General features: G+C 46.0%; 1 protein-coding gene and 1 long non-coding RNA gene across 2 annotated transcripts; both read right to left on the reverse strand.

The window, feature by feature from the left end:
- Nucleotides 1-245: 245 nt before the first annotated feature.
- On the reverse strand, nt 246-100,205 carry LOC128310520 (GATA-binding factor C). Its single transcript, XM_053047177.1, has 8 exons — nt 100,019-100,205; nt 60,948-61,430; nt 47,991-48,136; nt 27,854-27,862; nt 8,221-8,355; nt 891-1,074; nt 585-778; nt 246-475 (listed from the first exon to the last, which is right to left on the reverse strand). Exons 1-8 carry the CDS (start codon nt 100,203-100,205, stop codon nt 452-454), a joined length of 1,362 nt encoding a protein of 453 aa, XP_052903137.1. The 3' UTR covers nt 246-451.
- A 13,819-nt stretch (nt 100,206-114,024) lies between these two features.
- Nucleotides 114,025-114,408, reverse strand: LOC128298981 (uncharacterized). Its single transcript, XR_008287286.1, has 3 exons — nt 114,337-114,408; nt 114,175-114,269; nt 114,025-114,098 (listed from the first exon to the last, which is right to left on the reverse strand). It is a non-coding gene; the product is annotated as an uncharacterized LOC128298981 (long non-coding RNA).
- Between the last annotated feature and the right edge of the window lie 29,771 nt (nt 114,409-144,179).

Below are 144,179 nucleotides of genomic sequence, written 5' to 3' on the forward strand. Positions count from 1 at the left end.
CGAACTTGGAAAACGGCTCGAACGAGTGCTCGGTAGGGGAGGAAACGGCTAAATGGGTGGGGGTAGTAGTCGTAAGTTAGATTTGTACTTGACTTGCGGTCGCTAAATGCAGTTGATGGGGATGAAGATGCAGCTGGCTGGCGGCCGATTCGTGATGATGGTCGTGCAGCTGATGCAGCGATCCGAGATGGTGCTGCTCGAGCAGCGAGGCCGCATTCGCTATCGACGACAGGGACGAGCTGGACGATGGCGATTGCTGCAGCTGATGGGTGGACTGCTGGTTTTGGTGCTGCTGCAGCAGTAGTTGCTGCTGCTGCTGCTGTTGTTGTTGCTGCTGTTGTTGCTGCTGCTGGTGCTGGAGGGATGGTTGGTGCTGTTGCTGGTGCTGCTGCTGAAGTTTCGGCGAGGTGCTAAACTCAAACAGATTGGTATTGAAGTTGCTGGTGCTCCATCACGTGTACTCCGAACGCCAGCTCTGTTGCGGTTAAACAAAAAGATTGGACACATTGTTATTGATTGAAAATGGTTCGGCGAATAGGTCGGCGATAAGGTACACTATAGCTTTGAGATAATAGACATGTGACACCTACCATTGAATTAAGTCCTAGATGGTACGATTGCGAATGTGGGACGACTCCTCCGCCTAACGAGCCCGCACCACCGAAACCGTTCTGTAGTCCACCGGACGTTCCGAGAGCTCCCATGCCGGTCGTATACCAGCCTCCGTGCATATGCGTGTGCGCTGGATGTAATCCTCCAGATAAATGGCCGTGTTGTCCTATCGGAGACAAATGTGAAACACAAAATTTGTGTTAGAATTCCGTACGACATTCTTCGTTTTAAAATGTTGTAAGGCATTGGAGAACATATTCTTCATGCGTGTGACTTACCCATCGATCCGGGGAAGGCTCCTGGGAAGGAGGGTTTATGATCGAGCGGCTTCATCAGGTCACCGAGATGGCCACCGAGGGGAAGACACGAGCCGGGAATTCCTTTCTTCTTCTTCGATTTGGACGACAGCTTTCGATTTCGCGTCTGGATGCCTTCCTTTTTCATCGTCAATGGTCGGTTAACCTGCGCGGGTGAAAGTAAGCAAATAGAAATAATCAACATCAAACACGCTATGTATTGTCTGTCAACTGAGTTGTCTTATTGTGGCAGAATGTTTCGTTCGGACTTCCCAACAGGCATGTTAATGTGCAAAACCAAACATCATGGTTGAATTTGACCAGCTCACATAAAGCAATGCCTTCTGCTATCTTTTGCATATCATCGTCGTAAGTATCTCTCGAGACCACCAAAGTAGACCTCAACGCAATAGCGCACACAAACGCGCGCGCGCGCGCTTGTGCACACACTGTTTGCATCATTTGTTCGCCAGCACGCGAGGCAGCGAGGCGGCGCGTTCCGGTCGATTTACGCGGATGTGCTTCCCGGATTCTACGACGGGGGCACGCGTGCTACAGCCGGCTAGGTCGCACGCGCCACACAGATGCATCTGCCAAAGCACCGCGGCCGGAGGGTTGCGTTCCGAGATGGTGCGCTAAATGCCGCGTAAACGATGATGCCTATGACTATGATATCGGGTCCCCCCCCCCCACCCGGTGGCAGTTTCTGGGAAATCTGCGCTGCTCAATCGGGTCGATTCTTTCGCTCGCAGGTTCCGGGCGGCAACATCCATCGGCGGGAATGCCTCCGAGCATCCGGAGGGGCCCATAATTAGTGCACGCTGCCCAAGGTGCGAGGGAAGATGCGACTCGGGAAGGGGGGAGGGAACAGGAGACGGAGGGATGGCGGGGATCAGATCGAAACGGGCCCTTCACCAACCATATGAAATAAATCTTGATGCAAATCAGCATTCTTGCGAATGCGTATACCCTTGCGCTGCGATCGGGCCCTGCGATCGGCCGTCGTTGGGTGAAATCGAGCGAAGTTATTAAAGCGTTAATTGGCGTTCTGCATGCTACATCTAACTTCATTACGAAAATGAGCAGTGCTGCCTATCCCTGTTTTAGTGGCGCGCAGCGCTTGGGAGTTCTTGCCGGCTTTCTCCCACAGCACTGCCGGCACTGGGACCTTTTCCCCCACTCGCTCCCACTCCCCGCACCCAGACGCGAAGGGGATAAATGGTACTGATGATTTTTCGAAGATAAATTGAATCATTAAAAATTTCTTTAATTACGAAAATCTTTACCCCGGCCGAGATTCGGTGCATTCGCCCGGTAGCCCGGGACATTGCATCGGGCAATGTCGCAGGCTTATTATCGAGTTTACACTCGGCTCGAGAATTGGTTCTCGTCTTTGCTTCTACCGGTGAATGTGCAACAAACGCTGCCCGCTCTGCAGGCCCTCGTAACGCTAGCCAGATTCACCAGATTGGTCGAACGGATAACGATCTGCAGTACCAGATCTCCGATCTCTCATCTTTCAACTGGCTACTGGCAACAGAAATGCATTTCATGTGGACCGAAATGTGCTTTAGCTCAAATTTCAGCGTTTACATGAGTACATACACGCGCGCGCACGCATCAAATTGGCAAACATTTTAGTGGTGGTTGACTTGCCGCAAGTGCAAATTTCGTGAAGGTTCTGTCGTCTCCAAAAAACAGCAAAAAACCAAAGAGAGTTTGAGTTCCGGTTAAGTATTTGATCTGAAAGACTGCACAACCCGTGGTCCCTTCGAAATCGGTTGCAGGTTTGATCTTGCACTGTGATCGTAATCTTCCATGATTCTTCATTTCCTGTCTGCCATCAATTGTCGAAGCGGATCGTTGCCGTGCCCCGAGCGGGTGCCCTCCATGGAAACCGTATATATCTGTCAATTGTCAAATTGGCTTGTGCAGAAATGTGCAATTGCGGTGGTAGCGTGGAGTGTCCCGGGCAGCAAAATTGGGTGCGGTCATGTTTGTTATGCGTGAGTTGAAGGAAGGAAATAAAAGGAAGAACGCATTCATGTACAATAAAAGATGCAGGATAAGCTCCCGTGTTGATCAGGTAGTAACTTGAACCTTAACCGTTGTCACAATGCGAAGGATCTGAAGTTTGCGAAGGGTAGGCAAACAAAGCGATCTGCAATTGAAACTATTGCAGTATTGCGTGAAACTATTCGCTTTTGCTATTTCGTTTGGCTTAGAAGCTTTTTTTTTCGCTCTTTCTCTCAGATTTCACAACGAAACTTTTGTGGTTGTAAATCGAATGAACAAGCGTATCAATTACCGCAAATTCCTAATGCTTTTGAAGTTACGGAAAAACAGGGATCTTATTTTTGCCTCGGAAATAGGTTTTAACATTTCTACCTTCCCTTTATTGACCATCTTGTATTGCATTCGTGTTTAACTTCATAATAAAAAGAAATAGAGTGATTCAACTTTTGTGTTGTGGACTTTAAATGTCAATCAGTACTATTGGAACTCTGTTTTGGAAGCCCAATCTTCACACCAGTAGCTGTTTTACTCGAGATATTCAATTGCCAACGCGCACAACTCCTAAAGGTGTCACATTCCGTGAACTTCAAGGTACCCACCGGGTAACGTCCGAGATCGCAATCGTATTTGTCATTCAAATTAAGTTACGTACGTCGTCTGAAGGATGATAATTATCGCTCTCCCTTGGGTGTGCATTATTCCTACACCGTTTTCGGTAAGCAATCCGCACCAACCACACTGCACACACGTGGGCGGCTTTACAGTTCTCCAGACCACCCAATCGGTTCATCGCACATTGACAGCTGTCAGATGGGAGTTTGATAAACGCTACCGAGCGAGCAGTAGATTTGTCTTCCTCCGCATCGCAAAACGGGGGGTGATAATTGTATCTAAATACCATCGAAATTGAAACTGACTCTCTTTTCCCGCACGTTTTCGTCCGCCGGATTACTGTACCGCGCGCCCCACGTGCCACCAAAAACCCAAGGTTCTGGTGTCGAACGTTATCAATCATGGTACCAAAGCACCATTTACGTGTAATACGTCTATAAATTGTGAACAATTGGCGAAAACCAAATGGTCTGTTTTATGGTCAGTAAAATTGCACGTAACAATATCAATTACATCACGATCGGCAGCTATCTACACCACAACGGCTGATAAGGTCTGCAAAGTAGCGGTTGCATTTCGGACACTATTGCTTTCGGAACTCGATAGCGCGCGTATTTCTCACCGACCACCGGCTTCCTTTCCAGCTTTGTGACGCGAAGGGTAATGAACGATCGGTAAAATTCCGCTTAAGCCCTTCATTTTACAACCACTAATCAGCGTTAAGTAGATTGGGGCCAGGTTTCGTGATAAGATCGGTCGAAAAGATCGCAACGTGTCACGATAATGCGAGGACGACCGCGGCTCAGTTTGTGATGGGGTTCATCCGCAAAATCCGTGGGGGTTAATTGCGGTGGCTGTGATAGAGCCGTTCACAGTATGGCGAAGTACAATGCCGATGCCAATCGGTTGCGCGGGCCAAACAGTGCACGCACTGAACGTGCCCGATGTTATCAGCGGTATGCGAGACGATAGGGAGGCGTTCCGGTCACACCGATTACGATTTCGTTTGACAACTGTCGTTTGTTTTATGATCGCTCGAGTACCAAAACTGTCACAAAACGTTGGGCAAAAGCATATTTGTCCAGGTGCTTCACGGAAACATACAAACATCTACTGAGTAATATGCCCAATTCGTTTAAATCAGTGTGAGGTTAATTTCTCCGCAAACATTCGTTTAATCAACACGAGGCCCAAAACCAGACATTCCGAACTGGATGATCTGCCGGGGGTTGTTTTTTTTAAACTCACATTAATCCAGCTACCGGAGTTGGGATGGAAGCAAGGGTGGGGAAAATGCTACTTCCTCAAATCTCACTAACATTTCATTATCCACCACCCTGTTTCACGTTCCCATTGCACCCATTCCGGGGTGTATCCATTCCGACCCCCCGCCAAATAACAACCCTGCACACACACACACACCGCTTCACAAACACATTATAATGATAATTACTATTATTATGGCCATAACAATTCATTTATGCTGCGCTAGGCACATCATGGTAATATTTCAATATCACCATGTGGCTTTTCCGCTTCTGTCTTCTCACTGAAGCACTTTTCTACCCCAAGCAAACAGGAACACACACACACAATCTTTTTATGATGAAAATGAAAAAAAAATCCCCAAGCTTTTGGACATATTTTGTCTCACCGGCCGTTTCGTTTCTTTGTCTTATCAATGGACGATTGAAACGACACCACTACAGCACATTCCATCCAACGGCTAGGGTAGTTTGTTCATGTGGTGCATTTCTTTTCTTTCGTTTCCACCTACCGTGAAACTGTGGTCCGTGGAAAGGGGTTGATTTGAGCTTGATGTAGTTTTAATTTTTTAATGCATTTGTTTTTTTTCGTTGCGTTGCCATTTTTGTTACACCGGTTTACACCGTTAACTGCGAGAGAAACTGCGCTGTTTAGTTTCTTCCTCTATCCACGCTTCAAAGATGGGTATGTCCGGAACTGTCTTTAGCGCTTGGAAAACCTTTTCTTTGCGGGGGGAGGGTTGTCTTTGGCTGTGGGCTTGAAAACCGTTCCCGTGGTAGAGTGTGTTTGTGCCGAGGCCACCCTTGACCCCTCTCGCACATGCCCATAATCCACCCTCGAAAATATATTTATACGAAAAGTCGTGTCACACGCACACATTATCATGTGGTTCCATTATCCATTCGGTGCCCTTGGGTGCGTTGGGTCGAATTTTTGCTTCGTTGCATGAAGCAACTCCCCATAAGGCCTAACCTGGTCCGGTCTGCACTCGGCCAGTTTTGCATAAATTTGAATAATCACTTTTTCATTCAATTTCATTAGTTGTGGAAGGTTTTGCAAGCGCCGTCCGTCGGTTTTTCTATCACTCATTGTTTCATCGTAAAATGTGTTATCTACTAATGTGTTTTTCACTATTACTAAATTAAAATTGTGTTGTTTAGTGCTTAGTGAATTATGAATTATTATGATCTCGTAACACTTCTGGCGTTTTACCAAATGTTTGTTATTTTGTGACAATTGTTTCACTAAAAATAGTTCAGTTATCTTTTTAAAAGTTACTTAAACCACTAAAACGCTCATTTGAAACTGCTCCTTTCAGTATCCACCCAACATGTTTCTTTCCATTTGTCGCCCCATTCTATTTGTCACACGGCGCAGCCTTGGGCACGATATAACGCACACCCAGCGCGAACCAATTTTCTCGCGGTCCATCAAGGCAACTGCATCGTTAGCGCTGGCATCTTATGTGGCGCATGGTGGCGTTTTTCCTGGTACTTCACCAGCCCACCCTGGGTCACATTGATTCGGCCGTCTTTTCAACTGTCAGTCAAAGGTTTCGCGAACTGTCGCTGACAAAAGCTGACAACCATCCGTAACCATCCTGATCGGTAATGGACGCGGTATCATTATGCTTTCGCTTTTATGCTCCAACCGGCAGCGACTGGTGAGAAGGATGGCAATTGAAGGTTGTGAATGACTTGGCTTGACAATTCTTCACTGCCCTCCGGTCCCATGTCGGACGCTCACGGACATTGGCTTTTTGACGAATTTCCGAAAGGTGCTGTACCTTTGGTGCAGGTTGTTGTCAAACCGGGTGCAACCATCGTCTTTTGCTTAGTTCGATTCATTGATCGGGGCATTGCAATGCGATTGAGGAAGAGATGGCGGAAGAAAGTCCCCGTTTTTTGTTCTTATCTTCGAACTAATTTTCTTTGCAGCATTCAACGATTTCTGTTGAAGCGTTTTAATCTTTCCCATTTTCCCCCAGAACATTTTCTTTTCTCGCCATACACACTCATGATACACCCGATCCCGCAAGTATATGGGCGATCAAAAAGGGAAGGAAGCTGATTCTACTCGAACGAGCATCGACCAGCCCTTCGTAATTCGTGCTGGTTCCGATTGGGGTTCCCGAAAAAAGAGGGTGGAACCGCAAGGCATTATAGTCTGTCCGTTCTTTAATATTCATTGTACCGAATCTGGTCCGACCAGCACAAAAATCACCCTCTCGAACGAATCAGAAGTAAATCAATCTTATCGCACTTCCCAAAACATTTACACCCTATTATCATGCGACTGGTTCGCTGAGAGGGGCTAGATGATGGCAATGACTGCAGATTGATTATCCTCTGCGCATCGCCGACCAGATTTTCGTGGTGGAAAATCACCCTGTTCCCCCGTGTGTACCTGATGTTTGGCAAGTGTCCACCACGCACCAAATCCACAATTCCCACACCCCGTCGTGGCCTATCGGTGGCATTGAAGTCGACGACACACTCCTGGCAGGACCCGGCGTACCCCGGCGAGGGTTGGTGCAGAAAAACGTGCAGTGCCAATGACACGTGCCAGAATATGAAGCGCCACAATCTTTACCCTCCTGTCGGCGGTGAGCATCTAGCTATATCGTGGCCTGCCAGGCCAGGATGAAGGGCAGATTAGAGGATGAAGTTAATTTCCTGTTCAAAGATTTGATTCCATTTTTTATCTTGCACACTGCACACATTCGTCGGTTTGATTTCAACTCCCTCGTCGATTCTCTCATTTCCTCCCCAAATAAACTATTTGCTTTCAATTAAAATAAATCTAGCCAGAAAAAAACACAGAATATATTTCGCTTTGAAAATCCGTTCAGGTTAATTCGATGTATAAAGCGATTTTTTCGAGATCCAACCAGCGCCATTTGCATATGTAGTGGCGTGCTACGTGCGAGGTCGTTAAGGTACGTGTTACGCTACCGAAGCAACACAAATCGTCCTGCCGGATATCCTTCGTAACACGCACGACGAATATTAATCGCTTCCGTGTACGATGCCATTAGCAAAAAGGGAACCGGAATTGACCGATGGATGGTAAATGTTCTTGGTAAAATCGCCGCCAGGATCTCTGCACCTCTGCAGCATCCGGGACGATAATGGGTCATTATTTCCTTTCTCTCCGTCAGCTTCTGGCGGGTAGATTTTATTGCACCGACCCACTCCCGAAGCCCCCGAAGCGCTACTTTCGGAACGGCACACCGGATAATCCACGGCGGGATGTCGTCCTCCGATCGCGGACCATCGCTGACGATCAATCTATCGATTGATTAAGTTCTTCGGTGCATTGCAATTTATTGCATCCCGCCTGTGCGTGCATTCTACCCCAGCCACGTAACAGCACACGGGTGGAAAGTCGTAACACACTGGCCGGTAGCAGTACTTACGTTGTGCAGCTTGTAGTACAGCCCGCAAGCATTGCAAACTGGTTCGCCACCCTGATTCCTTCGCCATAGGGTGGTGGTGGTCGTTTTGCAGTTGGCGCACGATGTTCCGGCACGTCGGGCGGCACTTTGAAGCGACTGAAAGCAGAAGCAATAAAAAAAATGCGAGAAAAGAAAATTAACAATCATACATCAACATTATCGATGCGGGAAAAACACTCTACAGTGTGTGCGAGTGACAGAGAGAGAGCTGTAAACGATCGCAATTATTGCGTCAGTAGTGTTTGCGATCGGTAAAGGAAGAATTGCCTACGCGAAGAGTTTTGCCTAAAATCTCGCAACGTTTGCCAATGAAACGGCATCGCTGCTGCCGACTGATGCATAATCTGACATGACATTTATGAAATTCTGGAATTTTACCACCCCGAAGCCAAAGACGCGCGCGAAACTCTTAAGCTCAGTCCCAAACCTGATCCTCGGATCCGGATCAGGTCCGGACCTAGCGCTTTCAAGGGAAGCGCATCCGAATACCCTCGGGAAAACAATTACGCTTGAAATTGATTTATTACACCCATACAGCGTTGGGCCCGTTCGCCGATCGGTAGATTGTTCAATTTTCAAAATCATATCTGGAAAACTTTGATGGTGACCGACAGCCAGGGTGTGTACACCTCCCTGAGGGGAAGCAACCCGGGACGGTACCGGGTGTCTAATTTTGTTCAATGTTTTTCCTGTTTGTTGTGCCTCGGGCGAAGTTGCGTAGTGTACAGGGCGTAGCTATGAAGCTATTCGTAATGGAGACATGGACCGTTGGGTTTTCGAGTGTAACTTGGGCGCTTTGACTGCTTCATCTTTGGGGACATTCCGACTGTTCCGCAGAAATCTACCGGTACACTGGTAGTGACAATAAATTTCACCACTCCCGAAACGCTCATCACGTTGATGTGGTGTATGAGATTAATTTTATGTGTTACTTTTACGTCTTACCGACAGACACATATTAATGTGTGTGTTTGGTTTTCTTCATTTTCCGAAATCGAAATTGTCCAAATAACGTAAATCGGTTCGTTAGTCAATCATCACATTTTTTGACAGCTAGCAAAAAATATTACAAAAAAAAAAAAAAGATGATTTATGTGTTGTTCCACCCATCACCAGCAACCGTAACATTTCAGCTTCGTTATCTACTCGAACGGAAGACATCGTTCCGCACCGTACATAACGCTTTACATAATGCAAGTTGAAGGTTTATGCATTTTTTAAGCATTAGTTTTGTGGAATCCAATCCATGCATGAATTTTATAATTGCTTTATTGATTTAAAATTACTGTTTTTTTGTTTGTTGTAAAACATTTGCCGTTTGCTTTACATCACTGACCGATGAGACCCGATCGACCGACAGTCGAAAGCTATTTATATTGCGAATGCGGGCGTTGATTTCTTCGCCACCGTTATTAATAAAACCCACGTCAACCACCGAAAAACAAACACGATGATGAGCTTTTTAAAAGCAATAGAAATGAAACTAATGTCCAAACTATCATCATGACCGTATCGCGTGTGGACAGGGTTGAGTGAGGTTAGCGATGTTGCTGTTGCTGTTATATTTAGTCGTGGTTCACGATTTGCTGAATTCATTAATATTTAGCTGTTTGTTGTTGTGTGTTTGTGTTCGTTTTTGTCGTTGTTGTTGTTGTTGCTGTTGCTATTGTTTATCTTTATCTATTGCAACAACCAGTTGATGTTTGCCGCAACGAGGAAGAAATAGTGTTCTCTAGTTTGAAGCTTCAAACACCCGGAATGATGGATTAGGCTTAACACTTTAATTGTCCGCGATTGCTTTGGCTTTGTTTTGCTGCCCGGCACGGACGCAGATAATGAACGACGTGCAACACAAGACAAATGAGGTATCGTTGCATAAATGTGTCGCACTTAATGGGATGCGGAGGGAATACATTCGTTTGTCTTAAAGGTCGTGGCAATCATTTTTTCTAAGATATGCTTTTATTTATGCTATTTTCTAAAACATTGTTCGCTCAAGTACAACATTTTCAGATAGAATTCGATGCTTTGAAAATAAAAGCGAATTGTTTCGAAAAAACAAAACCGTCAAAAATGTGTTCCCCAACCGCACCCAGTCACGCAGGAAGCTCATGCACTTTGGCTTGATTACGAAATAAATCCTATTTCCGTGACGCCACACTATTTATTCAAATGTCCTTCTCGTGCAAGGAGGTGGGGGGGGGGGGGGGGGGGGTCGGCTTTTAACCATCACGCGCGTCCATCGTCGGACCATCCCCGCGAGACGCCAACACGCGCCCAGAATTTCGGTGAACATGTCGACGGATCGAAATCGACCGAACTCCCGGAACACCCATTCCAAGGCGTCCCTGGCTATTCCGGAGCGGATTGTCGCATCATTTCCGCTCGTAACGCATTCCGATGGTAATGGCATTGTGAGTTTTCCAACATTCTTGCCAGGCTAACGTTCCCTTTTGCCCGACTATCCATGTGGAGAACAATTTTTCTAGGGGTGAAAATGAACCGGATGTTATTGACTGGTGATGGTGTTATGGTTCCATGTAAAGGGCCCCGGGGTGATTGTTCCCTTCCTACCATCCGGGGTTCCCCATCGTGGTGACATTAATTATGACCAAATTAAATGTTCGAAAGCCACGCTGGAGGGAAGGTTTCCCAATGTCAATCCAAAGGGGTGCAGGTAAAGTTGGGGAGTTTGTGTGATGTGAGTTTTAGCACGCAGTTAACCATAAACTCTGACGCGTCAACCACAACCAAGCTCACCAACACAGACGCATCGAATGGAGTAGGAAAATCGGTGTTGGAAAATCGATAAAATCCATTTTGTTTTTCCCAAACCGCCCATCCACCCCCGCACACAGAGTCCGCGTTGTGTTTCGGTGGTGGGTGGCAAAAGGGCGTTCAAACCTTTCGCTCTCCCGCTCGATTTATGTTATGCACCCACTCGCAACTCCCAACCAACCCTTATTTGCCAATGGCCGGAACGCGCGACAGACAATTGTTGTTGCACCGAAACAGCGAACTGTTCGACAAGAACAAAAGAAAAACAACCAAGAGCAGGCCGTGAAGCTGTGGTGCGAGTTCGCGCAAAAAAATGAGCGCGCCCGCAGAGAGCACGGCGAAAACATCGCGCGGTTTTCCGTGGGAAAACGGTGCGCGAGATGCGAGAGCGCGCGCGTCTTTTGTATAGATGTGCGCGGAGAGCAGCGATGAAAACCGCGAGCAATCCATTTCCACGCCTACTTTTCAATCGCACAATCGATGTTGGGCGCGAGTCGTCGCGGTGCGAGAAAGATGGCGCGATTTGCGTCCGATGACGATTGCATCGACGACTGCAGGCGGATGCAGTTTCGTTGGGTTTCGCACAATACTGGGGTTGTGTGGTTTGCTTACTGTATGAAGCAACCCCCACACACAGAAGGCATGCATTGTAGAGGGCTTTGACAACGGGCGAGCGATGGTGGCGATGTTTTGACAGCTTGTGCGTACCATGGCGAATGGCGTAACCAAGGCAACGTCAAAAACCAAACACGGCGTCCAAAGCCGGGTGGCGTCCTTTTGGGGTCGTTGTGGGTGAATAATGGATGAAGCAGAGATGGTGGATGGATGAGTGGACACGGCACGGTAAAGCGGAAGCGTTGCAGGTGGTCAATCAAGGTCCGGCACGGAATAGCAGTAGTTCATCAATTTTGTAGCTTCACCATAAAACCGGCATCCATGAGGAAAGAAGATGGATGGTGAGAGTGGGCTGCTTCGTCTGCGTACACATTTCGATGACAGTAAGCAACTATAGCCGCACACGCATGGAGGGAGCGAGAATGGGGGCCAGCTGTGCGGTAGAACGTGTAGTGGGAGCCTAGGCATGGGCCACACCAGAACCACGGTGCCTGTCAAACTGACATTAACCCAATTAAAACCATAGCCCGCTCGTGTACGTCATCGGGCTCCCGGTTCCTGAATCCATTTCACGCATGTCACTCCGGGCCCGGCCGTGACTCCTGGCCACCGGCTTTAGGAGATCCAAATCCAATCCAATTCCAATCCATCAATCCAGTAATTGTTGTTTTCGTTTGCTAACCCACCACTTGTTCCTAGTCTCTCTCTCTCTCTCTCCCTCTTTTTCTGTCTCTCCCAATCACTCGCACCTCAAATATGTACAAGCCCGCAAAGCTTTTTGGGATATCGTTCAGCTGTCAAACGATTCGGTCCCGGAGACACATAAACAGACCGTGGTCAGTCATTGCTTTCCGATGTTCGCAGCTTATGTCCGTGGCTTGAGACGGGTTTGTGGAAGTAAGGGCCAACCATGTTAATAAAGAAAAATACTAGAACTCAAAGCTGGTGGCACTCGCGTGGTTTCCTATCATTTCCATATCCTTGCTCCATCCGGAACCGGTTCCGGTTGCGTTCCGGGTGTGTAAAAAAAACACACACAAACACAACACGCGGGTGTGTCCGGATTGGTGTGTATTTTGGTTGTTGTGGTTTTCCTACCCCCTAGTCCCTATCGCTTCGCTCGGTACAGCGGAATCGATCGTGTCGATCAGTAATATCCGAAGCGCGTGCACACCGGGAAACTGGCCAGATGGAAGCTGGTACGGACCACAGACCCAGAGTCAACTGTCAACAAAGGTGTTATTAATTGGTTTTTATCTGCGACCGAGTATCGATTTCCGAAATCAGCTTTAATTAAACGTCGGCCGGGGGGGGAGGGAAATGAGGGGCGCGCACCGGACCAGCAGAAGGAGTCCGAAACGAAACTGGGAACTCAGCATACGAAAACCAGTAAGTGAGCCCTCGTTCCCCGATGGATGGATGTGGTGGGAGGGGGTGCACAAGTTGTCGACCTGCTTGACGGGAACTGGTTCCTATCGATCGAATTTCGATGCCTAAACAGAGCTAACGGAGAGTTGGCCGAAGATGGATGGAAGGAAGGTGCTCCTTAGCTATTCGTTTGTCATATTTTCGTTACTATTGCTGACTGGCAGCAATGTTCGCTTTAGTTCACGCCTGCGTCCACCAATTCCCACCGATCGATACGGATGGTGGCGTGGTACCATTTAAATGATTCCAATGATATCGGGCTCAATTTACAGCTCTCGCCTTCCTCTCGCGGAGCGTTACGTGCGTGGGAATGACATGACGATTGAGTGGCATAAAGTATGGATGACAATTTAAGCTGTGGCGCAAATTTAGGACATGCAAGCGGGTGTGTCATTGATTAGGGAAACTTAAGTAGATTCAATTTAATTACATTTAAAAATGTATTTCATACATTGCAGTAGTTGCAAAAGTTGTGTATAAATATAAAATATCACGAGATGGAATTTCAACTTTTCTTAGACATCCAGTGAAACTGCTTGCTGTATCGATTATCGGAGAGCAAATACACTCTGCTCATCTCTGAATCTCTGGATGTGCGTAACCTTTACTCCAAGAATCACTGCCGTTAGTGCCGTGTGGCAGCGACGAAGGACGCCCATAGGAACGTGGGATTCGCAAGAAATGATTTGAAATGAGACATAAACGAAATAACGATGAAATGGGATAGCAACCGAACCGGGCCTTCGTATGTGTGCGAAGGGGTAGAAAGAAGGCCCGCCCCGGGTGGTGGAATCGCCAAGTATATGTGCGTGTATAAATTAGAATCGAAATAACCGCGCTATCGGTACGGTAAGATCAGCTACCAATTAAAGTTGACAGCTGGGTCACATGTACGTGTGCGAGTGTTGCTGCTTCTGTTCCACCCGTTACACACCGGGAATTGAGTGCCCGAGGGCGGTAAACACCGAACCGTACCACCACCGGAGGATGCTGGCCCAGAATGTGGAGCTCCAAAGGATACACAGGCGAAAAAGGATGTGCCCGAGCTTCTTTGTTCTTCATCCATTTCGGTGCGCGAAGACAATCATCCCTCCCCAATAAGGGGCTTTATCCGTTTGGGGCTGTGTGTGTTTGTTTGTGTGTGGCGAAACAGCAAAACACTTCAGACAAGAATCCTTAAATCCCTCCCCAGCACCGTGCTTGTATTCGCAGCCACCCTACCCAACATCCGTTTGGGATGAAATCGTAGTGAAGATTATTTTAAGCACCCACTTTGTATGTATGCATCCCTGCCTGCGTATGTGTGTGTGTGGGTGCGCTTAAACACCGAATGATAACGATACCAATCTTCACCCCGAAAGCTATCTCAAAACCCTACCCACCGCTTTAATCGCACACTTGGATGGTGAAATAGAAAAGATTCTCGTCGTCCCAAAACTTCATCCTGCAGCCCCGTCGAGTGCTGCGCCGTTCTAAATAATCCCCCCAAAAAAGGGGAAAACCGGGTAAGCATAACGTACCGCAGGCTTCTAGACTTTCACAGCGGGAAACGGGAGTTGCAATATCGTACCGAAACGTCCTCCCGACAGATTGGGAGGCTAACATAAAGAGCGAGCAAGCGAGACAGAAGGAGAGTTAAAGTTATCCCTTCCAGGCCACTGCCGGGTGGGGTTGGGGTTTTGGAAAGCAGGCGAGAAAAGGATTCCTTAACGATATAAATTATTCATGCTGCAGACATGTTTGGAGAACAAACAATTTCCACACCCAGCAGCATCAAGATAAGCCCGAAACGTCAGATAGCGAAACGCAAAATGGTGGAATAGTAAAATGCGCGCGCGGGATGCTCTCCCCGAAGGGGGAGGGTAGGAAACAAAGGTGCAAAAAGGTGTAAAGAGGGTGGTGGATGGGGAGGGATGCAAGGGGAAAGAAAACTTTGTCACTTTTCCCTTGATTCAGTGTGTGGCTCTGCGAGTGTGTGTGTGTGTGCAGAGTCAGTTTACCCACCAGGGGCAATCTCGGCGCTGGTGTGTCGTCCATGTGCGACGTCTTGACAGGGAAAGGCGAAAACTTTTCTATCCCAGATCCGTGGAACGGTGTACGTGCGCAAGAACGTTGCAACAGCAACAACAAAAAACGGCCATTCTCTCGTCAGAAAGTTTATCTTATTCATTCCCCTGCTCTCAAATGTCCCATCCCAACGTTCCTATTCCTAGCGTTCCCAGAGTCCCTAGTCTCATGTCAGCTCGGTTGAATTATTTCCACCTCACGAGGGTGTCCTTTTTGCAATGTGTAGTGCGCGCATGGTAGTGTCCGTGTGGTTACGCGTTCCCGAGACCGGGTTCGGAGCGAATTGGCGCGAATAAAACGTAGTCCCCATTACGTAAAGTCCCCTCTTTCTTTTTTCGTTTGTTTGTTGCTGCTCCGCACAATGTTAGCAGCATCCATACCCACACACGCACATCCATACATCCCTCGGTGGCCACCCTTTCCCCCGGGGGGTGTATCGGTATCGCAGCATCGGAGGATACCGATCCTGCTCCAGACGACATCATCTACGATACGGAAGGCAAGATACCGATGCGCGCATGCCCCACAAGCGCCAGCGTTGTGGTGGTTGTTCTGGCACGCACACGCAGTTGCGCAAAAAATCTATCCCCACTCCCCCTGGAGGATGGCACCACGGTTGTGAGGGTGATATATTTCACTTCGCTTGCTGGCGGGACCGTACTCGTACGGGGCAACCGGATGAAGATGGATGGGATTTTTCCCCGAAGCTTCCATTTTGTTTGCGAGATACGGCAACTGACAACGTTTCTTTACTTTACGAACAGTTTTAAAGAGGTGGTTCAGAATTTAAGAAGGGAATATAATTTAGACTTCAAGCTCTGGACTTATTTTAAAGATATAACCTAGCACTTGGGATGCAGAAGAGTGGTCTGGTAGTGCGTTTCGGGTAGCCACGAAAACAATTAATATCCTTCCCGCGAGAGAGACCCTTCTCAATATCCACACTAGCGAAGCAAGCTCTTTCTACTTTAACTATTATTTAGCTTTGATAGACGTAAATCAGCTTCCATTAGTGAGAAATTTCCGCTTTGATTGATACGCTTTCACGAGACCCATTCCGTAGCGTCCAGTGATATCGCAGCCCACTTACTGCCACCGACCCACGAACAAATCCCGACGGGCGGTAGTCAAAAGTTTTGGCTACCGAAAACGTTAACGCCATTTGCGACCGTGCTGCTGCCACACCCGTTGGTTGGGACGGTGGCGGAATTTCTCCTGCCAGGGCTAACGAAAAACCTTCTCCGGGAGCTACCGAAGCGTAGCATTCCGAAACCGAATCGGAGCCCCGTCTCGTCCAGATGGATGGTCGGGGCGAAAAACAAAGAGAAAATCAAAATCCATCTCCATCCGGCAGAAATAATAGACACCGTCCCCCCTAGACGCAGGTGGGTAGCGCCTCCATTATTCCATGCTTCTTCCCTCTGAACCGGGTCCCGGTGTCCGAAAATCTCGTCTCGGAGAGACTCGCGGCAAAACGTCTTCAAAACCGTCAAAATTCTTGACATACCATTTCGACCGTGTTCGGTTACGTCGGCGTCGTACAGAAAAAAACCTCACCGTACGGACCTGCTGCCCAGTGGCATTTCATTAATGAAATTCGCTGCCACGGGCGAATAGATTCGCCCACCCTCCTGGGTGCCCGCAACATGGTCCCGGTGGCCACGGGTCATGCTACTTCACCCCCCCCCCCCCCCCCACCCCCTGGTGCTGGTGCCACGCAACGTCAGTCATGATGTAGCCCCCGTGACTGGGCAGCTGATTTTCGGCGTTCCAAATGCGGCCAACTGTCTTTCATGCTCCGGTTTTTTGGGGGTAACATGTAAGGCGGACTTTTCAAAAACACGGAAGGTTTGGAAAAATCGTCATTTTGGGGGAACCGGCGGGAGAGAGAGAGAGAGAAAAGAAAGGATTGGTCCAAAAATTGGGCGATCGACTGAGCGTTTATTTCGTTCCCATTCGCCAGCACAATAGCGGCTTTGCGCTTCCTCTGACTGCCCAGGCGTAGGAAATTCATCACCTTCATAATTTATGTCCATCTTTTGCGTCCAGCGAGTTCCACCCTCGGAAGGGTTTCGCCGGGTGGGGTGGGGGGTGATGCCTAGAACTGGCACGTTATAAATTTTGTTTCGACTTTAATGGATTGTGTTGTGGATGTTTCACCGCCAGGTACGCCCGAACTGGGCGGGTGGCGTGTGGCGGAGTTTGTGGGAATTTCCGGAGGATAAGAAAATTTGTTTGCCATTGTGCGGTTGCTTGAAAAACATGTGCATGAAATATTAAATTCCTAGCAAGAAATAAACCTGAAAATACATTCTGCTTTTTTACAATATGTTTAGCATATTTGCATGACAATAATAAAAACCATATAAGAAAGAGAATTCTATCAAACTTCAGGAAATAAGCATCGATCAAAGCATAGGAAAAAGCATCCCCGCGGCTGCAGCCAACTGCAACGTGCTACGATATCGGTACACACCGAATATCGATTAATGTAATACTTTTAAATCAAAAAGAGGCGTGACAATTGCACCGTTCGTTCGTTCACCGATGTGTCCAGCATTCGCGGCCATCCCACGGCTCCGGTCGTCGCGATCGTGCCCCAAACGGTCGATCGATCGCCGTCTTGTGTGCGTGTTACTTTATACGTTTTACTTCTGTTTTCATCTCATGTTTTCTTGCACGTTTCGCCTTTAATTTGTTTCTCTGTTTGGTGCCAGCGGTGCGGGGCTTGTTACACATTGGCCCAAACTCGGAGTTTTAAAAACTCGGGGCAGAGCCTCGACACGACGCTGGAAACCGCTGCTCGGTGTGGTTTACACTTCCCATTGCATATGCGACATTTGCGTCCCGCAGGTATCCCGCAGCAAAAGTCCCACCAAGTCTCCGTTACCATTATGCCGTACCCGCTTTTCGCTTGTCCTTCGTTTCCGTATGGTTTTTGTCGCTTGTTCTTAACTTCTCCTCGCCGTCGTCTCTACCGGTGGCTTATTATTATTGCGCTGTTCAGCTTAGCTGCTTTCTTGTTGAGCTTTGAGAGCCGATCTTCCCATCCCTGACACACCAAAGCATTGAGATGCATTCAATAGCCGTGTGCATTCCATCAACAAGGTGCAGTAAGGTACGGCAAAACCAACCAACTTCACGCCACTGGAAGGAATGGACGGTGGCGCGGTTTGGGGTACGAAGATTGAAAGCGTTAAGCGGCAATTTCCGGACGACTTCTTGGTCTTTTGATTGAATTGAGCAAATCGGATTATCGTTAGCCAAAAACCACACCAGGGGTGGCATGGTGCGGATTAGATTGTCATTCAATTTCAGTCCGCCATGGCCCGGGATCCGCACATCCGTATGCATCGGTACCGTCCCCTGTCTGTCCTCCAAACATCTTGCCAATGTCATACAAAACTCGATCACACGATTTTGCGTTTCGTTTAATTTCCGCAATTTCGGTCATCAGCTTGCGCCCGGGGGTCGTCATGGGTCGTTTGAGTTCGGATTAGCTGTGCCGTTGCGTTGTCTACGGTACCGGTCTAGCATCCGTACCGGTAGCACACCGATACCGGACCGGATCGGAGGTTACTCCGGGAAGATCTCGTTTCGTGTTCCTTATTTGTCTACGGTCCGTAATTTCTTGGCAATTTATTGAGAGCTCACGTACCGTCCCAGCGATAGGTTGCGAATCGAATCAATACCACCCCAAAAGGGGGGAAAATCTCCCACCCAACCCAACGGGAAACAGAGAACAGGGAAAAAGTTTATCCTTTCGCCCTCGTGAACGTGCAGGGAACGTCGTGGGAGTTTCGTACCATACGCCGTGCGCGGATAGTAAAATTAATAAGGTGCGTGGCTTGAGGTTATGGCCTCGTTCCGCTTGTCGGTTGCCTCGCGCTGAAACAATAACAATCGTTGTTCATATAAAAATCACCTATAATCTAATAAATTGATAAAGAACAGACGACGCAGACGACGCGAACCCGATGAGCCGAAAGACCTCGACGACGTCTATATTGGTCCGCATGAAATCCGCAAACCGTGCACGCTGCACATAAAGGAAGCATTGAGGTGAAATGGGATTGGAGCTGGGTTGTGCCATGGCGCCTGCTTAGTGGGCCATTTTGGGGTGTTCCCCCCTCAAGTAAAGCGGAAGGGTTAGGGTGTATCGTGTGCCTTTGGTTTTGCAGTTGATACAAATTCCATTACCGTAGCTGGATATTCATGCTTTGGAGCAGGAGCTCGATAGTTTCGAAGCGTCTTCCATGCACACACACCACACCGGCATGCTAGTGTCGCCGTAGTTGCTGCTGTTGATGTTATTATGGTAGTAATTTAACCACCACCATTCATCGGTAACGACCCGGCCCGGCTGGGGCAGGCTCTTATGAAATGTGAGCCACGCTTGGTCGTTCGCTAGGGAAGCGGGAAGAACCTTACCGCAAAAAGCGCGCTCCGAAGTTGTTTCTTTTCGCTAACAACTTTTTTCTGTTGTCGCGAATCTGTTGCCGGCACACTAGCATCCGTTTTGTGAGCGTGTGTATGGCAAGCTATCGCGAATTTATGATACACAAAGTGTAATTTTATTATAACCATTTGTTTCTAGTCACGATCAGGTTGGGAGGGGTGGGACAATCAGCTTCAGAGCCGTAGACAATGAACCGATGTTCCGTCGGGGGTGGATTGTGCAGCTGGGTCGCCGTGTGCATACGAAAAACAAATCCGCACCAGCAGCAGGTCGTAGTTGTCACGTAGCATTACCGCTTTCCCATTCCCATTTCCCGATCGTTCGGTTCGGTTCCTTTCTCTTTTATGCTCTCTTAAAACGTTCGCCTAGGAGCCATTTATTAGCTTACGAAAAAAAGGTAATTTTATGCTTGTAATGAGACAAACTATTCTTGTGCCTTGGTTCGATAAATGACACTAAATGGAGGCATAAAAGTTCATTAATAAAATTATATTAATACGATATATAATATAAAATACCTTCATTAATAAATAAACTTTACACTTGTTTGGAATCATCAACCCCCTGATGAACGGTTTACAAAACGCGATTGTCTGCCAGCATGTCTCCGTTTGGTGATGAACAGGACAGCAAACACACATTGGCAATATTCAATTTCCCAGAACTCACATCGCCCGGTTACGATCGCGGACACCTCTTGCAGACCAGCGTACTGCCAACCGAGATGACCAGGCACTGAATGTTGTTCCTCGCAGCAACAACAGAAAAATCCCCCCGCAAACATATTCCAAAAGGGAGAGAATTTGCCTCCCAATCTCGCACACTTTCTGAGGGCCCCCGTTTTTTTTGCCTCCCCCCGGAATGACATTGATTTATGCTGTTTGTGCGTTTTTTAGGGGGGAGGTGATGTTGTAGTGTAGCGACTATTTTGTTTCGCTCTCGCTGCGTGCCTTTTTGTCCCACTTATAACATGGTGCTCAGCAGTCCACACACACACACAGTGGAAAGTCTTCGGTGTTTTTTTTTTCGTTCCCCGCACATCGATGCCAAACATCGATTTTTCCGTTCTCCACCCGCTAAATGTCGTGCTGGCTGTGCAATATGATGCTCCAGTCAGTCTCCCTTTTGCGAACGGTGCCGTGCTGGAATGGCGAGATGCCGAGAATGCTCCTGCGCATCCAGGGCTAACATCCTGTGGCAGTGGAAAGGAGGGAGAAGGACGTCACTGGAAGCGCGACGCGAGGCAAGTGAAAAACGATGAGGTGTGAACGAAACTTTGAAACGCCATGAATAAAAAAGGGAAACCAAAACACAACCGTACAGCGCATAGCAGTAATATAATAAAAGAAAAAGCCAACCAGACAAACACCAAGCAATGTTAAATATTATCACTCGAGCTGAGGGACGCGGATTGTGCGGTTTGTGCGTTTCGAACTGACCCACAGGGCACAGAGGCTGGCCATCGTTGACGCGGTAGTTAAATTATGGTGTTAAAATATATGTTACATAAAAGTTTATAAATGTCTAAAGTCTTGCCAAACTGTTCCATGCCCTGTGGGTGAATGTGCATCGGTTTTTTTTTTGTTTGTTTTGTGTGTTTTGTCCGTTTGGTTCGCGTTCACAAATCCAGCAAATAAAACAAAACAAATCTCCCCGCAGCAGTGTTACATGTTCTTGCTTCCCCCTCCCTATATGCAACAGGCTGCGCGACTGTGTTAGGTTAGGCTGGAAAGAATCCACTTGGGGAATTACAAAACTTTTAGCGCGAATCTTCGTTCCACCCCGCATATAAGCAATGTCTTGTCCAGCGCGGCGTAAATGAAACTGTTTGGCAGACTCCGTACAGCTACGGTCCCATTGGTAGGATCCATATTTCACCACAGTCACAGTCACTATGGCGCGTTTAAAATGCGAATAATGCTCGTACCATCCATCTTGGGACCCCGTGCACCCGGGACGACAAAATACCGCTCGAGAATGGGCGAACCAGCCACCAGCACCACCGCACGCTGAAAGCTGACAACTATATTAGCGGGCTCGGGCTCGGGCGACAATAACGATCCCAGGCGGAACTGCTCTGCTCGCGAAGGTTCGGAAATGCTTCCCGTCCCTGCCCATTCTTTCGTTCTCGACGTCGTCCACTCGGTTGCGGACTTAGAGAATCTAATTTATTGGTATCCCAACCGGGTGTATCGAAGGTGCCGAAGTTGATGGTTGCAACCATTGCACAACGCACCCATACCGTACCCGAACCACACCGGTCAGCAGAGGAACCGCAGACGGGGACAGTGCGCGCACCGCGAGTCACCAAAATGCTAATTGGAATGTATCGCGTTTCAATTTCGCTGGAAATTTTGGCCCGGCGCGCCAAAAAGTCACTCCCGCGCGCCCCTGTAAGAATGGTGACCCGTTAGGGGTGCAAAAAAAAAACAGCAAAAACTGCTGTGCGCGAAGGATTTGGATTTTCTTGGAACAAAAAGAACAGAACCAACGCTTCGATCGTCTGCCGGGATCGTCCCGATCGTCTCTCACGATTTTGCGCCTTGATGGTTCGATTTTATGTTCGAAAATTAATTAAATTACTCTGTGGATCCACTCCCTCCAAAGCAAAACCCCCCAAAAAAAAGGCCAAACATTTCGATCCTCGTCGATCCTACAGTGACCGATCGGATGATTCTTTGTGCGATGGTGCTTTCAGCCCAACCTAACCGTGAGATCGGAAAGGATGATCTTTGTGGAGCTTAGCAGATCTCGCTTGGGGGACGTGTATTTACCGGTCCAGCTCGGTCCGGCATTTGCGCACTGCTCACGAACGCAACTTATTTTGAGCTGCCCGTTTTAAACCGTGTTCGACACAATTAAAAGCACATAAAAACCGTGTCCCCAAATGCGCTGCACCTGGACAGGCATTATCGAACAAGCTTAATGAATTCTTCGAATTAGTAACATAAAGGGGGAAGAGAGCATACACACCGAACGAAACTGGCTGGATTTGCTGGTCCAAAGGGACGGCGAGCGAACGGAACCCACGCTATAGAGATGTCAAGCCCGCGCTCTGCGGTCGCTTGCAACCTTCGCGCCTGCAAGCGGCCAAAGCAGAATGCCTGACGAAGCACCGTTGCCGATGCGCGAATTGCCGGTTTGGGAAAATTATTTCTTCGACCTTGCCGGTGTCCGTCCGTGCCAGTGTTGGTGGTTACGCTTTACGTTTGGTTTTGGGGGCGATTGCCATGCTAATAACTTTGCTCAAACAGACTATAAACATGTCTGCCCCGCGTTAGTGCCATCGTTCGTCACCGTATCGGCGAGCCAGCGCGCCTGCCGGAAGCAGTACATCGCCGAGTAACAACTCACTCAACCCAGACGACGACCGTTCGTTCGTTCCGGGCTCGGTTTGTTTTAGAATTTTTCAACAAAACGATATCGTTTGCTACCATTTCCTGCCGTCCGTCCGTCCAGCGTCCCCGGGGTGGTATGATGAGCTGGAACTGATTTATCGATAAATTTTATAACCCAATAATTAACATCATTAACATAACGGACCGACCGCACGGGATCGGCAGCGGAACCCTTTTGGCCCGCGTCTATCGTTCGTGAGGCTGATGATGAGTTCAAGACCTCGCGGTGGCCGCACGGCCATCACGGGCAAAGCCACGTACACCAACTCGCGACCTTGCGACCTGCAAGACTCGCAAGACAGTGGAACTCCACGGAGTTCCCCGTACCAGAACTCCCTGTCCGTAGTGGCGCTTAATTTCACTTTCCTCGCAAATGCTTTGCTAATAAAGCAGTATTTATTCAAGCGACGTTACGTAGGGAAGCCCATTTTCTGTTGTAATATGCAAATGAATTCCCGGAAAGCGGGTGAATCTTTGCGCACGTTGTTTTTGCGTTCGAAGAATTGTTGCCTTTTGCCCCCGGGGGAACTGCAAAAGTTTTTCCTCACGAAACGGAACCGGAGCGTTTGTTTTTGGTAGAATTGCGCATTCAAAAGCAGGCCAACGCAAGTGGAATCAATTAAAGGTTTCTCGCGGGAAGGCAAGAAATTCCGTTTTTCAGGGGAAAGTTTTCTTTCCGTGAGGGTCGTGACAAAATTTTGGGAACCAGGACAAAAAAAATTGTTCTGCACTCGATTGTCGTTAGATAGTTCAAGTTCAAGTCTGCTTTTAGGTCGTAGTTTCGGTGAGCTCCATTCGTGATTACTTCTGTTTGTTTTGGCTAATGTTATGCTTCCTATTAATGTGATAATAAGACTCTAGGTGAGGTAGTTACACAAAAAAAAAATTGAGACTGTTCCGTACGAAACGGAAGAGCAACATTAAAGGAGCGCGACAAGGGAGCGTCTAGGAGAGAGCATTGGCGGTGAGCGTCTAGGAGAGAGCGTTGTCAGTAGAAGAGAGAGAGAGCGAGCGTTTGCGAGCGACGCAAGCGGCTTGTTAGGAGTTGGTAGCAAGCGACTGACGCGGATGGACGTGGTCCTAGCCAAATAAACGACAAAAGATAATCCTGGTGTACTCAATCCACTTTGCTTCCCCCTGGCGGAATATCCATTGGTCCTTCGAACCGGATTGAGTAAAAGGTTTATAAGTGTTTATAATGATGACTAGAACCCCGAAGAACGCGAAGAAAAAGTCCAATGCTGAAAATGCGGCTGATGCTGAACATGCGGCTGATGTTGAGGTCGAAGAAAAGGACCCCGGCGCGTATGGGCATATGCGACAAACCGCATACGATGAAGTGATCAGAATAGGGGACGCGTTGCAAAAGGCCGCTGATACGAGGAGTGAATTGTCCAACACAAGGTTGAAAGTTTACAAAAGGTCAGTGGAAAGTGCAAGTGTTCAGTTTCTGGATCAACACCAACATTTATTGGCACAGTTACCAGTGTGTGAGCGTCATAAGGAGAATGCGATTTACCAAGAATTCCGTACGTTGTATGAAGACACGTTGACGGAATTGGAATCGGCATTAGAAAGACAATCAATCGCTGTGTGCACAATGGAAACGGAATCGAAGCCTGTGGTAGAGAATGCGCATGTGGTAGTGCAAACGCCGTTGCCACGCGCCATTCCTAAGTTCAGTGGACGCTATGAGGAGTGGCATAAGTGTTACGAACGCGAATGTAAATCGAGCGAGCGTACCTGCATCGGAGAAGGTGAACGTAAAGAAACGTAGAGAACAGGAAAGGACTAACGCGTAGACGAAAATAGATAAAGAAAAACCAATAAGGTCCGACGCCCAAGCGTGGGCGTAAGGTGTGGAATAACACACGTAAGGATACGTTACAAGTAAAGCATACAAGGTACACGCCCAACGGACAGGTAATAAAGGATAGGAAAATCCTAAGCAAATTATAGATCGCCGCCTCGGCTAAAACCAAAAGAACTAAACTTCATAACAAACACGCCTTATGAGAAACATGTAAACATTAACCGCCATTAGGGTAATGTGCCCAAGGATTCGTAGGTCAAATAGCGTACCGGATAAGGGTAATCAGGCAACACCTGAACTAATAAGCGAAATAGGGCTTAGCGAGCGCGCCATGCGCGGGTAACCAAAATATCCTATGCAAATAATACGAATCAAGATGCACTCGGACTAGCGAGGTGCAATAAAATGGCATACCTGATTTCATGTAAACCTCGTTTAGGTAAAAAGGCAATAGTGATAAATAACGAGATGAAAGTTTCTATCGCATTCTAATTCTTCCATCTCATTTGCACTTAAAAACTTCCAAGACACAATGTTACTATAAAAGCAGGAAATTTTGTTAAATAAACTCACTTGTATTTGCAACTTTACCGTGATTGGTGCTTATTCGAGTCGCTGTGTTTGCCATCGAATTGGAAAAAGGTCCGCTTTGGGAACTGATTCTGCTTGCCAGGATAAAAGCCTACTCGCCCGACCCAAACGATTTGATCGCTTTCACTTCTACTTGAGATTTACGCGAGAGTCTCTCCTGGGTGATCATACCTTCGCGTGATCATCCAACAAACGGCGGAACCAGTGTTCCGATTTGTTCCCGTCAGTAACAAATGGTGGCTCCAGAGAGGAGATTATTATAACTCGCGTGTGTTCAAAAGTAATCTCTTCGAACGAACTTACGTTCTGGTGTGCTGTCGCCTAAAGAACAGCAAAGTGCAAAATCCGTGTAAGAAGTGATTGTGACGAGTGTAGTTCTAAAAGGCTACTGGCTAAAAGTGAAGTTTAAATATCTACGGACAAAAGAGTTGCGCGCCTCTTAAACTACAGTGTCTAAAGTTCAATAGCCAGTGGACCTAGTTAACCAGGAACTCGTGAAAGTGCCAGTGAAACCCGCGGACCGAGAAGGGGACGAGGAGTATCGCTGGGACAACGACAATCCAGTACCGGAAGCACCGCCAGTTGAAGAAAACAACGTCGAGGAGCAGTTAGTCGTCGACGAGGAGTACTTCGAGGAGTACTTCAAATGAAACAGAGGACAACGACGAACGCATCCCAGCCAGTGCATCAAAGGAATCACCAAAAATCCGAGAGTCGGTAAGTGAAATATCCTTTTATAAGCACGGCAAGGAAATCTTAGATTCGTCCGAAATGCCTTATAAATTCGTAAACAATACGGAAGGCAGTTGTCGCCTATGCACAGCGGAAGATACCGCTTTGGCATCAATGATCGCATGTTCCGAATGCGATCGATGGTTTCATTTAACGTGTATCAAGTTGACACGTAAGCCTAAGCCAGAGGAAGTCTGGCTATGTGGCAAATGCCAACAGATTAAGTATGAACTTAATAGGCAAAAGGATGAGCTCAGAAAATTAGCCGAAAGAGACGCTAAAAATACAGAAGAGCTCAAGGCCTTGAAGGAAGGCCAAATGGACCTCGGTGAGGTTAGTTCCATGAGGGAACAAACATTAGAAGAGTTGGTTTCGAAATTGCTGGTAAGTCAGCAACAGCAAATGCAAGAGTTTGCTAAATTGTTAGCAAAAAACGGTGGTGAATCCACCCAAATAGGGATCTTGGTCAAAAGACAAGCCCTAATGCAATTGCCAAAATTCGATGGAAAATCCAGGCAATGGGCAACTTTCAAGAAAACCTTTGAAGACACAACCCGAGAAGGGGAGTTTTCCAAATTAGAAAACCTAAATCGTCTTAAGTTGGTTTTACATGGAGCAGCTTATAAGACTGTTCAACAATTGATGATGGAAGCAGAGAATGTTCCGGAGATAATTAAACGTTTAGATGAAACGTATGGAAAACCCAACATTGTATACATGGAGTTGTTAAGTGATCTCCAAAAAATACGAAGGGATTCCAAAAATGTAGTCTCGGAAATAGTAAATGCTTTAGAAAACATCATTTCAAATGTAAAATTGATGGGTTTACCAGAGTATTTGAATGATCACAGATTAGTGGTGGATCTATCCGCTAAGTTACCGCACTACCTTCAAAGGGATAGAGCGAAGTTCATAGCATCCGCAACGAAAAGAATGGATGTTCAGAACCTTGACGAATTTTATCAATGGCTCAAACCCTATGCTAAAATGGCGGACGTGATGAATACAATGGTTGGTAACACATCAAAGGAAAATGTCCATGTGCATGAGCAGGGCTCAACGGATAAGCAAGCCACGAAAAAAGGAAAAAAACCAACGAGATCTTCTAACAAAGGATGTCTGATCTGTAATAAACCGCATGCGACGGTTAGGTGCCTTGCATTGCTAAAAAGGGTTCCGTCAGAAAGATGGAAACTTGTTATAGAAAAACAACTATGCTACGGATGTTTGAGTTCCAATGAACATAGCTTAAGAGAATGCAAGGTTGCCAAAACATGCGGAATAGATGGGTGTACGGATAAACATAATAAGATGTTGCATCAAAAACAAGTTGAAACTGTTCAAACAGTACAGATGAACAACCACAATAGTGTGGCAACAACTTGGATAACCCATTTTCAGACATTGCCCGTAAGATTGATAAACGGTAATAAGTCAGTAAATGCTTACGCATTTTTGGACACGGGATCTTCCGTAACATTAATTGAGGCGGATGTCGCTAAACAATTAGATCTGAAGGGGCCCGTAATACCACTTCAACTTGCGTGGGCACAAGGGATCAAATCTGTGCAGGATACCAGCCAAAAGGTCCAGATGACAATCAAGGGTGCAACTAACGAAAGTTTTCCTTTAGATGATGTAAGAACGATTAGGGAGATGAATTTACCACTCCAATCGATGCAGTATGATGAAATTACTGCCAAATATCCTCACTTGAAGGGACTGCCAATTCGAAATTTTAATGCAGTTCGTCCTTCATTACTAATAGGGATAAATAACAATCATCTATTAATTGGAACTGAGCACAGACTTGGCAAACCTGGAGAACCAGTTGGAATGAGAACCAAACTAGGCTGGTTAGTCTTCGGCAAATTGCATTGCGAAGAAACTGTAGTTGATCATACAATGGTCGTCCAAGAAGAGGACGCGATTAGAGGAATGATGAAAAAACATTTCTCTGTAGAAGACTTCGGTGTAAAACCAGTTGCACGGCTGCCAGAGTCAGAAGATGAAAAGCGTGCAAAGGCCATCTTGCAGAATACGTTAAAATTCAAAGATGGGAGGTACGAAGTCGGTCTTTTATGGAAAAAAGACAATCATATATTTCCATGGAGTTTGGATAACGCCATGACAAGATTGAAAAGTTTGGAGAACAAACTAAACAAAGACCCAGCCTTAAAGCAATGGGCGATGGAAACCTTCGAGAGCTACGTAACAAAAGGTTACGCAAGAAAATTAGAACCATGGGAGATCATGAAAGATGCGTCTCCATTGTTCTATTTGCCTCATTTTATAGTAATCAATAAGAATAAAAACCCACCTAAACCACGGTTGGTTTTTGACGCAGCAGCTAAGGTGAAGGGACAATCGCTAAACTGTGCGTTACTATCTGGTCCCGATGCCACAACATCCTTGTTTGGAATCCTAGTAAGATTCCGTGAAGGAAAGTATGCGATCTGTGGTGACATTAAGGAAATGTTTCACCAAGTTAGAATTCGAAAAGAGGACCAGGATGCGCAACGTTTTATTTGGCGGAATTGCCAAAATCGATATCCGGATATATACGTCATGCAAGTAATGACGTTTGGATCAACTTGTTCACCTTCATGCGCACAAGCCGCCAAGAACACAAACGCCGAACGTTTACAAAATAAATACCCTCTCGCTTTAACTCCTATTAAAAGTCAACATTACGTTGACGATTATGACGACAGTTTCAACTCATTGAACGATGCTATTAAAACTGTCGATCAGGTAATAAGAGCTCATGACGAGGGAGGATTTTGTATTACGAAATTTTGCTCCAATAGCGATGAGTTGATTGCATCTTTACCCAAAGATAGGGTAGATCCTGATGCAGTAAGAATGCTAAATGATAAGGATGATGATGCATCCAAAATATTAGGAATTTATTGGAATACGGCGAGGGATGAGATAGGATTCAAGTCAAGATTGGACGTCCTACCAAAGGATGTTTCAAGTAAAATGAGACCACCAACAAAACGTGAAGTATTGTCGTATATTATGAGCTTTTTTGATCCCTTGGGATTAATTTCTCATATAACAATACATGGAAAGATCCTGATGCAGGAACTCCATAAGGAAACTAGCGAATGGGATACCCCTATATCACAAAGGTTATTGGGACAGTGGGACTCTTACCTTGAACATGTAAAACTTGCCAACCAGATCCGTATTCCAAGATGGATTCTGAATAATGCTGGCTCTGAAATAGAGTTGCATGTATTTGTTGATGCATCTGACAAGGCCTTTTCAGCAGTAATTTACTCCAGAAGCAAAAATTCCGTTAACTGCCCGCATGTGCAACTTATTGTAGCAAAGGCTAGAGTTGCGCCAATTAAATTGTTATCGATTCCTCGATTGGAATTGCAAGCGGCATTATTGGGTGTACGCCTTGCAGATACAGTAAGAAATGAGACACGGCTAACAGTAACAAGATCAATTTTTTGGAGTGATTCGAAAACTGTGTTGAGTTGGATAAACTCAACACACCGCAAATATAAGCAATTTGTGGCTCATCGCATTGGAGAGATATTAGATACAACAACCGTGGACCAATGGAGATGGGTACCGTCTGGACAGAATCCAGCGGATGAGGCAACAAAGAAGGTTCCGGGATCGTCATTATGGCTGAAGGGTCCAGATTTCCTGAATAAGCTAGAAAAGGACTGGCCGCAATCCACAATTGGAGAAACAAACGAGGAGACTAACTTCGTGAACATGTTTCAGCAAAAGGATGACTATATTCAGGAAACAAAATTTTCACAGTGGTGGAAATTGATAAAACGAATTTGCATAATGATGAAGATCATTGAATTTGGCCTGAAACGCAAAACGTTTAAAAAGGCTTATACAAATGCAGATCGTGTACGGGCCGAAAATATCCTTTATAGGAGAGCCCAAATGGACAGATATCCAGATGAGATCGAGGATCTCAAAAAGAATAAAGAATTGACAACGATAGGACCGTTGTCAGAGCTTGCACCCATATTGGATGAATATGGGGTAATGCGATTCCGGAGTAGGTTGGAATATACCGAGCGACTGCCAAAACCGGCAAGAGTACCGGTCATACTACCGAAAGATCACCACATCACGCACTTAATTATTCAATGGTATCATGAATTATACCATCACCAATCCCATCGAATAGTTCTATCGACACTACAACAACGGTATTATATAGTTGGTCTTAACACAGCATTCAGATACGTCAAGGCGAGGTGCCAGCATTGTAAAAATGCCAAGGCTAAACCTACACCACCAATAATGGCACCACTACCTATTTGCCGAACGGATGCATATGTTTATCCGTTCACACATACGGGTGTCGATTATTTTGGTCCCTTTGACGTAGCAGTTAAACGATCAGTCGAAAAACGCTGGGGCGTCATATTTACGTGTATGACGACGCGTGCAAGCCATATAGAAATGGCGGAAAAATTGGATACCGACTCTTTCTTAGTCTGCTTTATGAACTTCCAAGCTAGAAGAGGTGTAGTGTCGCAAGTGTACAGCGACAATGGAACAAATTTCGTCGGGGCGAATAATGAGTTAAAGGAGTTGATAAAAAAAATAAACTCCGTGATGGAAGGAGGCGAAGCGATGAAACTTAACATCGCCTGGCATTTTAACCCACCGGTAGCGCCGCACTTCGGTGGATCTTGGGAAAGGCTGATTCGGATAATAAAGTCCAACCTAAAGGAAATGATACAATGCAGGCCAAATCACCCACCTAATTCCGAAACATTACGAGCAGCGTTAATACACGCGGAATTTATCCTGAACTCACGACCGTTAACGCATATACCGCTTAATCACGAGGATGATGAAGCACTAACGCCATTCCATATTTTGATAGGAAGAGCGGGAAATTATTCGGTACCCACAGAGTTTCAGACGCATCCAATGGAACGAAAACATTGGCGTCTAGCGGTGCATTACGCCAAGGAGTTTTGGCGTAAGTGGAGCAAGGAATACCTTCCGATAATTGCTAAAAGACCAAAGTGGAACCGATATACCGAACCACTAAAGGTGGATGATATCGTCGTCATAACAGATACCACCAATAAATTTGGCGCATGGTTAAAGGGTCGAGTGATAGAGGTACAATCAGGAAGGGATGGTGAAATACGATCCGCAACAATAAAGACTTCGCAAGGGACATATCGTCGCCCGGTTACTGGAATAGCGGTATTGGATGTTTATGATAAACAAAAGCCAATAGAAAGCGAAGCAAAAGGAATCCAAGGGTCTGATGATGATCAGACCAACAAGGATCAAGTTGAGGTAAAAGAAGATCAACAGAACTTCATAGGCCTCATAAAAGAATGCCAACAAACGGAAAATTTTAATGCTCAACACAAAAAGGGTGTAAAGCAGAAGAAGAGAAAAAATTGTTCGAAATATTCAAGGCATCTTCAGAAAGACACAACGGATGTTGGTGAAATAACAAGTGAAGATGAGCCCGTACCGAGGAAGCGTACGAGCAAAACAGGGTTTAAATTGAATATATGGAATACGCTATTAATCATTCTTCTTCTATTTTCAGTTCAAGCATTCGGTAAAACGATTAATGGGTTAATCGCATATGATTGTGCGAATGACAATATCAATATTACAAGCTATTCATTGATGAAGGTAGCTTCTTGCATACCCCCAACTGAAAACGTAACCACAGTAGAAACAAAAATTCAGGTATTACAACGTAGTCCGAAAATATTAACACATGTGCGCCAGTGTAAGGTAATAATTAAACGTTCGATAAAACACTGCGGAGCTTGGTCTCACATTTCTGAATATGAACAAGGATTCGCGTACATAGTAAAAGAATTTACTCCAGATGAATGTAGGCACGCTCAAGTGGTAGGCGAAATTTCACTCTCCGATACTTATAAGGTTAGGGAATTACGTCGCAATCATACTACAAGGGGTCAAGCATTAATCATCGGCAGCGTCAAAGGGTCATCGTGTGATGGAGGCGTTTACTCGACACCATCTTATACGTGGACGAAGGCGCTGGTGTACTATGAATACGAGATCAGCATGTACGATTACGTGGCGACGGCAGACATCGAGGACGACCAATTGACGCTTCGAAGTGGCATCGTGTGTCCGTACAGTGCTGGTTGGTGTCTGGATTCGGAATACGGCTATCTCACATGGGAGATAGATCAACAACGATTATGTGAGAGGACCGACTTCGAGATCATCTACGAAGGTACGGTCAATAAAACGTTTAACGGCAACCAGGGAGAGCGCATAAACGCAGTATACACGTTGATTACGCATGAGCAAATGTTTTCAATAAGGGCGCGTGATATAAACCAGATATGTGGTTTCGACAGCTTCAACACAGATCACCCGCGAATCTTCATTCTTGAATTAAACGGTTATCAATCGCCGTTTAAACGTAAGGCCATGAATGGGAAGAATTTGGATCTCTTCACATATTTCAACTCCAAAATAACACTGGTTGAAAACTACCTTGGGCAGAAATTGAATGATGTATATACCGCGGTGATGACGGAGATATGCAAGGTTGACAAGGCTTTGATGGAAACGAAGTTGACTTTAGCACGCATCAATCCAACCGAATTCGTTTCCAATTTGATACGGCGACCGGGGCACACAGCGATAGTCGCCGCAGAGGTGTTGTATATTCTTGAATGTAAACCAGTTTTCGTCACCTACCGAAGAGAGGACGAATGTTATCAAGAAATACCAGTGCAATACAACAACCGATCAGTTTTCATGGCACCGGTAACGAGAATGTTGCAGCTCCGAGGAACGCAAATAGATTGCACTCCGCTACTACCGGCTAAGTTCAACATCGGAGGAAGATGGTACACGACGGATCAGAAATTACGGGAAACCACACCGCCACAAGAACTAACGACGGACGTCGTGACGAGTTGGTCATACACACCCTTGCCGAGTCTAATGGAAAGTGGCGTGTACGACTACGAGAACCTGCAGCGGATGAAGGACATGGTGTATGAGCAAAGCGATAAACGTATCGCCTCATCAGTCATACACAAAATGATATCCGGCCAGCATCCCAATCTACAAGGCTTTACGTTCGAGGCACTTATCTCCGAAAACGTCATTCACAACGCCTTTTATAAGTACTGGTCGAAAATTCTATCATGGTCCACCTGGCTGGGTAACATCACGTCCACGGCAATCGGCATCTACGTGTTAACGCGATCCCTTAAATTCATCATCGACACCATCATTCACGGTAGGATTCTGTATGACATCTACGGTTTAGGATGGCAGCTATTGGCCTCGTTCTGGGATTCATTGACAAACTTCTTGTCACATCGTAATCATATGAGGAAAGATCAGCATCAAACCGATCCACCAGCTACAGCACCTACAATTCCGCATCAGAATGTCGAAGTACAATCGACTCAGCTTCCGAACACCAGAACCAAGCGGTATCCGGATTTACAAGGGGAAATAATCAACCTTCAGAACCAACGCAACGATCTCGAGCCATGAAGTCTACAACATCATCCTGTTCATCAACCCTTCAACAATAAAGGCGAGTACGTAATTTAGATTTCGATTAATTAAGAGTGAATTGATTTATCGCGTTAAGATGGTAAAACTTGTAGTTTTACCAGGGAGAGAATGTTACGAACGCGAATGTAAATCGAGCGAGCGTACCTGCATCGGAGAAGGTGAACGTAAAGAAACGTAGAGAACAGGAAAGGACTAACGCGTAGACGAAAATAGATAAAGAAAAACCAATAAGGTCCGACGCCCAAGCGTGGGCGTAAGGTGTGGAATAACACACGTAAGGATACGTTACAAGTAAAGCATACAAGGTACACGCCCAACGGACAGGTAATAAAGGATAGGAAAATCCTAAGCAAATTATAGATCGCCGCCTCGGCTAAAACCAAAAGAACTAAACTTCATAACAAACACGCCTTATGAGAAACATGTAAACATTAACCGCCATTAGGGTAATGTGCCCAAGGATTCGTAGGTCAAATAGCGTACCGGATAAGGGTAATCAGGCAACACCTGAACTAATAAGCGAAATAGGGCTTAGCGAGCGCGCCATGCGCGGGTAACCAAAATATCCTATGCAAATAATACGAATCAAGATGCACTCGGACTAGCGAGGTGCAATAAAATGGCATACCTGATTTCATGTAAACCTCGTTTAGGTAAAAAGGCAATAGTGATAAATAACGAGATGAAAGTTTCTATCGCATTCTAATTCTTCCATCTCATTTGCACTTAAAAACTTCCAAGACACAATGTTACTATAAAAGCAGGAAATTTTGTTAAATAAACTCACTTGTATTTGCAACTTTACCGTGATTGGTGCTTATTCGAGTCGCTGTGTTTGCCATCGAATTGGAAAAAGGTCCGCTTTGGGAACTGATTCTGCTTGCCAGGATAAAAGCCTACTCGCCCGACCCAAACGATTTGATCGCTTTCACTTCTACTTGAGATTTACGCGAGAGTCTCTCCTGGGTGATCATACCTTCGCGTGATCATCCAACAAACGGCGGAACCAGTGTTCCGATTTGTTCCCGTCAGTAACAATAAGTTTAAGGTGATGTTCAAGGATGTGGTTGATAAAACTAACGAATCACCTAGAATAAAACTATACCATTTAGAAAAGGCGCTGTCCGGTGAAGCAGCCACGGTTATCGATATTAAAACCATAAACGATGGTAATTATGAACATGCTTGGCAATTGCTGGAAGAAAGGTACGAGGACAAAAGAAAGATAGTGGAAATGCATATTAAGGGACTTCTGAGTATGGACAAAATTAAACAGGAGAATTTTGAGAGCCTTAGAAGGTTGGTGACGTGTGTAGAAACTCATGTTTCGAATTTGAAGTTTCTTGGTGAACACTTTGATGGTATGAGTGAGAAGTTCGTGATCTACAGCATATCTCAGTGTTTGGACAACGAGACGCGGAAACAATGGGAGTCTACGGTACCACGGAACGAGTTCCCGAAATATGAAGACACTATAACATTTCTAAAGGGTCGAGTATCAGTGTTAGAGCGTTGCAAGAACAATGACAGACAAGAGAAGCAACTTCGTTTCGCAGAAAAACCAGGTCGTTCTAGCTACAAGGCTAACACAGTTATAAGTGAGGGACAGGGATGTGAGATATGTAAAGCTTCACATAAGACGGATAAATGTCCTGAGCTGATTAGGCTGAAGGTGAAACAGCGAGCTGTTTTACTAAAGAAACGTGGCTTGTGTTTTGGTTGCTTAAAGAGTGGTCATTGGAAAGGAAATTGCAAGTTATCGATAAAGTGTGAAAAGTGTAATGGGTCGCATCACACAATTATGCACCACGACAATACGGACAGATTTGCAAAGGATACCGTTGCGGAAGTGGTACCAAAGTCGGATACTGAAATGTTTAGTGTGAGTCAACATTCGCAGATTTCGACGATGCCAAGAATGCGTGTGCTTTTACAAACAGCTATTGTGAATGTAGTAGCTTGTGGCGGCAAGTTAGTGCAGTGCAGAGCGATGCTGGACACTGGTTCCCAGATAAGTTGTATTACACGGCAGTTGGTTGAAAGACTGGGATGGAAGATGGCAAATACTAACATACCAGTTACAGGAATTGGTAACGTTAGATCATCGGTCAGCAAATGTTGTTCGGTAACAGTGAAATCTGGCTGTAGAGATTTTGTATTCGATTTGACGTGTCTAGTGTATGACGAAATAACGGGCACTGTACCATCTTCTTATTTCAGTATCGCAAATCTTAAATTTCCCAATCATGTTGACCTAGCTGATCCGGAGTTCAATAAGCCAGGAACGGTGGATCTACTTATTGGTATGGATCGTCTTCCGATTATCATGAAGTCGGGATTCATCCGATTATCGAACGATCTACCTATTATGATGGACACGGAGCTAGGATGGGTGATAGGTGGATGCATAGACATTAGTGCGACTGAAGAAAATGTTCATACTAATGTTGCGGTTTCTAACAACATCGATGAACTGTTGCAAAGATTTTGGGAGATTGAGGAGATCTCCAGTGAGAAATGTGTCCAATCGGAAGCAGAACGATGTGAGGAACATTTTAAAGCAACTCATAAGCAAGATGAGTATGGAAGGTATATCGTTCGGCTCCCATTAAGGGAATCTATAGATCAGCTTGGAGATTCTCGATCGATGGCCTTGCGAAGATTCTTTGCTTTGGAGAAGCAGTTAGAACGTCGTCCTGATTTGAGAGTGCAATATTCTTCGTTTATGGAAGAATATGAGTCTATGGGTCACTGTAAGCCGGTTAACGAATCTTTCGATACTGCAGATACGAAAAGATGGTATCTTCCTCACCATGCAGTTTTAACTCCTGATAAAACTACTACCAAATGTAGGGTAGTGTTTGATGCATCGGCTAAGGTGAACGGTACATCGTTGAATGATGTCATGATGGCAGGTCCGACTGTGCAACCTGATTTGTTTTCGATCCAGCTGAGGTTTCGTATGCATAGGTACGTGTTAAGTGCTGATGTCGCCAAGATGTTCCGACAAATTCAGGTGGACCCGAGTGATACGCCCCTGCAACGAATATTTTGGAGAGCGGTACCAACAGATCCGATACGGACCTTAGAGTTGACAACAGTTACATATGGAACTGCTGCTGCACCTTTCTTGGCAACACGGACGCTGTTGCAGTTGGCTGCAGATGAACAAGACAGATTTCCGTTAGCCAGTCGAGTGGTGAAGGAAAATTTCTATGTGGATGATGGCCTTTTCGGAGCAAACCAGGTAGATGAATTGTTGAAAATAAAGCAGCAATTAATCCAGCTGTTCAGGTCAGCAGGTATGCATTTGCACAAATGGGCATCCAATGTAGAAACATTGTTGGAGGAAATACCAAGAGAGCATCATGATCCTTACACGGCGTTACATGAGATCAGAGCCAATGAGTTTATAAAGACGTTGGGTATAAGGTGGAATCCGGCTACGGATGAGTTTATATATATCACTCCACAGATACTAGAAATCTCGTCCCCAACAAAACGAGAGGTTTTGTCAGCATTGGCTAAGATATTTGATCCTCTAGGGCTCATCTCACCAGTGACAGTTCTTGCAAAATTGCTTATGCAAAGATTATGGAAGGCACAGGTTGGTTGGGATGAACAAATTGATGATTCCCTGCTCAAGGATTGGAAAAACTTCATGGACGCATTGCCGAGAGAAGATCAAATAAGGATTCCCAGACAAATGGTAAATGATACTTCAGGCGTCTATGAGATACATGGGTTCGCAGACGCATCGGACAAAGCCTACGGTGCGTGTATCTACATCAGATCGATCAGTAGCGATGGTCATGCTGAGGCGCAATTGGTTACGAGCAAATCCAAGGTCGCTCCTATTTCACCTACAACTATCCCTCGTAAGGAGTTGTTGGCAGCGCTTCTTCTGAGCAGATTAACAACAAAGGTTGTGGATGTTTTGTTCAGAACATCGTTCCAGCACATTTACCTGTGGTCGGACAGTCAAGTGGTGCTAGCTTGGCTAAAGAAACCGTTGGATTGTTTGGAGGTATTTGTACGTAATAGAGTGGCAGAGATTATTTCTCACAGTGAGTTCACCTGGAGTTACGTGAACACAGCATCAAACCCAGCAGACATTGTTTCGCGAGGGCAAGCTGCTTCTGAGCTTGCGAAGAACGATCTTTGGTGGAAGGGGCCAGCATTCTTAACCGAATGTAGCATAGATGCGGAACGTCCAGAAGATCTTCCAGATGATGCCATACCGGAACTGCGCTCGAAACTGATGATTCATGTTTCTATGAACAGAGAAGAGTTTCCGTTCATAAACAGGTATGATTCATTTCGAAAGATCCAAAGAATAATGGCATATGTTTTACGTTTTGTAGCCAACGCTAGGCGTAAGGACAAGGATCGAATCAAGGGCTCGGTGTTATTGATATCGGAACTAAAGGAATCATCACGGCGAATTGTTGGCATAGTTCAGATGATGGAACTTTCTGACATTATAGCGGCTGTAAAGAACGGTGGCCGAAATCATCGTTATGCAAACCTAAATTTGTTCCTGCAAGACGGTTTGCTGAGAGTAGGTGGTCGTCTACAACATTCGCAACTTCCATATGAATCCAGACATCAGCTATTGCTGCCCAATACGAGCGTGGTTACAACTAGAATCATCAACATGATACATCGTGAGAATCTGCATGTGGGTTGCTCAGGCGTCATAACCATACTACGCCAACAGTATTGGTTGGCAAATGCAAGATCTACGGTACGCAAGGTACTTCGTGGATGTGTAGTATGTTTCAAGGCTAACCCTACAACCATCAATCAGCGAATGGGTGATCTTCCTGCATATCGTGTTAATTCGGCGCCAACGTTTGAACGAGTTGGGTTGGATTATGCCGGACCCATAATGCTGAGATCAGGTTTGCGGCGCATATCCTCGTCGAAGGGTTACATTTGCATATTTGTGTGCATGGTAACCAAGGGGATCCATCTGGAGGCTGTTGAAAATCTAACTACTGAGGCGTTTCTGGCGGCTTTCAAGAGGTTCGTGTCACGGAGAGGAATACCACAGGAGGTATTTAGTGATAATGGCACGAATTTTGTAGGTGCTAATGCTGAGCTCCGGGAATTGCGTAATGCGTATAAAGCAGCGGTTACTGCTCAGGGCTTTGTTGAGTTTTGTCAGGTTAAAGAGATTAACTGGAAGCATATACCCCCTAACGCTCCACATTTTGGTGGAATCTGGGAGGCTGGGGTCAAAAGTGTTAAGTCGGTACTGAAGAAGGTGTATAAGACAGCGTCTTTAACAATTTTGAGTTTTACACCTTATTGTGTCAGATTGAAGCGATTCTTAATTCCAGGCCATTATATGCTCATTCTAGTGACCCTCAGGATCTTGATTGTTTAACTCCAGCTCATTTTATGATCAATCGACCTTTAGTAGGGATTTCCGAACCATCGTATGTGGATATTTCGGAGAATAGACTAAACAGATGGCAACGAATACAGCAGCTTAGGGATCAATTTTGGGCCAGATGGGCAAGAGAATACTTGAGCGAGCTACAGGTTCGTGGTAAGTGGACTACTCAACGCGCGAACGTTAAACCAGATATGTTAGTGTTAATAAAAGAGGATAACACGCCACCACAGATGTGGAAAATGGGCCGCATAATCAAGACGTATGCAGGAGCTGATGGTTTAGTACGGGTAGTAGATATTTACACAAAGGGAGGTACATACAAGCGATCAATTCATAAATTAGCGCCACTCCCAGGGTTACAGGAATAGCTAAACATTTCCCGCTGGGGAGTATGTTCCGTACGAAACGGAAGAGCAACATTAAAGGAGCGCGACAAGGGAGCGTCTAGGAGAGAGCATTGGCGGTGAGCGTCTAGGAGAGAGCGTTGTCAGTAGAAGAGAGAGAGAGAGCGAGCGTTTGCGAGCGACGCAAGCGGCTTGTTAGGAGTTGGTAGCAAGCGACTGACGCGGATGGACGTGGTCCTAGATAAATAAACGACAAAAGATAATCCTGGTGTACTCAATCCACTTTGCTTCCCCCTGGCGGAATATCCAGAGACATTCAGAAAAAAAACATTTCCCTGAAGTTCTAATGAGATACCAAAGACAAGAATAATCCAGTAAGAACGGTGTAGTAACCAAATCCTTCTCCAAACCGTATTCCGTATTCATGACGAAGATACATCCGCCACGGGTTTCTGTATCATGGCAGCGTGCCAGAGATCTAGTCAGCCCGCCCGGTGACCTAAACCACCGGTAGAGGACGAACCCTGGAAGCTATCCATCTTACATTCCCGGTGTCTGCGCGGCGGCCGGGAGAAAATCGTGATTATCTCAATGTCATTCGTGGCTCATTCATGCCACACCACACGGTTAGCGGTTGACGGACTGACTAACTGACTGACTGGATGTTTAGTCTAAGTGACTGACTGGGCTGACGTTTGCGCTTGACTTCTACTGTTTGCCATTCTGGAGGGGGGATTCGGGGTGGCCTTGTCCAGGGGTGACGTGAAGTCACCGTATGCTTCAAACTCTGCGCGCCTCAAGTCGATCGAAGTCCCGGTGCCACGAGAGTTCACCCAAGCCTGGGCAAAAAAGGGAGAATTATTGTTTTACCTTATAATTTATGCACTTTTGTACAATTATTAACCATCACGAGCAGCACCGCGCGACATGCAGCGTACAAGCATGCGACCGTCAGCATCTAATGAACGCAATGTACAATGGTGGGGCGAACTCAAAAACACGACTAATTTACGATCGTGCGCGATTTAATCGAGCTTGTAATAGATTGAATTAAGCAGATCCATGCTCGTGCCACCATGGTCGTTGGGGGGCCCGAGTTGAGGATCCAGCGGGAACGTGCGGATAGTGCCGATCACGTACAGCGGCATCATCTTCCAGCTCGATCCATCTAGCGTCAGCATCTCATCTCATCGGGCGGAAAGAGATGACGTTTCGATCTTCGAAATCAACCGCTCGAGCTCAGAAGGCTCAGGAAGCGTGGAAGTTGGGCGCCACCAGTATCACCAGGTGGTACGGGTGTAGTAGGAACCGGTTTTTTTGTTGCTGATTTTGCTCCAACGGTGCAAGGATACAACGCGATGCGGAGTGGAGCGGACGGTGCGAGAGCGAAATACACCTGTGCATGATTTTCAAGTGCATCATAATAACGCGCACGATATGGCCTTGGTCACGTCTGGCACGCGGGTGGTAGCTGGAGTCCGAAAGGGAGGGGGGGGGAACATTATTGGATCACCATCGCGAGATATGTCACCGCCGGTTAATAAGTGACAGTCTCGTGTGCGTTAAACTGCTTCGACTGCCAACAAAGTTACTCCCCGGAACACATTCCACCGGTGGAATTCCGAGACAACAGATAATAATGTTCGAACATCGTCCCATTCCAGGCGAGGTACAAAAACCACATCTCCCCCCCAAATGGTTTCCGGCGGTCAGTAAAGTTTAGCATATATTTATGATCGATTTGACCGGTGGATGGTGGATGAAAACAGGCAAAAACCGTACGATCGCAAGTGCACCATGCTTTTGGTCCCCTCGAGCAAAAGGGCAGTTTTGGATACATTGTTCCGCGGTACAATCGGGTTTTGTGACGCGTCAGTCTTCAGGCACGACAAGGATACCCGGTACAGCGGGGCGGGCGCGCTGGCGGGTAGCCTTACCATGCTGTACAAGGTTTGAAAATTACCCTCCAATTTACCGTAATCAGTTCCGCTCGCGTCCGCTTCGGCGATTTGTTTCGTCGACAGCGTTTACGCCACGCTGAAGCCCTTGGAGGTTTTCGTTTGGAAGGTTCTTCCGAAAGTCACCCTCCCGAAACGGTGCCAGATATCAAATCTAGACACCAATACTCATCCGGGAAACACGGGCAGCCCATTTAGTGAGGCTGCTTCACGAGTCAGTAGAGTGGCCCCTTCTCCTGCCCCGCCCAGAACCACCCCTTTGCCCACCGAACGGACGCGTTCGATGTCAATTAAAAATAAACAAAACCATGCACCGGGGGCAATTAGTGGATAATTGAGCACTTCCAACTGTGCAGTTGTGACTGCTGTTCGGGCCAATGTTGAGGCGCATTAGTTTTGAAGGTTCTCGTCCCCCACGTGGGTACCATCGGTCGGCAGATGAGCTTCTGCGCTGATGAGGAGCAGAATCCCGACAGACCCACCGTGGACATTGTGGACCGTAATGACGTAATGACCGCCGATGAGCGGCCTAAGTGGACGCGTGAAGCTGCAGGCGTGCACATTTTGGCACAGTGTGCTAATTAAAATTTCATCCACCACAATATCTCAGCAGCCACCCGGTTTGGCTTTGTGAGGGTTTTTTTTTCGGGGAGGGGGGGGAGATTAGTACCCATCTTGGTTAGAGTTCCTGGCGTTCCTGGCTGTCCGCAAAATGTCCCGCTGCGAGTGTGCTGCTTCGGAACGGACCCGGAACCTGCTACTCGAACGGAAGCTTTTAACCACCCGTCGACGACCACTACGGGTCTGCTTGCAGCGTGCCCGCGCTCCGGACGGCCGGACGGGTGAGGCTGGAAATGGGTTCGATGTCGTCGAAGCTGGTCGCTCATTGGCTCGATGAGAAATTAATTTAAATTGGTCAATAAACTGAAGAAAAGTTACATCCTCTCCGGTGCCATCCGTAAGCACCCGGGGGTACTCCGGTCCCCGGGATTTTTGGGGGTCTACGGTTTTCGAGAACCAAACGAAGCTCGGACCACTGTACGATCCTGAGAACCAATCTTCGGGAACTCTACACCGTACACCATTTGGTTTGGCGCCCCGCAGAGCGTGGGTAACTGTTGGGAGACTGCGGCCGTACGTCGTTTGCCAGGCATTCGGACGTTCTTGGGATCCCGAAGGCTCGTTCCACACCAACGATGACGAAGTCGTTGTGAACGTTACTAATATTGCATGAATCATGGCTTATTGTACTGCGAACGGACAAGCCAAGAAGTTCTGCCTTGCCATTGTCCGGTCCCTCGTTTGGGTTACGTGTCTTATGCTTTCGACATTTCGTGCCTTGCGTACGTTTTTTTTTTGGGGCCCGTGATTCTGTGAAACGTTGTCACTCACCTTCGCGATGGACACAGCATTGCTGCGCTTCTCTCGACCCCCATTGATGCCGTTGGCCGTGGGATTCGGTGCATGAACGTATAAATATAATTCTTCTCGTTTTATTGAAGCGGTGGGACATCATTTACGCGGGAGCGGGAATTGGATAAGGATGATATAGGAACGGTTTCCAGGTGTTTCCTTCAGCAAACACCGATATGGAATATTTTTGTGGTTAATATTGCAAAACATTCACGCTAGAGCATTGTTTTAAATTAATAAACTAAATCAAGGTCTCTATACGGGGTTTAAACTACTGGCTAACGTCAGCGCCTGATGAACTGCTTCTATTTTGCTCGGTCATAACCCATTACCGAACCCGACCTATTACAGGAACACACAATTTCATAGGACATTTGATTCAATTCTGTTAGTTTATGCCAAAAACCCACCCAACCATACGGTCGACCATTTATTTCGTCTCTAATTGTGGCAATCGTGCGTACGAACCCCTCATATTTGGGGCGACAAAAAGTGACCTTCGTAGAGCACATTCAACCGGTTTTGTTGCAACTACACTTCCGGCTAAAGCTGAGTGAACTTATCGTGTTATTTTTTTTAACTTTTGTAACAGTTTAGTTAATCATGGTGGTGTTTAGCGCTTTATAGAACGTTCCGCACGCTCATGTTGGGCGCTGCACAACCGCCCCGTTCCAAGGCTAGTGATAGTCATTTCACTTCCGCAGTAGACAAACGGGCCAGCTTTTCTAGGTATAGGTGAAGATAATTACTCCCCTGTCTTTTGTATGTCACCTTTTACAACCCGCAAGAGTTCGCAGCCAACCCTCTAACGCTCTAGTGCGTCAAGGTGCCCACAACTTTCCTGTTCCTGTTCCTGTTCCTGCCCTTGCTTTCTCCCACAAGGGCAACAATGGCCCCTTCGGTTTTGGTTGTTGTGTGTCTTTTTTTTGTTCGTTGTTGTGTTGTTGCTCCTCTGTAGCAATTTCTTCGGTCTGGTACCACATGGCCTTTGGCGGGGTACGATGATGCTATTCACAATTATTAAGTGAAGATCTATGTAACTGATAAGCCAGTGGTCCCACAGACCCCCGACCCCCCAGTATCCCGACCCCCCCGGTCAAGAGCGGTGTTGAGAAAACGCGGTACGTCTACTGCACAGCGGCCTCAAACAGGGTGTAGCGCTACAAAAACTGCTCGCCTGCCCTAAATGTCCATGTCAGGCATGTGGTTGACCAGAACACAGATGTTACCGGCTGGACAAAGCGGAATGTGCCATGTGAAAAAGCAACGAATCTAGTTCACCAACGCCGTAGAAATATTGCTTAAATGTCGACCGAAAAGTGCCATTTTTGATTTTAAAACCAAGATTTTAAAACGTTTTTTAGGGAATTGTTAAGACATTATTGAAATATGTGTTTTTTACTGCCAAAGATACTGCTTTACTTTAAGCAACAGAAACACGTTTATCATTCCTTTTTGAACGATGCGATAAATCCACAAAATTCATTCAATGTGCTGCCTGAGTGTCAAAACAACACACAGAACACGCACCGGATAAGGGCGAGAGGGCAAACTGCTACACAATGTTTTCTTTGTTAGGGGTCAAAACAACCTGCTGCAAAACTACCCATTAGCACGGAGCAGGTGTAAATGCTGAGCAGCGCATTAGACCCTTAGGCCCAGATCGTGGCTGCAGCTGCTCGTTCCTCCGCCGGAATATCCGGATGAAAGAGAAAGGTAAGTGGAATGGTTCCGTTCACTCACAAAACCAACCTCGTTCGACCAACTTGCATTAAAAGGCTGCAAAAATTATTTAATTGCCAAAACTAATTCATCATTCGGTAATAAAACCAAAAAAAGAAAAAAAAAACCTTCTACCGAAAGGAACGCTTTCAGCGTTGTCCAGCTCACGGTTGGTCCGGCAGATCAAAAAACAGACTTCCCTTCTGCCCAATTGCTTTCGCCAAGCTGGATTAACAATTCGCGATCGAACAGCAGAATGCTTGTTTTAAATTGTTATTTGATTTGAATACACAAATTCCCCGTGCCCAAGAAGGGCAAAACCGGGGGCCAAAAAGTTTGGCTACCGACAGAGCGCGCGCGATGTAAGAGGGCGGGCTGGGAGGAAAAAAGACGGTTACACGATTGTCAATTGTGTAGCCGATGGGGTAGCCCACTACGATATGGCCTCGGGAGACCGGCCTCGGGGCGCTACTGGGTCGAAAAATTGCCGTACAACTGGCGGCTTCGCGTCGCTCACCAAGCAAACAGTGATCGGTAGTTTGCGATAAGCGGATCACCGTAAGATCTTCCAGCAGCGGCTTCTTCCTCTCCGCAGCTCGTTTTTCGCCGTGGGCATGTGTAAGGTTGTCGTGCATACCGTAAAGTAAATACGGCAACGAGCATAAAAAGCATCACCCTTTTGCATAGCGCCATGCGCTTGTTATCGTGCATGTGTTACGCATTCGTTCGCGGTCGCGGAAAAGCCAAGCGAGTTTCGGCCGAAACGCAGGACCCCGTGCAGCCGAATGCCTGCACCATACAAGCATTGAAATAAATTAAATCACTTCCTTATTTATATCGGATGTAAACTAATTAAATCGAACAACGTACAGAAAACAACCTGTCCGGGCGGTTGACTGCTGCCCTTGCTGGCCCTTGCCGGGTCCCACTCGGAACGGACCACTATAGACGTGTGAGAGGGAGCGAGAGTTCCCAGACGATGCTACAGGTTGTGCCGAACAGTTTGGGAGCTTGTGGGAAGAAACGCCGTTTCGTTTGGGCGTACAGATTGCATCATGGCCATGGTCACCCGGGATCATCGTTAGATTGTCTGATGGCGTTTTACTTTGTTGTTGTTATTTCTGTTCTCGAACGAACGATGCACTTTTGCACCGCCGATCTGGGGGGAAAAAAATATGCGCGCCCCGATGAAAGGATGCTCCACTATGAACCGACTGTGAACGGCGATGGATCCTTCCGAGAGCTTGGGAAACGAAAACCCTACAATTTGCTGCTTTCCACGTTCCATCGAGTTCGATCGAGCGGAATCGAGCGATGGGATCGTTTCGTCTTGGTGATCGGTGATTGATCTCGCTCGATCATCTCGCAAAGGGGCAATTAAAACTGGGGCGCCCCCATTTGGGATTTCAGCGTGAGTTAATTTCGTGAAGCGAGACCATTCAGCACAAAACTTCATTCAGTCGATGCAGAGCTCAAGCTCTTCGCACAAGCTGCAATCAATCGTCTGTAGTCGATACGTTTTGAGATCTAAATTTGGAATAGCTTAGAAACACTTAAGCTGTTTTAATGATACTGTGCGGAATATTGAGAAAATACACACAGGAGTTAAAGAGAGCATCTCCGAAGATGGCTCCGAAAAGGATAGACGAGATGTTTTATTCGATTTTGATAATATTTCTCACACATGCTGCGCTCGTGTTTGCCCATCCCATCAACCAGCCCATCTCAGTCCGTTCAGGGCTTCCACACCGACCGTTCGACGGTCGCGTATAGAATATCGATTACTTCGGCACAGCCGAAATGAGTCAACCGTAAGGCGTCGACTGCCGGATTGCGTTAACGCAAGGTCGAGATGCAATTTTTGTGCTCAAAACGGCACTGCAAATAACCGATGAAACAAGCGGGAACAATAATCGGTCAACACGCCTCCTCACGGGACGTATTCTTCCGCGCAGGCCTCTGCTTGCCGGAACCATAAAGTAAGAGTCAAATTGCCGGCACGGGCGTGTGGTGTCGCGCGGGATGAAAGGAAAAGTGCAATGCATAAGTTCATCACCGATGGGGCAGCGTTGTGGCAGCACCTCACTGGACAAAAAGTGGGTTTAACCTCGTTAAAATTGAAATCGGTATCGATGGGCATTTACTCTTCGCTTTGGGGTTGGAACACACTGTTGGGCATACTGTCGGGGAAGGTCATAATGAAACTTGTTGCACTGGGTTATTCAACGCACCAAGAGAAAAGCCTGCTTTATCAAAATAAATTTAGCAATATTACTTCATGTATTTCTTCGCTAATAACAACAGCACCACAGTCGAAAGTTTATCTAACGGGTTTTACTGCTCCACATGGTGATATTTATCTGGCGATGCTTGCGAACGATATCGATCAATCCAATTAGCAGCAGTACAAACAAAACACTTGTCACCATCTTCAGTTATTTGATACATTTTCGTCCTTTGGGCGATGGCAAAGAGTGAGTCGGGGCAAAAAAAAACATACATATATATTCTTGCCATAACAACGGCAAAGCAAAAAAAAACGAAATCATCATGATATGACCAACAATCAAGATCATCCGATCGAGCGCCTTCTTCTGCACAGCACACAACAGTGGCTTCCGTCTGTGTGCGACGCGGGACGATGCGCGAGACGATTGCGCGAGTCAAAATAAATGCCACCACAAAACGAACCGAACCGCGTACGAGGACGGGCCGGGACGGGAAAACGAGATGCAAAAATTATCTTGTCGTTCTGATGATACTCATCGATATTGCTACTTACAATTAAAAATTATCATAAATATAGTGTGTTTATGAAGCGGCACTGCACTGTGCGCACTGTGGTTATCCTCTTAACGGGCGCTCCATTCGTGCGCGTGAAAGAGTCGCGAGACCCGATGGTTGTCCAAGGGAAAGAAACGCAGTTGAATTTCTTACGCTTAAAGCCCGCACACAATTCGTTTGATTGTCACACCCCTGCGACGCTGATCAAACTTCTGGTGCATTTTGCGCATGTTTGGACATAGAGACGTATACACATGAGCTTGGATCATATCGGTAAGTGGACGATAAAATTTTTGATTGACATGCGATAATACGCACGGTGGGTAAGTGTGTGAACGTGTGAAACACTTTCCAAATATGCGTTTCGTACTCTGCCCTCTGCGGAACGGTGAAGTGCATATTAAATAGCCTCGGTATTGGGCTTGCGAATAGCCGCTGAGCAACTGGTCCGTGAGTCCACGAGGTGGCGTGTGTTATTTAATCTGTACGCTGTGTGTGCCGTATTCGTAGCATTGAAGAATTCATATTTACGACCGTTTGAAGGGTAATAAGATGTTCGTGTGAAAAATAGAGCCGGGCGGCAGTGCTCCGAAACATTGGAGGAATTGGACGAGATGCGAGAGATTTGCAGAAACAACGAAAAATATTCAAAAACTGTCAATACTTACGCTAACCAGTCTTCGTTTCGGTTTGATCAGTGGACGATTCTGGCCGTTCATCTTGTAGTAGAGTCCGCAGGCATTGCACAGATAGTGGCCAGTACCGTCCCTTCGCCACAGGGGTGTCGATGTCGCACCACAGTTGACACACTCTCGTCCCTCTGTTGAATGGAGTTGAAGACATTTACAGGAAAGAAAAATAGTTGTATGATTAGTTAAGTCATTATTTTGTTTATAATGCTTTATCATTAAGCCCATCACTACGGAGACCTCAAACTACCCACTACGTATGTCAACGAGAACGTCTAGCCGTTAGAAAGGAAGTGTTGTACCAGCAATGGTTCGATGCATGTCTATTGAAATTAATTAAATTAGTTTGGCATCAACATTAATTTCAATTTGACGTTGATAAATTAGGGAATGAAATCACGAAATTTGGAGACAGTTTCTCGCGGTCCCCGCGGTACGAAACACAACGGAGAGGTGGACGAAAACAAACATAACCCACAGTCGGGCTAGAAAATATGTTTCCCCTCTGACGTTCCTTCGTGAAGCGCGTCGTCCACGGCAAGGACGGAAATAGAAGGCGCTTTTGCTACATGGACATTGAATGAAACCTCCCAATGCCGGTGTGGAAGGTGGTGGAAACAACAACCAAAAAAAAACGCCAAGAATACGGGGCATCATTTTTTATGCTAACCACAGCGCAGACGACAAGGACGAACAGTGGCGGAGGCACTGGCTGCCCTGTCGCATCTGGGTTGACACACAACCGCACGAGGGGATCGATCGATCCGGGAAAGGTTTTCCCACAACCTGTGCCAACCGGGGGCCGCAGCAGGTCGAAGCTGACGGTTCGGTTAGTCACCGGGTGCGCCTGTGCTTCAGTGCGCTGCCCACTATCAAATATTAGTTAACCGTTTAACAAGTTATGGAATAAATTAGTCTCGATTTCGCTTTCGACATTTCGACACACTCTCGCGCGTACACATCGAATTGTGTAGAATGTTTGTGTAGAATGGGGTTTCATTCCGGGGCCATTCCCTTGGTGCGTCCCCCAGGGTGGTTGGTGAAGTTTGGCGAGCTCTGCTCTTCACGACAGCTTCACGACCAGACGAACCGTGCGCGCTTGCCGGAGAGACAGCGGGTGGAGATAATTTTATTCAGAGAGAACAACATTTTTATTTCGATATTTATGTGATTTTCTTCGGTGTCGCGAGCTTAGAGCACGGAACGGAATGTGAGATGGGGGGCAATGGGGGGGCGCGAAGAACGCAGGGTAGACAACAGATGGGGCAGAAATCGCACCCCCGGGTTGGCTTTTAAGTATCTTGTTCTTGTTAATTTTTATAAGACATTGTTTGTTTCTGCCCGGGGACACCATTCACCGGGCCCGGCATGGTAGCGCCCCGTTTAGACCCGGGTGGGACAGGAATCTATTAAGAAAAATGTTATTTCCTTGATCATTGGCTACCTTCAGACACGGCGTTCTGTGGCACAGTGCGTTGGTTTCGTCGGGCTTTCACTGTGAACGATTTATTTTATTTATATACTTCTGTTCCTGTTTCAGCACAGCACAGCACAAACAAAGATTTGGCAGATCTCAGCTGCCGACCAGAAGTCGATCATTTGTTTCCCTTCCCTCCTGTCCGATTGAAGCACGCAGGCACTACCTTGAAGAATGAGTGAGCTTTCGCGAGGACACTCGCCGTGGCGTGGCGATGAGCCGTATTGAGCCAAACGTCCAAACACGGCCGAGGCATCGTTAGGGCCGATCGCTCGGCAAGGATGGGAACGGAAACGAAATCGATTCCTTCTAATAATCATCATCCATAACATCATAATCACAGGCATTTGCCATATTTCATTCCGCTTGATGCTTGGGTTCTCATTCGGTACGGCTTCTTCATTTCCCACCGGTGGGAAGTTGATCCGCAGCGCAACGAAACCTTCTTGGGACAGTTTATCCATTTTCTGTGGCGATGGCGATGGGGGCCCATGGGAACTAATTGGATCCCGTGACTAGGGGGTTCGCTGGAACCCTCATAAATCGCATCGATCCGTGGCGTTTGCGCTGGATAACGAATGCTCGGGGTGTAATATCAGGTGCAGAATGGGCAATTCCTAGAATAACGTTCAACCCGTTCGCATGCGGTTCCGTTAGCACGAATTGGTTTGGATGAAGCTTAAGCTCATTTCCACTATTCGCCAAATAGTCACCGTGCATGGTTAGATAGCACCAATAATGTGAGAGATATATGCTTCGGTTCATACCTTTTAACAATTCTACCGGAGGTTCTGTTTTGTCCGTAAGAAAAAACGGATGACCCACGCAACAATATCGAGCGATAGGACCAATTTGTTGTCAAATTATTCGTCCGTTCCGTTGTCACCGAAACAGGAAGCTGGCCATAAAACGTGCGATGATATTCAATTTGACAAACGTGGTAGCATCATCCGTTGTTCTCTCTAATTGTGTCACATTTGCACTTTGCCTATGACCATTAAATCTGGTCAGTAATTTAAGGAAATTTATAATCCCATAATTTGCATTGCTTGGCGATACCTTCAATGAGCAGGTGTGGGGTTAAGCAAAACCACGCAAGTTAGTGTGTTACGGATTGCCAACGAAAAAGGGTATCTACAGCCAAAGCCTAACAACGCCAACCATCCACCCATAAATTCTCTTTGTCTATGTCCTGATTGTGGAACCGTTTTCGATACGATGCGATACCCAATTATAAGCCCTAGGAAATGGGACTACGGCAGCGCGGAGAATAGGAAAACCGAGAAACCACCAGCCGGTGGTGCGATGATCGTCATTTTTCACTCCATTCCGTTGCCGATCCATCCGGAGGCGTACATATTTTCGGTAGCGATGATATAAATTAAAATTTTTATTCATTTATATCTCGAGAAGCTTTCCCACCGACTCACGGACACGTCGTTCGGCTCGAGTGTGCGTCATCTTCCCGTTGTTTGGCTTTCGCTCTTACTCTCCTTCTCTCGAATTTTCGTGTCTCGTTTGCTTTTCCCGTTCCCGATATGCTGGTGCTGGTTCTCCTTTTGCTCGCTTCTGTTTCCGAGAAAACGACAGAAAATAAACCACCAGCGCCACCACTCGAGCGCAGGTCTTGGGACTGCCCGAGACGGTGGCAGTTTGCTGGAGAGTTTCCCTGTTAACCTATCCGACACGGGTCGCCATCCCGCAGAATGGATGCTGGCGTGGAAGTAATCACCAAACAAAAAAAAAAACAAAAAAACAATAATAAAGAAGGGAAAAATCCACCTCGAGACAAAACGCTCGACCCGAAAACGACTCGAGACCCGCCATGGAGACACCGAGTGGACCGAGACACCCCGATTCCCATTCGGCAGTCCGATCCGGCCTGGTGACCGATAATAAATCAGTTACTTAATGATCTTTCCTAAATAAATCGCTGCCATCGTAGCCACCGTGTCGGTTCGGAGGTTCGGTACGCAAGGATGGCACCCGAAAAAGGAAGCGACAGGAACGCACGAATCGAGTGCGAGAGGATCGCTGTCGTTGCCGTTAGTACTCGTGTCTCGGGAAGCGTTCAATGCAGCGTGGCGTTGGATTACCGCGCTGGATACACAGGCTATCCACATCCAAAATGTTTGTTTCCACTTCGCTCGCCTGGGCTTGTCGTCTTACGCGAGTCCTTCCGCGGCAGCACGGATCGTCCGGGATCGTGGTGCAATGGCGAATATGGGAGAGAGGGAGACTGTAGACACCGTTCCCTTGACTAATGTTTTGTTTAACTCGTATAAACAATGTGTTGAGGACAAGTTACAGGTATTTAAACATTCCTTGCTTTCCTCTGCCGTCTTTGCGTGGCCGATCATTATCCACGAACCAATCTGAGTGAGATGGGCCGGGATGGGCGCTGAGTGTACGGATCGACTTTGTAGGTCTGCCACGAGTGCAGGCAGACAAGCAATCTGCAAGCAAAAGCTCTGCAACCTCAACCAAGCCTTACGGCCGATAGACCGTGAATGCAAGATCTAAATTATGGGAAAAAAGTCCAAGCGAAGCAAATTTTCGTCGTATAACAACAGGGAATGGAACTGGGAGAAGTAAATTCGCTCCAGTAATGCTGCAGTTTGTCTTACACACAAAAAAAGCAATAAATTTAAGCATCACGAAACTTGTATTTGCATCGTTTTCAAATCACAATTGAATATCTTCAAATTGTTTGATGAAATATTAAACAAGCAGTTGAATAAAATGCCAACAATGTTGCGTGTATTTATTGCTTCTAGCAAAGTCTATTAAATGAGGTGGAAAATACCTCGTAACCCACTGGAAAACGGCATGCACATCGCCTTGCACCCACCCGAAGGTGATGTGCTAGCGAACGCGGCACGAAACATACGGCCTTGACAGTGACGCGCGATAATTGTATGCAAAATTCTTAATTACTTCTACCATCGCAGCCGGAACTGGTCGGCCGGTTAGACAGGGGGCTCGCATGCATTCAGCACATTCGACTATAGAACGAGTTAATTTTAATGCGCTACTAATCAGCGATCAATGCACCGCCGGGTCGACGGAACATCAACATCACAATTATGCAACCGTACACGCACGATACGGCTGGGCATCGGATGTTGCTGCATGATTTCGGAAGGTTGCTTCGATGCGAAAAAGTTAAGGTCAGAATCAATTTACCCACCAATTAGATGTTGTTATGCTCTAGTTTAGGTCGACATTAAAATGCGTTAGACTTTGTTATGAATTCTACCGGTGGTGAGGCCAATTTTATGCCAATTCAATTTGGATGTTTTTGTGCGCATGCTTTTCTGGAAGATTATGGACGTTATTTATGCGAGAAAATAGATGACTGTATGATACAATGTCCAATGGTTACGGCTAGACATCGCTTTCCTATTTCCCAAAAGCAACCTCCAGGCAGTAAGACATAGACACGCAGTGTAGTGGTGAAACACAATATGAAATACGTCAATATTATTACCGAACACAAAAGTTATGAAAACAAAATCACTGTAACAATACAACCAATAAGTAAGGAAACGTAACATAACAACAACTGGTCACCGGTAAACAAAGGCATTAGACAAATTCCCACCGGTTGCGATGGGTTTCCGAATAGAAAACAGGTTTGCACCGGACCTCAGCGTATCAGAGCGCCGGGGAAAAAGGTCTCAGGTACAAATCAGGTGTGTTACGCAGGAATTGCACGGGAGTGTTGAACAGTGCTTTTGTCCGAGTGGAACATATTTTTTACTACTTTACCCTAAAATTTATTGCGCAATAAATTTAACCTTTTTTTTTTGTTTTGTTTGTGCTCCAAAACCTACATGCTGCACTCGAGCAGAAAAGTTTTCTCACTCCTTGTTGCATCCCTTCTTCCGATTAACACTCTACCTGTCTGTTGCTACCTTTTCTGTCCGCTGTCAACATCCTTCCAAGAGACGCGCTGGGATGCTTGCGTGTGGGATGGTACAACTGGTACCATACGGTAAACCAGAGCAATTTTCACCCAGAGTCAATGTTCTTCCCGGCTCGGTCCCAGCTTTGTCGTGCACTCTTGTACGAAGGTGTGTTTGCCAGCACACGCAATCGTACGTTACTGCCTGACTCCTATTGCTCCTATTGCTTCCTTAAGGCTCAATGGTCGTGATAGGACTCAAATACCAACCATCAGCGCAACTACCCGATGGTGATCGTAAACACGTGATCATCCGTTGCTGACGGGAAAGGGGACGATCTGCACTAACAAGCACGATACAATTTCTGACCAAAGGACTTAACGCCTGTTTGGTGAAGTTAAAACCACTTCTGCTATGTTAACAGAAGACACAGGGAAGAAATCTCCCAGAAGTTCATTAAAAAAAATCTCTCCCAAGAAACTATCCTCACGACGGCAGGATTCGCGCTGGTTTTCTAATGCTCGGTAGTGCGGTCCAGCGATCGACATTTTAAAAACTCCCGAAAACGAGACAACAACAAAAAAACACGACAAAACGACAGCACAAAATTCCCAAAACTGTCACACCGAGGGGAAAATATATGGATTTTAGGAATCCGTTTTCCTGATGCTGCCGTCTGCCTTTGCCGAGTCCGTTTCGTGCATCTCGCCCGCATGTCGCACACCGTTCGTCCTGGATGGCGATCGTTGCGAGGCGGTGTCGGGGTGTTCGAATGCCCTCAATCCTGCCCACGGGCAATAGCTAGAAGGTAGCCGTAGTTCAAACACCACTTGGCACCGTTGGCATCGTTGCGATCGCAAGGGATTTGTGTTGTCTTGGAGTGGTGTTTCTTACTTTCGTTGAACGATTGTTTTGGGGTACCTTTAGCTTCCTTTTTTTTTGCATCGTCAGCTTCGCAACAGCCGGACGATGTCGGATGCCTAATTGGATTGCGTTGGGAATGAAATTCTCGCTACCACCAACAAGAAGTTCAACAAGGCGCCAGCAGATATAGTTTTTTTATTTCCCTCTGCTAAACACACGCTAGTCAAGGAGGTACGTTTTAATTATGTCCCGTTCAATAATGCTTGTCTCTTGAATATTTTTTGGTTTTCCGTTTTGTTTGAAACCAATTGCAACATTCCACGGCTATCAACTTTCATGGTTTGCTATGATAACCCTCAAAATGTCACGTCCAATTTGCACCCTTTCACCATTCTCCCACCCAGATCTCCTTCTGCGCCATTAATTTCCAGTACCGTCCCAGTCGAAAGTGGCCCTTTAATTAACTTTCCAGCTCAGGAAAGCAAAACAGTTTGGGCGAGAAAAACAAACGGCTCCTCAAAAAGGGGGCGAAAACAATAAGCCATTTTTTCCATTCCCTTTTCCACAAACGCTTTAATCAAATATGCACTCCAGATCGAGAGCGGTCTGTGTAGGTGCCGTCCGCAGCTCTATTGTTTATTACACGGGCTGTTCGATGATGCTCCATTGCTCCGGCCACTATGACATCATTTGCGAAACACAGACACACACACTGCCGAGCGCGCCAGTTCGCATGCTGGTATGCGACGAACAAAGCACGGTGATGCACTTTTGCGAGCTGTTTCTGACTTCCCCTGCACGGCAGCATATCAGCTAGCAAAACAAAAGCGCTACATGTGTTAAACGAATCGTGCATCACTTCCGCACCCAGGCACCCGGCCGTTCGATTCGGCCCTGCGCAAAAACCGCCCCAACCTGTACCGTGTGTGTTTTTTTTTTCTTTCAACAATTAACTTCGTGTTCAAGTTTGAATTTCCTATTATGAATGTGTGAACGTGCACGGGGCAGTGATGACGGCGATGGTCTTAACCGTGAAAATGCACCGGTCCGCCCTTCGGCGGCAATACCCGCAATCTGCCCGGCTGCCTTCGGCGTTGGATTGACCCTACAGCGCACGGGCCCGGGAGATTCGCCAATGGAGCATTGAGGTTTAATTTATGGTTGTGAGAGAGTTGCCACCTCTCCGGCAAACTGGCACCCCCTGGCGCCACCCCACCTTCTTGGTGGTCCACCAACGCTTGTTCAAGTGCGTTGTTTTGCTACACTGATTTAAGTTTCAGCCGCCGATGGAGTTCGCAGATGGATGGTAGAAATGACTATATATTTTCTATCCATCCCACCAGCTCCGTCACCAGCCACGGTTTGGGGTCTCTCGGCTTAATTTATGCGAAACTTCAATTGCTTCAAACGTGAGTGCACGTTGTTTCTAATGCTTCTCTTCTGCGCCGCGTAACGCTCACCGGTCCGGGAAGACACCGCATCGATTTCGTAGCTGACCTACGCTACGACCGGGCCGTGGAGTAGCAACTTGAGCCACGGCCCGGAGTGCAATTGGGCAGCAAAGTTGAGGGTCTACCGCCGCCATAGACCACAAGCACTTTGTAGGCCGCTACAAATGGTCCGCTTTTGGGGAGGGTGCAACCGGCCGGAACCGGTCCGCTTCGGACCGAAGGCGTTCCATCCGCACCATCCGGGTGGTTTGAGGTCTTGCGGAGCATTTTACCGGTCTTTGAAGCCAGTCTAGGTGCGTGCCAATGTTGAACGATCACGTAACACGAACGAAACACGATGGATGCGTTTTTTCCCGGAGCTATTTCCATGCCCCCGGTAGCATCTGCACCGGATGCATTCCGGTTTGGTTGCATTTGGCACCTGTATCTATTGCCCTTACCCTGACGCGAAAGCAGTCACTAGACAGCTCGCTATACATGAAGCTGTCCCACGTGTTGAAGGAATTGTTTTGGTGGTGACTAAATTTAAATTTTATGAAGAGCATAAAACTAAGAATGAGAACCAGGATTATGCAAACAATTCTGGGGAACTCATTTTCGACCATGACGAGGTAACGGCACCGACGGCACTTGTTTTACAATTTATTGTCCCAAATGATTTGCATTGCACGGTTTACCGACTTTCGCAACGACTGAGTGCAGCTGATGCATCAAGTGCATCCAGGCGGTGGTAAACTTATTTGGCCACAGCGCGGCCATTACTTTGCTTCACGAACGAAGGGAAGGAAATTATAAAATCACATAAATCTGCTTGACTTCTGGTGAAAACATTACATACGGTGCGATTTAACTGCTTCCCGTATGTAAACTCATTAACATTCGGCAGGTTCGCCAAATCAAAAATGGAGTACAAGAGTTTACGGTCGGGTGAAGTAGTGAAGCATAGTTGAATGCATTTTGTAACTTTCTTTCAGGGGTCATCTTAATTTCCCCACAAGAGGCACAATTCAATCGAATTTCTCACAGTTTCTCACGGAGCACTGATAAGGCAATGGATGTCGTGAAGCTGCGGTATCTATCCTTATTAACTAAAGATACTGTAAACAGGCATTCAGCTTCCACTCTTACACGCCAAGCTTGTTTGCCGGCCATTGTGAAGCTGCACGATAGTGATCTACAACACAGGTAGCAGCTACCAAGCTTACCCTGATTCCGCAAAACCGATGACATAATCCGTGCCGGGAGCCGCTGCTTAATGTTCAATTTTGGACGAGTGTTTCTAGGAATCTTGCACCACGTCCCCGCCACGATCTGCCGGAATTCGTTGACCTCATTAAAAATTGAATCTTGGAGGGTCGAAGCACTTCAAAAACTCCCGCTGCCCAGTGTGGTTACCTCTGGTCCGCAAAACCCCATGTGTGTGTTTTAAGATTTGATGAGCGGTTTGAGCAGTTCTTCAAGTTCCCGTCAAAGCCGTCATGCCGCCAGAAGCAGAAGCTCCCCGGGCCGGACGGTTAGCGGCAAAGCCGGCAAGTGCTGCCAGTGCTCCAACACGAGTGTCCTTGAGCGTACGTCCGAGTGGCAACCCTTGGCTACCAGTCTTCTTCGGGAGGGAAGTCCTCCAATCGGACGATGGTCCAACACTTGCCACTTGTTTGAAAGTTTATTTTCTTCCCGCAGCACTCGAGTTTTACGAGTTCCAAAAACAAAGCAGGAACGAGCCGGAGATCAAATCGATCTCATGCACGGAACTTCATCTAAACATGCCTTCCCGGTGCGCTGTGCCAAGATCCGGATGGGACGTGAGGCGGTACACTGAGATTCCATGCGCGTCAGGTGTGGGCAGGTGTCTTAGGTTGACTTTCGCCAAAAAAAAAGATCCACTCACATACGCTCAGAACGCTCCATGTGCCAACGCTTTTGCGGGGACTGTTTCGCGTTACTGTACTGTAGCGATGTAAAAAAACGAACACTTAAGTGGTCCTAATAAATTTCGTTCGCCGAAAATTTGGCGTGTTTTGAGTGAGCCTTCTGGTGCCCGCAGGTTGGCCGCGGTTTCGGTGATTGAAGTGCGCTCAACCGAAACCGCCGCGAAAAGCGTGCCCGGGCGCGCACTTGTTGGCAGCTTATGTCCACGGTCGGAATCACCGGTTTGCGCCGTATGATTTTTATTATTTTACGAGCGTGTTCCATTAACGTGCGCCGTGTTGTTAAATCAATTCGGAACCCGTTGCACACAGTGCCACTGCATTCCTCTTCGCTTCGGGGCTTTTGCGCCAATTGACGATCGACCGTCAAGAATAAGTCCAAAACCGTTCTACAAGGCGGATGCTAGAGAGCATCAGCCGGTACGCCATTTCGCTGGTGCATGGTTTTGTAGTGTGATTGTAATGTTTCTGTTTCGATTTAATGGCCATTACGCTGTACCGTTTATTGGATGCAATATAACCTCCACCGGCAAGAACAATAGGCGAATGCGAATATTGCTCTCACATTCATGGCGCGCGCGTACGCACGAAGGGCATTCTATGCGCAGGCCGACGAGGAAGGGAATGCAATAAATAATGTGTTGCTTATATAACATACTGGGGCCTGGACTGTGGCGAAGTACGGTACGCAGTTTGGATGTTGGTTTGCAAGTTTTGTAGCGCCCCAGTGCCTTAGGCGTTGCGTAGACGATCACGTGGTTACGGTGCGCTATCATGCGATACTTTGTCATCTCGTGCACATTTTCGCACCGATGATGTATTGCTTCCCCAAACTCGCTACCTCGCTCATCAGCATCAGGGTGTGTGGCCAGCCCATAATTTGTCCAGAAAAATGTTGAGCGATCAATTCGTCATATTACTCGACGCCAGTCAAGGTGCAAATTCGCTTTCCGCAATCTTTTCCAGCGGGGTTGAAAATCAAGGCCGGCGAGCGTTGCAATTAGAATAGTAATTGAGCGACGGTAGCAGCGAGAACAATATCTGTTTTGCATTGCTCAGATGCCAGATGCTGACGCTGGATGGGGGTTTAATCGATTTTCCCATCGTGCTTATGGGAAAGCGTTTTGTAGAATTGGACTTTCGTTGGAATTAAATCCGAGCTGACCGAGAAACGAGTTCAGTATTTATTGGAAAACTTTAGACGAGATCTTCTCAAGATCCTTGGGTAAACTTCCAAAAACTGGTCTAAAAGAAGTAATTCAGATTTAACTAAAGTAACCAGCTCAGAACTCCAAAGGACAATTAAGCATTCCCATCGGAAGCAACACACACCCTACCGAGTCCTCATTCTGTATCAACCCTTCGCTTTGTTGGGCGCTTCGCCGCAAAGAAAGCTTCCACCCTATCGCAATGCACGGTGGCGACCGAAGCCAACGTTAGTTTCATTTTATTTAATTGTGGCAATTTTTTATTACAAAAAGTGTCCCTACCCTGCCCCCAGCAACAGGGTGCGCGCGCGCTCCAGTTTGCATCCCACGCCATTATGCGCCGCAGTTTCCATTTTCTCCATTGTTATTGCGATGCAAACCACAGTGCCGTGCGTTTGCAGTAGCACACCGTAGCCGCATTTCCTTTCCGTCTGGGGGAGCTCGCGTATGGGTTGTTTTTTTTGTTTGGTTTTGTTGCACTCTCAACTTCATTTTTCAACTCAAACCCGGACCCGGCCATCTCCTTGGACGGCTGTTGGACGGGCTCGTCCGGGCAAAGCAAACGATCGCTTTCGAAGTGTGCGTTTTTGTTGTTCTTGCTGTTTTGCCATTGTTGTTGGGGTTGCCCTTGGTGCATAAAATCAGCCACCGGCTCCATTTGCCCACCCGGCGTTGTGTGTGTGTTTTTTTTTCTCTCCTTTTCTCTCTGTCTCTCTCTCTCTATCCCTCTATACCAGAAACCAGGGCGGACCGTTTGTAACGCATTTGCTGCTTTGGAAGGTAACGCATCGGTAATGAGAAGATGCAAATCGATGAGCGAGCGCACTGCGAGCATGCACACTCTGTGTGTGTGTGTGCGCAAAGGGGTAAAAATGCACTTTTTGCTGGAAGAAGGAGATAATAAAGCTTACGAAAAAAAAACAACCACGCTTCATTCAGGAGGAAGTGCAAGTAGTTTAGTGGTTTTGTTTATGTAACCAAAACAATGCATCTGTAACGCGTCCGAACGACGCCGCATAGCGAAACTGGGCAGCAAACCATAGCTCTGCCCTCCGCCTCATTGACCCTTTGTGTTTTGCATTACATCGTACTTTAGTGGATGAAGTTGGGGAAAAAAGCAAACAAACATTTTTGAGACTTTTTGCCCACTGCCGCAATGGGAGGCTGTTTAATTATCTCCAGATCAATCGTGATCAAGCCACCGAGGTAAGGATCAATGCTGGAGGGTTTTCGATGCACACATACACATTGTACATAGTCGCTACATAACAGAGAACATACATTTGTACACCTTTTTTCTGCCCCTCACTATGTGCAACTCACACGGACCGTGACATGAAGTGCAAATTTTGAGCTATTGGAAAATTAAGTTTCCGGTGCGCTTGGTGCTGTCGTAAGCACTCAACTTAAGAGAAAGCAAGAAACATCGATGCGAGTGTTCTCATACAGAAGAAGTCCCGAACTTTTCATTTTGTTTCATTCAAACTTTGAATTCCCACAGCTGGTTTCGAACAGCTGATTTGGATCATATTCCTTTGTTCAAACGGTGAAACACAAAAGCGGATAAGTGAAAAGCATAAATCACGAAACGATTTGTACACGAACTAATAAATACAACACCAAACGGGCGATTTTTAAAACAACGAAAAATAATAAAAGCAAAGAACGAAAGCATACAGGTTAGTATTAGAATTAGAAAACTATAGCTGACAAAGGAAGGAAACAAACAAACAGAAACAAAAAAACAGTTCCACAAACACCACCGTGTCCATATCTTACCGGCACTCGTGCGCGCTTTCGTCCGCTGCGGCTTCATGTGCGGGCTGTTCATGGCAGGGCGCGGGTTGGACTGTCCGAACGTGGCACCACCGTGCTGGTGGTGGTAACCGTACCCGCTCGTATCGTACCCCCCGTACGCCGACTGGCCCGTCCCGTCGAACAGGCCGCCACCACCGGTACCGGAAGTGTGCGATGCCGTCCCGCTGCCCGCATTGCTTTGGCCACCGTGCACACCGCCGAGCCCACTTCCGGTCGGCTGGCCGCCATTCGCATGGCTACCGGTTACCCCACCGTTGCCGCCACCCACCGTCCCGCTGCCGGTCGTACCTTCGCGCTGCTTTGGTTGGTTTTGGCCTCCGCTGCCACCGCCACTGCCGCCGCCGCTGCCGCCCGATCCGTTGCCACCGGTCAGGCACGGTTTCACGTCCAGCCCGCAGCTGTCCGCCGTCTGGCCGGTCGCACCGCCACCACCGACGACCCCACCGACGCCACCGAGCGCCCCACCCGTACCGACCTGGGCCTGGTGCATGAACGCGTTGATCGTGGCCTGATATTCGGCCGGCGCCGTCTGTACCGAGTCGGGCGTCGAGTCCTTCGGGGGGGTCGGCGGGAAGGAGAAGATATGCTGACCGGACTGGCCCGTCTGCACCTGGCTCAGCTTGTCCTGTGGATCCTGCGGGCAGGCGAACGGGCTGCCCCACGCACTGCTCGACGCGATCGGTTTGGGTGGGTCGCTTAGCCAGGACAGTGGACCGTGGAAGTGTGGCCGGCAGACTTGGGGTGAAACGTGTGACGAGGTCATGCGGGATGCTGTAGGAGAAGCGAAAAAAAACAGAGAGATTTAGAGGGTGAGAAACCGATAAGACACGATGGTAGATTATTTTTATGATTAAAATAAAATTAACACTACGATATGGATTTATAGTTTTGTAACATAACGTTTGAGTGCAGTCGTTTGTCAGTGTATTCATACGCAAATTTGGGAAATTTAGGATGTCCAGCGATTCCGAAGTCTTTCAGATTCATGAGAAATAGTTGGGGCCCTTTCTGGACCCTTCAAAGATGAACTGAAATTTATCTAAGAATAAATTACAGATATAGAATTCTCCCAACTGTTTGACATTTTCCCACAATTGTTGACATGGATACTAATTTCAGTTCAGATTATAAAATTTGTAAGAGTTTCAGAAAAGACAACATTTCTAGTTAGAATTCGGATCTACCCTAGTTTAAACTTTAAAATTCCAAAAGTCTTGAATTCTTGAATTAAGACTTGAATTTAAAAATCACAAACACTAAAAGAATGTGTCTACCAATAAATCAAACCATTTTGGACTGACATATTTGACTTGATAGAAAGATTTTTAAATGTGTATGTTAAGAGAGTTTTGCACAGAATCAATTTCATTCGAGTTTATAAATGGTTTTAAGATTCCAACTAGAGCTTTACACATTCCACTTCAACATGAAAATCATCCAGTAATGGTTCTAACTTCCAAATTTCATCTCAAAACCACTGTCAATGATCATCCTCCTGGTAAAGTGGGTCATTTTATGGACATATATACTACACGTCAAACCTCAACTGGATTCTGTAAGCTTTATTGATGCATTTTTTGTATTATTACTACATTAAAATGCATCTCAAAAGTCTTTCGCTAGTGCCCGATCCCGACACGAGTGACTTCATTCGCAGAGTCCGCGCCGTTTACCCGTGTCCCCAATGTGCGGATGTTTGTCTGCGTGTGTAAGTGTATAATTTTTCGTCATAACAGTACCCTTAATAGGTGGAATTATGAAAAATGCTGCACCTTCTTGAAGGCGTTGTTTTCTTCGTCGGTTTTGTGCTTTGTTGCGCGGGTCCACCATGTTGCGCAGGGACCTGGCTTGACACACTGGTCCACGGCACTGTATGTAAGCGATGTAGCAGCAGAAGGACACCGTACCCCCCAAGGCACCGATCGCAACAACCGATCGTTGAGGTGCCGAGAAAATGAGCGAGCGCACAAAACACAACAAAATCCAAAACGGTCAGCCGCGCTGAAGTGACTGGCCCTTCTGCCAGTGCTAACCCATACATCACCGGGCACCGGCAAGGAAACGCTGCCCGGAGGGAATTTTGGGTTATTCGCGGTTACTGCACGGATACAATGGTGCAATGAGGTTTCTCCAGCGAGCCGCACCCTTTCGCAGAGTCGCCCATATTTCCGCCCGATCTTTGTCACACAAGGAGGGAGGGGGGGGGGGGGGGGGGTGCTGAGGTGTGCCACCACTGTCGATGATGATGGCGGTAGCATACTTGCATACTTGCATATTTCCCAGCAAATGCCCAGGCCCATAAACCTGCCAACCGAGCTGACAGATATTTGCCGCCGTTGCCGCACGTCGTGGCCGCTGCGGCAGTGGCTGAATACTGTCGTAAAAATTTACCACCACCCACCATAACTCCCACCCCTTCACCCCTGACACACGATCACTGATTCCTTGGCGGAAATCAAATGGATTGAAAGGAAAAATCGGACACAAAAACGGGCAGAGAAATTCCCCAGCGCTAAACTTCCCCAGCGGGAAGCAGGGGATGGGTTGGGAATAAAAATTTATGTTCAATAATAATGAATGATTATAATTATTAAACAGCAAGTGCACCTTGCACCGTCTCCGGGCCCGACTGGGAAAGGTGGAAAAAAGCATTAAATGAAACATTTCCAACGCGTCCGACAACTGTTTTCACTTGTTTTATCTTTTTTTTTTGTTCGCCCCAAAATGCCTCCGGAGATGAAAATTCACCTCAGATTGATCGGTAGGAAATGGTAATAAATTCAAACACGATGCCCTGCATTACGATCACCATCGATGGGAAGAGGAGCGATTCCATCCCGGAGCAGGGTAGGTTGTCAAAATAGAGCGATTAAAATTTATCTCACTGCAATCGGAAAGAAATCTACGGAGTTTGAACTCGCCAAACCGTAAAGATCTCGCGCTCGATCATGATCTCTGGCTATTCTGTAGAATAGCATGTATGTAACCCATACACGGTGCAGCCGAGTAATACGAGCTTCTTCCTGTGCTGCTCCATTTGAATATCATAATACACAGCGAGCGAGCTTTTCATGTGGCGATCGGATGATCGATCGGCGATTGGAATCAGGTAAATGCACGTGATAATCGGATTAACGCTGTTACCCATGAGCTTAGTGGGACAGGTGTAAAAGACGGAAGAATATAAAGAATATGAATCTCCCCAGCGTTGGATAGAGATCGATGGCAACGATCGCCGAGAGATCGATCATTTTGGGAAGCTTAGACGCTTAGGAATGTTTGCTTGAAGAAGAACTTTGAGCATATAACATTTACAGCTTGACCATCAGGATGGAAGTTGTGTCGTTTAGACGTAGCTAAACTCCCAATCCGAATAGCACAGCTTTTCGCGAGATGATTAATTTTTCAATTACACATAATGCAAAGCATATTAAAACATTGCACTACCAAACCAAATTAAACCACCTTCGCGTACAGCCCATTTTCTGTGTCGTAAATCAATCAACCCGTATGCTACCCGTTTGCAAGTGTGCAAGTGATCCCAAGGTCCTCGGCAGTTCAGCATTCCGTTGCAAAGTAGTGCAGCAAACAAATCACCGATCGCTGCGGAATCGATCCGCGAGGGTTGCGATTGCTGCTTCAGCAGCAACACAAAACGTACCAAAACGTGACGAGCCCGGTGTCGAGGATGCATTCCCGTGCTGCAGGCTGTGAAAGCGCCTCGCTGTAAACCGAAGCCTGCGATAATAATAAATAATAAATAATTATCATAATAATAATAATAATATTATGATCCGTATGCCGTCCGGGTATGTTCGAGTACGAACGAAAGCAACAAAAAAAAAACACAAACCGTTTGCATCGTTGCCGCACACTTCCCGAGGCATCGTTGACGACCGGAAGGGATTGGACCATGATTGCCCCCGATCGTTGCCCGACGCTGCCCGTTCGGAATCGGTTGCGTCGATCCGCACGAGAGATCCGTCAAGACAAGTCAAGTTAACTCCTCGTCAGGGTGATTTGGGATTTTTTTTAGGTTCGTTGTTCGTTCGCCTCTCCGCCGCTGCCCTTGTCGAGCAGGACGAGAAGGAACGTGGAAGGATCCATTCTGCTTCCAAAACCAACCAGCCCGCCCGTGCAAGAATTATGACCGATGGATGAATGGACGGACGGATGATGGAGAGCGTGCGAGATTCGTTTCGATCGGGAGTTCGGGGTCAGGACTATTCACAGGAGGGGTTCACACCAGGGGGACGGAGAGAGCGGCGGGCCTTTGTTGCCTGCATTTTCCACCCGGACACTCCGGCAAAACCCGTCCCACGTTCTTACCAGCACTGCGGTGCCGGGTCCACTTTGGCGTGATTCATTGATTTATGTGCGTTAAGATGATCGATCGATCCGCCAGGTTGTTGCCGATGGTGGATTAAAACGCGCTGTACTGCCGGGCCGGGCCCTTCAGTGTAATGCGTATCGGGCGGTGGGGAAGGTTCGAGCGTGTGTGTCGCTCGCTAGCAGCACGGCCTTTAGAAGCCCGTGTGGGTCGTCACGGTTGCACCGATAGTAGCACCGGGAATGAAAGTTTTTGATTGAGACAATGCGTCGTGTGCGCTGTGGACCATTACCATCGTGTCCGAATGTAAAACAGGTAAAACGTGGCCAAAAGGGGTTTTTTTTCCACCCTACGCTAGGTGATCGATCAAACTGCGTCTCGAGAATATAAGGTATTTTAAGGGGTTTCCTCCGAATGTACGACACATTCCATGAAGACATTTTTTGTGAATTTCTTGAGAGTTTATTGCGCTAAGCTCTTAAAACTTGCTCAATATTATAAAATTACAACATAAAGCGATAGTTATTGTACACAAACTTCACGCAAAGTACCAGGACCCCGCTAATGCTGAGAGAAATCTTCAGCATGGAGGCAGACAACTCCTCCCTTATTGGCTTCGTATCAATCCAGAACAAGTCTTTTACTCCGCCACACACACCAGTTACCCCCCCCCCCCCCCCCCCCCCTCGTACGAACGGTGTAGGAACGTATTCAACACATATTTTACAGCATCACATCATGTCTAACAAGCACAAACAACAATGAAATCATAAAATTTATAATGCTCACACAGCAAGCCACAGCCCCGGTGTACTCGGTACGCGGGTAAACCGAACCTGCCCCAGCTAGCCCAGCATAATGCGCTTGGGGAAGTGTGCTGACGCTCCTAGCTTCGGTTCCAACGATAACGGCCCCGATGGAAGCGCAGGCGAAACCCGGCCCGGAATGGTGGGTAATAGAAGAAAACAAATGATAAATACCTGTAATAACATTAATACAACGTACGAACGAGGCGTAGCGTGTAGTGTAGCACGAGTGTAGCAGCGATAAAAGCGAAGAAAAGGAGTTGCAACAACGACGACGATGGGAGGTATGGAGAGATGTGTATTTTCCCCAACACAACTAGTCAGCGCGCGTATGGCCAGAGGAAGAGGAAGCGGATGACTATCAGGAGGGTAACATCAATGCTCCCCAGAACAGAAGACGCTGTGATTTGATTCGGAGCACGAACGAACCATTCTTTCTGCTCGCCTTTTTATTCGCTCGGCTCTGCTGTCAATGTACATCCAGCCGCTGGCTGCTAGCTTCGCCTCCGTCCGCCCGGGGTAGGTTGGTTCGAGGGAAAATAGGCTGTTTCTTAACTGACCAACTTTTTTTTTCGCCCTCCCATTCTGTGCTTTTCTGTGTTCGCTTCGCATCCCCATCTCGCATGTTTCCGCCGACAACTCCCCAAAAGCAGCTACGTGCACAGACGTATGGCGGAGTTATGATTTATCCCGCGCGCGCACAACATACGAACGAAACAAAAAAAAACGCGGTACGGTATCTGCTCCACCTTCACCACGTACCAGGATCTGCCGATCGATGTTTGAATGTGACTGGAATCGCGCCCCGAAGAGTACGGGCACGTACGTACAATTTATTACTATCAGCATCATTTCCGAGCCGAGGATCATCGGATGGATCAGATGGATCACACGGCACGGAACAATCATCCTTCGCTGGTTTGGCCTGGTTAGCTTAGATCTGCTTGCTGGAACGTCCGTTCCGTTCGCGGCGAAGTGTTTTCGTAGCATTGTTTTAACCTTAAAAATTTGTTCCACTCGTCGGCTGCCACCGGGGAGTAGCCGGCCAGCCAGGGGGAAACATATCTTCCCCGGACGATATCTTCCTTGTTAGATCTTTACTACCAAGCGATGGAATCCTGGGTGCCGGGGACCGGGCCGGTATCACACAAATCACGATCAAATTGTATCCGTGAAATGTCCACGAAACGAGTACGGCTGCCACCGGTGCAATAAATTGGACACCCCGAATCCCGAATGGGGATAAGGACCTCGGGACGATAATTTCAAACGCTGCCCAACCCCCTTCGTTCGGCCACGGTTTTAATTCGTTCGATTAGAGAAGATGTGCCGGTGGATTGGTTATTTGGTTTACCGGGCGTCCATAATCCCCGGCACGGCTCATGCTTATCATTATTTATGATTATGATCTCATGATGTCAGTTGATTACCCGGTACGCCTTTACAATGACCGTCAAGCGCAACACTCGGCCAACGCTCGTCAGCGATCGTCGAATTATTGTTCATTTTATTATGCTACAACAAACGATACGATAGTTGTGACCTCAATGTTTTACGAAATTCGCCCGACGATGTAGCAATTGTTTGGGAAGGAGAAGGAGTTCAGCTAGATACAGTATCAGCCGTGCTGAGCTCTTACCTGTACATCGACGAGGAAGAGATCTTTTTTTTTAACGAGAGTTTTATGAACATAAATCGAAGGCTATCGGTTACTTCCCACAGCTCGGTAGAACTAGTCGGCCCCACTATCCCCGTGTGGCATGGATGTGGAAGACCCCCACCTGTATACACCTTATCGTGCGGGAACTATCACTAAAGCCTTCCGAACAGCTGTCGAACAAAACGATCATCGCGTATCATCGAGCTCCAATTTCGCGTGTGTTGTGAGCACCAGCTAATGGGGTGTGTATAACGCATGGCTAAACTTCTTCATCATCACCGCAGCGCATAGTTGTCGGTGATTCTCCGTTTCTCAACCCATTCGTTCCTGGGGCTGCTCATCACCTACCCGTGGGTAGGCAAACGCATCCCGTACAAGTCATCGGCAAAGTGTCAACGATTAATTTGGAAGCGAGATCACGATGTCCGATCTGGATCCCGAATGGCCACTGATCACCAATGTTCGATCGCTCGTTCGGGGACACACTGGGAACCTCTCCCGTACTCCTATCAGCACGATTACGATCGAAATCTATAAATCTACGCATGCCATTCCGGCCATCGGAGGTCTGGCGGTGCGATGGCAACCACGGCTGCTGTCATCTCCGAACCGATCGTCCCGTTCCCGCGTGTATCGAGTGGCAGCAGCACGGTGGCGTTTCTCGCTGTCCAGCACCAGGATCGCCGGTTCCCGGGAACGGTGCCGATGCGGGCAATCCACGGAATTGTTTAATTAATTCAATGTTTATGCCAGTTTTTCTCGCTGGCTCGGACTGCTCGGGATGGGGGATTCTACCCGGCCGAAATCTCACCGCGGTATCAGATTACGTGGCAGAGAAACAAGTTGTTCTAATCACGTGAAGCGTGTGGGGACACAGCCGAAAATTAAGCGACGAATGCGGTGAAACAAAAACACAACAACTCTCATAAAAAACGTGTATAGGCATCAACCGTAGAATCGTGGTGGAATGAGCCGCGCATAGAGAAGAAATGTTCGCCTTTCGTACGGCATTCGGAATTCTGTGGCTGAGCGTTGAATTTCCTGGAAACAAGACATCCCAGAGCAGAGAAAAATAACCCGACTACTGTGGCAACTCATGGGAGTCATCCAGATGGAGGATAGGCTTTCGATCAAGCAGGTTCAAGGTGTTCCATCTTCTACAGCTAGTTAGCGGGGGTTTTGGGATAGTGAAGTCACCTCACTTGCTCACGGTTGGTATCTTAGCATCTCAAGCTTCGAATTAGCAGCGTCCCAAAAATAGCATCTCGCGCATAAGCGCCATCAGCGCCACCCAGAATGTATCAGCGCTCCTGAAAAAGCGTCCCGATCTCCTTAACAGTCCCGAATTTAGCTGCTTGTCTCATACATTCCAATGCCCCATTATAACATGCTTCGCGTTGTATACAATGTGATTTTTGTCACAATCCGCAAGATTCTTCGGTGGAACAATCCGATAGCAAACACACACAACGCAAAAAATCGCGAAACTCTGCGGACACATCAAGAGTGCCCAACCAACTCGGTGTTGCCATTCATGCCCTTATTCTTGCAGCGTACCCGAAGCTGCCAAAAACATTGTTAACCTCCCGGGCTTGCGGTTCTCTTGCTTGTACCTCGATCGATTCGATTCCTGTGGGCCCCGCAGTGGCCTTTCTGTTTCGGGTCCCATTCACTTCATCCCAAGCTGTGTAAATTTAATTCCAAAAAAACGCTCCGGCACCGGACTGTTCCAGTTGTTCCAGGGCGGTGCGCGTTTCATTTTTCCACGGTGGGAACAGAAACACGATCGTATTGCTTTTCTCGGTGGTTTGGGGTTGGGCCCACGGATGTCACACACACAAGAGCGCGGGAGCACCCATTCAATTCAATTGATCAGTTGGAGGCTTTTCGGGAGACCCCGGTTTTTTTTTGTCAATGCCAGGACGAAAATGCGCGTGGTCGCGATGCGTAGTTGATCGGCAGGCGATTTAAGCATCCGGTTTGACGAGCACGCTGGCACAGGACGAACAGGGTCCGGGCCGTGCCGTTCTGCACGGGACTATCACAATAAGGACGTGGCGGACATTCAATCAGCGGGATTAGCAATTGAACGATGGCACTGCCCCTGGGTCGGCTGATTGTTGTGCCTCCGCCAGGGGCATTGTTCGGGGCAGCCGTATCGCATCGAGCGACAGGTTTAACGATATGTCTCGTTTGTTTTGCACAGCGAAACGACGCGATGAATGTCTTCGGAGCACTCGTGTGGTTGTTTTTTTTTGTTTTGTTTGTTTGTTTCCTGTTACCAAGCCCTTGGCTATGTGCTTGCCCCCATCTTAAACTTCAGCTACGCATCTCGGCCGAACAAGAGTTGCTTGAGGGGTACGAGCAATGCTTCACCTGCAGCTGGTGGATTCAGTGGCTTCAGTGGTGCCTTTTTAACCGGCATGAAGGTTTGCGTTATGTTTTTTTTTAACTTCCCTTTCTTTTCCACCCGCCTGCACGGGATGCGCCATCGTAAAAGCGCCGTAGCCCCACACACTGAAAATGCTTCAAATTAAACAAAAACCCAAAAAAAACGATCTTATACGGTAGATTTTGTGGAGTGAATATCATCGATATCCAAAAAAACCCGGCAAGAGAAAAACCAAACCAAAATATGCCCGCAGCTGAGGCAACGCCTTTTCAATGGTTCGTTTGTCTCGGTGTTGTTTTTTTTTTCTTGCTTCTCCGTTCCAAACGCTCGTGAAACAATATAATTGAAGCATTAAAAACGTGTAATTGACCACGATTAGAATGCATCACGGAGTGGTTGAATGTTGAGTTCGTTTCAATGGTGGCGGTGGAAGGATTTGCCAAAAAACGAAAAAAAGGTTCGTACGCGCACGCGGTTTGATTGATCGTACCGCGCTGAATGCGGTACTTGGGTGCAACAGTAGTTAAGAACATTAATCGACACGTTGCAGCGTAAGTTATTCTGGTTTTTATTTTCGTTCGACTTGCAATGCAATGTTTAGTGGAATTCGAATGGAATATGTTGTGAGGAAAAGGGATTTTTTTTAATTTTCTTACGGAATATGCAATAATTAACTCATCCACATTAGCTCACGGTAGAAATTGCCATTTGCTGGAATTTTTTGAACGCTTGCATACTTTATGCTCACTACACTCACTACGCGCAATATTGCCGTAAATGGAGCCAGCGCACTGCTCGACTGCTCCCTTGTAAGCAAAGCAGCTGCCGATTCCCACCGATTCTAGTGCTGCCTTGTACGCGTATACCCAACCGGACCACTTTTCCAATATGGTGCGATGCCCATGTAAAAAGCTCAAGGTGTGAAAATGGATTAATTAAGTGTCGATTACCAAAAACCGCAGCCGAGCAAATGGCAATAAATGGAGCTGCAAATGGGGTCGCTTCAATGCGCACTTCGGCCGGGACGCCGAAGTTATTATTAATTAACCTGACCGATGTCCAGCTTCGCGCCGTAACCCATTGAGAGGCAATTTGACCGAGGCCCTTGTTCGGTAGAGCCTATGATGCTTATTTCCACACCACGGGAGTACATGGTGGCGTGTTCACGCACTACCAATTAAAGGATGCTTTCCATTCCGATCGTTCGATCGATCGATTCAGCGATGGGATCGAATGAAGCGGAACGGTGAACCAAAAAAAAAAAAAACTCCCATAACTGAGCACCATCTCGAGGGAAGGAATTTGGAATACTTCACATATTTTCCCTACCGTAGTGATGGAGTTTTTTTGCTTCGAAGATCGACTATCGATGAGGATCGCACGACATTAACGTGATTGCTATACGTATAAAAGAGCCATTCTTTTTACTCCAGCTAGAGAGGAAACCTATCTCGGGGACAAACCGTTTACAGTGGTGCTTTGGCTATGATGAATCTTAATTAAGAAATGCTGATGCCATTTTGCTCACGGTTCCGCATTCCTCCGTACCTATCGGTATAAACGCCGTGGTGGATTTCGTACGTGCAACCATGTACGCTGAAGGGAACGCAAGGAAAAAATGACCAAACACGTTCATGTGCAGCACAAGTGCACACTACGTAAGCGCAAGTGTTCCACGCTGCAACGCTGCGAACAAAGTGAAGTGCAGTTAATTTCTTCATTTATGGTGGTTTGATTTTTATTAAAGACATGCTGGCATCGCTTTGTTTCGAGAAAGCGTTTTTACGTGTGACTGAAAGTGTTCAAACAAATCGCAAGACATTAACGTCCTAAAATCAATCCGGCTGTCAACGAAAATCCTTTCCGATTAACATACTTTGCGCAGGCAGACTTAGAAAGACGTGAACTTTTGGCTCCTTTTTTACAAATTTCTCAGGATACATTTTGAGCTCCACAAAAAATTACCTGAGTTGTCATTTAGAACACCACAATGAATTCCCATGGTGTTTTTTCTTTGCAATTCTTGCACCGGGAGTCTTTTTTTTCGGCGAGTTCAAAATGCCGTATAATTTGGGTTTGTTGCTTCGTTTTTGCCACGTGAACACGAATTAAAGCAGATTGAATGGATGGGTTACATTTAAGCCACATTAAAGTTGTCCAACCGTTGACAGCTTGCTTCGCGTTTTCTTGCTTCTGGGAGTTTGCCACAATTTGCCACAGGAAGGCAACTTTTGCCACGATTGGTACAAAAAAAATCTTAACTCTTCGAGTCGGCAAAGGTGCCTTTATTTATTATGGTCAGTTGTTTTTCCATCACGTCATAGGTCTTTTTCGGTGCCACTAGTAAACTACTCGCTGTCTGTTAGTTTGATGAGTTTAATTAAACTTATTTGCTAGAAAAGAAAGTGAAAGAGGCAGAAATGTGTTGGTTCATAAACACAGAAGCCAATATAACCATGGCTAACTTTGTATGACTTACGATATCAAAACACATCACAAAAACAACGAACTTCAAACGCTAGCAAGAAAGGAACTTTTCTTACAACATTCTACTCAAAAAAAAATTGTCTACAAGCGTTCCGACACTCAACGAGCGGGAGAACCCCCTCTCGGAAGGGCCCAAGAACGCACCTTTCAGTTAAATCGAGGACCCTTCACAAATCACCTGCCTTCACCTGGCCGAAAAGGGAACGCAACCAAATGCGAACCCGAAACACTTGCTGGATTGTAACGAGGACGAATGGAATGAGAATTAAAAAAAAAAAGCACACTCACACAAGCCCACGCTTGCGCCACACGCTCCTGGAACGGTTTACAAACGAACTCCGGGGACAGGACAGGTTTTCTTCGGGTTGCGTTGCAGTCCTTAATTTATGGCCGTAGTCCTGTCGCTGGCACCAGGCAAAACAGGGACTACTGATCCTGACCAGCCGAAAACGGAACCCGAAGTCACTGATCCTTGCGTCGTCCTTTCTGTTTCTCCCGCGTCCGAATCGCTGAATGCCGTTTTACTTGAAGGTTTTTTGGGTTTTGTTTTTGATTGAACTGAAACCCCATTACCATCGCTACTTCGGGGCAAAGTTGTTCCGCGTGTGGGGAGCAAAGGGAACATGATAATAGCAAACAACTACACATAAAAAGCACATGAATCGAACGTGCAGACCACCGGCCGACCCCAGGCCACTGTCTGCAGGCGACCATCGCACCCCAGACGTTTGGAACACGAAAATATGTATTTATTATCAGCGACGGCACGTTTAGTGACCGTTCTCGAGCAGGTGAATGTGTGCTTTCGTGTGGCTTTCCTGCCCTGCCGTCCCGCCGGTGGTTTGAAAATTAACATGAGGAAATAACGTTGTCTCGGTGTGCGCCTAAATTCATTACTTGGCAGCTTTTGTGGGACGTGAATCAGTCTCGCCGACACGCTTCGGATTGGCACCCATTTATCTAGCAACAAAACGATATTGTTTCCGAAAGCGAAGCACTTGATAATGGAATTATTGTGCAAAATGTATAATTACTTTGCTCGCGCGCTATTATTCGCCGGGCTATACAAACGGCGTACCGAACAAACCACCACACCACACTGCCAAATGTAAAATGCTATCCTTTTTGTTCGAGGGAAAAAGGTACACCATTTCACGAAATTTACATATAACAGTTTAATTAAACGGTGCGTCTTCTTTGCCGGCTAACGAGAACCTTTTTTTTCCACCGCTTGGTTCCTTCGGCCGGGCAGCAATCGCAGAAAACCCTTTGACATTCCGGCACAGTTTCCGCAACCGGAAGTGGGTAGGTTCAGTTTCGCAATGACAAAAACGGCGACCAAAAAGTCACGGTCGGTAAAAGGGAAGAGAAAATACGGGAAAAACCAACAGTTAAATTCGTCCATTTTGTTTGCTCAATTGAACAAACGTTGTTTTTTTTTCTGTTTTTGTTTCATTCATATGCACGGAAAGCCTTTGTCATGTTTTGGCCCGTTAAAAATAAACAGACGCCCTTCTGGAATGGATGGCTTCAATCGAGTCGACGCATTTTTCTGCATGTCGTCTAACATTTTCCCCCGACGTCGAACAAACACAGCAACCGAAGCCCCAACCGTTTCGCATTTCCGTTGTAATGTGCCGCATTTCTGTACGGGGTTTTTTTTTGCGGGTTCCTTTTTTTGTATGTTACATTATCCTCAACCTTCCGTTAACTAAATCGTACTCTTGCTGTTGACCCTACCGATACATGAAGAGAAACTCCATTTCGGTGGACAAAATGAACGTTTTTTTATTACCGTAGACACTCACACGCACAGCAAGGAGCAAACGGGCTTTTGTTCGGTTTGTCCGCCCTTTGCAGTGAAGGCGGGAGCAGCGTATGCAATTATGATGTATGTATATCCCTCGGAAGCGATGTGAATTATTTGGAGCATTGAAGCGGCACAACGCCATCCTGCTGCAGTAAATAATGATTGGAGAAAATGCGTTAGAGGAGAGAGAGAGAGAAATAAAACACAACATCATTACCACCCCTAAACACCATTATATCCTGTGATAGGGGTTTGTATCTCGTCATCATTTATTGTTTAGTCACTCCTACCAGCCTACCGCGCTAGCCCAAGGGATGGGAATAGGTTGAAAAGCACATAAACTAAAACATCCTCCGTCGGCCATCTTTTTCGCACCCCGACCCGATTGACTCAGCAAACAAACCAGAAAAAACTGTTTCCGTGTCGAGAAGCAGAAAAAAGTGCCAGCTGCCTCAGAGCCCTGTACAGACCAAGGGCTACGGTGGGATTTTTCCTCCCATAATTCCATATGGAACGGGAGCAGTTACGATAAGGATCTGGTCTTTGCTACCGGATACATATTCCACCGGTTGTTTGGAAAGATCTTTTCGGTTGCTGCTCGTATGATACAACTTCAACCACCCGGTGGTTAATGATGGTTTCGCGGACAATGAATCCCGCCGTTTACCGAAAGGATGCATGCGGGACGCATTTGCCTTTAGAGACTGAAAACGAGAAGGAAAACCCTCCAAAATTGTGATTGTGAGTGAATTGTATCATTTGCTCCGTGATGCCAGCGGTTGACATTTAACAGTAGCCCATCCGGTTATTCCCGGCACATCATCGGAGGGCAATTGCATCAATATGCTACAAACATCCCTCCAGGGATGTTCACTCCACGCGCACTAGCAACAACAAAAAAACTAGGGCGTTTAGCCGCTGTTAAGCCGATTGACGCAACTCTGATCGGACCGGGTAAGATAAGCGACCAGAAATCGTCGCTTAGCGCACAGGAATTAACAAAAAAAACCCACCACCACCAGGCAGGGGAAAAAATCCATCTCACAATCTTCAATCCTGCGATGAAGCGGGTAAGCAGTATGTATCACATTTATTTGTTTTTCCAGGTCCCCTCTTGCGGCACGGCCGAGTTCAAGTTTATTGCAGCAATTGAAAGTTTGCCCAACGGCTTAATCGATTTTACGCAAAGATGGCGCCGCCAAATAAATGCTCAATGCTGGGTACTACGGTCATTTCCGAATGTACACAGAATCCGGAGAGTTCTCCTGCTATTATCCTCAACAAGGACACCCTGGTAGACATTACTCGATTAGCCAACAATCGTACCGGGCAGGGATTTCCCTGGCGGGAACATTGATGGCTTTGAGCGAGATAAGCGCGCATTCTAAACGCTTCATTTCCGATTCTCTGATCGTCTGATAAGAGATGTTTCTAAAAAGGGGTGGTTTTTTCGCCATGCTGCTTTTGGGCCCTGGGGTTGGAATGTGTGGAATATTGGCTAAAGGTGTAACGGAAAACGAACACTATTAGCTTATAAAGCGATTCTGTTTGTACAATCTGTTTCTGGTCGTAAAAAAATCTTAAATATTTAAATGTTTAGCTCCAACAGTTTGCCAACCCACAAGCCGTGGGGGGGCGAAAAAAGCAATGCAATCAATCTCCAGAACTCGTTCCCACCCGTCCCACACGGTGGCTTAAAATATGGCATGCGGTAAATGGATGGTGGTTTGTTTGTTTTAGTTAAAAATTTTATACCCATCGCTGATAAGCCGTCCTAACTGTTTTACACTCCTACAGGATTGGCACCGGCTACCGGGTTGCCGTACACCCCGTCCAAGTGCGTCGCGTGTTACAAGATCGTGGGCCCGTGGACCGTTCGCAACCAGCCGAGGCAGGGAAGGAGAAAAATGTTGCTCAACACCGGGAGTAAGATTAATAATAATGGACTACTGCTCGGTACGGAACGAAAGCGCGCATGGGGGTGGGTTGCTTGGGGAGCTGTGAGGTGTGGTGGCGAAAACTAGGCCAAACTAAAAGGGAACCCCGGGTCGGCTAAGGCCAAACCCTAACGCACGCACCACAGACGGAAGGCGTGCGTGTGTGTGTGTGAAGTGTGGAGTCGTACTCTAATCGAAGCTGATATACATTACATTATTTAATTTAATTTATGTTAATAGGAAGCAAGAATGCCAAAATCAAAACAAAGCACAAACACAACCACACGGCTGGGGCAAAGGGAATGGGAAAAGTTGCGTCGAGGATTCGTGTTTTGCAAAGTGTTGGTGTTTGGTGCCTTTTTGGTGGAGGGTTGATTGTACATGTACAGGGGTTCCAACCATGTCTGAACGCCCCTTTCGCTTCAAGATGAACTAGAGTTTGTTGAGGTTGTTCTGGAATTTTTCCTCAAACAATTCTTCTACAACAATTTTTATATTTCTAAAGATTTCTATTGGGATATCCTTGCACCGAGTTGGTTTCTATTATCAAAAGATTTAATTCTTGATATAACTTGGTGTGAAGAATTCCTTATCTAACTCGTTGTAGTGAAACTTCAACAGATCTCAGAAAGAACTAAGAAGCCTCACTAAGAACCCTGAATGTGAGCAAAGTTGAAGCTATTTCTGGAAGCAATTCAAGTTGAACTAGAATTTGTCTAGGAAATTCTGGAAACCTTTCCACACTTTGGAACTATTGAAAGCCCCAATCAATCGTTCAGTTTAAACATTCTAGTTCAACTTAAAATAATTCAAAAAACGGTGCCTACTTTACCACTAAAAACTCACATACCCTGTAGGTAAACCAAACAACAAGCTTTACCTTCCCAAGCTCCTGTAGTAGCTTTGGTCGCAACTATTACAATTAGCAGCGTTAAAAGGGAAACAAAATACGAGAAACCTTTACTGCCCATTCCGGCAAGGGTATTCCGAGGAAGCTTCGCTGGTTAAGAGTGTAGTTGTGTGGTTGTAATTATCACCAGTCTCGGTGAAGGATCAACTGACCGCCAAACGGACGCACGAAAGCAAACCTACCCAACCGTTACATTCGACACCGGTGAGGGTGAGCAGGGGTTCGAAACCCTGTTGGATGAAGGATTGGGTCGGAAGCTACAAGGAAGGGAGGCCAGATCGTAGAAACGAAAACGTCACGCACAAAGCATGGAAATTGTATTTACGTCCACTGGCCGATGGGAATGGAAAGCACACGGAAATCATGCTGTTGGACAGCTTTCGTCCACACGCTCTCTCTCTCTCTCTCTATCTGCCATGTTTTGCATTGTACGTTTGAGGTACGGTTTGAAGCACAATTTTTCGTTACATTGTTGTCCAGTCGTCCTGCCACCGTGCCTGCCTGTGGTATCCCATCCCATTGGCCGGCACCCATGTGCTGCCCAACTATCAATTTGTAATAGGTTGTGTTTTACTCCAGTTTCAATGGTGCTGGCGAACGGCATTCATTTGTTTCCCGGTCGCAACGTCCGCAACGCGGGGGCGGGATAAAAAAAATGGCGTCCAGCAACGGCGCAACACGCAGCCGGGGTGGCATTTTCCTCCCTTCCCAGCAAGCAAATGATGTGATAGTGGACGGTTTTATCGATTCACAAGCGGTCACTCACCGCGGACCACCGCGGCAGGGGTGCTAGTGTTGGTGGGATTATTACCGAAATATGCTGATGAAATTGGCTCACCATGGCCGACAAACACACTACCCAGCGACATACCGTCGTGCGACGCGGTTTTTTTCCACTCCATTTCTTTTCCAATTCCGTACGAGCAGTTCACCTTTCTCTGGCTTTTCTCTCCTTTTTCCCACCCCCGTTGAGGGTAACATTTTCCCACCTTTCTGTGTCACCCGTGCTTTCTAAACTTCCAGGGAAAAACCCAAGCTCGTGTTGTTCTCGTCACGGCGATTGCGAGACGCTAACCGGGACGAAACGTAATGGAAGGATATTTAACGCATTTTTAAGATAACTGTCGCACGGCGGAAATTAACAAATTGATCGGAAGAGGCAACAATGTGCGCAGCTCGTTAGACATGAACATTACGTTACGATAGGGAAAAGTGGAACAAAGTGTGTTCCTGTTACGGATTCTAGAATGCTGCCCAGCCGGTGGAAAGCGTGGTGGAATTGCGGTGAATAAATTACCAGCACCAGGCAAGCGAAACACATTGGTATCGAAATTTTGACACTTCATGACATCGATGCTATGATAGTGTTATGGTAACAACAGACCTTCGTGATCGTTCCGTTTTCGTGGACCATTTTTCCAGGGTTCCAAGTGCCTATTTCCAGATATCGAATGATTCCAACTCCAAAAAGCAATATCAATAGTACCGATCAGCGTGTCATCGCGACGCCATTTCGTGATGCGTCCGTTTGGACACCTTTTTTGGAGCTTTGTGGAGAATTCTAAAGACGCTTCAACATGACGCTAGTTCGTTGCGAAAACACGCACCACCACTTCCAATTGGTTCCCATACGGACGCGGTTTATTGTGCTTCGATCATGGAATTCTGACAAGCAGCACCATCCCCAAACAACAACAACAAAAAAGAGGACACTCGTTTCATGATCCCCAATTTCGGTCGGATCGAGCGAATGGTTGGAATTCATAAATTTTCCCAATCACACCTCACCCCCGTTCGCGGTCGCGATCCTTTTCGCGCTATTGCGCTACACTCTACGGGGCTTTTAATCACATGTCCAAATTCTATGCTCCGCTTCCCAAGGTTTTTTTTCTGGTCGGACGGACGGCACATCATCGAAATGACAAGAAAAAAAAAGCATGATCCACTTCACAACTCTTGTGCGATTGCAATTTGCTAGCCACCGTTACCGCGGCTAGGGGTTCAACACGGCGCGTCTGGTTTCGGGCAAAGTATTTGCGAACGTGTCTCATGAAAATTCCCTGCTGACATTATTCCACAAACCTTCAAAATCAATAACCCAACACGCAGTCGAACGGCAAAGGTTGCGCCTGAATGCCTCACAAACGGTTAACAACACAAGACCAAAACAAAAAAGCTACAGCTCTCTTACTGCTGCTGCTTCTTCTGCCGCTCTACGTCCGCGCAGGTCCGCGTAATAGGAAACCATAATCAACTCGAGCGTTTATCATCTCCTTCCTTGCTGCAACCTGGCTCGAAACTTTGTCGCGATTCGTTAGCTGCGATGATAAATGGACTGCGATTGACTGTATGTTTGCTTTTTTGATCCACCAGAAGCCCTTTTGCTTTTCCAGGAGCTTCTGTCGCGAAACATTTTTCGCGTGGCTCACTCCACGGGATCACGGCAGGGTTTGGGGTGATACGGTCCACCCAATCGGCATCATCGCGGGCTTCGATATCGATCATAAGCTCGCTTGGGATGATCGCCCGAGAGCGAAAGGAAAACGAAAAAAAAAAATAAATAGTACCCACCGCAAGTAACGCAAGATCGTGTAACCGCAAACAGGTAGGAACGCTTCACGCTATCTGAGACCTGTCTCGTTAACAATAAACCCTATCGCTTACACATGTATTATGTGCGATGGGATCGATTCCGATCAAAAGGAGTGATCACTGCGTTGGTATGTCGTTTTTCTTTAGCGCAGCGCTCGTTGTAACGTTCTGTTTGTTTTTTTTTGCGTTCAGTACTCTCATCGTTTTTATCTATCAACTTTACTGCTTGAACGTCACCTCAGCGCGAGTCGGCACGCGGAGAAATCGCATCATAAATTTTGATGCATAATTCCCCATGTTGAGTCCGAAACGGTGGAGGGGGATTTTTTTTTTTGTGTGTGCAACGAATTCACCACCAACTCCAACTCACGTCCAGCTTGTTGAACGCGCGTCCTGTGAAGTCAAATCAAAAATTCATCTGTCTCTGATAGTTTGCTTGCTGGCGGCAGCGAAAAAGAACAGGGCCCCATGATGAACGCCTCATGGCGTTCGCTGACCAGCGGTTTCATAGTTTCTCTTTCAACTTTGTCCCTGTTGCGCAGAAGTGTCGTTATCATTGTACTGTTTTGAAGCCTGTTTCATGGTGCCATTTATTTTGCCATCCCTACCCTCTCTCCCTAGATCCCCATCCATCGCGGTGTCCTTCCACAGCGTCGGCGGTCAGTTATTTAATTTATTATTTATTTATTACATTTTATATGATTCGCGCGACTGCATTGTTGTTTATTCGTGCATCCATTCGTTTAGGTTTCCTTGCGCTGTGTGTTTGTTTTTTTTTTGTTTTCTTCTCCTTTTCATCCCATTTTTGTATCCCCATATCCCATATCATAAGACCGCTTGTTTGGCTCGTTCACGCCATGCGTTTTGTCTTATCTGTTTGTTTTACTTTTTGCGTATGCGTTCCGGGGGCTTTTTCCTTCTCTCCTTCTCTCTCTCTCTCGTGTTGGTGTTGTTTGCGTTTGATTTGGTTGTTTCTTTTATTTTTGTTTGATTTTGTTGTTTGTTGTTTTTTTTTTTCTTCGTACCCGTGTGCAATACATTATGCTGCAGCATTTTCCTGTATGAATTGTTTCGGTTTGTCATTTCGGTTGTTTCCTCTGGTTTTCGTTTGTTTCGCGCGCGTAATGTTTGTCCAGTTCACTTTATGCGGCGGGTTCGTTTATGCGCCGGAGCTTACGACGTCGCTGGTCCATTCCCCCGGCCGCATCGCGCCCTTTTCGGCAAGATGGGCAGGTTTGTGTGGGGTCTGCCACATCGAAACACATACACACCAAACGCCAGCCACAGTGTCTGTTCCGATTTATGGCAGAGCGCAAAAACCGTGCGTCAAACATGACTTTGGCAGCCGAAGCGTCGCCGTGTCGCTTCTTGGAAATATGTTCTCCTCCTTCTCCTTCTCCTCCTGCTCGTTCCCTCTTTCTCCCAACCCTACCCCCCGTTCCGAACATTCCCGACCCAGCATCCCGAGCCGCGGTCGCGGCCGATGGCGATCGCCTGCGGGTAGTGTTGACAAAGCCGCCGTTCCCGTGCAAATCCGGTGCCGTTTTCGCACCGTTTCATCGCGCGCGCCAGTCCCGGTAAGAGTCTCCGCACCGTTCGACCTCCTGGAATTCTTGAATTTATTACATTATGATTTCTCGTTCTTCACCGACCCCGCCGGCGGATTGGTTCGGCGGGCGGTGGTGAGTATTTTTTTTTGTTTCGTCTTTCCATCGGAACACGAATCGCCGGGAAAGAAAACCAAACCAGAGCCTGATACGATGTACCTGGGAGATGCCTGTGCGACTCGCAGATTTATTGATTTTATTTATGAATTATTAAAATCCAATAAATAATGGAGTGAAAAGTGTGATCGCGGAAGCTGAGCGGGGTTAGAGTCACTGGACCCTTTTTACCATTGACAAACGGTTCCCGCTCGCGCAAAAGGGAATGGACGGCTTCTGTGTAGCCGGTGTTTTGCTGGTATGATGGAAAAAAAATATATATTTATTTGATATTTGCTTCCCTGCGTGCTTCTGACTTCAGGCCAGTTCATTGAAGAACTGTTGCAAAACTTGTTAAAATGGAAAAATGGAGAAAAAAACGGTTGCGCTGCCGCAATTTTGATTGATGAGATCGCACCGATCGACAAAGCAGTTTTGGACGCAGTTTGGTCACTTGACTGATTTGAATTGAATTAGATTCATGATTCATGAGTGACAATCCGTGTGTCACCAGCCGAACCAAGTGTTTCGAATGGCTTTTCCGTGGGGAGGAGGGGTGGATATTCTCATCTTGGGTGGTTGTGAGTTTGATTTTTTCCAACTTTGAAGATGTATTTATTGATGTAAACTATTTAAATTCACTGAATATGTTTGACTGAATGCTACTGAGCTAATAAAACATCAATCGGAATTCTTGCGAGCACTTCAAGGAATATTTTCGTAAGGGAGACAATGCATTAGTGCCCGAAATCTGATTCCAATAAATTACACTCATCAATTATTTCCGACCGGATATCCCAAAGAAACAGAAGTTAACATTGCTGAACACAGAATGTTAAGAGCTGTAGTTATTCCTGCCTGCCATCTGTTTTCACTTCCAACCACCACCATAGCGAACGATCAAGTAAACGAAGGTGGTACAATAATTGAAGATTTGTGGATGATTGGAATGAAACATTAAATGCCCCCTTTTTTCCGGACGTAGCTGTATAAACCAACAAACATTTCCGTACGTTCATTCACTGTTGTGCCCTTCGGTCGCTTAAATACGCCTCAATACCGTCGATCGATATACCGTCTCCCGGTTGCTACGAGTTAGCTCGCTTAGGGTGTCAGATTAATCGAATCCCAACAGATCAGACAGCAACACCACACAACCATTGAGATTAAGAAGAAAAGGTTGAAACCTCACCGTGCGAGGTGTAAACCGCACAAACCACAAACCACCATAGCCCCAACATCATTCCACATCACAAAATTACATGCTTCGGGGCGAATTAATGCCAGGAGGGGGATGTAAAGTCAATTATTTAATGATACTTAACCACGTGCGTTAACCGAACGTCTTACGGTATATGGCTTCGAATGATGAAATGGGTAGAACATTTTGTTTCCTTGACCGAAATTTCCTGCTTTCCAGCTATTTTCACACCCCGAGGGAGATGCTTTCATGGTAGCAGAATTGGATCAACACGAATCAAACATGCTTCTTCCTTTTTTGGCTTGAAACTATTCTATCAATTTGAGTTCGGTTAATCAAATTAGCTTTCGGTCCAATCAAAAATTCGATGAATGAATTTTCACTTCACTACCACCAGCGCGCAGTTTCATTGACAATCTTTGGCGACTTCCAGGGGTCTTACGGAGGTACACTAACGAAGACGTACACGCTCGATGGCTTGACGTTTCGTGGCGTACGACTTGATGTGCTACACGCTTCACGCGGGCACGGGCACGCGGGAGTTAATCGTCTTACAATTTAAATCAATTACCACCTCAAATCAGGCTCAATTATCACATCTGGCTTTTGGGTGTGTGATGGAAGCTAACGCCGAAGAAGGGAGAGAAATCAAAAGCGGTAGAAGCAGCCACACACACCACAAAAACCCGGACGGAACGGTTTTCGGTTTTGGAAACTGCAGCACATTACGCGGCTGCGTTCCGGTCCGAGATCGAAGAATGTTTCGATCTCAGATCTTCATTCATAAGTAGCTTATAATAATAGCAATAATCTTACAAGCGGGAATCTCATCACGCCCGGCAAGATCGGTTATGGGCGTTGCGGCTATAAGCCGGGGCAAGGTGAAACCGAAAAATACACCACGACATGAACGATACGATAATGATGAATAATTATCATTGGCTCGTTGCCGTTCGTTTGCAAAACGTCGGACCCCCGGTTTTGGGATGCGGACGAAAATGACGAGATTTGAAGGAAGATCTTTTCCTTCAATATTATTGCTTTTAACTCCTGCGTCCTAAAACATGCACTTACAGGGGTGGGTGATTTAGGGGCGATGTTGTGCTCGGGACATTGCCGAGCGCATGCAGAGAAGCGATCGAAGGTAATGAAGGGCCACCGTCTACAACAGCAAAAACCGGCCACGCGGAACACATCACATCGCGATCGCTCGATCGGTACAGGTGCGGGCAGAGAATTGAGCGATCGAATTATTCCAGTACCTTTCGACCATCGAGGGGGGTTTCCGCACGATCGGAGTTCCTCCCGCCTGCCCGACGAGAGCCACTCGGGATGTGGGTACCGCGCACTGGGGTGGCGTGTGTCTCACGTGATAATCACTTTAATCAGCTTGATTTCATCGCGATCGAATCGGTTTGATTTATTTTATTTATGTTGCTGCTCGTTTTTTTTTTTATTTTGTTGCCCCATCGAGGGTTGCTCCGACGACTTGGCCTTCATTGAATCGGTGGATAGCGGATCCGTGTTATTTCCATTCCCCGTTCATCACCCCTGATTCCTCCAGGCACCTTTTTTTGGGGGGGAAATTCCATCTGGCAGGAGCACAATACGTCTTCTAAGCGGGAACGGCCGTGAGGTGGAGCAGAAGAGGGCCGAAGACACGAAGCGGGGCTAACGAGTGCAGTTGGGCGCCTTATACCGTGGGCCGGACGGAAGCAGGTCACAATTCAGACATCAAATCAACATAACAGGAGGATGTCGTTTGTTCATAAGCATAAATAATCCATTCTCTGCCCGTGCCTCCCCCCTAGGAGGGCTGCTTCACCCCATTCAGCCGGTACACGGTCGGTACATATTCGGAGCAGAACGAAATGAACCACCCGTGGCCGTTTAATGCTTCGGCGTGCTTGTTAATTCCTTTTTGTCCCGAAACATTCTCCACCGTCATCGCCATCATCGTCAGCATTTCTATCGGTTGTCGGTTTGAGATGGAAGTGTTCCTTCCGTTGCTCGTAAATTGGCCACGCTGGCGCTTCAATAAAGCGTTGTCTCGGTGTATGTGTGTGTGTGTGTGTGTGTGTGAATGTTGTGCTTGTGTGAGAGTGTGGATGAACAAAGGTACAACATTTGATGTCCGTTTTTTTTTTTCGGTTGTTGTATGCTTCTGATCCTTTATGAAGCGATCCGAAAGCCGAAGCATGCGCATTTGGGACGCGTGGAGTGTACATTGAATGCCTTGAGCACCAAAAATCGATGAATCAGACTAATCGACAACCGTTTGGCCAAAGGATGGAGTGACCTGTAGAGTTCCTATATACAAACTAGTTTGCACGCTATATTACCTAAACCGCGAGGTGTAGAAATATCACAAATTCTATCTCCCTCGGCCGCTTCGTAACTCGAATTGCACAACAAGTTCCGCAAGAACAGGATCTTCATGTAACAACAGGGTGTAGCACTAAAAGGCCCGCCGGTTATCTAATTAAACAATAATTCAATGCAAGCGAAGCGAAAGTTTTGCAACACCCCGTACCCAGAAAAGGGCAGATTTAGGTTCGGGGCACATTCAAAGAGCACCCGCCATTACGACACTCGATTGGACGAGTGGACCATTCGTACCACAGCGGCCGCGAAGTACCTTCGCCAAAAGCAACCCCATGCCCCCCCGACCGTCCACTCGATTGACTCTCCCCCCCCCCCCACCTCGAAGCTAAAAGTGCCATTTTGTGATGGTACTCCAAGGGAGTCTCGGAGGTTTTTGCGAAACAACACCGACACCACCGCCGCCTCGTGATGGTAGACCGCGAAATCTCCACTGCATACATGTCCGCCGGCTAGTTTGCAGCCAAACTGCTGCAGAGGTGGAATTAAGTAATAAAACCCTTAATAATAGACAAACAGGTCTTGGCCGCGGTATGTACACCTGCAGCACAATGGTTTCATCCCCTCCCGGAGGGGTGGTGAGATGTTTTTGGTCAGATTTCGGACCACGCCAAATCTGAGGCACCCTCTGTCCATCCGGTTTTGTCCCCAGTGGATGGGTTTACGTTTGCTCACCTCACTTCAACCTCCCACAAGTCCGGAACTGTTTTCGGGGGGGCGCTTGTACCAACAGTAATGGCGTTTATGCAAAATGCATTGCATGCAGTTCGAAAATCAAACACCTCACCAAACATTTATTCTAATGAAACCGTAAATGTAGCAGCACGCAACGAACCTTGTCTCGGTTCGACTCCTACACGAAGCTGGGAAGCCTGTTTGCCGGGCGACACAAAAATGCCAGTTGCCGCACTTGGATTCGGACGCGAGGACTTTTACCGCTCGTTAGTGGCCCCGGAAGGGAACCTGTCCCTTTTAGCTTCCAGGCCAGATGCACCGCAAAAACGCAAACGCAAACTGCATCGTTATGCAACCGAGCTGCAATAAATATGGGTGGTGTGGTTGAATTTTCGAACCTGAAACCGTCTGAACGTCAGCGTTGCACTGACCCGTTTGGTGAAGTGGAAGTGAGACCTTTTTTTTCTCTCCACTACCACCCAAACTGTCCCAATGTGGAATGTGTGCGAGGTGCCAGTTGGTACACCGGGTGCCAGCGCTACCGGGCAGTAGGTAAATGGTGGGCATTTTGATTCATTACAGGAAAATGACCGGTCAATCTTGAGCACACGCATTCGGCAACCCGCATCGTTTTTTTCCCCCTGATCGGTAAAGGTGTGAAGTAGCGTGTCGATCGAGTTGTAGCTTTAAATGGTGCTTTTAAGCTTTTATTATCCCTTCGTACGCGATCCGGGAAAAACCTTGTAATCGGAGAACACCGAGCGGTTCTTAGCGGGAAACGTGGAAGCCGTGCAAAGGAGCTTTAAGTCACTCGGCCGAAACCACTGCCGGAGTTGCGTGCGGAAGGATACGATTACCAAACTGATGGATCGGTTAAGATGGTGGCTTCTGGAAGGCATCAAATCATCAACCGTTTTCAACTTCCCTTTCAGACCAATCTGTCCAATTGATGTGGCATCCTTTTTGCAGAGCGCCAACGTTCGCGCGAGTTCTGAAGTTTTCGTTGTGCTGTCCCCATTTTGTGCTGTCCATAAGTAATAGAAGGGCGAGCACTCAGAGGGCCAACGACAATTGCGGTGGGTGTGCTGCTGGTGCAACAATTACGCGCGGATATTATACCACACAGCAAACAATTGACAATTGCTTCATGCCATGCGCAATTGTGTTCGCAGGAACGGGGATGGGTTATTCAACATGGCGCGCGCGTACAGCCAGACGCTGAATGCCACCGAGATGCACACATTTTGTCGTCGGCTGCATTGCGTGCGGTCGTACATTTTACAAACGATGCAGCAACTTAACACAAAAAAAACACCAACCATCCGCTCACAAACGATGCTGATTGCCGAAGAAACCCACTCGTTGTGGCCGTTCTGGTGGCCCCTTTTTTTTCAAGCTCCGGCCACCATTAGCATTAGTGGGTGATGAGCGCGCCTTGGTAAGAAATGCATACGGTGGTGTTGCGTAGGGCACGTCACGCTATCGATCGCGCACCGCGAGTCGGAACTCCGGCAGGCGCACCCCACAGTGTAGGTGCCAAGCTCGCCGAACGTCGAAACCCCACATTAAGCAATAAACATCTGTGTGTTATTATAAAATAAATACCCCAAAATGAAGCTAATAAAATAATAGGCCTACCGATAGGGAAGTTGTAGTGGATGTAGGAGGAGGGTGAGAGAGAGGGGTGGGAGGGCAAAAGTCATGCAGCTTTTGTTTTTTCTTCTTTCTCTCACTCATTTTCTCTCTTTATTTCACGCACGCACGCATTAGTTGGCAATGCAATTTTGCAGCCACGCGGGAGGTCACACGCGTCGCCGTCTCGGTTAGGCCTTTTGCCGAGAATGCACCAAGAACTGCTGCCAATTTTTCTTCGACCGCGGGGCGCGCGCGCGTGCAACCGCTGGCGCGACCAACGCGACCAATTGACGGTCACACAAGCGTGTGTGGCGGGTTCGGTCAAGCGCCACCACCAGCGCCATTGCACATTTCTGCCCATTTCGCAGTGCATTCTTTTCGGCGACCGCAGCACGGCGCGGCGTCACAGTATTATGTAAATATTTAATGAATTAATTGAGCGCCAGACATCGAGAGATTATGTTCTGTCGCCTTTGTCGGCTGCATTCGGTGGCCTCTTTAGGTTTTTTTCTTTTTGCTGCTTCCTCTCTCTCACTCTCCTTTTGTCTATCCCGTTTTGTTGCGTACTTTTCACCGCGTACGCGTTACCATTTGCCGTGCCTTATGGTGCACCGAGCGGCACGAAACTAATTAATGAAGATGAAAAATGAGAGTGCGCTACCCTTCAAAGGGGTGTATCATTTGTTGCTGATGCACTGCTCCAAGCGTGCAGGCGCGCGCGCCGTCCGTTCCGTCAGTGTGCCATCAGTTTGGATGTCAACATTCCGAAGAAATGGTCCGCTCCTGTGACTCCGCACGACCAACAAACCCTCTGCCCGGTCTCTTGACTTGAGTCCGCTTGCATAAGGGCAGATTTATAGAGCGCTCGGTGTGTGCAAATATGATGCACGCAGTAGTTGATCAATAAAAACGCCACCAGCCAGCTTCCATTTCAAAGGCGACCGAAAAGTTCCCAGAATTCGGCTGGATGTTGCCAATTTTTCCACAAAAACGTTTGCAATTAATCGTTTTTAAATTCATTTTCCACGAATATGGCGCTGGTGGAGCGATTGGGATTGTTTCTCGCCGAACGGGATCGCACAGAACGGCGTCCATCCGGTCGCGAGTTTGTTGCAGACACACATTAACATTCATGACCAAACCATCAATTGACACCTTCACAGACAGGCTGGTACGTGTGTTGGGTTCCGCACCCGGCTAGAAACGTTTTCGCGTAAAATGCCTTTGGAGGATGTGTTTTTCCTTTTTTGCTTTAAAATTCGATAACCATTGCAGACGTTCACACTTGGGAGGAGTTAAAAACCGTCCACCTTCTAACAACCCATTTCGGGCTTCACCTAATCCACACCGGGGCACAGAGTCGTACGGGGTGCCTGGTGGCAAATTTATTCCGTTCGACATTTTGCGCGATGGTTCTCGGGTGCTATGGGGGGATGAAAAACCCGGACCGAGTGTTGGCCCATTCCCATCGGCCCAGGTCGACCGGTCAAGCGGTACGCGCGGCCAATAATAAATTATTGATAAATTATGAGAACCCCAACGAGCTCACTCAGCCGTTTGGATGCGTGCGAATGTGCGTGCGTGGTGAGTGTGTTTTTATGAGTTGGGTGAGATCCCGTATTTTTCCAACCCCACAGCAGTGCCATTCCCATGCTTGCAGGCTGGTCGGGGTGACTTATGGGATTTTTTGTTTTTCGTCTTTTTTTGTGCTGTCCGCCATTCGTTTGTGGCTTTGACATCTCATAGGTGCCAAATATTACCACCCCGCGAATGTCGGCAGCTTTGCGCGGTCCAGCAGAATGTGAAACTAGCTCCAACAAATAATCATACACACACACACGCACGAAAACCAGGGCCCAACTCACATTCCCAGCGCAAACGGTCCGTTTGACTCCTGGCCGGTTGCGTATTCATTACGTGTGCTTGATTTATGAATTATGTTTCTTTGCTGCATTATTACTCCTTTTTTTTTATTTGGCTGGTTAGCTCTCGGGGTGCTGTTTCATGTTGTCCACACGGTTCTTCCTTTCCTGGAGGAGGGTGGACAACCGCCACACGCAAACACACACACACCCCCGAAAGGTGCGAATGGGGGTGGGGGACGAGCATGAAATCCATCCGATGAGTCTTTCGGTCGGCAGATTTCGTCTACTGATTGGGCCAAAGGAGGGACAACGAAACCTTCATGCGCGCAAAATCCCGAAAAACCCAAACCCCAACACAACGCCACGAGCTTTGGGAGCGTATATACCCACCAAGCGACAGAGAAGCGTGAGAAAAATGAAGAAATATTACCGAACGCATATATTCCACAGCACCCGTCCCAGTGGGGACAGACCGTACGGAAGTCCCACTGCATGTCAATGACTTGATTGTACAAAATGGCGAAACGCAACGGATTCCGTTTTGCTCGTTACAGCCAGCATCCGTTTTGCAGCGATCGTAGCTCTTTCATCGTTATGTGCAGCACAGCCATTAAACAAAATATGATATTCTTCCCATTTGCAAAGCGCAAGGGAGCGATATTTTTTCGATGCTTCATTCACCGATGAATTTCGAACTTTATTAATAACAATCACCAGAAGGAAAAATCGGATTGTTTTTTTTTATTCATCTGCTCACTCTAACACCCCTCTCGTTCCGGGAAAGATCGTTCTGAGCAGCGCTATATTAAACAAATAAAACTCACCCCTATCCCTCTATCGCTTCGTCTCTCGCGTTCTCCATTCGCCGCCCGAGTGCGATCCTTAACTCAACGCACAGAAATAACGATAAATTTCTCAATATAATACGATCGCAGCATGGGGGCCAAAAGCGCTCGGCTTCTTATGAGCGTCCCACCAAACGGTTGACAGTTGTGTATTGGTTCGATTTAGCCTTCCGTTTACATCACTTCCTGCACGGCAGTTCCACGGCACGGCACCGACCGTAGTAGTTAAGCCAAAGGTGGCGATTGCACCGTAGCACCTGGTCATAATTTTCTTCCTATCGCTCGCCACTGGGGGTCCTCTCGTGAAACAACGTGAAAAGCCCCACAAAAACCACCATTTTACAACGGTAAGTTCGCTAAACTGGAATGTGAACTAATTTATAACTTACAGTACAGTGTACCGAACGACCTTCCGTAACGGCAGACCGTCTTGCCGTGCGTAAACCGGCAGGATACCGCCGCGAACAATGGCCCCATCTGTGCAAATGGCCACCGCAGAAAGATGGCCGCTAACAGTAAGCGTTGTTTTCGCGCGTTGTTCTTTCAGGGGGGAAAACTTTTCAAAAACACAGTACGGGTCGCTTTTTCCACCCGAAATGATGTGTCAATTGTCGAGAATGACGCACAAAGGGCGATGAGCTTTAAAATATGCTGCACCATTGTTTCCCCATTGGTCACACACACACCCCTTTCACTGAGCTACACTTCGAACCTATTTTTAAATGATTTTGTTTTGCTGCTTTTGACACTTTGATCTTTTCAAATGCGCTTCTGGCCGACGACGGTCAGGGTGTACGGTGTGTGCATTTGAACCCGAAATGAAAGGATTCTTGGCATCTTTTGGGTGCACCTAGGTTCCAATTTCCCTGATTTATTCTGTCTGCTCCTTTGTTCAATGCGTTTGGAACGTGAACGCATTCGACGCTGCCACCTTGGCCCTCTTTCTTCTTTTGTTGCGTCGTAAAAAGGGCTTTGTTTGAGCGTAATATTTCTAAGGCGTTACAGCTTACGTTTTTTTGTTATTGAAATTGGATCACACTTTTGTTGAAAGTGGTGCCTATCGGTTATGGTATCGATGTGTTTAACCACTTTGTGACAGCTTCGGTGTTGTAATGCGACTAAAAAGGGCGAAGAATTGAAGTCAGCGGACTGCTTGGATTCGGAATGGAAAATAAACCACGAAAAGCTGAAAGTCCGCGCCCAGCAATGCTCCGCAAACCATGGACAAGTACCCGGAACTTGTTCACTCACACCGAAATGTTCGCAACTTGATTGCAAAATCAAATTAATTTTTTGTTTCAACACCACCCCACAGCACTATCCCAAAACCCAAGCAGTAATCACTTCCGCAAGCTTCCGGTGTAACGGGGAATAATTTGTTCTTGGTTGCGCCTAATCTAAATCAGCCTGCAGTGTAGCCCTGCTGCCATCGCGATAAGCGCCGCGTGTACAAAAATTGTTTGGCATTACTGTGGCCAGCTTTTCTCGTGTTTTTTTCGCTCTCTCTCTCCCTGAGTGTATTTGTGTTCAAGTTTCCCTCTTAACTGACCCATTTGCCCTGTCAACAGCAGCCGGCAGCTCGGCTCGGGGCACTGAACAGATAGAAAACTGTGTACCAATTTTCCGCTGGGATGCCTTATTTTTTCGCATCGCCCATTGCGGGAAAGGGCCCTTTTTTTTGGGGGGGGGGGGGGGGGGGGGGGGGCAAAAGTTCCTGGAAGGAAGCACCACTACAACCACTTGTGCGTTTTTATCTCGGCAGCATCGAGGATTGGATGTAATTATTATTTATAATAATCATTTTACATAATTACAACCAATTTCACCTGTACCCGGTGGTACCCGGTTACACACACACACACCCACGAGATACACCGAGTCCTTTGCCTTCCCAAGCTCGAGGACCCAGACCGTTGAAGGTTATCCAATGTCTTCCGGGCATTGCAGGCGGGGAAAAACTTCGGAAGTACTCCGTTTGTTCTGTTCCTCCACTTGTCCTAAGACTTTTGCTTCCTTTTCGGTTTTCTTGCCTTGAGGGTCTAAACCACACCACACAACTCGGCAGCTGGCATTGTGGAGGTGAGTGATGAGTTCATTTTGGTTAACCAAATTTAGATCTTTTTTTTTGTGGTTTTGTGTGTGCTTTTCTAAACGTTTTTCTCTTCGTCGCAGTTCGAATTGAGGTTTTTTTTTTGGTGTACAGCAGTATCATCTAAAGTACACCGGAAGAAATTGAAGTTCATTTGTTGTTTGGGATTTTCTCGCTTGCAAAACAAAAGGTCGCAACCAATTCCTTTGGATTACCTGTACCGTAATGAGGTTCGTAATAAGATGCTCCGGTGTAAGGCTCATCGCATAGAACAGACCAAAAAAGCGAAGGAGGAAAAAACATTATTAAAATGATAATCTTACCGCCCGGAAAAATGTAAAAACCCACGAATGGAATAAATGAGCAGCAGCAAAACCCGCAAACTAGACTCGCGGCCACTCCACGCTCCGATTAGTCGAAAACGGTGGCAGATAAAGTGAGACGGCTGGTATTTGCCCACGAATTCTTGCCACGAGCAAGAACATGAACACGAGCCCAGCAAAACATGACGATCGTGTACAGCAAACGGAGCCTGCCAAAGCGGTCCGGTGTTTCGTGTTTATCTTGTTTTATAACTCTATACTCCATTTGTGGCGTTGTATGTACATAATATCGCGCTCGTTTAGTTCACGCCTTCATCCTTCGTCCAGGGGAGGGAATGATGCTAGCAAAGAAATATGTAAATTCCACACAAAACCTTGGCATTCGGCGTACATGATCACCGTAATGCCCGGGCAAAATGTGTTGATTAAATGGCTACATCTTCAACGCGGGCTATTTTGCCATTAACCCTTTCTGGCCGCTGCAAATAGTGCTCGGCGGTAGTTGCTGGGCACTGCTTTTGCGTATGACTGAGTTGATGCAATAAGCGCACACATATCTTATGCTGGAAACATAAGAAGCATATGCTTGATTTTTTTTGCTTCACATTTGCATTCGTTCCAACCCACTTTGTGCCGACAGCCATCGCAGTCTCATTTGGCCGCTGGTACGCACGTTGTTTGCAAGGTGAATCTTGAATTACCGGTTCCATTTGGTGGGTTCGCGTCCATTTCGAGCGTCCGAATCGCAGTATCTGTCTCCTTCTTGTCCAGCGATCCCGTGGGGATCCGGGTGTGATCTACACGATCCATATTCATTACATCCACCAGGGTCTCCGGTATGTGCTGATCTCACCGTACCGAATCCCGAATGGTCAAAACAAAACCGATTGCCAGGGCAGGTATGTGGGAGGGATTCGTTTCGCTCAGGTACGGAACATACCGTACGCTGTACAGCGAAGTGCGAAGGAACACAAGCCACCGGTCCGCGTGAGTCCTATGGTGAGTTGATCCTGCCCGGTGTCAGTCCTTTTCGGAAGGGGCAGGCATTACCGTACGAATCCGCAACGGTAGTCAAGCGTCTGTCTGCAATCTTCTCCGATGCCGTTGCAGCGGTTTCTGTGCCGGATTGGCTTAAGCGATCGAAGCGACGAAGTTGCTTTCGTCCACTCGAGCGTTGAGGCCAGTTCGGGTTTCGGTCAGCGTAGGATCGCTGCAGACGGGTGGCGCCAGCGCACCAGGATGCAAATCTTAACCCCGAGAGTGTCTCTACCGAGAAGCTTAATTGCCAAAGCTTACACACGTTGGCAATGGGTTCTGCATTGCGGTCCCCTATCCCTCGTTTGCGACTTTACTCAATGGGACCCCTCCAGTGTCGAGGGGGTTTAAGATACCACTCGGTAAGAGATACATCCGATCTGATCTGAGGCGGATTATCTTACCCCGATGTCTCGGTTTGGGATCGGTTTGGCCTGACGCACACTGCGCTTCCGGTGGTGTATTAGATTCGCCTTCACCGACAGCCCCGGCCGAGAGCATCGATTGTGCACGCGCGTACCGGAGGGTAGTTCTTGTAAGCAGCTTAGCGCTACCTTCCCGTAAAACGGTATGCCGTGTGCATTCGCTCCATTAAAAACACATTAAACGCAGGAAACGATCGACACTCCTCATACATATGCAAGCAAAAAGAAGGGGTGAGTTTATGTTTCATACGCTGTTTCTTGCACGATTGCTTTGCTTTAGACAACATTTTTCTGTCATTCGTAAAGGTCTATGGATATGTGACAATTACATTCGGGTTGAATCATTGCAATACTCCCGATGTCTATGATATCGAAGAACTTGCGTACAGCGCTTTAGCGATTTAGAGAAAGGAACTTACAAAAATGTGAGTAAGAGCACGATTCATGAGCAGAAATGATTTATTTCAAGCATACCTATAATAGGCAGTACAGTAAGGTTACACCCACATCGCAATGACATAGACAAACGGGTTGACTACTTGTGAGGTCTGTGTCTTTCAAAAAAAAAAACAGGATCGAAGGCAACCGCTCTGGCCTTAGCTCGATTCTGTAGTTCTCGAGTTCAGTTTTGACGTTTGCTCATTGAACTGCTACACACAAATAGAACTCTCATAAAATTGAAGGTTTAAAACGTAGTAAACGCTTTAAAACACTTCTTTCCATCTTCTTTTGTTTTGTCCCCGGCTAGGCTGATTTTGTTACAATCAACTAGAATGTCATGTTGAGCTTTGAATACAAAACGTCAATGGTCCAACTCGTGAGCATCCCGTTTTACGGGCAGTGCAGGTTAATTAACGATCCCTCGTCAAACCCCTCTAGCTTGTCTCGCATGTGCCCGGTGGATAAGTTCAACTATTACTCCTTAACAAAACCAAACCTAATGAAACAAACCAACCCAGGAACCGAGGCTCGTGGCCACCGGTTCGAAATCGTTAAAAGATTTTGATTTTTATTAGCCACCTTAAGTGGTCGCAATCAATCGCGATAAATGTTTGTCAATTCCTGGAACGCTTTCAAACTCCCCTCCCCGAATGCTCTACGTGCTACGGTGGATTGTGCGCTAGCTAAACAACGAACAACGAAAATACTGTTTTAGAAACAGGTAGAAAGGAGGAAATTTAAGAGGGTAAAATCATCCCCAACCCCCGCCCCTAGCTCAGAAAGTGGAACACGTTAACATCGTAAAACAAACACTATGAGGCTGTCGTAAAATTGGTTATCGAAGGAATAGTCTTTTCGGTGGTGTAGTTTGTAGGAGAGGACTAGAACAATTTCGAAGAAGTTGAGCGTTCCAATGTCTCTTGTTTTATTATATTTGTATTGAAATAAGAGAGAGGCAAGACAGTTTTTAAAATAATCCACTTTCTGAGGACTTTGGAGGTTTCATCTATAAATAGAGTTTCCTTGCAGCTGATGGTCATGTTAGGCCATGGCTGCATTTAACACAACTCCACACTAGGGCCATGTTTTGAAAATACTCGGGCACATACCACACATGCCAGACACCCAGACACATGGCCGCAGTGTAAAGTTTTACTCGACACCGAATGACTGCCGCCTGTTTGGGCCGCATGTTGTAACATAATTTGATTTTATTTAGCATGAGCTTGCAATTTCCGAACCAAACCACTAGCCACCACGGCAACGAGGGTCTGGAAGGACGCACTCGGCCGACTCGTTCAGCACCCAATCCGCCGACCAGCTGGAGTAGCACAAGACTCAAGCCTCAAGGAGGATCGCGATCCACGGCCACGCACGGCGAGAGATTGAAAAAAAAATGTTTCAACCTCGGAAGAAGAAAAGCACAACTTCTCGGTCTCGGTACGCAACGGCGAACTATCTACGATCGTACGCTGATGGCTAACCCCTGGGCGGCAAAGGAAAAACCTTTTAATGGATTAACCTGCGACCGGCGGTGGCGGTGGTGTTACCCCTAATGGCCACTCGTCTGGTTATATTTGGAGCACATCGGATCTTTAACTAGAGAAGCGCGCGCACCGGCAGGTTTTGTTGGGTGTTTGTGGGACGGAGGGCGGAGAAATTCAAAGATGATGGTCATTTTCTCCTCAACAACAACAAGCAACACAAGGGGGAAGGAAAATACGCCACCGAAAGACAATTCGCCGAAATGCACGAAGAAGAGAGCGGGGAAAAAAAAGGAGCACTTATTTGTTTTAATGTGTTTATTAAGAAAAGCCTTTAATTTTACCTTTCTCCTTTTCTCTCTCTTTCTCTCTCTCTCTCTCTCTCTCTCACTCTTTCTGTCACTTTTGTTTTAAAATTTAATTTTGCTGTTTCACCTTAGCGTATCGTTTTTTTTGGCTCACGAACCCCATTTGATCCGTTGCTTAAGTGAAGGCTAAGGTGCGATCATCGAAATATGATCGTCCCACAAAATGAAAAAAAACTACCACCCCCCACCCCCAACACGCAACCCCCCAGCGATCGATCGGCAGTTTGGGTCGGTGGCGGACGTTTTGTTTGTGCCGCCGAATCATGCCGCCGAAACGCGCAATCAAACGGGAGTGTGTATGCCGCCTATGCCGCAGATACCCGAAAGGCGCCCATCTGCGTTCGATCAGCTCCCCGATGTAAGAAAACAGAAGCCGGCTGCCTGGTAGCCGGAACGCTAAATTGAATTATGACAGTTTGATTGTGTTTGGCCGGCGCGGCAAAAACCACAACCAATCGTCGCGGCCGCTCGAGTTTTTCGGCTGCGATCGGACGCTGCGGTGCGAAAGAGAAAGCCCAGCTGGCGGTGATCGGTCGGCAGCAATGGATCGAAACGCCAGGCTGGACTGGACTGGTTGGAATTTTAAGTGGCGCTCGAGTGCGCGCGAACGCGGCCAGACTATCGGCCGGGAAGGCGAATCACTCCCAAAAGGATCTTAATGCGATCCGAGCGTTCCGAGTCCGCATGGGAGCGGGCTGCCCCTAGCGACTAGTGAGGGGTCACCGGTCGACACAAATGTGGTAATTAGGCTCAATTAAGACATCAGCCCCGAGATGACAGATTAATTTTTGCAGATTAATGTGCCGGACCGTGCCGTGACCGTGCGCATCGGAAAGTAGCAATTAATTGCATACTCTAGCAATTGAAAGCTCTCGTTTTGCTGGGGAGGGACTGCGCTGTGAATGAGAGAGGTTTCGGTTTTGGAGCAACAGTTTTTCCTCCGGGGCCTTTGCACCTCACAGTCCGCGCACACATTCGTGCGACACTTTCTTCCGTCGAACACCGTGTCTAGCCATCTCATTATGGCTCGCGATACGACCATCAGACGGAGGCTGATTGAATTAGCCAGGAATCGCAAATGGAGACGCGTGCGTTTCAGGAAAATGCGGAAGACTCCATCTCCGTCTGGAATGCCAGAAACTCCTATTTCCATTTAGGGACAGTCGAGAGAGAGAAAAAAAAACTCCTTCCAGCGTCACGACCCGCACGATGTTGTTCGTGTCGATGAATTTTCGGTGATTAAAACACACTTTAATGCTGTCGGTTGAGGAAAGATGGCCGTTCACAATTTGGCAACTGTGTGACACAAACGTTTCTGGTGACCTTTTCTTCGGCCAATACCTAAGCGCACAGTCGGAATGGGAGTTTCAAATATTCTTCCCCCGTTCGTAGATAAATGTCGCCAGCGCGATTGAAGCGGCCATAAAAATCGCCTAAAAAATCTTCAGCTCTCTAATAAAGCGATTGTGGCGTTCGTTCGCAGCTCGGCTAACGGTAGGATGGAACCGACCTTGCCGCAGCCCGAAAACCCAAAAACCCACGGAAGCCCGATCCCTTCGAAATGCTAATGTGCCTCGCGTTCGATGGCGTGGTGTGTGGACGCGTATCGTGTTATCGATTATTTTATGATGCCAGCCGTCGTTTGCCCCGAGCCTTGCTGTTGCTGCTGCTGCTGCTTTGCCAATAAACCAAAATAATAGTGACACCACTCCCCACCGTGAGTTGATAGATCCATCGTTTCCACACACACACAGAGAGTCACATAAAACTCGGTAGAACGGTGAGATATCAATCAATCACGATCCGGGAGGGGTTTTGGTTCCGTAGAGGTTGCCATCCGCGAACCTGTTGCCGGCGACACGTCCGATTCGCTCGTCTCCGAACGGCCGCGCGTACCATTTGCATGTTTGGGTTTGATTTGTTTTTATCAGCTTCATTGCTCGCCGCCGGAGGCATCGAGCGGGTGAAGCTGTTTGGAGACAGAAGCAATAAAACAGTTACCACCTTCCTAGGAACCATTAAATGCTGGCCCACTCTAACAAATCGTCCAGCTCTATTAATCGTGCCCGAGCCAGCTGCTAGCGATCGGTCGAAAATGATGCGCGGCTAGACTCCCTTTCCACCACGTAATACGATCGTGGAAGACGAATCAACCGCTCGGCTCAGACGTCTCATCGCGTCTGGTCCGCCATCAGTTTAATGTGCGTCTGGTAGCGAGAAGTAAATCAAATATTTAAATTAAAATTTACCTTCCTGGCATAACGGCCAAATCGGCATCGTCCGGACGGGGCGATCGTGATTGAAACGCGATCGTGAGATTTATTGCGCATCAAACCCAATCAAATGGTAGTAGAAATTTAGTGTACCAAGCTCAGGGTTCGAAAGAGTGGAGGTGATTGATTCGTGAGCGTAGTAATAAAGGAAAAACACAAAACCGTTTTGCTAGACTTCCCGCCACGACACGAACATTTGTGTGAGTGAGAATGGATTCTAGGATGTTTGGGTGAAAATCGAAATGGGGATTAATTTTCATCGCTACTTCATTAAATGTATATTTTGCTGATGGGGAGCCAAAAACCACATCGCTAATCACCAAACCTTGTTTAATGGTTGAAATGTGTTTTTGACTGTTTTTTCCCTGTAGTCTTCAGCGCTTCGAAACTTCATCAAAACCATTCCTCAGGATACACCGTCTTCCTCCCAGCTCGTGTGACGCATTGAGATTAAGCATCTTTTAATTACAAACCTCACGGAGGGAAAATGGCCCTTCAGTCGGTGGGATCTGCACGGTGAAGCACCGGTGGAAGTGTTCGCATCGCATTTTAGCTATTCTCTCCCGGAACCCGCGCACAGGTCAGTTGGCAATTTTTTGCGTTTTCTACCTCGCACACACATTAAAAGCAAACCAACCAACGCTACGAGAGCTCATTCCCATCCCAAAAAACAAAAAACAAAAAAAACACTAACTAGACTGATGGGAATAGGGGTGACGCAGGGTCATACTTGGGAGACGCGGGACAGATGAATTGCATTCAGGCACGGAACGCGTCGTCTTCATTTTCGACATGCAACTCAAAGCGTGCTGCGCCACACCGGCCACACAACTGCAACCCTCGCCACTAAAAAACGCTCAACTTCAACGTCCCATCAAGCGACGAACCGTCTCGTTCGCACTCGCAACCGATCACGTACGGGACAATACGGGTGCCGCATGTCGCCAGCCTCGGTACCTCGGCACACATGCAACGGTGGACGGTACTGGCCAAATTTTCAATGATAAAGTAATTACCATCGTATCTTGTGAAGCGCCATTCATGTCTTCGCTTGTGCTGTGTTGTGCCGATACAAGCCGCAGTTTTTGGGACATCCGTGTGTGAGGGGCACGCCCCTCGGGTCTACTCGTTGCACAATAATGCGCTCCAACTCACTCCACTCCAAACAAGGGTGGAGGAGGATACAGGGTGGGAGAGACAGGGTGCGACGTTTTTTTTTTCTTATTTTGGCGTGCGATAATTACATTTCCGCGACGCGTTCAAGCGTCTCGTTGTTCTTGATGGAAATCTCAATTGCAGTTTGGTTCCTGTGCCATTCACAACCGTCCGTGCCGTCCGGGGGGAGGCCAAAAACGTTCAGCCCCGAGACCGAACGGTACGTACGGAGCACTGCATTAACACTCGGTGCGCGGGTACCGCCCGACTCTATGGCTGCGCTGTAGTAATTATTGTTAATTACTTTTTTATGTAATTGAAATTGAAATAACCGAGCCACGCTAGCACCGCGCACCACACCAATGTGCCGCAGATTTGGGGTTTCGGTCGATAGTTCGTAAAACAACCTCTAAACAATGTTTGTCTCTACAGCAAAGTAGACAACAACCAAAAAAAAAATAGACACAAACTTTTTCCACTTCGAAATGTACTTCGAAAAAAGGCAAATAAAATGTTTGATTTGTCGAAACACTTACCGTGCGGTCCGTAGCTGGTCGGGTAGTAGCGCCGATGGGAGCCATTTTCCAGCGGGTAGAATGGGTTCATCTCGGACGGATCGACCGCGGCCGTCTGGTGACCGAGGGCGGCCGATGTACCGGGTGAGCCACCGAGCCGCTGGTTGTCGTACCAGCTGCGTGCCTCCGCTGCCGACGTCATATCCATGATGGCTGCTGGAAACTTGCGCGAAAACAAAAAACAAAGTCGCCTACTGCTTCTTACGCTCACAATGTAACTTTCTCACACTCACTCACTCACTCACGCACCGCACCAAACGCTCACGCTCACTTACGCACTTGCAACAAACCGAAACGCAAAATTGTAATTGATTGCACGATTACAAACACGATTTCTGCGATGTCCTTGCTCGTGCTGGAGGGACGAATTTCCCTTGGCGCTCAACTTAGACGGCAACAGTTTTTCCTTCGCGGAACAGTTTTCATCCCAGCGCGCACTGGTTCGGTCGTGTCTGCCGTTGCATCTATTCGCTCCACATTCCGGTGCGCGGGCATGTCACTGCGCTGCCGATGCCACTCGCCGCGGACGCACACCGATGCATGCGGGCTCCGGCCGGTCGACACAAAATGGTGGATCGCAAATCGCAGCGCAATATTCCGATTCGTCGATCGGCGAACGCTTCGGGGAAGTTCGGGGGAAAAAAAAACACCGCGCGGGTCACGACGCAGTACACCCGCGGAGCGCGCCGTACACTTATTTATCGCGCTGCTCTCCTTTGTTCATTCGTCATCTAAGCGCACCCAACGGTGGAACACACGCGGTGGAATATCATTCCGCTGGTGCCGCATACGAAACGCGCGAACCGGTACGCGTGCGGACGACGGTATGTGACTTGTTTTTTCGGAGGTGCTTCACGTTCGACCTATCAGGGTTGGCCGATGATGGGGATGCCGATGCTTTTTTTCGGGGTGGTTTGTAATGTATACACACGACGTTGGATGTTGCTCATTCAACGAAACAAATTGTTTCCTTTTGTGAGAAATTCTGACTTGGTTTTTTTTTTTTTGTTGGCCTCCGTTCACCCCCTGTGCCCTGTATGCCACGGGCTCTGCAGCACTGCTGGTGGAAGAAAAGCGAAAAGAAAACCATTATTGTAAGCAAAACAAAAACAGACAATATCATTAGACTGGTAATCAACCGCTTAAATAAGGTGGAAAATTGTAGGCTCCCTTACGATTCGAATTTTGGTTTCGGAAGGAAAATGGAAAAACATACACACAGTCATTCCTTCACACACTAACCTATTCATTCACTACCCCGTTTGCGCATCGGGATTTTGGGTCGTGAGTGAAATTGTGAAATTGACACCGATCCTGTCCGATACACCGCCAGAGCTAGATTGTAGCAGAAACAGCACCACACACTTGAACGGTCGGTGATCGAACAGACGTTATCGCAACGACGGCGGGATCGTTATCATAGCTTCTTCGCTACCTAGAACAATCCATCCATCCGCAAGGTGATGGAGGAAAACGACTGATAAAAAGCGTCCAAATGTCCCGTGCGTTTCACCGGCGCAAGATGGGCGGCCGGCGAGCAGAGGGTTCGCTGTCTAGCCGCCCTTCGTGTCACCTATCGCTATCGTTCACCTGCACCTACGGGTAGCGTCTTGGCGCCGTTTTGGGCATATACGGATGCTATCAGCATGTAATACACTGCATGATAACTCAACGATTGCTATCCAATCGATATATATATACAAATGCAGGGCAAACATCATCAACACCGCCACATCAGCGATCGGTAAGCGTTTAGTCGCGTAATTTGTGACATTGAAATGATGTCCACGTCTCGTCAGGTGATGCGACGCGATGTGTCTCTTTGTTTTGTTAATTTTCGCCGATACAAGCGTCACGAAATAATGTAAAACTATTCCACGCGGAGTGTGTTTTGTTCCGTTTTGATGATGGAAGAGTTGAAAAAGGGGTTGACATTTAAGCAAAACGGCCGGCCATTTTCTTGCGTTCCTTACACATGGAATAGCTTAATTTTCCAGCTCATTTTCCCGAGTTCGTTCCTGGTAGCATAATCAGCGAATTGGTGGCTTAACAATTGATCGTTGACAGCAAAATGATAAGCGCCGGCTGTGAAGGGCGCCACATCCCTTCCACACACATTCACACAGGGGAACGGTCCCCTCTGCAACAACAACAAGCAAGCATAAAATGGCGAATCGCTCAGCACAATCGCTCGATTGCCATACACTCAGCATGCGAATAAACCTATTCGCCAATCGATAAACCGAACGGAACAAGAAGCAAAAAGCGATTTAAAAATAAATGCACAAGTTCGCTGCTTGATGCAACGAAATCTCCCGCAGCAAAACAGCCACTCCGTCCGGCCGATCTGTGATCCTTTGCAGAAGTACCGTTTTTTTGTTGTTTTGTTTGCCCAAAAGCACGCCTCTTAAAGCTTAGACGGAACAATGTGTTCAAGGATCGCAAACGGGTGCGTTTGTGTTGTTTTTTTTTTTTGCTTCGTTACCCTGTTGGTTCGGCTCTTTATTTCTTTATTGCGCCACAAAGGCAACGCTCAACCGCTGTGCGCAACAATGAAGCTGTTTAGAACGTTGAAAAAGTAAGTGTGCTTGCGACGTAATCGATATCGGGGTCTCGATCATCCGCTCGTTCGCACGGGGAGTGGAGTTTCCCGTCCCAAGGTTACCCGGGGTGGACTCGTACCAAACCCTCTTGAAACTTTTCCACCGGGGTTTTTATGTCTGTGTGTGTGCTGGGCGGAAAATACGGAATGGGAAATGTAACAATCCGTACCGAGCGGTAATGGTACCGAGTTGAAGGATATCATATTTCCGTCACCGTATCTGACCCGTTGGAATGGGAAATAGAAAGGTAAAAGGAAGCATACAATTCAATGAAACAATGTAGCAATTCGTGGCAAATTTATGCAACTTTGTCGATAAATGGAATTCTATCTCAAACATACAACTAATATGAGATGATTATATTTAAAAAATCAAACTCAAACAACCTTTTTCTAAGTAGAATCCTTCTTGCCATTTTTCCAATCATTTTTTTTAGCTACGCCTCGCCTTTTAGCTTAATCAGCAAAAAAGGCCATCAAACCGTACCGAACACGCTTCTGTCAACACGTAATCGATGGAATAGGAAATCGTTACCGATTGAATAATTCAATTATATGCCAACGCCACACGTTTGCGTGCCAACGACATTCTAATCATTCGCCTGCCCATGTTCGGTGTCGGTCTTTGGCGGCTCCTTCGGTTCGGGGACAACAGTCGGGAGTCCCATCCGCACGCATACCCCAAACAAGCCAATCCGCCAACGGCGAGAGGGCGAAAAAGCGCCCGGCGCTGGTGTCACTTTTTGGTGGTGTCACTTTAATTTTTGGAACACTTGGGCAGTTGCGAAGTGACGAGTGTAATTAAATCACATGATCTTAACGAACTACAAAAACCATTGCCATAGGTGTCATCAACACGATGGTACGCCTCTTGCACCTTGCACGAAACGGTTCGCTTCGTGTGGCGTACGACTGTTCATTAACCTTAGCCCAGGCTCTGATTAAGCTACTGCTTTTAGATGGTTTTGTGGACAGGAAATGCACGGCTAATGGTACAGAGACCCGAGAAGTCTTTTTCTATGTAGTTCCCTAGATAATCAAGCTCTCCCCCTCCCGCAACAATTCACGAGTCACAACGGAAGTCGAAAGCAACTGTCACCAAAACTTATAGCTTCAAATTTCTTACTTCCCGACATAAAACATAAACTACTTTGGCCGAACTTTTGGACGAGTCCGGTGCGTCTTGTCGCCGGGTTCTAGCTAGTGTATCCGGGCATGTGACAACAACATCATAATAAAAACATGCTTCATGTTCTACCACATTTCATTCGCCGCCATTTTGTGTGCTGGCCTGGCTTGGTGCGGGCAGGACCTTTACGTACCGTTCGCACAGATCACTACTCGCCGCCTTTACTCGCGTGGTCCACTGTCCGTTTTTTACGACGACAATTGGTACTGTAATTTTATAGTGCCCTCTTCTTTTACGACGACCTCTCCAAGACGACTGCCACGGGTGATGTTTGCGTACGTAGCAAAACGAGTGACCCCTCGGATAAACCTCTTTTTTTTTCCTGCCCTGCCAACTCATTAATGGTGCTCGGGAGCTTTCGGGAGCAGAAACAGTAGTAAGTGAAATAATAACATTTATAGTACTAACCACCTTCGGGCCGCATCCCGTCGGCTGCCCGGCCCCCTCACCCAGTACGCACACCAGTTGGCAATCTTGATAGCGTGCGTCGTAAAGAATGACTACAAGAATAAAAACAAAATCATGCTCACATTCATAAGAATCTAATAAAAAGCAACGTCATTGAAGCTCAACAATAAAACTCTCCACCGTTTGACGGACGCACGGCTAAGATTTTTCCGTAAAGAAAGTGCGCAGGGGTGGTGAAGTTCCAACATTCGGTAGTAGTAGCTGTCGGTGTCAGCCTAATAGGACCCTCATTTATGCATGTTATATGTGGCCATCAAAATCATGACGGGTGTCGTAAAAGAAATGAAACGCACGGCACACAAACCAACAACGTCAACAAGAAATCAGCGAATGAAACCGGTCAGAGGTTCCAATAAAAAAACTACCAACATCTAAGCGTCCCCGTACTAGAAGTCGTTCATTCATCATCCGTTCGGTGGTTTATTGTAGTGGATGCTCTTTAGCTGCGAAGGGGCAGTAAAGTGCAGAACAATCAAAACATGAATGATCATGCAAAGCCATTACGGGTGACACTAGTTCTAGTGTGGAGCGAGATGGACTTTAAAACAATTGACGTGCGAGAGAAAAAAAAGCGAAAAGAATTTTCTGAATAATGCAATTGATTAGCAATCGATAGATCGGCTTTACCACCGATCAGAACGGTGATTTTGCGGTGACAGGCAAGAAGAAAAGAAAAGAGAAAAGCCACCTTCATTGCATTCCGATCCGGTCATCTCGGGCGTACCGATATGGGCAGTACCGATCGCAATTAGTCGACCTGTTCCAGCCGGGTTTTATGTTTTACATCAAACTTCCTTTTTTTGTGCTTTTATTTTCCTCTAATTCTTTCACTCTCTCTCTCTCTCCCTGTTCGCTTTCCATCCCCGCCGTGCTTGTTTTGCTGGCCAGTCTCCATTTAATCATTCGGTTCGTTCATTTTCGTTCGTTACTGTCGTTAATTCCTATTACACGATTGTAATGCGTTAGGGGTTTTCTTTTTATACGATGCTGAACCAAACAACCGATCGTTAAAAGTAGTTACAAATGACTAACAACTGCAAACTGGCAAAGCAGAGCACAACAGACCACTACGTGTCTTCCCATTCCCGGTCATGAGGCGATATGGTCAACTAGACTCGAGACTGAAAACCCGGAGGACTCTCAACGGGACACGATGGAGTTACGGCCAATAATGATGCGCGACAGTGTCCGGGAGGATGTTGACTGTTGGTAAAAGGTGGTATATTTCCCACCCATAGTGAACACCACAGCTTACGCCGTTGTCTCATTACTTTCTGGCCCTCGATTCCAGTATCTTTCCATGTCCAGGGTGTGTGGTAACGTACTTCAGCGATTCCAATTCCACTGCGGACAACTCTGATTGGTTGTACGAGAGTTCTGAGCTGGAAGTTACAGCAAAAACTGTTCATTATAAACAATTCTGAAGTCTTAGACGAGCTCTGCATGAAGATCTTCAGACGTTCCGAAAGGGCAACACTTTTCCTTCACTCGATTATCCAATTTAGCCCACAGTTTAGCGGGTTAATTGTTATATCATTTACCCTTTGCGAAGAATATTTTAGCATAAAACAGATAAATATGCACGTTGCACGTTAATTAAGCTTTATCTTAACGTCAAAAAAGGAAAATTTTAATTGCCAAAACTATAATTGTGGCATATTGTTTAGCGAAACGTCACGGAACCCTATTGAAAATACTCATCAAGGCACTTCTCACCAAATATTTGCATACAGAGTTCATTTTTAATCTTATCTTGCTGCCGGCCGCTACGTTTGCACCACAAATCATCACCATCGTCATGCTGATCTATGACTCGTCTATTTTAAACCAACCGTCTATTGATGGTCTGTTTACGAAATCAAACGATACGCAAAACAATGGCTACAAATGAGTGTTAAACGTCCGAGCATTACCATAATGCTTACCCATTTTTTTTTTAAACGCTGTTTGCCAGTTTGCCGTACACCGAAACACCTCAAGAAAATGAATGCAAAGTAGAACCGATTCGAGTTCCTTTCTCTTGGCCAAACAGGTTGGCAAACGTGTCCCTCTAACAGGAGTGGCTACACACTGGCAACGCGCTTCGGCGTGTTAGCGTGGCGTGGCCTTTTTTTGTGGGTTTCGTTTTAGAAAGAAAAAAGATTTCCATGTTAAACACAATACCCAACCAGGTGGAAAATTTAAAACGAAGCGCGTATCGTGTGTTAAAATTTACTTCGTTTTTTTTCTCTTTTTGGTTTAATTTCCCCAACCCTGGCACCAGCTTTTCCACCCAATCTTCCCTTCTGTGTAGGATGTAGGAGCCACCTCGAAGATAAAGCTCAAACATTAAACTCCTCCACATTTTGCGTACGACCTGTGGCGGTTTTTCGGGAAGAGCCGAAAAATCACTTGACCGAATCGTGCGCACAAATCACGAGCCGCTCGCACACAGTGACAACTTATTTGCGCAAAAAAACACAAAAAAGCAAAACCCACCCTGCGCGCGCGTCTTTGTCGCGCGACTACCCCGTTACAATCCATTCTCAATGCGCTAGGCGGCCGGGATAGGTATGAAAGAGGAAGAGAAAGAAGGGGTAGGACAGTTGTGGGTCGCATCATGCCACCGCTCACCTTTCCCACCCACCGGCAAATGAGGTGGTGGCACCATAAAATGCCGCGCCCGTCTTAATCGCCGGCTGACAGGTCGAGAAAGGTTCGGGATTTATGCGCAACCCACCCCCAACCCCAGTGTGGGTTTTGTATGTGTGTGTGTGTATGAGGGTGGGAGGGTATTTGAATCTGGACGCTCCAAAAAACCCACCGTCCAAATGTCTAGCGCAAGGTTAGAGTTTGGACGCTATTTTTTTTGTTTTTGGAGTGAAGCAAAAAGCTTTGTCTTAAGAGAATCCAAACCGATTTTCGTTGCTTGGATGGTGCAAGGGAAAGCAAACGGTGCGGTAAGGGTTGTTTTTTTTTCCTTGACTCGGTTTCTTCCTTCTATGTGCGCACCGGTGTGCCATCCTGTGAAAAGCTACGCGATCGTTACGGTGGACGATTTTTGAGGTGACGATTGCCGAGCAAAGGTGGTATGCGGTGGTGTTTTTCAGTTTTTTTTTGGGCCCCGAAAGTAGACAGAACGGTAAAAGAAGGACAGGAACACACGAAAAGGTGCCCAAAATTAGAGCAAACGCGAAAGTGCAGCGAAACGGTAGATTAATTTGAATAATTGCAATGGGAGTGGAAATTTATCTACCATTGTGCATGTGATCGGTGTATAATTTCCTCGCAGATTGAAGACTTTTCCCTGCTGCCACCGAGCGTCACAAAAAAGGAAACCCAACACATCCATTCCGAGAAAGCCGTTCAATCATCGGTATAATTATTTGGGACGTTTGGAGAGGGGTCAGAGTCGGCCGGGGAGAAAAAAAAAATGGCGAAGAAGTCTCCAAATCGAACCCAAGAACCGATCGATCGGTGTACCGAATGCTAACGGCTATCGTTTAGCCACCCTCAAATCCTTCAAATCCCATGCTTTGCGCACAGTCTAATAAATCTCAATCACTTATCGCATCAGTCAGCCCCATTGTCTGTCGATCGGTGCTACGTGCCGTCAGTTTGCCGTCCGCCGTATCTTTCACACGATCGCCACTCACCGGACGGGCTCACGCACGCGACCACCTGGGCTGCATTTTTTGGGGGGTGCGAAAAAAAAACAAAAAGACCAACCCCAACCAACCAACTGCCCCCCTTTCGCACTATTCCAGCGGCCAATAACCATCGATCATGCGATCGGGATTCCGCGTTGCTATCCCGGAACTTCCAAATAGATACGGGATACTGTGGACGGCACACAATGTTCAATTCCCGTTTAGACCGTTTGGAGTACACTGCAGCGTAATTGCGCACCCGCCAGGTCCAGGTCGGGCCAATTTATGGTGATAAATTGTTTTATCTCGCACACACACACACAGAAGGTGTCTCAGCAGGTCTGTGACTGCATGCCGGGGGTTCATATTTCAACATCTTCAAGCTACTCCCCGAGAGCAACCTGATTAGACAACTGGCTGAAAGAAGCTACGGTGGCAACACCTTCGTTGGTACGCGACCCAGAACCTCCGTGTTGGGTACCAAACTCCAAGAAAATGGGTTTCCTATGGTGGAACTCGGTGAATAAAAAAAAAACAATCAATAACTTTCTTCCCGAGCGTAGACCAATCGATCGCGAACGAAGCCTACTATGCTCTGGGCTGGATGTACGTATTTGAGTAATTAATTAACTCGCACACACACACACACTACGAGTCACTAACACAACTGTGTGGAAAGCTGCTCCCAGTGGGTGATCGGATCTGGGTCCGAGGGAGAATTTCTCGGAACCCAAGACCCATTCGTACGGCCAAGACCTCCAAAGAAGATCATCGATCCCCGGGAATCTATTAGGATGATGATAAATGAGCTACCAGCACCACGCGCCTTACGGTTCACTCGTAAACTCTCGATCGTTCGTTGAGGATCATTTCAGGCATTGCTATTGCCGCACAGTTTTGCCACCGATAACACGACCGTAACAGGGGGGTAGCGTCGAGAAATTGCTCGAAAGCGTCAATGTTTTAAATTGAAATTATCGCAACGGAGCGGAATCCTCAAGAAACTCTCGTCTAGACCAGAAGGTGAAGAGTTGGTTTTTTTGGGAGTATTATTTCTACACCGACCGAGCAGCTCCGACTATTTGAAAAGCCACGGGAGTTCCAAAGCAAACAATCAAACACTCGCATCGCATTACGTCCAAAGCACTGACAAACGGTACCGCGAACTATTGTTTCTTTTTTCGTACGTGTCCCGGGTGAGGTTCACCAATGTGAGGTTTGAAACTGCGGCCGGCCGGGTGTCATGAAATCATTTTTCTTGCCACCGAAAACCCCGCGAAAGGCGAAGGCGAACGGGTAAAGGATGTTTGATTGCTTTACCGACACTCAGCGGTTCCGATACCTTCTTGGTGCGTACGGACAACTCCCAACACGACCGGATCGAAGGATTGAATCGGGGGCTACCAACGTTGGTACGGTGTGGTCAATTGGAGTGTTTTGGGTGGTGTTTTGATTTATTGATTTATTTCTCCTCGATTCTCTGATTCTACACACACACACACGCACACACACGCACGTACGAAGTTAATTTCTTCTTGTTTGTGCTCAAGTGTTCAACCCTCCCACAGGGCACACACACTCACACACACACTCCCGGCTCGAGAAAAGCGAATTCGTCCGATGCCAAACGACGTGAATGAAATGGGGGACCAACACGGGACCAAAACGGGAGAAAAATTACACTCCGTTGTCGCGGCTGTGTTCCCTCAATGAAACAACACCGACGGTGTTTGAGAACGGTTCGTTACGGCCCAAAAAAACGGCAACCGAAACGTCCCGATGCAACCGCAACCAGCAAACAAATCATTGGTCAATTAAGAGAATTAATTAATTTTTAATTTCTTACCATCCCACCAACAAAACCTAACCTCAACATCACAAGACTTCCTGTGAAGAGTTCGAGTGTTTTGAGCACTCCGCGAATCTCCGCCAGTGCTGGTGGTAAATTATTACAAAACTAACACGCTGTCGCTGGTAGTGGATCGTCGGTCCTCGGCTGCACAATAACTGCATCCTAAACATTCGCCTTTCCGGGCGGACATTTCATCAAACCCCAGCCACCGGTTGAGGGGTAGCGTCTTTGGACCATCCTAATTATCGGCCATTTGTTTGCCATGAGGGCTCGTTTCGATTCTCGGCCCCCCTTCTCACCTCAAGAACTGGGACCGTGTGCCGAATCGATGCGAATGGTAACACGAGTAAACAAATTTGTTTCCGTACGGGTCAAAACCCCGATCGGTCGGCCGAATGAAAAAAAGGTGCCTAATTTAAATCCATTTATTTGATTGCACCAAAACGCACGCGTGGTGGAATCGATCGGTGGTTCCTTGATGATGTTATTCGTTTTCTTCTTCTGGTGGTCGATATACACCGGCTCGGTTGGGTTACGGTTGGCCGTTATCTTGCGCTCGTCAAACGTCACGCGGTCCTGTCTAGCGCAACAACCGAAAGCATTGTTTTCGGCGCGGCACGGAAAAGCCATCACACCAACATGGGTATCGGGGGAAAGTTTTTAAAGCTGTAATGTAACAATATCAGCTGCGCCGCCCATTACATGCGGGAGGAACAATCTCACATAAAGACTTTTGATGTGAGGGCACTGGCAAGACAAGAACATACAAAAAAAGCCAGCTCCAACACCGTCCCGTGTGGTGTAAATGCCGACGGGTTTGCTTGTGAGTCCCCGGAGAGTCCTCGAACTGTCCGATGCGCACCTGATACATCTTCGCACGATAGTGTTTTCGGGACGCGCTATTTGATAACGGAAGTGGTGATACAAGACAAAAATCGACAAACTTGTCAATCTTCTTTTTGCGGTGTGCTCGCGCCCGGGGCCTGCTGCTTCTCGATGCTTGATCGATAACGGTGGGTTTTCTTGCTGGTTTTGTTTGCTCTGTTTCCATTCCCAACTGCTTGACCACTCTCGGGCCAACTGTTTCGTAAGGTTCTGTTTGCGTTCGGTGTGCGTTCGGCAATCGATGGCGTTGATGGCGTTTGATTTGATTAGATAAGGCCCCGAAATTGGGTTGTCGGCAAGTGCGGAGACCGTGTGAACCTTAAGATCTGTTTATTGACCAAGCATGTGCAGGAAGAGGCTTCACCGTAAATGTAAACCTCCTATGAGGAGTTTACCACGAAAGCATTGAAGTTGTGCACACTTATTTCTGGGCCGATTTGTGACTCCAGCTCTAATCTGCCAAAAATCGAGCAAGTGAAACATGTGTACCGGTACGCAAATCACATCAAAACCCGTGATCTGATTATGGGGCCAGTGTCGTGCACAAGGCGTTGTAAAGGGCGCGCTGCGTCTTATCGATACCCCCAAATTGGTGCGATACGGGGCCAATAAGTCAGTTAGTGGCGATAAGAAAGTGACCGATGGGATTAGACACACACACAAAAAAAAGCGAAAGATCGCACTAATATGTATCTCCGTCCACAACCAAATGCACCAGTGCAAGTCGGTGATGACCGAGACGGCCTGAAACCGGGGGAGAATGAGAAGGCTCTTCTGTAGCTCCGTTCAATTATGAACTGTTATCGAAAGCACTCAAGTGTCAAAATTGTTTAATTTATTACCAATTTACGACACCGATAACAACGTCCCGATAGTGATTCCGTGGGGTGAATGCAACCGTACAGGTATATGCAAGTTAGAGGGCTCTTGTGGCTTCTCAATTTCAGACCAGTAACTAGTGGGTTATCACAGGTTAACAAAGCATGGGCAAACGCATATTTTCCAACTGTGAACACTTCAACTCCAGCTCAACTACTCTCGGTACTCTGGATGTATTTGGACCTGGACCTCCGCATGGCACCTCGATTTTGGCTTTAATTGTTTTATTACAGTCCTCTCAAAGTGTTGTGCCACTTCCTTTCCGTACTTCACACACACGCACACACACGTGGGTTGCTTGGTTGTATCTAGGTTTGGGGTGCTAAGAAAGGGACCCTCAGCTCTTCTCACCTGTGGAGGCTGTTGCACTATCCGCCTGAATTCAAATAGCCGACGCAATTGATACGATACTGCCGGGTAGCATAAAACATGTACACGCACACACTGATCACGGATTGTGTGTTATTCACAATTGGTTTTCGCTATTTTTGTTATTGGAACAATATGTTATTTGTAATAATTGCGTTGTGCACTGAGCCGAACTCTTCAGAAGTCGTGAATATACACTCAGTATCCAGTTACCAGTTGTGTGGGGGATTTTTCACGTCAGGAGGAATAATCCTTTAGCACTAAAACACACACACACACACATACTCTCACACATACATACTGGTAGATGGACAAATCCGGTCTGATGGGTGGAGACGCTAGGTGCGGCACTCCGTCACTTAGAACAATTCCCACAATTTACACGTAGTAGCAGTGATAATTAACAAATTCCACAATGACACTTACAGATAGTATTGTTACCAACAATCGGGCGCCAGCTGACAAGCAACTGCGACGATGTGTTGGAAGAATTTCTAAGCGGTCACTCCCGTTGTCACCTGCTAAACACGCATCGAATGGTCACTGTCAGCGCGATTGGATCACTGTATGCAAGGGTAGGACGTATCGGTGTTGATCGATCAATCACATCATACGCTGCCTTGTCGAAAACGTTCTGCATCCACGGGTTTGTAATTGCACTGTTGAAGTTTTCGAATTTTTTGCAGTAATTCTAAGCTTAGTTCCACGCTTTTCAACTGAGACGACACGCGCGGTTGTGGCGCCTGCTACGTTGTTCTGTTTCTGTCGTATCACCAAACATGGATGCACTTTTTGCTGGCTGGTTAAAACATGCAGCAAAATCACCCTCTATCACACACACGTATTCACGCACTCCCGTTTGGGGGATGAAAGATTTTGCACGCAATTTTTTGTCACGGTATTTCGCACGTATGCACGAATCGATCGCCTGGTGGAGGCTTGTGCACACACGCCGATTCGGCCACTGATCCGAAAATCGTTCAGCAGCTACGCACTAATCCTAGCCGGGGTTTAACAAAATTCGGGGGGATCACACCGCGATTTTCCGCGCACACTGTATCCGTGAAACACGCGCGCGCAACCACGCCAGCCAACGGTTTTCGAAGAACTGGCTCAAAAGAAGGAACGGATGAAAGGCATTGCGCCCTAACCGCGTGCACGGTTTCGAGTGCGAGAGTACGCAGTGGTTGCTTCGCTCTCGCTGGTGAGTTGTTTCGAGCACCCGTCACGCTCTCGCTTGCATCGCAGTTTCGCGAGAGGTGTGGCTTACGCGATGGAAAAGGCGTGACGAACGTGCCGTTGCTGGCGATGGGAGAGAGCGAGAGCGCGAAACGCACACAGATGCAGCTGGTGTCACATTCGCGCCCTTTGCTCGATGCAACTTTTTACGTTCTCTTTCTCGCTCTCTCGGGTTTATTCGCGTGCCGCTTCTTGCGTACAGTGAGTCAACCCCTAAAACGAGAGAACGTTTTTCAACCACCCCTTTGTACGTGAGAACGAGCCGGAGAGAGTAGCTCCACGGTGGAAAATGCAATTGTTTTGTGTCAGCAGCTTGTTGTTGTTGTTGTTGTTTTTGTTGGTGCTTTTTTTTGTTTGCTTCTCCCATTATCACATCTCCCCACGTTGCATTTCTAGCAACACTGTATGTGAAGTCGGTTTTAAAGAGATGTGCTGAGAGGAGATGCGCACTCCAGCGGTAAAGTTTTCCAGCATTATTTTCCTCAGCAGGGTTGTTTTTTTTTGTCTTCTTTCGCTTGACACTTTGGATATGGTCGAACTGTTTTTGCAGCACAGTTGCTGCGATTGCTTTCGGAAGGTAGTCTTGTTTGGCTTTTGTGTTGGTAGCCTGGTGTGCTGTGTGACATTTCGGATTCGAAAGGATAGCTTCTCCCAGCGGTCAAAATCTTCGTTAAGCGGGCTTCACAGAGGCTTCAGTTGGTCCAAGTGAAGCCTCTGTGAAGCCCGCTTAACGAAGAGCTTTTTTGTGCATGTATTGGTGTGCAGCGCGGTATCCGCTTAGGTATGGGTGCGTTATTTGCTTGCATATTGGGATTATGTCATCATATCGTAGGACAAAAAGTAATTTTTTAAATAATTTATTATTGCTTTTATTTACATATTTTTCACTTGCACTTTTCTTGGTTACAGATATGGTGTTATGCGTAGGTCTGGAAATAAAACAAAGTTTCAATTAATAATTAAATCTTTAAATTTTGTATAAAACATACAAAAGTACACACTTACCATGCTTAATTTTTTGTCCTTTCCGCTTCATTCTTCTTGGACAGTGTTCATGGTCTTGTCCTTCGTGCCAATCACTTTACAATAACAAAAAATACCTACACCGATAAAAGAAAGATGTAAATTAGATGAATTAGTCCAAATGTATTGAATTTAATTACTTACCAAAATCCCGCGGTAGCCATAATATATTTTCAGCGTCAACTTGTCTTGACGCCGCGTTGGTCAACATTCCACAACTTTTCTCAATGTTTCCTTTCCGATTTCAGTGGCATAACTTTCCAGTCACTTGGCGGTAGTTAGCTCTTCCGATTGGGTGCCATTTTTGATTGTTTTTAATGGTTTTATACACCATTTTTGTTCTATTCTCACAAGACACCTTTCCACGTCGAAGCAAAACAAACTATGGCTACTACGGAAAGTCGGTCCTGTCAAAATGATTTTTACACACACATGGATAATTCCATAAGCTCAACGTGTACATACACATCGCGGACGGTGCGAAACTTTCGTAAAGTTCGGAAAGAGCGAGTCAAGAACATGCTTGACGAACAAAAAAACGGAGATAGCATGTGTCGATGCATAAAAGTATAGGCCAACGAGGGTTGGAAGTGGGTGAAACGCAGAGAAACGAGTAAAAGCTTGACCGCTGGGCTGTTTCCTGTGTGCACACTCACACACACTATGTAATGCCGCTCGGGAAGATGACATAAACACAATGAAATAACTTCAGCTTGACAACGACTTTGGGCAGGACACTTTACTGCCTTCATTTGGGCATTTTTCGTTTTTCCTCTTACGCTTGTTACGCTCTGTGAAAAAGTATCTTTTGCAAACCATTTTGAAGGTGCGTGTGTTTGGTTTTCTATTGCCGCTTTGGAACATTTATGATTACTTCCAAAACCACGTTCAAACTGTGTTGCTTTCGTGCATGATTCTACCAAAGTTACTCCCACGAGCTGACGGTGCGCGCGCTATGAGAACTGGCCGGTCACCACCATTTTCAATGCCAGTCCCTTTAAAGCTGTCAATCAACAGCAAAGCCCCCAAACAGCGAACGCCATTTTCCACCATTGTAATGGGAGAAAACTGAAAACTGTTCGAACCGACCGGCGTAAACGCGTTGTAAAAACCGTTCGTTCCCTTCGAAATAAAAATAAGTTTTAGTTAATGTCTGACCATTAAAGAGTGGTTCGTTTAGGCGCCTCTAAAAAAAACAACAATATACACAACAACAACAACCCACCGAAACTGTTCCAGCCCTCGACACTCAGCCCGGGTAGGGACCACCACGTCCACCAACCGGACCTCGGTTCACAGAGGAGGGGTGCAAGTTTTGGCATCGTATTTTGGATGGTTGAGATTTCAACGTTCCGATTGTCACTCGAAACGGCAGACAGAGCCAGGGCGCAGAGATGCAAACCGATTAGAGCGCCCCGCTTCTAGTGCCCGAATCTCGGGTCTCGATTTTCCTTCCACACACTTACACGCGCGTACAGTTCGTGTGCCCTTTTCTATCTGCACCGCCACCGAGATAGTGCGTTGAATGTGCGATTTGTGCCGATGGTATCAGGACGATTAACAGATGTTCCACTGACACATTACTGGCCACATCATTGTTTGGGTTTTTTTCGAGGGGGGTAGTTCATTGGCAGTTGGGTTGTGTGTGTGTGTGTGTGTTTTTTTTCTATTTATGATTTTTTTAAAGACCTAGCATGCTAGATCTGTGCGGCCAACGTGATAAGACCGTAAATATTGAAATAGGTGTATTGTTGTAAAATTTGAATTGTGTTGTTTTTCTGGTTCTTAGTGCCGTGTCATTTTCACTCGTTTTTCACAAACGAAATTATAAGTTGAAGCTTATTTTGCCATGTATTATAAGTTTATTTTAAATGATCATTATATTGATATCAATTTAATATTTTAAAATTGTTTTATATAATTTAGATAAATCAAACATGAGTTTATATCGATCTTTCGTCAGAAAAAATGAAGAATGGATAGTCACGGTTATTTGATATGTAAATAATCATAGTTTTTTTTATATATATTAATGCGTAACAACTCATTAAACTTAAACGATAATATTAGTACCATGAAAAACGAAGAGCTCTTCTATAGATTAATCTAAAATTTATCAAATTCTTGTGCTAACGTAATCTGCAGTATAATGAATCTCAGAGAAAGTGTATAGTTTCATGCATCTTTTAAAAGTAAACTCGTGATTAGAATAAGCCATCGCTGATGATCCAAACAATTTCATTTTTATTGAACGAAATTTAATACAACAATATTGTCCAACGATCTTATTTCCTAACATTTTCCAATATAGTTTAAATGTCATTAAATAAATATTTAGATTTGTCTAAATCAGCCATTTTAACAGGTTACGCATAAACTTCATCAAATTAATTTTTGGCCATAAACAACTCTACCGTAGTTAAAATATTTCTAGTCTGTAGCATAGACTATATTAGAAGAATTCGAGAAGAATATTATAATTATTGCATAAAGGGAAGAAGAAGAAATAGCACGGAATATATACAATGATAAAAAAAATTATAAACCAACAAAGTTAATTATAAAATATTAAAACACATTTCAGGACTTTGGAATTATTGGGCACTGAAAGTAGCCAGAAATTAAAAATCGCCTAAAATGCCTGTCCATCCAAGTGTTGAGACACACTTCCCCATAAATACCTGGCTTATATTAAAACGATAAGTTTAAAAATTGCACCCAAACTCCCACCACTTTGATGCGATCGTGAAGGTCCATTGTAGCGCAACCATTAATCCATCTCTAAAGGGCAGTCAGACTTTCCCACTGTCTGCTTTTTTTTCGGTTCTCTCTCCGTGTATTCGTGGTTCTAGCACAACGTCCAACAAGAAATGTATTTCTTGTACATTTTTTTGTTATTCGTCTTTATGTTTTGTCGTTTTTTTTTGCCTGCCCCGTCGACGGGTTTTCCACTACTTCCCGGAACTGACCAGCGCACTCCAACCGGAACAAGGTAACGTTCGGAGCCGGTTGACGGAAAAGCTGTGAGGCCGATCGGTGGGCTGGCCAAGAAGGGGAAAAGGAAAGGTGGTAAGGGAGGACTGGGGGCCGCAAAAGCCCCACCCGGGCGAGCTGGCGAGACAGTGACGCGAGCGAGCGCGCGCGCGGTTTTCGCGCCGTGGTCCGTCTTTCCGTGCTGAATGTGCTGAAAGGTGCATGCCAAAGGGTAATTCATTATTTTCATGACCTAATTTACATAATTAAAGCATTGCCGAAGCCCGCCTAAATCAGGTCCGGTTGAGCTTTCGGGCTGTGTTCGGTTCGGTTTTCGTTTTAGCGGGCTACAGCAGCACGGGGCCTAAATCCATTCGGCCATGTCCATGCCACGTGTGTGTGTGTGTGTGGGTGGGTGTGTGAATGTGGTGGAACGCAAGGGCATAAATGTATTAGAACGACGAAGCATGGCTGGGCTGGGAAAAGTCCCTTTTTCCAACGGGACGACCGCACATGTAAGCGGAAGAACGGCAGATTCGCTTGGCCAACATGAGAATGAACATGAAGTGCAGGAAGATATGCACCGTACAAATGTTTATGATTGGCTCGTTGTGCTTTTGACGGTGGGTAGTAAATTATTGCAAAAAAAAACACATACAAAACAAAACAAAAAAACTGCAAGCATAGCCACCGCGTTCTTGCCACCTCGTTCGAGCGCCCACCCCCAGGGAGCTCTCGTATCATCCGAAAACTATCGGTCCACTTCCGGCTCGGTTAAGCACCGTGGTTCGATGCAGAAGGAAGTTAAGCATTCTCCGACCCAGGCAGGGAACGTCGTTGGGCAAAATGCAATCAGCCTGCTGGGGCTGATGATGGCCCGACAGCAAGAATCCATGGCCAGCGCATGGGCCGGAAGTTGGCCGGCCCGATTTCTTTCTGCCCGATGGGTGTTCCCGGTACCGGGTTGCAGACGCAGTCATGTTTAGCCTTGCTTTCCAGCAGGAATTAATGTGCCCCGAGCAGGCGTCCAGTGTGTGTGTGTGTGTCGGATCGGATGGTAAAAGCTTAACCTTTCGCTGGCATTGCAGTGCTGGAGCGTGGTCGTCGCTCTTGGAGCCGCACTCATAACTCTTTGGCTGCTCAGTTGCTCTTTTATGGTGCCGGTGGTCCGGTGGTCCGGCGGTTGTACCTTTCATCGAGCCACGGGTCCTTAACTGATCCTGGTGCCCTTTGTGCGCTTCGGCACATCACGGCTAACGAATGATCCTGTCACCAGCCACTTTCGATGTGGTTGTGTCACCCGTTCAACTTTGAGCGGGTTACGGTAGCGTATGGAAATTAATGGGTAATTTTAAAATGAAATGCTTAAAATGGGTGTAAATTATATCGTCGTAAAGGTACAATATTTATTATGCATTATTTATGAAATATTGCACTAGCAAGAACTGTGCCATTTTGAAACAAAAAAATAAATATAAAAAAACGAAACATCTCCAATGCAGTTGGTAGAATGACCAGGTGTATTAGATGTGGAATGAATTTAATAATTTGTAACGAATAAGACTAGTCAGGATTTAATTGGACTGGTCATGTCATTAGAATTAGAATTAGAATCGGATGACTCAACCTGTGTTGTTAGTAAAGGCTGTCCATAAAGGTTAAATATGCTAGTTAGGCCCACATGGAGATGAAGTGATGGCGTTGATGCGCCTGCCAAAAATTACAGTGAAACAATTTTGGCAGAGAATCCAAATGATCCCATTGCTCGAAGGCAAGTAACAACAAACGAAAAGCATTTTTTATCGATCAGTTCCTTAAGTGAATCAGTACTGTCCAATTATTTGTTCAATGATGCAAAACAAAGCCCATACCCATAAATTTCCATTATACTCAATGTCCTCGCTTTTCCCAAACTCGAAGCAATCAAATTCATTGCTGGCCTTTTTTTTTACCACGGCGTCCAAAACATTACAAACGAATTGGGTTCTTTGTGTGTGCACCTAGAACACCAGCAAGCCTGAACCTGACGGTGAACGACACAAACCCATTTGCAGAAGAACCGTGTCCGGGGTATTGAACGAAATAAAAACCTCCTTCCTCGCGGTCTGGATATCGCAATATCGGTGGGCCCAGAAACTTCCCAATGAAGCGATTTTCCACGAAATGAGACAAAAATCAACACACAAACCAGCTTCAAATTAAATGCCAGCAAATGAAGCACTCCAGCGAATAATACCCCAAACCAATTGGTGAATGCATTGCCTAAAACTGGAATGAAAATGAATCCGAAACGGTGTAAGGAAGCAGCAAATAGAAAAGAAAAAAACAAGAACGAAGCTGGATATGCGAGGTGTAGGAAGCGAAAAGGAAATTAAAGTTGCCACGCCAAAACTCATGCAACAATAAGCCACAATCGAACAAAAAAAAAACTGATGCTCGGTGGTGTTCTTTTACACGCTGTACGGCTACCGGTCTGCTGGGTACCGAACGGGAAAAGCAAAAATGGAAAGCAAATTTGAAAGCAAAATGTAAAAAGTATTGGCAAACATTATTGCAAGCGAGTGAGGCCACGGCCAGCGGGAGTTACAATAAATTTGCATTTGCGTTTGCCGTGATTCTTGCGGTTGGTTCGTTGCTATTTCGGCGCTCTGCTCTCACAAGGTTCTAGAAAAATGGTTTCGGTTTTATTGCTTTTGGCCAGCTTTGTTTTGTGAACTTATTTCGAGATTTTAAGGCCGAAATTTTTGGGCGATTGATACCGTACTGTGGAAAGATCCCATCCACGAACGACAATTGATTGGATTGGAGGAAATCGAAAAATTTGTTACTAGCCAATTTGCATTGTGCAAATACAATGTAATGCAATGTTGCTTTAATTAGGCAATCAGTTTGAATAAAGATTTGGTTATATTTACTAAGCATGTTTGAAAAAATCGCATCGAATTTTACTTCCAAAAAGAGTTTACAGAATGTTTGCAAGGGTACAAGAATATCTTAAATTTTTTGATCAATAATTCGATAAATAAATTGAAAATATTTACTTCGAATGCTAATGCCCATACACAATTCAAAATACTCATTTTTCAAACGCTTTTCCGGGATTTCCTCCAAGTATTGTTTTTCAGAACTAAAAATTCATTAAATTGTGAATCAAATACCTTAAAATATTCCTTAATTATTTTTAAAAACAGTTTTTAATTTTATTTGCCCTAAATGTTTACTAGTCTTTACTAATGTGAATGTGATTATTTTCTAGTCAAAATGCTAAATCTCCTGCAGTTGACGTTTTTGCTTTTTTTAATTCACGGAAATAATCAAGCTACGTTGTTTCGTATATTTGTGACATAAAATTGGGCTTTAAAATTTCTATAAAGCAACACATTCCAACATTAAACCGATCCTTCCACATACGCATCACACATCAAACAGTGTTGAAAGGCAAACGTGTGCAAATGTCTGTACCATTGCTAACCGTAATCGTGTATTGACATTCCGGCAAACCAGACAAGACCTGCACCCCCGGAGCAATGGTGCACAAAGTGCATTCGTAATGACATCTGCTGGTTACCGAGCCATCAGCCGGTTCGGTAGTAATTGCACAGGCAAAAACATCAAACGGAATCGTACCTCGTGCTATCATTCGGCTTCAATCATTCATTGCACTAAGCGCCCTCTTTTGTTTTTTTCCCCCAACCCTGTTCGAGAGCCGGTTGATCTCTTTCTCTAGCGGTAGGGACTTCTTTTTTCTAGCAAGAAGATGGAAAATGCTGTCCCATTGATGCAAATGTCACTGACGGTGGCGATACGAGCATCATGCTCAACCTTTCATGCAAAAGGTGCATCATCAATCGTGAGACGTCTAGGGCGAAGAACGATGATTGGTGGGTTATTTGGGTTGCTGTTTGTAGTTTTGCATTTAAAAAAAATGTTTTTCTCGTGCTCATGTTGGCCACGGTAAAAATACTTTAAATTCTCACAAACCCACACATACACTGCATTAAGGTACGGAGGTTTTCCAACATTCGTTTGCTCAACCTTCAAAGTGGGCGAATGTTGCATGTTACACACCCATCACGCCGGATGAGAAACGGTCCCAGATGTAAGCCGAACATCCAGCCGGTAGCCAATAAAACCCTTCTTCTTACGATTATGGCTGCTGCAACGGTCGGTTCATTGAACTCGCAAGAAAAGCCACCAAAACCCTCCTCAAAAGCCACAAAAACCCTCAAGTGTAGACATTTTTATCACCTTAAAGTGGCCGATCCGTTGCACAAATGATGCATCACCATTCATACGCACAAGGTGTCGCCTGTTTCGTCCCTTTTACAATTTTCCGTGAAAAATAATGATTATTGCAACACCCACCTGCATGCTCTGTGGAAGTAAGAGAGAGAAAGAGAGTGTGGGTAAAAGAGAGACAGCATACAAGAACCATCCACCCAACCACCCTCATTTTCCCCCCTCGGTAAAGTGTCGCTAATTCATTGGAGCGCACGATGAAAAGCGTGAAAAGCGAGAAACCGCAAGCTTTTAAAGTGATTATGTGCCCGGGCATCACGTCCGGTTATAAAGACATCCTTATGGGCTTCAATAAAAAGCGGCTCGATCGTCTGCCGTTCCGAAGGGCGCATATGTGGCTGTTGGGGGCGACGTATCGACGTGGACGGGTGAGTTTTCCACCCAGTTTCCCTGGGCCCGCGCTAGTCTGCCGAGCAAAGCGATTGGTGGTGGTGTGCGTGCTTTACCCATTTTGTTGACCATAACGCAAACCGTACGGACGTTTTTCACGCCAGCGACAGCGCTAGCGAGCGTGTGTTAGTGTGCGAGGAAAAATCAATAATTTCAAGCACCGATGAATTGTGGTAGAACATCGTGCGAGGAAAATGTTCTAAAAACGCACCATTGAATGCAGCAAAACAGGAATGTTTTAGATGGCTGACTGTGAACGAAAAAAAAAAACAATGTTGAGAAGAAAGAGACGATTGAGTCAAAGGAAGGAAAAGATGCATTCGCTACGGAATGATTTTCTTTCCACTGAAGTTTTTCTTTCATCCCCTTGCGAGACAACCCTCACAAAAGTCGCGCAACATTTCTGTCGCAGCGCAACGCAACATAGACGGCCCGTTGATGCGGCCGTTTCTGAAGGGAGAGTTTTCGCGCTTCTCTTTGCCGAGTTGTTCGCTCTTGGGCCCTTTTCTGCAGCGGGATTGCAACCAATTGGAGAGAACGCAGCCGTGGATGCATCCGTTCGCTCCTCCCATTTTGAAAATGGCGCGTTGCACTATAGCAACGACAGATGATCGAGCATCACGCCAGGCAGCAGGTGCAACTTGTGGAGTGAAATCGTTGCATCCAAGGATGCTGCTGCTTTGCGTTGCCCACATTTCCCAACGCGGGGAAAATCTAAAACATGTCGTTGTTTCTTATATGAAAGAGAAAGAGAGAGCGAGAGAGAGAGAGAGACAGAGAGAATGAGAGAGCGAAAGGGAATAAACGCGCATGCGCACTCATGGCCGAGCAGGGAAAATTATCTCTCTCACGCGTGATGAGGAAAATTTACCATAAACGGTTTTGTCCCTTTTTCCACTGCTTTCCACAGCAAAGCGGAACGGTGCACGGTGGTTTTAGCCTGCTGTAACAGCTCGCACAGCGTCGGATGTCAGCTTTTTTCCATTGTTGTTAGCTTCTTATATGATGAAGTTTTCCTTTTTCGGGTTTTCTTTTTTTTCTATTCATTTACACGTTGTTGTTTTATAATGTCTTGAGTTCTGTGGCCGTCTTTCCTCTCGCTCATTAAGCGTTTTGTTTGATGATCCAATTTTCTTGCTTTATCTGTTCCGTGGTTTCTGTAGCTTTTGGTATTGCGAGCAAAAACTACACCTTGCCGAGATTTATTCCGAAGAAGAGCAAAAAAAAGCAAGTCTAGGCGGCAAGAAGCTACAAACAACACAACGTTTCCATCCTGGTTTGATGGAAGACGCGCTGTTACGGTTACATGTTTTTGGTGTCAAATTGATGAATGATGAAAAAAAAAATGTGGAACTCTCCACCTTGCCGAGCGTCCTTTGGAGATGTTTGGCCTCGAAGTGGAGGTTGAAGAGAAAGGCTATGAATGTTTTTTTTTTCGATGTAGCTATGTGTTTGTGTGTGATTCTTCTCTGCGTAAGTGTACTCTGTTATACGCTTGTTTAAGAAGCTAAGGGAAGTAAAGCTTCACTATCGTTTCCTTTGTTTTCGTTTGGCATCCGGTGGAGACTACCCTTCGGAGCTGGAGCTAATCGTTGGGAGCGAGAAGAAGGATGGTTCCTTGGTAATACGTACAAAAGACTTAACTTTCTGCTCCTGAAGTACGATTAACATCGCTCACCAAGGATAAAGTCTTGTGTATCATCATCGACGACAATGATAATGTAAGATATTCTGTGTGTAGAGGCTGCGCTGTTAGTGAACGATAGTTTTCAAGAATACAATTTGTCCTTCGACAAAAAAGGAGAGAATTATGAACGGTTTAAAGAATTAATCAGGCTAACAAAATTGATATACCTAAAAAATCTTAAGACAATATTTAGTAAATGTTGTCTTAAGAGGAGATATTTAGTCCGACTATGCGAAACAAGGGATTATTGTTTTAATTTTCGCAAATCTTAAGATCACACAAATTCCTGACAAAAAAAAACAAAGTCCCCTTACAAAGTCTTGTGTTATAAATCAGATATAATTTTAAAATAAACAATGTTTTGTAAATCGGTACTCATAATTTCTTGAGGTAATTTGTGAGCCGTTAAGCCTGACATCTTCATCAACTGTTGCTTGCAGTTATTTAGCAAATGTTAAGGAGATCTCTACAAAAATTTGCTTGTAAAACATGTAAAATTACGTCAATTAATTTGATTTTTTTTTCAAAAAAAAAGTATTATAAATTTTAAAGTTTTAAACACTCTTGGTTGTGTATTGTTTGTTATAGCAGCACTCGCTATGCAGTTGACCTTTAAAAACTCCCCAAAACATCTTTATTTTTGAGCTTCTGAGTGCTCATCATCCCGCGGAGCTCGGTAACAAAATCCCCCAAACGGTATCGACACATCAGCAGCTTTTTTGTATGGTTTTACAGCTAGATCATAAACCGTATTCGTATTCATTATTTACCACTTTTAACACCCCCATAATGAGTTTTCCGAATCCACGTTCCGCTAGCGACACACGATCGACGATCGATGATCAATGGCATAAAGTTGAAAACCCCCCCATGTTTTTGCCGTTTAAATAATATTCTCCGAAAAACCGAGCGATGTCTGGTGCGCACGAACCAGCCCAACATTTAATGATTTCCGCTGAAAACACACAAACATTCTTCGCTATTTATCCGTTCCGAATCATCGGGCACAATCATCGATGCTATCGGCCGTGGACATCGACGATGACCATCCATCTCTTCGGTTCGATTTGAAATCCATCAAATGGTCACGTGGAAGCTGGCAGAGTGTTACTACCTCCACCTTCCTCCCAAAAAAGGACAACGAAACAAATTAACTAGCTCGTAAAAATGAACTTCAATTTTGACCATTTCAACCAGTCCAGGCAGTAGTAGGTTTTTTTTTACTCTCTCTTCCTCCCTCCAAAAGCTGGCGTGGTGGCGTTAACGATCGCTTGGGTGTCCACATTAACGGCACGGAACGGCTCGAAAGTTTGGTCAGCTCATGTTGCAAAGCTCAGTTTTATTGGCTTGATCGTCCGGCATGCTTCTCCCCGTTTTTGATTGTGGTTTAACGTGTAGGCATTTGTGATCGTTTTTGCTGGGCTGTTGTGTTCAAAGTTGTGGGACGTCATTTTATTGGCATTTTGCTGACGAAGAAAGAAATCCATTTTGCGGCCATGACACGATGGTAGCACGTATGCCCGATTGGTGCCAGATTAAACTGTCTAATTTGTAAGTGTTGATTTTTAGGGTTGGTTTGGCGAGAACTGCGGATTTGGAATTGCCCGAAAATGATAGCTGGAAATAGATCAGCTTACAATTTGATGGTATTCGTTCTCTGGAGTTGGAGGTTGGTGATTGAATGACTTATTTTAGAAAGCTAACATTGTCGTCGAATGACTCTTACCAAAACTCCGATTAAATAATTCAAGAAAAATCTTCAACAAAGCCCATCGTCTAAACATCCAAACACTCCGTAAGGATCGCAATCGTCCAATTCCATATTTCCGTACTGGTAAGCAATCGGTGCCATTGCCATTCGGTTCGCAAAAATTCATCGATTTCGGATACGGTTACGATTCGTTCCGTGGCCAGCGCCGAAAGCTGTGCAAAAGGACGGAAGGATTCCCGGCAGGATTGAGGATTCTCATCCACTGATTGTCTAATGCATCGTCAGTGGAAATAAAAATGGGAGGAAAAAAAGGAACCCACCACCAGAATGAGACAGATGAGGATCCTTCGCAATGGCGAGCGTGGCCATACCAGCGTGGAAGGGAAGCAGCGAAAGGAGAATAAAATTTATATCCTGCCTTATCTGTGATCATTAAACATCGTGTCATGTTGGGCGGGTGTGTGTGTGTGTGTGACGAACGAATGCTGATGCTGGAGGAAAAACCGTCCCGGAACAAGAAAATGAAAGAATAATGCCCAGTTCGTAGGTGCTGTAACTGACATAGGGCTTACCGGTGATGGAACGGGGAGCAGTAAGGGCAGGAAGTTGATTTCGCCAACGAGAACCTACACACATGCAGCATACGGTGCGGTACGGTGGAAATAAAACAGCATAAAATAGCATAAAATAGTACCGGCTGAGGAAAGAACGGCCAAATCAAACGGATAGGAAACGGCTCCCGGTACTTCACGAAGATGCTGCTCCACCGGGTGCGGATTGAGCTGGGTGGATTTTTCGTTTCCCTCCCACCGATTCACCACCGATTGGGGTTTGCATTGAGCAGAGGAGAGGTGATTTCAACAACCGTGGAGCGAAGATTACCCGTTGAACTTCCGCAAGGGCCCTTCCCCAGCCATCCAACCCATCCGAAGGTTAGAATTGTGGGTTTCATTTGTTTTCCCGCTTGGTGGTTTGAGTTCTACGGCCACTTGGAAAATCCCTCCGTATGCGCGCATGTGTTTGTGCGCCTGTTTTGAGAGCCTTTTTTGTGTATCCCGTTTCCCTGGTGGGGGATAAAGTTTTTCTTCTTCACCTCTGCGCCACTCCACTCCACCCAACCAGCCCATTCTCTCGGCCCGGCGCAAGAAAAACTTGCAAAAGTATAAAGATGCTGTTGGCTGATATTGGGCCTGCGCTTGACAGAAAGACGGTGGAAAATTTATGCCCTTTGCCAGCCGAAAATCGCATGATTTACCATCCCGTTGTCCGTTGTGTGGAAGGGAATGCCGTGGAAAATTCTTCTCTCTCTCTCTCTCTCTCCCTCTCTCATATACCGTCCGTAACTTCAATCTCCATCTCCAAACGCCATATCTTCATCGGTTTTCGAATGAGGATAGTACAATGAGGTGGATGGTATTCCAATCCCGGGTCAAACGTGGGCCACAAAGCAGCAAACATCCAATGCACGCTTGCGGCATGGATTTTAAATTTCTCATCATGCCACCATCGCCATGGGGACGCGCCCTAGCCCCAAATGTTGGGCGGGAGGGAGAACAAAGCATGATGCGAAGCTGTCACTTACGGCGTGACATGATATATTTGGTTTTTGAAGTTGTTTAAAAGCGAAACCGAATAAACGCCGGGTCCGACCCATGTCCTTGAAACGGACATGTTCATCTGGGGATTCTTAAACATTGGCCAAACATTTCGGGTACGTGACAAATTGGATAAAACCGTTCTGCGCGGGTTCAGCGCGTTCTTTTCGTGAAAGATTCTGTTGGGGGTTGGGTTTTAGCAATTTATAGTGTTTTTGTTGAGAGTATTCATAAAATTGGGCCGATTGATATACAAGATAGCGCCTTAGATAGTGGATTAAAAGTAGTATTGTTTTAATAATAAAAACTAACATTTTGCGCCTAAATATTTCTGCTCAAAACCAATGAACAATGGAGGAGCCGCTACAATGACAGCGCATTAGACTCGACAGACTCCGGTCCGGCTGGTCACGTCATGAGAATGACACCGGACGACCCTGTCCCAAATCGAGATGGAGTGATGGCTTTAAAGCATTCGCCAGAGAGGAACGCTCATTTTCCGGAAGTCATTTTCGTTTTACTCGATTTTTAAGACACCGACAGAAATGGCGACCAACAGTAGTAGAATAATGTTTGTAAAATCTGATCAAGCAATTATGTTCGATTTCTGAAGGATGTCAGAAACGATATAAATAATAAGCATTAAATAACAGAAAAATAGATCTTTACAATAGAGGTGAAATCAAAAGAAGCAGATGATGATGGTGGTGATGAAAGGTCCCACCTCATACCCCAACAAAGGTTCGAGAAGGACGAAATTATCGCGTGGATATTAAAGTTTAATTTACTGTTTTTTTTTTTAATTTGAACACAGCTTAATCAAACAAAGGCATAAACAAAACGAGCTGGTGGTGTCACCGAAATGACGACCAAAAACAGTAACTAAACAACATCCAAATTTACGGTGTGTCACTGTTTCAAAAGCTACTGTTCCAGTCCACTATTTTCCAGTAATCCGTAAGAGATGCTTTACTATGTAAGATTCTCCAAAAGCAGTCTAGTCAAAGTCCATAAAAATGTAGTAGCAGTCCATAAGCTCCATAAGTTTATGCTGGATTGAAAGCATAGAATTGGACGAATTAATGCTTACAATTAAAAATTCTAAACAATCAAGATGTTAATCAATAAAGTCACAGCAGCCACGAAAGTCCTTTAACTAATGGAGCTTTGTGCATTCTGTTTGATAATTCCACAATCGATGAAATAATTATGTTACGAAAGATACTTTCAAAAATGGGTGTAGCTTCTTGTGTGGTAGGATTATGAAGCACCTTTTCCAGAACTCCATGATTTATACAATGGACATAATGTCGGGCTACGAATTGGACTCTATAGAATTCGAAAGACAGTTCTCATGATTAGAATTACAATTTCAAAGGATACATTACTCGACGAATGCCAACACGGTAAAGTAATGGAATAGCGTAAATTAAACTTAAGTAGGCTAGTACATTAAAAGAGAGCTTGTAAGAGTTTTTAAAAGACCATCTGTAGCTCGCATTCCAAAATTCAAGTGAGTAAAATAAGCCACTCGAGTGCTTGTTGTATCCTCTCAAATATTTCCGCCATGCTTGGATACGCTTGGTGATTGATTCCATTTTTCCATGCACGTGTTTCATGTAACATTGAATAGCCAAAATAAAGCTTCTATTTGAAAGCATCCTTCTGACACTTAACAATTAAAACCATGTGTCTCCGAAAGGATCCTTCTGTTCGTGTCGCGTTTCTTTGATACACCGACATGACGGCGGTATATGGCGAGGACACTTGGTCTGCTTTAAGCCGTAACTCAACAAAGCATTGTGACGATCTTTCAACTCGAAATAATTACGCATCATTGGAAAACGAAGTACCCGAGACATCTTCAGGCTCCTTTTTTAGCATTTGATCCACTTATACCCCGGAGATACCCCGGAGAGATCAGTTCTCACGGATCGGAAAAAAGCAATCGCCACCATGTTCCCAGGCTACTAGATCGCCCCATTTATCTGCCTTCACTGCTCGGAACGGTTTACTTTGATTTATTTACTGTAGTAAATTTCTCCGGCCCAATGTTAGCTCCTTCACACACTCGATCGACTTTCTCGGGTAGCGTGGACGTATGCTGCCGTCCTAGTTAATGGCCGTGTCGTGTGGCGACCACACTCACGCGAACTGATATATGACAAACCGCGCACCCGATACGAACCATCGTAAACTGCACTTTTTGCATACGATGCGAACCCAATTTTATTGTCGCAATATTATTGCAAATAAACGTACCATGTCGCAATTAACACAACCGCCCGAACCATCAACATGGGCGTAGGGTAGGTGCGGACTCGCGTCGATGGCCAACACTGTTCGCATTTATCGCCCTGCCGTGACGAAGGAACAGGAACCTGTCAAAACACAGTGCGCGCGCGCTCTATATCGGTGCTGCAAACTGCAACTTGCCTCCGAAAGGCTTCACATCTTCCGGCTCTCTTCTTCAACACATCACACGCACAAGATAGCATCAAAAATCCGTCGAGATGGACTCGCGTAGTTTGGGTATCGTTTGGAAACAATTTAATTACTTTAGTGCTTGTGCCGTGGCCACCGCTTTCACGGCAATAACTCGGAAATCGATTAGATACGATTTCCCGGCCCCCGGGATTTTTGAACCCCAGGTGTTGCGGCCCGGGTGCGAAAGCGGGTGGGGTGAACCTTTTTTTTTTCTCTCTCTCGGTAAAGCGCTTCTACTTTACCTTCCAAATGAAGCGAGACCAAACTTTGCCTTTTGCACACGGCACAATTGTTTTGACAGGCAAATCTTCACGGTCTGCCACCGTGTTGCCCATATCCGACGCTTCCCATCATGGTGGCTGGTACCGGGGCAGCTTGGTGCTGGTCCTTGCGCTGCACGAGGGCAGTGCGCAGTGTTTGGAAGTAAATTAGTTACAGAAAATTAAAGAATCCGTTTCGGTAGAATCTATCTCCCGGTGGGAACTGTGGGGTCGGAGGGAAGATAATTAGCTTGTAGGCTTCGGTTAACGTAACCCGCGGAACCCACGGAAAAGGTTATAATGTTCGTGAGAGAAAATTACTTCGTAGTATTTATTTCGAAAGTTTGTGAAATGGGTTAAGATTGGCATACTTTTTTAAACTATTATAACACCCAGAAGCTCTTAATGATTTTAGGAAAATCAAAAATATTTTGAGCAACTTGTTCCAAATATTTTTAATTCTTATTACGGTCAACTTCAGATGAGAAAGGATCAGGTATTTTAATACACTCTATGTGGTCTAAATAAAATCATTGAGAAGTTTGCTGAAGAATCGAGAAGTATTGGAAGACAAATGCTATCCAAATAAAATACTTTCATGTCATTCCCATGACAAATTGTACTTTGATAGTACCTTATAAGAACAGAAAGGATTTCGTTAAAATTTACGCTTCCATCCATTAAACCACTGAAATAGACCAAGGTATAAATACTACGCTACTATTTCTAGTTCCAACCCCGTTTCGATGTTGTATCACAGAAGCTGCTGGCTGCTTTGTCCATATGCCGATCTGTGTAAGATCAGCGCGAGGTCCCTGGTAATGTCCGCCCGATGTCCTTCCCAGCTTACCACGAACATCCGTTAACGCACGGCTCCCCACGGGTGTACGGTTTCGGGATAAGCGGCAACCGTGAAAGAGTTACGTTGTAAAAATAAAAATAAAACTAAAGCTGAAAATAAAATAAAATTCTTCGGACAGTTTCGCATAAAGGAGCGTTATCTGGAAGATTTACGATTTCGACTTCCCGGTACAGACGGGTAAATGCACGCGGCTTTAGCCGAAACCTTGGTACGGTACCGTGTGCGCCAGAACGGTCGGTACGCTCCACCTCGGTTGACAAACGTACAAACATAGATTTACTAACAGATTTCAACTGTGCACACATCCGCGCCGGATATCGTGCAAAAAGGACATGAGGAGAAGATCCTTAAAAGCACACCCATCGGGGCAACGCGGCCCAACCGTGGCAGAACGGGGAATGAAAGATTTTTTCCGTTTTTATTTCCGACTGGTGTGTGTGTGTGAATGTGGTTCTTTTTTTTTCGTTTCGTAGTATTAACGATCTCGACAACACACCATGTTAGCTAGTAGTTTTGTAAAATGTAGGAAAGATATTAGAATAAAAAACCATGCAAAAGCCCTTTGCACTCAAACCGCAGAGTGCTTATTTAAGTATAGAATTGAAGAAGTTTTCACTACTGAGGAGCATCTTTTAGGATCATCAATTCTAGAAATTAAATACCAGTAACTTTTATAATTATTTAAACACAAGCTATCAATTGATTAAATAACTTTTATAAAACATTTCGTATGTTCAATTCTTTGTACTACACTGTAGCCACTTCTTTCAACTACTTTCCCATCACAGAGCGTCCTGACATGTAGCCATGGACGACGACATGCATCCCATCCTATCCGAAACATCGTACCCAAAGCTGCATTTCCACAGTGAGCAAGCTGAAAAAAAAGGATTCTTTTTACGTCGTTTTGTGTAAGTAACATATGAAAAAAACGGACTTTGTCCCAGTTGTGATGCCACTTCAAACAAACATACGAATATCCCACTTGCGTACTCGAACGAACCAGAACTTCACGCCCGTACGTACCGGAGGTTGCCTCCAGAATCTGGCATCGAAAACCCCGAACCACGGAGGGGAAGAACTTCAGCTCGGATAGGTTTATTTATTGCAAAGGCTTTGGAGATTTTGGACACGGTTTCTCACACACAAACGAACGATCGGTGTTTCCATTCGATGGATTTTGCGAGCGTCCGACAAGATTTAGGTGCCAGTGTCATCTCGATCTAAATACAAGTGATTTTTTTTGTTTGTGTGGCGATGCATTTGCAGAACAAACATACGAATAGTCAAGAGAATTGGGATCGCTTTTTTTGCGCTGGTTGATGTAGAAAATCGGTCAGTTCTTTCGTTTCTTGCAGTGGCCCCCAATGGAACGCGTAGTGCTGGTGTGATTTACAGGGAATCCTGTTGTAACTGTGACAACGGTAGGGCAATGCATTTAGAGATTTACGGAAAAGAAGCTAGAAGTTATGACCATCGGTGGATGACTCTCTGTTCTGCCGATGCGCCAATCTGGGGCCGTAAATTTTGTACGGGTCAGCTAGTAAACGCGCGCAGCTAGAATTTTTTCCCTGGGTTACTTGGGACAGAAAAGAACGCAATGTATGACGAATGTACACGCTGGAAGGATTTGTACATGAATACCGTAGCTGGATGGTTTGATTGATAAGTATATTCCACTGTCAGAAGGACTTATGGATCTTGCTTATTTATTCTCGAAAAAAAAAACAGGAATTTCCTTTTAATATTTATGTGAGGAATAAAACTATGAAAGTTTTGTAAAAAAATGAACTCTTATTTGAATGAAAAGTTTAACAAAAATCTGGTATTCAGACACACTAAACATTAGTAATATATGGTTTAGACGATGTGATACTAATATTTCACCATTTTAAGCGGCTCACATACTCTCACTGCTGTTGACGTTGTTGGCTCTTGTCTGATGGGGTTCGTGAAGGACATCCGTTTTTGTTTTGGTCCTGTGTGTGTGTGTATGTTTGAAATGTTTCCACATCGATGAAGCTGCTGGCACACAGCTACACCAACACCAGCATCAATGCGTAAGCTGCCATCGTCAGCCACGAGGCGAAAGGCAGCATCAATTCATTTTCTTATCCTTTTTAAATTGAACAAAGCGCACATTTCCCTTTCGGCGCTTATCAGCGGGACCGTATCAGCGTGGCTCTATTGTCTTCATTTTCACCACCATCCCCACCACCACCACCACCACCAGCATCATCACTAGCATGATGCTGCCTGTGATGGTGTGATGGTTAATGCTGTCCTGGCACGCCGCTGTTGCTTTGTCGCATTAGACAACATTGACGCTCGCAGACGAGACACGATGGCCGGGCGTATTTTTCGGATGGTGACAACACGCTTTTCTGTAGAATTTGTTGTTGGCATTGCCAAAAAAAACACACAAAATAACGTCAACGTTGTGTTGGGTGCCCTGGGTGGCCGTAGCGTTCCTTTGATGCCTTTGTCCTGCCGGGCGTACGGAGTGATCCTTTGCAGATCCTTCCCCGGCAGCCGAACGAATTGACACGCTGCAGACGGTTCCGTTGCCGGAATGGTTGGCGCACAAGATGGAGGCTGCGTTCGTTCCTTTGTGCAGTGAGAAAGTTTTGACGGTTCACTGGTTCCACAACAAGCAGAGCAGACCGCTTTAGGACCGCTTCCGGACCGAGAAGCACGGGCACGATGAAAGATAGTTACGATGGTTAGATTAAATTTGCTTTTATTCAACCGAATACCGAGTGCTGCGGAGAGAAACAGGGATGGTTTTGCAATCGTATTAATCAACAAGTTTGAATACATTGCAGCATTCATTCCAATTGGGATAGTTTGATGGTTGATAGGGCTGGGTGAAAGTGTGTATGTAAAGTTGCCAAAACAGATCTGTTGATTTTTAGCAGCTTTAACACATAATTGTATGGAAGTGTTGTGGCATTTGCGGTACCATGGGTGGTTTTTCGAACTGTTTATTGCGCTTTAAAGACTAATTCTTATAGAGACACGCTTTCTTTTAAAATAAACTTATTCCAACCCACGCCAAAGCATAATTCGCATTGATGGATTATCCTGCGCATGAAAAGTAGCATGACCTCCGTTGTATCAGACTACCAAAGCACCGTAACGTATCGGTGCGATTTGTGCAAACCGGAGCTCTGCCCAAGAAGTAGGAGGAGCTGAGATAAACGCGTTTAGTACAAACCATCAAGATTTATGGGCATCGTGATAAAAAAATCGCGTATTCGCGAGCGAATATTTAGCAGCACAGACAGAACAGGGCAGTGCAAGCAGAGCAGAAATCCAGCACATGTAGCTACATCATGTAAACAGTCAATGTTGCTATTGATAGGAGTTAAATGCGATACCCTCTGCATGCTAAGTGATTATAGCATTTATTTAACATACTTTAATGTTATCGAATTGTGGAGTTTAAAGTAGTTCGAATTCTTTGCTTAAAATTAAGCAAACAGATGTCTAAATGAAAAAACTTTTTTGAATCTTTTTTCTTTGATTTTGAAAGTATTTAAATGCATTTATAAATCATGCGAATGCAACTGATCAAAACTAATTCTTATTGTTTTATAGAGAATGAATTTTGACGCAGGTTGAATCATTAAAAGTCGACAGAAATGATTAACCAAAAAATTGCCAATAGAGCAATTTACGAAACACATCAACGTATTTGTAAATCATACAAATTTAAACTGGAGAAGGAGATTTTAAACACACATCGTCCTACTTCTGCAAGTCCTTCTATAGGAACTCTATTTAAATTGGACTTGACTTGGACTTGATAGTTAAAATGGAGACAAGTCGAGTTTTTCGATGACACTACTTGATCGTACTAATTTAATAATATAAAAATATTGCATAATATTATCGTGGAAGAAATAAATAAATAAATAAATAAATAAATAAATAAAATAATATTATCGTATGGCACTTCCGTCTTGCTCGTTTTGGGGTAAGAGCTGGGACTCATAATCATATTTCATCTTACAGGTCAACAGATCCTGTCAGAGTCGAGTATTTAATATTTACTAAGAGAGTCCCGCTAGTTTCGATAATTATTAGTTATTACTCAATAGTTTGTGTTATGTTTAGTTTATTTAATTTCTATTTTGTTTTTGTTTTTATTTGAATACCACCGTAAGGTCCTTGATCATCTTCATGATTAATGTCCTAAGCTTATCTGTAATCGAAATGCTCTAGTGATTTCTCTATCGATCAGATATCAGTAAGGTAAAGAGTATTGATACTAAAACAGCATGTATATTAGACTACTAAATACCTACAGCTGAGGGCTTTTGATCTAATTACAATGTTAAAAATGTTCAGCCAAGGATTATGATTGGTTGCAGCGGTCAAAATCTTACAGTATATAAGGAATTGCTTCAATTGCAACGTCTTTGTAGACCTTAGTCCTAGAGAAGCGATAGAAATATTATGGATTTGTAACCGAATAGTCTTAAACAATGGAAATATGATTGTATTTGACCAATGGTTGTCTGTTATTAACTGCTCTTTTTCCATCGAATTTTTATCCCATCATCTCCCTTCAGATCATAATATAAATTAAATAAAAAAATCTCCCTTCAGATGAAGTATCGCTTGGCTTTGCAATCGTTACCAAATTTTCGCACTTGATAGCGAATATTGGATCGTTATCGTGCGTGATTGTTTACCAGAGACCCGTCAATCCGTCAATCGTACCGATGCCGAAACTGCGCATCTCCGCAAATCATCCATCAACGACCTAACCATTGTAGTGCCCGACTTCCAGTTCCGGTCGATGCGATGATGCTTTTGTTTTTCTCCTAGGCGAACACAACCGTGCCGCGCACAAAACCATGCGGACGGCCCGGGAAATAGATCCTAAATAGTCAATTTATAATCGGATTAAACCCAACAAGACACGCGCTCGGGCGTCCGTTTGCTGACGCTACCCTTTTGTTTATTTTGCGCCATAAATAACACCATCATCATCGGCTGCGAAAGTTCACTATCGTAGGTTGAAAATCGGGACTGGGAACAGCAGAAAAAAAAGCGCACGAATCGATTCGACTGGTCTCGTCACTTGGTGGAAGGATATCACGCGTGCTGGGGCATTGAAAAGGACACGAGAACACGCAATAGGCGCTTGTTAGGTGGTGTTTGCGCAAAAAAAAAAATCGGGATCCCTCCCGCACTTGGGGTGGGATTATTTTTGTGCTTTGTGAGCGGCGTTTGTGTTTGTGCGAGACGGGCACCTGCGTCGGCGTCGTTCGGGTTTTGAAAGACAGCAAATCTTCGCCGAGTCTTATGCACCCTCGCACTGGTCGTTCCGGTGAAATCTATCGCCCGAGATCACCTCGCAGAGCGCACTCGCAATAAACAACCCCTCGTCAATCTGGTGCGCTATCTGTTGGCTAATATCAAGACGCTTTTTGCTGTGATTGCACCGTTTAACATTGCTAGATTTATGATACAGTGGTGGGTAGCATGCGTGCGTGTGGTGCGAAACACTGGCGTTCACAGTCACAGCACTTACGCTGTCTACAAAGGAAAGGACGAGAAACTTAAATTAGTCTGTGAGTGTAAAAGTCACTAAATTGTATGACATTTTACTCAAAACATGTTCAAAAATGTTATATTAAAATGTCACCATCTTGTCCCCAACATACCAACATCATATTTCTTCACCTATCTGATGTTCTTGCACTCTCGCCTGTACGGTGCATCAATTTAACGCCCCCTAAGCATGTCCTGACGCATTTGAAAGGATATATACGCAATAAAAGCTTATTTTTACACGTATTTCCACACTTAACCTAGACCTTTTGTTACATTATGTATCTGTTGATGGGTCTTTGTCTTTGTGGCCTATGTTTCATAGCCAGTGGCTTGAGAGTGACAGCCTTTGTTGTCTTTGAGCACCGGTAAAGAAAGCGTCATTCAGTGCAGATAATTATTCTTCACAATTCCACATGCAGACATTCACTACCGAACTCATCGTGTGGGTTGGTCTCATAAATATAAATAGAAAGTAAATGATAAGAGTTGCTTGTGCGTTGCGATCTTCAAGGAATAATCTCCATCTTGGTGTATGTTAAAAACTTCAAATCTTTTGTAACCATTCATTTCATTTACATTAGTTCTAATAATATGCACCAAAGTGTCAGTTTTATTATGTCTTTTGATTGAAAGATATCCTTCAACTGCACATAGGAAGGAATTGCAGTTGCATCGTTAAACATGTAAGGTGTTGTGGTCGATTATAAAAAGAAGTCGGTAATACGGAATTAATGCACCAGTGAGTATTAGAATCTACAAATGAGGATACTGGAAGGGCGCTGAAGTTCGAAAGCGCTGAGCTAATTATTTATCTGTCCGTTAATCAACTACCAAGACTAAGAGTGGCAAGAAGAATTCTTAAACGTAATAATCTCTTCTTAAGGGAAGTTCAACATTAAATTTCCTTTCAGGTTAAATTAAAAACAGCGTGGATAATACAGCAAAAGCCATTATTATCGAACAAATAAATAAATAATGTTCAACATTTACTTGGACATTAATTGTTTTACATATTACAATTTCTATTGGTAATATAATTTTAGTTGGTGTAGCTTAGCTAATATTATTTTCAACTGTTATTGTTATTGAGAATTATTCTTTCAAAACAACCATCGATGAAGAGCAAATAAAGATCATTGATGTACACATCAGTACAATCATTCATGACGGGCTTTGCCAATTCCCCAAAAATAACTTCGCCCTGAGTCTCTTCTCAATAGCAATAGCTAGGTCTCATCCAAAATTATGAATGAATTTCGTGATGATCCGGTTTGTAACTGCTTGTGTTCCTTTTTTGGTTTTGTTTTTCCTTCCCCAAAATTCCTGTCTCTTCATCCTTTCTCTTCCAACCATCATTCCAACGTTGCGCACACTTGCTAAGCGTCAGTGTTTAATTGATTAAAACGTACGATCCGAACTACCCACATGCGCTAACCAGTGTTGGCGTCCTGCCGGTTCTCCGTAGGCCCGTTGGTTAGCGCTAACGATTAACCACGAACCATGTCAGATTAGTCGTGGCAGACGGTCACCCGAAATTGTCGTGCCGAGGCGAAACACCTCTTCCGGTTGTTCTGGTTTCTGGTAGCATCCAGGCGCGATCATCGCGATTGTACTTCCCGGGGACCGATGCGCTGGCCCGGTGGGACTGTTCATTAATTTTGAAATCCGATACGTTACCTCACTCGGTTTCCGAGCTCAACGCTCGGTGCTCGACAAGAACTGAGCGCTGGGCAAGATTGATTTCTTTTCCGTCCCGTTCGGACTGTTTAGCATTCTTTGCTGGGATGAGGGCTCTGCTGTGGTGCCCTCGGTCACCACCGATCGACACATGAGGGTGGACGGAAAAAAAGGGATCGCCTTCGGTCGAGTTAGATCAGAAACGGCAGCGCTAGGACAGAAGTCAAACGGACGCAGCAGGACAGCAGGTTGTTGACGATGTCGCGATTCACGAGAAGTCATTTCAGGCCAATATCCCAACGATGAAGAAAAATCTCGATAATATACACACAAACAAAACATGCACACACATACCCACATTCATACCCCCGTATTGAGAGGGTTGGACGGAGCCTCAGGCCCAAAAGGTGATATGATTGATGCCAGATAGAGCGAAAACTGACGGAACAATAATGATATTTATTAAAACACTGATCACAACCGGAATCGAAACGGTACGATCGCGATCGGGTTCAGAAATTGTGAAGGTGTTTTAATTTCGTTCGGGCATCGGGCGGTCCGATCGAGTTCGAAGTACCAGCGCCGGGTCGGGTGGGCGCGCAGAGTCCCAGCTCCACGCACTGTGACTTCACCGGCTTGGCACGAACGAGACCCCACCGAACAGCGGCCATGGTGATGACCGTTAGGGTTGAGAAATAAAATTAATGATTTTCAATAGAAGTGGTAAAATTCAGTAGCCATTCGGACGCGAGTTTGGAATTCGATCCCTGCCCAGATTCCCTACCATTATGGTTCCCTCCCACTCGGTGGGGACCCCTCGAGTGGCAAACTCTTGAGGTGTAGAGATTTTCGATACCCAGATGCAGATGAAAAACCGCGGACGGCCAGCCTATGGCCAGTGGAGGTTCGCTGGAGGTTATTTGCTTGGGGCCATTGCGAGATCGTTGCGGGATGGAAGCCTGAGGCTAAGGTGTGGCAGACCCCGGGTGGTGAAGAAAAATTAACACCAAAATCTGTACGGCCGGTCGTACTCGATGCATTCAAATGACAGCTTGGTCAGGACGTGGCCGCGTTGGGACAGATGCACTCGACTGATCCTGTACCGCAACGGGAGGGTATCATTATTAACTGCACTGTCACTGGATTGTGCATACAATTTATCAGAATAATTTATTACCAACTGTGCTACTGCATGTCGCTGCGTTGGCCACCGTTTGCGGGTTTTTGTGGGCGTATGAAAAAAGAAGAGGAAAATAACATTGGTTACAAGCGTTGTTTACACCCGTTACAGCGACTGTTCGAAGGGTGAAGTATAATTATTCTGTTTGCCGTTCAATTGACGATGTTTCTAAGGTGCAAAAACATGTTAATAGCGCTGAGCGATGATAGTGATGAAAATCACAGTATATAGCACGAAGTTAGGGACAGATTATTAGAAATATGGACATAAGGCCAAATTAAGATCATAACGTAAGTTTAAAGCATAATTTTATCATAATTACATTGATAATCTAATGGTCCTTAATCCAAAGATAATTCCAGTGAAGATAGGCAAACAAGCCTTAACTAGTCGTGCTAAAAACAAAGCACAAAATATAAATACTTATAGTTATATGACAATAAAAAATTAAACCGCCCAACAATCCTATTAAATGGAAATATCGTAACTTCCCAGAAGTAAATTATTTGCATATCTGTTTCATTAAACGCGCTTATGATTATCTGGGTGGGGCGAACCGCACCAAGACGCATGTGTCCTCAAGCCCCCGCGATCGTTCACGCACCAACATAACTCATCGTTCAAGCATAGGAGCAACTGTGTGCCTACTTCCATCCCAGCCGACTCTCGGGTGTTGCTCTTTGTTTCCCGTGATTCTATTCGCCTTCCGAGAGGTCGTAAAAATCTCAGCATGAATTTGATTTGTTAAACGCAAGAAAAACCCACAACGCGAGGGGTTATAACCCAAACCTGCCCGAAATCCCAAGCCCACCCGGTGATGAAGTTGAAACCGGGCAGTAATGTGGAATATTTCACGTGCAAGAAGAAAACTTTGATGTCGTTTTGAGCTGGGACCGTATCGTAAGTTGTTTGTGATTAAGCGAGTACCCACTGGCTTGTTTTTTTTTTCTTGGTCTGCCATTTTATTTGCTGCCCTAGGAGGGTGGAAACGGCCTTTGTGTTGGGTCGTTGTACCTCGCCTATCAACGATTTCGATGGTAGACCAATAATATGAAGTTAATTTTCCTTTTATTTCGTCCGATGTCCCTACGGGACCGGGACGGGCTTCAGTCCACTTCACATCAGGCCACATTGGCCACACAAAATGTTAACACAGACCAGACAAACATTAAGCTGTGAATTGTTTTGACACATTGGCACCCAACAAATGGTTGGTGATCTATTGAAGGAATCCTTTTTTCTGCTGTGTGCGAAGGACTCTTTTGTGGGGAATCAGAGAAACCCGACGAGAGCGGGATTTTACCGTTTGATAAACGATGGGATCGGTTTATTTGTGCATTTGTTGGACTGAGTTACCGTGTGAGACTGGAAAATAAAAGATCTATTGTTTGCCAGATGATTGGTGGTACATGTTCGTTTACCGTTATTCAGGATCTGTACGATGATTGGAGTAATTCATGTGAATCAATGGTTTCATGTCATGCATTTGTATCTATTGAAAATTAATTCGATGTCTGTATGTTAAGAAATATTAATGCAATATTACTTTTACTGTTATACAAATTCCATATCCTTCTTTATGAAAATATCAATAAGAGTAATACATCCGAATATATCCTGACAAATGCCAAAAGGTATTTTTGCCGTTCACCAAAGCCAATCTACGTAGGCAAGATGGAATGCGTCGATCAAAACACCAGAAGCGCCAACCGAATCCTTAATAGATTCATAAAGCATCGGGCAAATGTTCGAGGGTGGCCTCGATGAATGTCGCGCGATCGTAGCCCGTCATTCACGTTCGCTCGCGTTCAACTTCGATGGACACGGATACGTAGAAAATACATTTAATTTTCCTACATTTCTCTTTGACACACACGCGGCGGCTACGGTGGTGGCGATGATTGTGATGGAAACTGATCAGTCAACTGGGCTTCTGTTTTACCATGGAGATGAAAGATAGCTTAGAGCGAGCGAACGGGAGAACGGTGGCACATCAGACATTAGGCATCGTGTCTGGCTCGGCACGATGTGGGCTGAATTGCCACCTTTTAACGAGAATGGTATAACGCACCGAGCACTCGCAGCGGAATCTAGTTCGCTTAATCATTTGCGTGTTTTGACGGTTCGTCTCTTATGCATCGACCATCTTTCAATCATTGACCAAAAAATTACCGTTTTGAAGGAATTATCATACATCTTTCCTCCGAGCTAATGCGGTGGGATTCTGAGAAATAGAAAAGGGAAAGAAAAACAAACCCAGGGTGTAGGTGACAAATATGAATGAATTCCAATCAGTTAGACGAGTATGATAAATAATCACTAGTGCGGGAAGACTCCAACAGTCGAACCCGGATACTTATTACCACTTGCCTATTGGAATTGAGGAAGCCGTCAAATGTCTTATTTGAAGCCAATGATTCTTCAAACTTCTTACTCTACATCTCGGAGGAATCAGCGATGGGGAGAACAATTACTACATACAAATAGAAAGGAATTTGAAACAGATTGTTGGTTTATTTAAGTTCCACAATTACTGCTGGAATGGTTCTTCCGAGAGAGAATTCCGTTGAGGAGTAATAAGGAGCAGAGCAGTCGGTCTCGATCACCCAAGACAATACTTTTGAATCCTTGATACAGTAATTAGTCCAACAATTTTTTTTTGACAAAATAAAGTAAATAATTATGATAAAAATCTTAAAAACGTGGTGCACAAACATAACTCAGACGAAATTCTCCAACTACTCCATTCTCTACTTCATTTGTTATGCGGTGTGTGCTATGTGTGGCAACTTCTCCAGCAGGTCGTACGATGTAAAGCAATGCGAACCACACACATGCCATGCTCATGAGCACGCGTTCATTCCACTCCACTCACAGCGCGATACGGATCAGCATCCTCGACTAATAATAACCATAATGGATGCATTGAGGTACTACGGCATCAGGGGGTACCTTTCCACGCTTCTTGTCACAGTAATAATCCTTGTCGCAAGCAAATACGCTGCACGGTTCGATGCAAACGGGGATGGTTAGCGTATGGTGCAATTTGCTCTTGAAATTGCTGAACGATCCAAACCGAGAAACAAAACCGAGCTCTCCTACAAGACGTGGAACCCGAAGAGTGGGACCCGACCAACGACAACCACGGCGGGGGGGAGTAGTGAGCATATGATGCAGCATGCATTCTTGAACGGGGGTGAAATGCTTCAGATTGATCGATCCAAAGTGGTAGAATGAGTGGCAAAAAAGAGTAATGAAGGAAAAGCAGCACCATCAGGATATGCTTTCAACCGCAAACCGCAGATGACACACGAGCTCGTGTGCGGCCCCCTACCGCTTGGTGTGGCAAGTGGTTTGAAGGAAATATGTATTTCTCTTTGTGTGTATGTGTTTTTTTTTGCTTTACAAAGTGCGACACACTTTTGTTTTTGCACCTTCACCCTGCACTCCGGACGTTGAAGTTGCTGTTTTTTTTCTCTTCGTCCCCTGCCCTAATCAGAATCACGATGCTTGGCAAACAAGGATCAAGAGCAGCGGTAAACGCCTTCACAGGACGCCACACAAGGTTTTGGCCCCCGGTCGGGATATATCGGGTTCCATTGTTGAGGCGAAAGTTCAAGTGGCACCGTGCACTCGATCCCGGGCCCGGGCACGGGTTTTGATTGAAATTATTAGCTACTGTTAAAACAGATTGTAGGCACGCGCCAGAAAACCACTTTACCTACAGCAAAGTGTCGTGGCAGGCTCGTGGCATGATTACATTCACAATAGGATGCAACAATGAAGAAGGGCGAGATGGTGGAGAAAAAAAAAACACCACCCGGATGGTAACAGGAAGCGGATGTTAGCGTCACGGTGGTCTTTAACATTGGTCCCGTGTGTGCATGTCGTTGGACGTTGTCACGTTGTAGCAAATTTTGCTAATATGGAGAACATTAAAAAAATAACCAAAAGAATCTAAATTTATTTCTGATTTTTGTTTGCTTTATGAACATTTGGTTATGTAAAATGTGTTACAGAGGAATAAAATTCGACAATTTGACCTAAAAAACAAAATAAAAACATTTGAAAAAATAGCATGGATGAGATACTTTATATAATTGTGATTTGAGAACATGACTCACACGATCAATCTGGAAAGGCTTTATGATCTTTATCAATAGACTATTAGGTAGTTGCGACCTATTTATTGATACTTCGATCTACCAAAAAGACCATTTGCTTATTTAATGTGGAATGAATTAAAGGTTTTTTTTGCACTCTTTGTTATTGAAATCATATATTATAAGTTATATTATAATTTTACGGAAATTCCTTCCTTCTCAATCCCGAGATACAATTATACAAATATACCAAGGATAGGATCCCAGACCGATCACAATATTCACAATTTTTAAAGAGATTTTGATATTATGAAATGAACATTTCTTGTAAATATTTTTATTTCTTGTAAATATTTTTATTATTTCCTTGGGTAATAGGGTAGGTTAGTTAGGTTAATGATATATTATTAAGTAGATGTAAGCTAGCTCTAGTACTAATGTTTAAGGTTTAGTTTCATGACACAGGTCCAATATGAAAGTTGATCCTTTTCATTTTCCACTGTATAATTGTCCTTCCAATTCCCGAATCGTTAGTCTATTCTAACCTATATTTTCCAATCTCCACAGAATGAATTTCTATCCATAGAGTAAGTATTTAGTAATAGCAAACCTATTCAGTACAAAGCACCTGCGACAGTACACTCATTTTCTTTGTAAATATGGTTTATTATGAATAAATTCAACAATAATTGTTCTTTAAAAAAATGAAATGAACATAAATTTAGATAACACACATTATTTTAAACATTTTGTTAAAAAAATAATTATTTAGTAATAACATAAGTTGCTAAATCACGCGAAAGGAGAATTTGAATATTTGCACCTCCCTTTTTATGGCATTCTGCCACACGTTTGTTAACCAAGCATATGCCATAAATATATTTTTTTGCAGGAATGCATAAGGGTTTAATCCACAAATTAAAACCAAACTTTGATAGCAACACGTTCACCCATCGGACGCATCAAAATTGTTCATAAAAGCATGCAAAACCGTTTTGTTTCGCGCTTTATCAGCACTTCAACGGTATCGCGCCGAGTTCGTTGCTGTTACGCCTGGATACATCCGCAAAGTCACTGGCAGTCACTGGGTGTGCGTAAGAAATATGCCCGATTTGAGATACGCATTAATTTTAGTACCACACGTGTCCGCTCACTCTCCGTGTCCGTGTGCCAAGAAGCGATAAAGCAAAATGGG

This window comes from Anopheles moucheti, chromosome 2, assembly GCF_943734755.1.
Source record: "Anopheles moucheti chromosome 2, idAnoMoucSN_F20_07, whole genome shotgun sequence".
Classification (NCBI taxonomy): domain Eukaryota; kingdom Metazoa; phylum Arthropoda; class Insecta; order Diptera; family Culicidae; genus Anopheles; species Anopheles moucheti.

What these genes read in the sequence shown, in the direction of transcription:
- LOC128310520 (XM_053047177.1), bottom strand. Translation starts at nt 100,205, where the DNA reads ATGGATATGACGTCGGCAGCGGAGGCACGCAGCTGGTACGACAACCAG. An exon ending in AGCCTTCCCCGGATCGATGG is followed by an intron (nt 779 to 890) that starts GTAAGTCACACG and finishes TGTCTCCGATAG; the next exon opens with GACAACACGGCCATTTATCT. An exon ending in GACTTAATTCAATGGTAGGT is followed by an intron (nt 476 to 584) that starts GTCACATGTCTA and finishes TAACCGCAACAG; the next exon opens with AGCTGGCGTTCGGAGTACAC.